The following is a 115,264-nucleotide window of genomic DNA, read 5'->3' as shown; positions in this document are numbered from 1 at the left end:
TTGGTTTTCAACCCTTGATTTGGCACATGGGTTTTTTCAAATAATCATGGCTGATGATTCTATTGGTAAAACAGCGTTCCGGGTGCCGTGGGGATTGTACGAGTTTTTGCGGATGCCACAGGGTCTTACGAACAGTCCAAGCACGTTCCAACGCGTAATGGAGTATGTACTGGGTGACTTGAATCTCTCTGAAGTTGTTTTATATCTTGATGATATTCTTATCTTTTCAGCTACGTTTGATGAACATTTGAATCGACTAGATAAGGTGTTTAGTAGGTTAGCGAGGTATGGGTTAAAGGTGAAAGGAAGAAAATGTGATTTGTTTAGGGAAGAAGTCGCTTATCTGGGTCATGTCATTTCGAGTAAAGGTGTTTCTGTTGATGTAGGTAAGACTGATAAAGTCGTTTCGTGGCCTGTTCCAAAAAATGTTACTGAGGTTAAGTCCTTCCTTGGACTTGCCTCGTATTATCGGAGGTTCGTCCCGAATTTCGCTAAGATTGCATCGCCGCTCCATAATATTACCCATATGGCAGCATCTCGGGTGGGGAATGGTCGTGCTGGAGTCGGTAAAGACAAAATAGGTACATTTCATTGGGGTTTACCACAACAAATTGCATTTGAAAGTCTTAAGAAAAGTTTAGTGACTCCACCTGTGTTAGCTTATCCTATTTTTGATAGAGAGTTCATTATTGAGGTGGATTCTAGTGGTAATGGGATAGGGGCATGTTTGTCTCAGCGGGACGATAACCAGATTCTTCATCCTATTGCGTATGCAAGTCGTGGGTTACGTGGATCAGAGAAAAGCTATGCTGGACTATCTAGTTTCAAATTGGAATTATTGGGTTTAAAATGGGCCGTTGTTGATAAATTTGGTTCTTACATTCAGAGTTCTAAAGCTATAGTTTACACGGATAACAATCCTTTAGCATATTTGCAAACTGCTAAGTTAGGAGCGACTGAGTTAAGGTGGGTTGCTCAGCTTGCAATGTTTAACATAGAAATAAAGTATAAACCGGGTTCAAACAATAAGTGTGCGGATGCTTTAAGCAGATATCCGTTCGAAGAAGAGAGTGTAAATAAAGAAGCATTGGCGGTTGTTGCTTGTTGCTTGTTGGTACATGTTCGTACTGCTATTGTTGATATCCAAAATTCAGATAATTCAGTTTCTATGGCAAAGTCCCTTCCGGAAACTAAGTCTATTCCTTCTGTTTTACCAAGTTATACATTTCAGCAACTTACAGATATGCAGCAGAAAGATGATGAGCTAGGTGAAGTTTGGAAACTATGGAAGGCTGGATGGTGTAGGGAAAAGGATGGGCGTCCAGAAGCGGAGTGTGTATCTGGTTGGTTGCGTGAGTGGTCCAATTATGTTGAATTTAATGGTGTTTTGTATCGGCAAGTAAAAGATCCTATTGTTATTTCATTCAGACAATTACTAGTTCCACGTAATTTGCGTTCAACTTTAATTGAGCTTTGTCATGATAAGTGGGCGCATCAGGGGGTTTATCGAACTTTGTCCTTGTTAAGACGGCGTTGTTATTGGCCGGGGATGAATAATGAAGTAAGACTTTACATTTCTCGCTGTGGTCGTTGTGTGCGTAGCAAATTACCCTCTCCTACTGTTAAACCACCACTTCGACACTTACTGGCTTTCCGTCCTCAGGAGATTTTGGCTTTGGATTTCTTAAAATTAGATCGGGGTAAGGGGGGTTACGAAGATGTTCTGGTTATGACCGATGTTTTTTGTAAATTTTCTTTGGCTGTTCCATGTAAAAATCAAACAGCAATCACTGTTGCTAATGTGTTAAGGGATTCGTGGTTTGTACATTATGGTGTTCCTGATCGGTTACATTCCGATCAGGGTAAATCATTTGAGAACAACGTAATTCGTGAGATATGTAAGTTATATGGTATTAGCAAATCTCGTACTACTAGTTATTACCCTTCTGGAAACGGACAATGTGAACGATTTAATAAGTCTTTATGTGGATTGTTACGATCTCTGGATCCTAAAGAACGTAGAAGATGGCCTGAGTTAATTAATCACATTGTTTATATCTATAATTCTACACCACATTGTGTTACAGGTGTCGCTCCGTATCTATTGATGTTTTGTCGAGAGCCATCTATTCCTATTGATAGTCTGATTGGAAATTTGGATAATGATTGGTCGGAGGAATATTTGCAAAAAGAAACAAAATTGATGAAAAGAGCTTATGAGATAACATTGTCCAGATTGAAGGCTGCAGCAATTCGTGAAGAAAAGAGGCATGTTGTTAAGATGCCTGTTGAGTGTCTTAAAATCGGTGATTGTGTATTGCTTAGGAGGGAATCCTTTAATTCACGTCATAAACTTGTTGATAAATTTCACGATTCTTCTTATATAATTGAGTCAATTAATTCTACAGATGATGTGTTTGGTATTCGGCCAGTAAGGGGTGGTGAACTTAAGTATGTGAATAGACGGAAACTTGTTCTAGACCCATCCAATGGAGAAGATACATTGTATCCAGTTGGTCATTCGTTAGTAGATGATTCCTTGGGCCTACCATTTCAATCCGAAGTATTAAGTGACTCTGATGATTCGGATGATTTAGAGGACATTAGATTCCATTGTGGGAATACACAAAGTGTCCGTTCTCCTCCGAGAAGGTCAACCCGTTCCACTAAGGGTATTAATAGTAATCCTCATAGACTTCCAATTTCTGTTCTAAACAAATAAATATGGCTATTGCATTTTTTTTATTGAAACTTTACTTTTGGGGGCAAAAGTACTTCCGGGCGGGGAAGATGTGATGAATTGAGTATTGAGGGCGCTGCGTAGTCATTCTGTAATTGGAATACAGGTGACACTGTGTGATAAAAGACCGTGCGTAAGCAGAGCGGGTCTTTTGTTCGTTTTGTTGGCTCTCGCTATGTTACTACAGTTTTGTTTGAGAGTTTGTTTAAGCTATTGATATGTTCTTATTTTTTTTGCTCAGTTGGAAGTATAATAATCAGGAGTTGTTATCTTGTTATCACGAGTTGATGCTGTGTCATACATACGTTGGTGTTGATAACTTGAGGGCTTGAATCTTATATCTTGAATCTCGAATTCTTGTACCTGAAATGACTTATGCCTATGTAATGATTTGATGCTGAAGTACAATATATACGAAACTAATAAAATCGCACTGAAGGAAAGAAACCAAGTGTTTTCTCCTCTTTATTTGTTCGGACCACGACAAACTTGGCGCTGCGAGCAGGGTACCAAGCATCAAGCATCAAGGTCGAAGAGGACCAGTTACCGGAATCTAGGCTCTCAAGTTATGAATGGAGATAAGAACATTGATACTTATATATGAATGTGTTGATTATAATTTAACATTTGGGAAGTTGACCATATAATTTAAATTGATAATTCTAATAATTGGTGTGACATGTGTGACATACAATACTCTTGCTTTGAATTATAATCATTGAAAAGTGTGGATCTGTTAAAATATATTGTTGATATGTTATCTGTGATCAATTGTTTATATAGTACCTTATAGTTTAGTTTATGAATGATCGTTGTTCGTATATTCTCGATTTAAACTCGTTATATCATCTGTGTATATTAATATGGCGAAAGCTGAGAAACCCGATACTGAGACCACAGGAATTAATAGTATGATTGCTGCGCTTACTGATGTGTTGAAAGGTGTGGGTGTTCAAAAAGTTCCTCCTCCTATTAAGTTGGCTAAATTTAGGGGTCGTCCAAAATCCCCTGGGGATGTCACGTTGCGGGAATGGCTCGAAGATTTTGAGACATATTGTACACATTATAATCTAGGTGGGGACGTAAAATATGATGCCCTAGTAAGTCACTTGGGGGGATCGGCTAAAGACGAAGTACATTACCAAATGTCCATATTGGGTAAAGGCAAAAATGTTAAAAAGGCCATTCAAGTGTTACAGACTACCTTTTCTCCAGATGAATCCGTATCGGCTTTAAATACTTTGTTTTATTCTCGTAATCAGTTGGATTATGAAAGTGTGGCCGAATATAGTTTAGAGTTAATGAAAATTTATTCGCGATTATTGGAAGCTTCTTTCCCCAATGAGCAGAATGCTCTCAAACATTTACAGGACTCCACACTCAAACAGAGATTGGTAGAAGGGGTACGGGATCCACTCGTTAGGCGTGAAATGCGCAGAATTGAATTGGCGTCTAGGGGTAAATCCTTTATGGAAATGAGGGAGGAAGTTCTTGAATTGTTTAAAGGCGAGACATCACGGGATTATAGACCGAAAGTTCAGGGTGTAGATTTTCCAACAAATTCTTATTCAAACCAATCTGAAAATTGTGAAATTAAAAAGGAGTTAAAGGTTCTTAAACAACAGCTAGATCAACTTCAACAGAGTTTATGTAAGTTTTCCCAAAATACTACTAATAATTCTTTTAATAGAAGTGGGCCCCGTCGTTGTTTTAATTGTGGACAATTTGGTCATAATAGAGATAATTGTGAAATGCCTCCAGGTCTCTGCTGGGAATGTAAAAAGGTCGGTCACTTTGCTGCAAAATGTCCAAGTAGAGTTAGGAAGTCAAAGCCCGAACCATCTACAGATAATCATAATCTAGGTTCTGTTCAAATCCCGGTTGTTTCTGTGGAAGATAAAATTATTCCCCCTAATGATTTACGAGAGCCCTCGGAATCCTCTTTGCTTAGCCGTTTAGTTGCCCAAAGCCCTTGTGCTGTTATAAAGTTTGGTTCAGTTGAATTGGGTTCAGTTCTTGACACAGGAGCGGAAGCATCTATCATTCCTTCTTCAATTTATCACAGAATTCTAAAATCTGAGCTGGGTGGTTTACACAGTGCAGACAAGTTATTTACCAATGTGATTGGCGTCTGTGGTGTTGAAGTTCCGATTGAGGGCTATGTTGAAGTTCCAATTGAAATATTAGGGCACAATTTGTTGGGTAGTTTTCTCATTGTTTCTGATAGTGCATGTAATAACAATGTTTCTTATCCAATTTTGACAGGATGTAATATTTTACGTTATATTCAAGATGATCCGAGAATTCTGGAAACCTTGGGTAAGGTAGTTGGTGTGAAAACAGCTTCGCCTTGTACTGGTAGGGCCGAGGTAGTCTTGAGAGTTAATGATGAGCAATCCCAAATTTTTGTTTCTTTAAAGCACTTTAATACAGCTGTTCCAGTGGCTTGTGATAAGTTACATGAAGTCAATGTGTGTTCAAGTGTATTGCCACCGGATGATGTGTGTTCCAACGGCTCTGAGCTGGTTGATGGTAATTATCCGTCTCATAAACGTAGCATTGTTGCAGAATCTGAGTTGGTCTGTCCTTCGGGTTTACTATTGAAAGGCTTACCTAGAGATAAGGAGCGCAAAGTTTTGTTGCTGTTAAATAATTACAAACATGTTTTCTCTACAGGTCCCTATGATGTTGGGAAGTGCGATGTGATACCTCACTCAATTTCATTAATTAGTAACAATGCACCTATTAGATTGCCATATCGTAGAGTCCATCCTAATAATATTAAAGAAGTTAAAGCAATGCTACAAGAAATGCTAAATCAGGGTATTATTAGGCCTTCAAAAAGTGATTACGCCAGTCCCATCGTTTTGGTTCAGAAAAAGGATAATTCTTTGCGTTTGTGCATAGATTATCGCAAATTGAATGGGCGTACTATGAAAGACTCATTTCCCTTACCTAGAATTGATGAGGTACTTGACGTTTTAACCGGTTCTCGTTGGTTTTCAACCCTTGATTTGGCACATGGGTTTTTTCAAATAATCATGGCTGATGATTCTATTGGTAAAACAGCGTTCCGGGTGCCGTGGGGATTGTACGAGTTTTTGCGGATGCCACAGGGTCTTACGAACAGTCCAAGCACGTTCCAACGCGTAATGGAGTATGTACTGGGTGACTTGAATCTCTCTGAAGTTGTTTTATATCTTGATGATATTCTTATCTTTTCAGCTACGTTTGATGAACATTTGAATCGACTAGATAAGGTGTTTAGTAGGTTAGCGAGGTATGGGTTAAAGGTGAAAGGAAGAAAATGTGATTTGTTTAGGGAAGAAGTCGCTTATCTGGGTCATGTCATTTCGAGTAAAGGTGTTTCTGTTGATGTAGGTAAGACTGATAAAGTCGTTTCGTGGCCTGTTCCAAAAAATGTTACTGAGGTTAAGTCCTTCCTTGGACTTGCCTCGTATTATCGGAGGTCCGTCCCGAATTTCGCTAAGATTGCATCGCCGCTCCATAATATTACCCATATGGCAGCATCTCGGGTGGGGAATGGTCGTGCTGGAGTCGGTAAAGACAAAATAGGTACATTTCATTGGGGTTTACCACAACAAATTGCATTTGAAAGTCTTAAGAAAAGTTTAGTGACTCCACCTGTGTTAGCTTATCCTATTTTTGATAGAGAGTTCATTATTGAGGTGGATTCTAGTGGTAATGGGATAGGGGCATGTTTGTCTCAGCGGGACGATAACCAGATTCTTCATCCTATTGCGTATGCAAGTCGTGGGTTACGTGGATCAGAGAAAAGCTATGCTGGACTATCTAGTTTCAAATTGGAATTATTGGGTTTAAAATGGGCCGTTGTTGATAAATTTGGTTCTTACATTCAGAGTTCTAAAGCTATAGTTTACACGGATAACAATCCTTTAGCATATTTGCAAACTGCTAAGTTAGGAGCGACTGAGTTAAGGTGGGTTGCTCAGCTTGCAATGTTTAACATAGAAATAAAGTATAAACCGGGTTCAAACAATAAGTGTGCGGATGCTTTAAGCAGATATCCGTTCGAAGAAGAGAGTGTAAATAAAGAAGCATTGGCGGCTGTTGCTTGTTGCTTGTTGGTACATGTTCGTACTGCTATTGTTGATATCCAAAATTCAGATAATTCAGTTTCTATGGCAAAGTCCCTTCCGGAAACTAAGTCTATTCCTTCTGTTTTACCAAGTTATACATTTCAGCAACTTACAGATATGCAGCAGAAAGATGATGAGCTAGGTGAAGTTTGGAAACTATGGAAGGCTGGATGGTGTAGGGAAAAGGATGGGCGTCCAGAAGCGGAGTGTGTATCTGGTTGGTTGCGTGAGTGGTCCAATTATGTTGAATTTAATGGTGTTTTGTATCGGCAAGTAAAAGATCCTATTGTTATTTCATTCAGACAATTACTAGTTCCACGTAATTTGCGTTCAACTTTAATTGAGCTTTGTCATGATAAGTGGGCGCATCAGGGGGTTTATCGAACTTTGTCCTTGTTAAGACGGCGTTGTTATTGGCCGGGGATGAATAATGAAGTAAGACTTTACATTTCTCGCTGTGGTCGTTGTGTGCGTAGCAAATTACCCTCTCCTACTGTTAAACCACCACTTCGACACTTACTGGCTTTCCGTCCTCAGGAGATTTTGGCTTTGGATTTCTTAAAATTAGATCGGGGTAAGGGGGGTTACGAAGATGTTCTGGTTATGACCGATGTTTTTTGTAAATTTTCTTTGGCTGTTCCATGTAAAAATCAAACAGCAATCACTGTTGCTAATGTGTTAAGGGATTCGTGGTTTGTACATTATGGTGTTCCTGATCGGTTACATTCCGATCAGGGTAAATCATTTGAGAACAACGTAATTCGTGAGATTACAATTACTCTGATGATTCGGATGATTTAGAGGACATTAGATTCCATTGTGGAAATACACAAAGTGTCCGTTCTCCTCCGCGAAGGTCAACCCGTTCCACTAAGGGTATTAATAGTAATCCTCATAGACTTCCAATTTCTGTTCTAAACAAATAAATATGGCTATTGCATTTTTTTTTATTGAAACTTTACTTTTGGGGGCAAAAGTACTTCCGGGCGGGGAAGATGTGATGAATTGAGTATTGAGGGCGCTGCGTAGTCATTCTGTAATTGGAATACAGGTGACACTGTGTGATAAAAGACCGTGCGTAAGCAGAGCGGGTCTTTTGTTCGTTTTGTTGGCTCTCGCTATGTTACTACAGTTTTGGTTGAGAGTTTGTTTAAGCTATTGATATGTTCTTATTTTGTAAGTACTAAGCTTAACTTGTATATGTATAAGCAACTGATTTACCATATGTTAACTATAATCATGCTTACAATTAATGAAACTTGCATTTACAATATTTATCTTAGTTTTGCTCAGTCGGAAGTATAATAATCAGGAGTTGTTATCTTGTTATCACGAGTTGATGCTGTGTCATACATACGTTGGTGTTGATAACTTGAGGTACTATTATATTGTGATTGTTCGTTGTTGTATTAGTGTTGTGAATTATTACATTATTACTTATTGTTATAATTGACTGTTAGATACAGTGGCAATTGTTATTTGTTATTCGTATTTTGCAGGGCTTGAATCTTATATCTTGAATCTCGAATTCTTGTACCTGAAATGACTTATGCCTATGTAATGATTTGATGCTGAAGTACAATATATACGAAACTAATAAAATCGCACTGAAGGAAAGAAACCAAGTGTTTTCTCCTCTTTATTTGTTCGGACCACGACAAACTTGGATAATTAAACCCGTCATTTCTGGAATAGATGTCCAATATAATAACAAAATAAGTAGCACTGACACATCGTGATAATACTTGAAAAGATTAATTATAATAAGGTTTTTAAGAAATAGAGTTTTTATCGATTTAATTATGTTTATATATCCGTAACAAAGATTAGAAATTGACAGAATAATAAATAGGTATAACGTGACGTCATGTTAGGATTCAATAGGTCTACTTGCACATTAAAATAACTATTTTTTAAATTAGAAATTAAAGATGATTGTCCACCTGAAAAAAATTATTTAAACAAGTCAAAAAACTGGATCGAAAAAAAAATTATTTACCTGAAAAAACTGTAATTTAACGCAAGAAATAGTAAAATTGGCTGCCAGCCAATGGGTTTTTGGTTGAATTTAACCATTTATTTTGTCATTTTATAAATGAAAACATTAATTTTTTTCAGTTTTTTTTCTAAGGAAGTGATTAACTTTATTAAAACTACAAAATGACCTATTTAAAGTCTGATTTAATTATTCTTCATTTTTCATGTTTTTGGTGGACAATACATCTTTAAGTATGTACATAAAATATTGATAACCATGTCAGTATATTCATTCCTTTTAAATTTATATAACAAATAATTATATTTATGAGATATTTGAGTTGAAACACTGTATATTTAACGAATAAAAACTATTTATTTTTTTTTATGATCCACCTACTGTAAAGTAAACTTTAATTCAATTTCGTTGCTTCCATATTTGGTAATATAATCAGAATTATTGTGTTATAAGAAACCTTTTTTTTTCGTTCGTCATACCATGGCATTAATTGATATATATTTAGTATTTTATATTAGTACCTCTGTATCTATTCAATTAAATTAAAAAAAATTTAACCCCTTGTTAAGAGGGTTAAGGAATATTAGTTGTAATTGTAAAAAAGACATACGAAAGGTGTCTTCTTGGGAAGATAAGATATTAAAATACATTTAAATTTCTTTAAAATACATCTAAAATATATTTAAAATACGCCTTTTACACAAAATACTGAACTAAAAAGGTCTCTTGAATTTCGAATTAAAAATTGCTTTTAATAAAAACAATAATTTGATATTGATAATTACGCCACAGATTTCAGAATAATTCGGAATTGATTTCAGAATCAGAAGCATGTATATCTTAGTTTCTGGATCTGCTGGTATTTCTCTGTCTGTTCTCTATACCTAGGCCTAAATAATAAATAAATAAAAAAATTAATATAGTCGATGACGTTTTTCTGTTTTTATTTGTTTAATAGGTTTATTAATTTAAAAAAAAAAATAAATATTAGATTTTAGTACCATAATTCCTTCCTGCTTTGATTGAGTGATGTTTGTTGACTGTTTCCATTTCAATGTGGCACACCGCGTCATCCACATAAAACCCATTACAGCCGTAATCTCTCAGGCAGCGTATAGCACATCTCAAATATATAGGCATTTCGAAATCTACTTTCTTATCACCAACAATGTAAAATTCCGAAGTAACTGAATTAAAAGAAAATAGATAGTATTAATTAAGTATAAAAGGCATGATTAGTAATAGACTTGCCTCAAGTCTGTAGTTATTTCGAGGATTTTCGATGTTAGTCCGAAATACAAGCTCAAGTAGTATACGTATGAAATGCCATGCCAAATTATTTTATCTTTTTACTAATATTAAGCTAGGAACCCAGACTAGATTAGTAATTATACTGATTACATTTTATATTAAGAGTAGCTACAGTACCGTAGATAACAACAAACGTCATCGTGCGGGCTCTAAAGAGAAATTGAAGAAAAACAAAATGTCTCGTATTTCTTGATTAAGGAGTGATAGCTTTACATGCTCGTCGCCGCTAAAAACGATTTCTGCGAACATTGGCCGGCTAAATATTGAATATAATTGAAAAACTATCTGCAAAAATCTGTAATATGTATAAAGGTTAATTTACACAGACCAGCGGTAGCGGTAGCGGTAAATCGGAAGCGTAGCTTGTCCCACATAAAATCTGCATCTCTAATAAATAAGGTAAAATATTATAATATATAAACAATTCAAACCGAGAACCGAAAGATTTTAAAAATTCACCCATCCCCATAATAATTAATATGCTAAACAATATAGTTCATAGAGCCAAAGCGACAGAGCGATATTGTACCTTTTAATTCGTTTTTGTTATATCCTTTTTATTGTTGTGTAAGTAAATTGTACACTATTTTTGTAAATTCAACGTTTTTAGCCATGCGGTAAGTTTTATACCGGAATAAATAAATATTTCTAGTGCGTATTTCCTCACCAAAGGCGCTGAGCGGAAGCCGCCCGTCCGTACGCTCCGCGTTTTGTGTAAATGATGGTCATAAGAAATAACATTCTATATTTTTACTGTAAACGCCCGTCTGTGTAAATTGGCCTTAAGTAGTTACAGTCGACTTAACCGAAGCTCAAGAGGTTTGGTGCCCAGAAAACGTCACGATATACTAAAATAAAATGGCTTTACCTCGTTTACAAATTAGGTATGACGACCACAGTTTATCATCGTACACGCGGTCTTTCAAGTATCCATCATCCATTCTACATCCTGCCGATTTGGTGTTATTGACGTCTGGTCGATTTTTATGCCATTTAATAACGTCTGAATCAAGATGTTCTCCCGTCTCCCATATCCAATTTGAGTCAACATCTCTGTCCAAACCTGCTTCCCTTGAAAGACCAACAACGAAGTTCATATTCGGATAGTGTGTACTCATGAAGTCGTTGACGGCTGCAGCTTCGTCCGCAGTCGTCAAACTAACCAGAAGTTCACCGTGAGATTCACAGAACTCTCTTGCATCTCTTCTTGTAGCCATATTATTCTGAAACGCGTTCACGATAGTATATCGTGAGCCGCCGTATTTAAATACAGAATCACCTTGAATTTGTAAAAAAAATATAAAATAATATTTGAACATTATACGACATTCAGTGTAAATATCATCATTTTAACCAGAGCTCAGACAGTCAATAGTAAATCTGAATTTTAATAAAAGTTTGTTGTTTTTTTTAGCTTCTCGTGTGGCAGGGCACTCAGTTCGAGTAAATTGTACCACCGTCGAAGAAAAATCCAAATTGTGCGATGAAATAGTTTCCGCCCCTGCTTACAAGTGGTAGGCCTACAAAGTCCACTGATTAGACAGGGAGAACAAACTGTTCTTGTTACTGCTATTTAGCTTGTCCACATTTCAATTTGAAACTAGGAAAAAAAACCCAGAAAATTGATGCCATTTTAGGCCTATGCTAGTATTTTACAAAGAATAAATGTTTATTGGTTTCGATTTGGAAAATAATTAAATTATGTGAAAGATAAAAAACGACCGTTATGATCGTTACAAACGAGCTTTAAAACACTATCCACATTATCGTGTACATGTCTATCAAACACCACGTGACCCACATTCGTCAAATAACAAGAATCTATTTGTGTAAATAATACCTTACCAAAGTTTCTATATATGTATACATTAAGTATACAGAAGCATAGTACTCTTGACAGCATGTTGATTCACTGGTGCTGTTGTTAATGACAACGTGGAATACGATGCGACGGTTTTATATACAGAAAATAAACCAGGGTGTGAATGTTGATCAAATGTAATTCATATGACGCGTTGTTATTGTAGAAAGACAAATTGCAGTCCTTGTTGACATATTCATTTGTGAACCAAACAAAAGTATAATTAAGCCCTTCAGACAGTTATATATATATTTTAGTATAGATTTCCTATATAATAAACCGATATAATGTATAGTAAACAAAATAATCACAAAAACATCATTAGAAAAAAATATTTAAAATAAGACTTTTTTTTTAATGAAATATGGGATTGTTATCGATTTAATTATATTATTAATATACCCGTAACAAAGAAGTACACATTGAAAACGAAAGAACACGTCTACAACAACCCACTCCATGACGTCGTTTCTAAGACATTAATTAATATTATATGTCGTTTAAAATGAGGAATCCAATACTATACTGAAACATTGTATCTATGCATAGAAATGGAAATATTGATTTAATTCAATTTAAGATTATTTTTCATGAATTTCAATGAAAAACTTCTTTGAATGAATAATAATGACAACAACTGTGGGGTCCAAGCATAAACAGAATGTCTTTGTGTGGAATATGCAAATAAGCCAGTAATATCGTAAAATGAATCAACAACGAAACTTAACCATGTACAAAATGCTATGCGCAGTATGATTGCTCTATTGACATGTATGCGTCGAGGATTAATTGACAAAGAAAATATGTTGCTGAACAACCTGTTTTTATTCCATCAAAATCGGACCACGAAATGTTAATTAATACATGAATTATTTAAATTGTTCCAGAAACTGCTAACAATAAAAGTTACGTTTAAAGACTACTAAATGCCAATGAATGTGTTGATCATGATTGTCTTTGCTGTGTGTGCGCACCACTGCAATGCAATAATTATATGTTTTTAGTCGCGCGGACGCGACTCTATAGTTCACTATGTCGGTCGGTCGGTCTGTCGGTCTGTCGGTCCGGTATCATTATGCGTTTTATCGCTTTTCTGTACCTTTTGAACTGTTTTGATGTACAGAAAAGTTTTAAAGTACATTACTTTTTTAAAGTTCATTTTTTTCTGAGAGCACGCGACTTATGGCTGTTGGCCTTGTTAATTATGCGAGTTGTGCAATACCTTTCATCCAATCATTAACTTCTTTCATTCATTCAATCAACATTTTTTTTACCTTCGCCAGAAATATAAGATAATTTTTTTTAAGAGAATTCAACATTTATTAGTTTCTATCAATGGTATAACAATACAATAAAAAAGAATGATAATTTATAATGAGAAAATACAAAAAATACCATTAATATATGTGTTTGTCTGAGATGTTGATTTGTGTGTGTGTTTGTCTGTTTGCAGGATAACAGCAACTAAAGACTAAAACTAATTTTAAACCACACATTGATATGTGACCACAGACGATACCATTAAATGTTGGAGGCAATCCGGACTATTCCGGACAACTTGTATTTTAGTAAACTAAAAGACTGATTTTTACCACATTTAAACCACAGATAGATATGTGACCACAGACGATTCCATTAAATGTTGGAGGCAATCCGGACTTTTCCGGACAACTTGTATTTTAGTCCTTAGGCCATACGTCAAAACTAAAAGACTGATTTTTGCCACATTTAAACCACAGATAGATATGTCGTCACGGACGATCCATTAAATGTTATAGGCAATCCGGACCAGGATTCCAATTCTGGACAATTTGTATTTAGTACTTAGGCCGTACGTCAAAACTAAAAGACTGATTTTTACCACATTTAAAAAACAGATAGATATGTATGTAACGGAAGACTCCATTAGATTTTGGAGGCAATCCGGGCCAGAATCCTAATTCTGGAACACTTTATTAGTTCACTAATTTTAGGTCAAAAATACAAGACGGATCTAATATGATTCTTGATCCTTTTCTATTTTACTGCTGGCGGAGGTTGCTCTTGTTTGATTATTATTTTTTCATTGTTCTGGAATATCTCTTTAAACATTACCGGTTCTACTCTAAATAAATTAATTACATAACAGACTAAACAAGTTCTTATTTTTTTAATTCTAAAGCAATGACATTTTTATTTTTTTTAAATCCAGTCTTCCTGAATGCATGAGCACTAATTTTCAAGAATGTTTACAACCCACTAATACAAATTAGGCTAATTCCAAAAAGAAGAATTAATTTATATTTAACTGTGAATCACAACATTTGTATACATCTGTTTTATTGTTTACCTTTATGACGACATTTATAATTATTAAAAAGATTCAAAGTTCAAAGTCATAATAAATTACTATAATTGTATTACACACTAAGAGGAGCCAAACAAATGGCAGCCCATAAAACTGAAAGAGAAAAGCAGAACAATTCTAGATTCTACTAATCCTTTCTGCTTTGATTGAGTGCTGTTTGTCCATTTTTCCCATCTCAATGTAGCATCCTGCATCATCTACATAAAACCCATTACAGAAATATTCTCTTCTACAACGTATAGCACATCTCAAATAAAGGGTCCTGTTCTGTACGCCTACTTTCTCATCACCAACAATGTAAAATCCCGAAATAGCTGTAATAAAAGAAAATAAACATTACATATAAAAGGCAGCACAAGCAATAAAAACTCGTTTAACCCTATAAACTATTTTATTTTATTGATAAACACGATTTCACAAGGGCAAGACAAACGACAAAAGCCACTGATGAAGGGCTAGTGTTCTAATTTTTCTAGCTGTTTTTACTTTATATATATAAAATCCAAAGGCAAATTACTGAAAAAATGACAATGTTGTGGGTATCAGTAGCTTGATCTCAATGGAGATACAAAAAAAAAGCGAAAAGCTAAATCAAAACGATAAAGTAAAACAACAAGAAAAATTAGCAGAGCTTTCGGGCAACACTAGCCCTTCATCAGTGCAAGTGAAGGAATTTGGATAACTTCATAGCATAAGAACTGGCAAGTGCTGCCTGGGTGGATAGGAATAAAAGAAATACAACAAAAGGAGAAAGGGTGGTGAATGCTGGATGGAGACTGAATAAGAGTAGAAAACAAAGAATGTAGCTTGGTAGAGATATAAACAATTTTGGAATGGAACTAAAAAAACAACTTAAATAGTGGTCATTGAAACTTAAATTTTGGTAGTCAATGGAATAATTTTACCGATCTGGGAGTATGTTCCTAATGGCAAGTCCAAAAGGTTTTGTGGTTTTAAGTAGTAATCACCAGTGGCTTTCTTTGTCTTTGAGAGTTTTGTCGCTCCATTTGACATCGTGGTCTATTGCAATAACTATGAAATGTGCAATCGAGTGACCAGCTACAGATTGATCAAGCTTTAATGTTTTGATAGCCTGATCTGTGTTGTGTCATTCTCGTACGGAGAGTGTTTTTTGTTTCCCCGACCTACTGTTTACCACAAATATTACAGTATGAGATAAATGACGTTTTTGGTTAGACAATTAATATATATATATATAAATAAATATAATTATTAGAAACTAGTTGCAATTATGAGATAATTTGGCTCAAGGTCACGAAACTAGAATTATATGAACTTTGAACTTTACCTCTTTCACACATAAAGTATGGTGAAAACAGAGCTAAATCGTACTTGCGATCCTTCATACTTCCTTTTAATCTAACTGCGGCCGAGTCGATGTTAGCAACACTAGGTTGCGATCCTCCTGAACCTCCCCATTTAACAACGTCTGTATCAAGATGTTCTCCCGTTTCCCATAGCCAATTAGAATTAACATATCTGTTCAGACCTGCTTCTCGGGATAGGCCAATGACAAATGAATCACTTGGATAGTGTGTACTCATGAAGTCGTTGACGGCTGCAGCCTCGTCCGCAGTCGTCAAACTAACCAAAAGTTCACCGTAAGATTCACAGAACTCGCTTGCATCTCTTCTTTTAATAACTACATTATTCTGAACCGTTTCCACAACAGTATATCGTGAGCCGCCGTACATAAATTCAGAAATACCTTGAATTTTGTTGAAAAAAGAAAACACAATATAATTACACTTGTTTAGTTATGTATACGTTATGCTATTATACCACTTTTAGGAAACTCTTTTTTATTAGGTGATCATTTAGAATAAAATGATCACATATTGTTATTGTACTTTCGCTCAAATTTCAATATGTGCTTGCTAATTCAATTATCTTTCTCATGCGTGTTAGCCACTTTCATTTTGATGTCATCACGCTTAAATATTTGTAATTTCACCTACATCATATATTTGAATATCTTACAGCTTTCGGAATTAAAGGTGATCTTGATGTAAATAACTTATCATGAAAGCTGCTAATATAAATTTATATACAAAATTTCCCTATCGGATGTTGTGACGGTATAATAAAGTCAGCTGAATTAAAAAAGTTATTTTTTCCTCTCTTTTATCAAAATTATACCAGGGAAGAGTTAAATTACAATTTAATTCTTCCCTGATTAGGCCTATATGAATTAAAAACAGCGAGCATCGCGCTTCTACTCCAAAATTGTCATCTTCTGTTTGATGTTGCTAACGTCATCATATAAACAAAATTAGAACATGTGGGTCCCGTAGTTTCAGTTACAGTACACTGTTATAGATATACAGTATACTGTATATATTTTATGACACAAAATAGGCTATAAGCGGCGTATGCATCAATAAATCAACATTTTGCGATCATATATTAATGTACGTGCATGTTTTTAAAAAACTAAATGTCAGTAAAATTATAAAAATGATCACATATAATTCGTCAAAGTGACGAATTAAATTCTAGTTTTATTCGTTTACGTCCATCGTTCTATCGAATGAATTATATTGGGAGTTAAAAGTAATTACAGTAAAAGTTATATAAATAAACTATTTTGGTAGATAAAAAGTCAATTTTACCTGGAATTCCATAAATTGCTGCAGCTCCTAAAAAGATAATGTAAGATGAAATATGTGTTTGTTAATAATAAAACCTTGTGCTTCAAATAAAGAAGTATGGCAAGCCTCAGCTGTCTGAAGTATTCAAAATATTATATTATTATATCATTTTTTTATTATATTATATATTGTATTGTAATGAAATATACGTTTTGCATTATATTACTTAGTTTTAGCATTATATTATATCTATTTCTAATATATTATGTGAAAAATGTAACAAATTATTGACTATTTGTATTATATTATTCGGTTTTGGCATTATATTATGAACATTTACTATTATATTATTAATAAAATACATTATATTATAATATAATTGTATTATATTAAACGCATTTACCTTACTTTATAACATACAACATTATTATATTATACGGATTCGTTAGTTATATTATTATTTTGTATGATGTTTATTATACGTCACGACTTATTTCAGTTCTTCTAACTCTTTCTCTCCCTCCCCCTGTTCACTAGCAATCAGCGGCAGAATCTGAATTGTGTGACTGTTGAAGAATAACTAATTATCTTTACTCTACGTACTAGGCCTAGGCCTACTAGGGGATCTAGCCTAGACGTAGCTAGTTAGACAAGTGACCAAGGACCACCGGACAGCTACAACTAATACTACAATACAATAATACTACTACAATAACTACTACTGCTACTACCTAGGCCTAACTAGTAGAGTACTAGCATGGAGTACTCCATGGTACTAGGTAGCTACTACTAGGCTCTAGGGCGTATGTATGATGTTAACTACTACTAGGCCTACTAGTACTAGGCTAGGCCTAGACTTAAGTTGTAGTAGGCTAGGGCCGGGCCTGCTGCCTTAGGCTAGGCTACTACTACTACTACTACTAGGCAGTCAGCCCATGATGGGTACGAGTAAGCCAAGATTTTGGATAAGTAAACCAAAATTTGGGTACGAGCGAGTTGGCATGGGTACGGGTTGACCTGTATCCTTCTAGCTAATCGTACTAGGCCTAGGTCTCAAGTAAGTCTACGCTACCCAGTCCGGCTACAATATGGTTTATTTTGTTTTATAGCTTTATTGATAGCTGGGTTCAAATCTGGGTTGGGATGGCTTTTTCTAAAACAGATTTCCTTATCATAATAAAATAATATATGAATTTATTTGTAATATTGTAATGTATACATAATATAAGTAATTGCCATTGCATTTATTATTATTAATTATATATTATACTGTTACCCCTTAATTATACTATAGTATAATTTCCTTGTTATATTTTACAATATTTTCTTCATAATTCTACAATTTTGTCTTTCACAGCACAAATTTATCATTATCATATTGAATCATCACACACCAAGTCTCATAAATCTCTACTGTATTTGTCCAAGCTACTCCAGCTACATGGTATTGCCTTGAGGCTAAACTACACACTGTATACTGGCACTACCATCATTCCTGGCTCGTCAACCTGGACAACATAAGCACAGTTTCAGTTTATTTACCATTTCAATTTCTGAACATAAGAGATGAACAACTTATATGGATGGATAACCGTAAGAGCGAAGCTCGTTTACCGGTCACCCGTTAGTGCAGTGACATTACAGACAACATAAAGACAGGACAAAGGTGCAATACATAACAAGACATGTGAACACTAGTGTTTGCAACCCCTTGGATAAAATAATGTATTTATATAAAGGAAAAAGTTAGATATTATAATATTTCTTTTCGATCATACAATGATAATTTTAAAATTACTTCCTAAGAAGTCATACTACTGATTCAAAATAGTGACTTACACCCTGTGGTCAAGGCTTTACTTTCTCTTATGCTTATTTCCTCCAACAGACAGAGTACATAGGACTTTTTTTATTCATAACTGTTGAATTGCATCCCAATACATAGTACCTATTGGTATTATATCTAAAAATACAAAGGCGGCTAACACAGATAGTTCCATATATACAGTACTCTTTTATAAATAGATGTATCTCTCCAAACTACTCCCAACTACCTAATCTAATAATAGTACTATTAGCATACTACTATACACTTTGTAGACAAGAAATAAGTTGTATACACAGTATGGTAGTACAGTCGATCGCCCTCTCACTGGCTCGGTCAACATAATCTATGCCTAGATTATTACAGTAATTAAAGTACATTATTACAGAGATTTTTTTTTTTTTTTTTTGCAGAAATCAAAGTTATGTGTATAGAAAGCAGTACTCGTATTAAAAACTAAGCATTTTGCAGGTCTTGAACGCAAACTGGCAGGATATTTTTTATTGTTGAAATGAATTGAATCCTAACTTATTTTCTACGAACTGGAGACAAAGACATATTATGACCCTTTTATTTAAATTTATTTGAATAGACCTCCATGTAAAGTCATTAAAGGCTACATGATTGTTTTATATTTTAATATGTGATAGTAGAAAATCATTGTGTATAATGAGGACTATGAATCTTATATTTACTTGCATTCTCATCTTTTTAAAATATTATTTATAATGCTGGTAATGAGTTTAAAATTTAATTATATTGACTATTTTTGATAATCATCATGTCCTTATAAATTCATTTATATTTCTTTTGTGTAATATATTTCATATATTATGTATTAAATAAATTGGTAAGGCCCTATACTGTTATTATTTAAGAAAAGTTTATATACACTATTATTTAAATGCCTACCAATATTAGTATTAATTTTTTATGTAAATATTTTGTCTAGTTGTCTTGATTTTTTGTATAGGCCAATGGCATCAATGTTTTTCTCAACGCAAATTAGCCTAATAATGCCACATTTAGACACATGATTCATTGATTTCTGATATTCTGTACTTGTGTTTGCATTACTAAAATAGTAGTTAATATATTTTATTTATAATGTATGTATAAACATATATTCATATTTTTTTAAACATTTTTAATACCTATCTACCTTTCTGATATTGTTACTATTATATAATATTTTTTGAGGCAGCAATAAAAAAAAAATTAAAACATTTAATTTGACCTATACTGTACTATGTTAGTTCAGGAGATAAAGTGTGTGTGGGCAGAAACTAGTGTGTTGGAAGTTGGTGGTGTGAGGTGTATAGTTGTCACTTTAAGACCTAAATTAGATGTTTTCTGAAGAAAAGAAGTAAGCGGATACGCTTTCAAACAACTCCAAGAAGATTCACACAAAAATAATTACTTTCCAATAAAATAGTATAACAGTGTATATTACAGTACATTGAATAAACTCGAGCGGAATAATAACGCACATAAAAAAACATTCATTTTCTTGTCGAAAAGTGCCCTCTCTAGTTTTCTATTAATTTATTAATAATTATTATTAATTAATGAGTAATATGAACATATTTTTAACATTCAATGCTGGAAGCTGGTTCTACTCCTAACAAAGTTTCATACCTCCAAATTTCATCAACGTATTCAAAGCACTTCAATATTAAATATCACATTTAACATAAAAAATCGGGTTTTGGATAGAATTTTGCTTAAAAACATATACAAAAAACATCGATAAAAAATACTTTTCGTATTCAAAAACATTTGATACTTGGTATAAATGTTCACTATATGTTGCTCTATTCACAGAAACAAAATTGCATTCATGAAAGTTTTTTGTTAGTTGTTTTTTCAAAATCGTTATTAGGTTGAAAAAAATGAGTTGGAATTGTATGATCTTTCATAAGTGTACATTTTGTAAAAACGTAAATTAAAAAAATCAGTGATATGGCTTGATAGTTATTTTTTTTTGCAATATGGATGGAGCAACCTATATTGAACATTTATACCAAGTATCAAATGTTTTTGAATACGAAAAGTATTTTTTATCGATGTTTTTTGTATATGTTTTTAAGCAAAATTCTATCAAAACCTGAATTTGTAATGTTAAATGTGATATTTATTTAAGTGCTTTGAATACGTTGATGAAATTTGGAGGTATGAAACTTTTTTAGGAGTAGATACAGCTTCCAGCCTTAAATGTAAAAAATATGTTCATATTACTCATTAATTAATAATAATTATTAATAAATTAATAGAAAACTAGAGAGGGCACTTTTCGAAAAGAAAATGAATATTTTTTTATGTGCGTTATTATTCCGCTCGAGTTTATTCAATGTACTGTAATATACACTGTTATACTATTTTATTGGAAAGTAATTATTTTTGTGTGAATCTTCTTGAAGTTGTTTGAAAGCGTATCCTTTTACTTCTTTTCTTCAGAAACATCTAATTTAGGTCTTAAAGTGACAAATATACACCTCACACCAGATTCTGCCCACACACACTTCATCTCCTGAACTAACATAGTACAGTATAAGTCAAAATAATTGTTTACAATTTTTTTTTATTGAAAACAATCTGCCTCAAAAAATATTATACAATAGTAACAATATCAGAAAGGTAGGTATTGTAATAATGTTTAAATTTAAAAATGTGAAAAAAAAACTGAATGTTTATACATACATTACAAATGAAATATATTAACTACTAGGTTATTTTAGTGATGCATACACAAGTACAGAATATCAGAAATCAATGAATCATGTTTCTAAATGTGGCATTATTAGGCTAATTTGCTTTGAGAAAAACATTGATGCCATTGGTCTATACAAAAAATCAAGGCAATTAGACAAAATATTTATATAAACAATTATACTAATATTGGTAGGCATAAAATAAGTGTATATAAACTTTTCTTAAATAATAACAGTATAGGGCCTTACCAATTTATTTAATACATAATATATGAACTATATTATTCCACAAAAGAAATATAAATGAATTTATATGGACATAATGATTATCAAAACTAGTCAATATAATTAAATTTTAAACTCATTACCACCAGCATTATAAATAAAATTTTAAAAAGATGAGAATGCAAGTAAATATCAGATTCATAGTCCTCATTATACACAATGATTTTCTACTATTAGTATCACATATTAAAATATAAAACAATCATGTAGCCTTTAATGAATTTACATGGAGGTCTATTCAAATAAATTTAAATAAAAGGGTCATAATATGTCTTCGTCTCCAGTTCGTAGAAAATGAAGTTAGGATTCCATTCATTTCAACAATAAAAAATATTCAAAATATCCTGCCAGTTTGCGTTCAAGAGTACAACCTGCTTAGTTTTTAATACGAGTACTGCTTTCTATACACATAACTTTGATTTCTGCAAAAAAAAAAAAATCTCTGTAATAATGTACTTTAATTACTGTAATAATCTAGGTATAGATTATGTTGACCGGGCCAGTGAGAGGGCGTTCGACTGTACTACCATAAGTCCTCTAAGTGTATACAACTTACTTCTTGTCTACAAAGTGTATAGTAGTATGCTAATAGTACTGTTATTAGATTAGGTAGTTGGGAGTAGTTTGGAGAGATACATCTATTTATAAGAGAGTACTGTATATGGAACTATCTGTGTTAGCCGCCTTTGTATTTTTAGATATAATACCAATAGGTACTATGTATTGGGATGCAATTCAACAGTTATGAATAAAAAAGTCCTATGTACTCTGTATGTTGGAGGAAATAAGCATAAGAGAAAATAAAGCCTTGACCACAGGGTGTAAGTCACTATTTTGAATCAGTAGTATGACTTCTTACAAAATAATTTTAAAATTATCATTGTATGATCGAAAAGAAATATTATAATATCTAACTTTCTCCTTTATATAAATATATTATTTTATCCAAGGGGTTGCAAACACAAGTGTTCACATGTCTTGTTATGTATTGCACCTTTGTCCTGTCTTTATGTTGTCTGTAATGTCACTGCACTAACGGGTGACAGGCAAACGAGCTTCGCTCTTACGGTTATCCATCCATATAAGTTGTTCATCACTTATGTTCAGAAATTGAAATGGTAAATAAACTGAAACTGAAACTGTGCTTATGTGGTCCAGGTTGACGAGCCAGGAATGATGGTAGTGCCAGTATACCGTGTAGTTTAGCCTCAAGGCAATACCATGAAGCTGGAGTAGCTTAGAGAAATACAGTAGAGATTTATGAGACTTGGTGTGTGATGATTCAGTATGATAAATTTGTGCTGTGAAAGACAAAATTGTAGAATTATGAAGAAAATATTGTAAAATATAACAAGGAATTTATACTATAGTATAATTAAGGGGTAACCGGTTAATATATAATTAATAATAAATGCAATGGCAATTACTTATATTATGTATACATTACAATATTACAAATAAATTCATATATTATTTTATTATAAGGAAATCTGTTTTAGAATGAGAAAAAGCCATCCCAACCCAGATTTGAACCCAGCTATCAATAAAGCTATAAAACAAAATAAACCATATTGTAGCCGGACTGGGTAGCGTAGACTTACTTGAGGCCTAGGGCTAGGCCTAGTACGATTAGCTAGAAGGATACAGGTCAACCCGTACCCAGGGCCATGCCAACTCGCTCGTACCCAAATTTTGGTTTACTTATCCAAAATTTTGGCTTACTCGTACCCATCATGGGCTGACTGCCTAGTAGTAGTAGTAGTAGTAGCCTAGCCTAAGGCAGCAGGCCCGGCCCTAGCCTACTACAACTTAAGTCTAGGCCTAGCCTAGTACTAGTAGTAGGCCTAGCTAGGCCTAGTAGTTAACATCATACATACGCCCTAGAGCCTAGTAGTAGCTACCTAGTACTCTACTAGCTAGGCCTAGGTAGTAGCAGTAGTAGTTATTGTAGTAGTATTATTGTATTGTAGTATTAGTTGTAGCTGTCCGGTGGTCCTTGGTCACTTGTCTAACTAGCTACGTCTAGGCTAGATCCCCTAGTAGGCCTAGGCCTAGTACGTAGTAAAGATAATTAGTTATTCTTCAACAGTCACACAATTCAGATTCTGCCGCTGATTGCTAGTGAACAGGGGGAGGGAGAGAAACAGTTAGAAGAACTGAAATAAGTCGTGACGTTTAAAAAAAATCATACAAAATAATAATATAACTAACGAATCCGTATAACATAATAATGTTGTATGTTATAAAGTAAGGTAAATGCGTTTAATATAATACAATTATATTATAATATAATGTATTTTATTAATAATATAATAGTAAATGTTCATAATATAATGCCAAAACCGAATAATATAATACAAATAGTCAATAATTTGTTACATTTTTCACATAATATATTAGAAATAGATATAATATAATGCTAAAACTAAGTAATATAATGCAAAACGTATATTTCATTACAATACAATATATAATATAATAAAACATGATATAATAATATAATATTTTGAATACTTCAGACAGCTGAGGCTTGCCATAAAGAAGGACGATCGAATGATATTTTGAACCGTACATTCTTGTACATGTTTATATACATGGCCCAATTAATTTTATATTATTTTTCTTTTTGCCTTTGCAATCATGTCGGTGTTTTTGAACGATTAAACTTATAACTTGCCTTTGTAAATATTCGAATAAACGCCCCGGAGCGTTATTGTTCAGAGTGCTTTTTAAGGATGTGGGCGGTTATTCGATGCGAGAGGCGTTTATTTTATTTTTTTGGTGTAATGGTAACATGTATAATAATCAAATAAATACCCCTTAGATATGAAACAATACAGCACGTTTAATATAATATGTTATAATATACAGTAACAATTGTATCATAATGCTTGGTAATAATTGTAGATATAGAAATGTGTTAATGCAATACCGTATTCAAGACAATAAATAAACGGCTTTTAATCGAGGGGGCGTTTATTTCAAATGATGTTCAATCAAAAGTGTAAACTCCAAAAACAATTATTATTATTTACGTATTCAAATTATTTTTTTCCGAGGAAAAGGTGGACGTCCTACAAGCCCACCACTGTGTATCGGCCCGGTCACACTGATATAAAAATAATATCTTACCTTTTCCATACAAATGAGCAAAAAGAATACAGAAGCATAGCCTTAATTGAAACATATTGATACCGGAGTTAATAATGTTCGTCGCTGCAAAGAAGCAACGCCTTGACAGGTATAAGCAGACAGTACAACTGAAATATTGCAAGCTTGTCAGCCTATCTGATGAATTTATATGACTTTAAAAAAAAATAAATTATAAACTTCAGTGTTGTTGCTATTATGTGAACCTATTATAATTACTTGCAAGTCACCTATTGTAATTTTTTTCTTTAATTTGAATGAAGAATAGATGTATTGCTGACTGTTAAATGACTAATTACAAACGTATTAATGATAATAAAAATATCAAGATATTAGAAAGAAGTTACGAGTTTTGATGATTTTTATCGATTTAATTTTATACTCGTAACAAAGTACACAAATTAAACCGAAATACTAATTATTCTTAAGCTGTATAGGCCTAGACCTACGTAATATAACAAGCAATTATAAACACGTTGTCAGCCATTGTTACTGTTTTAGATGAAATACGTTGTGCTTTCATTTATCTAATGCTCATTCTAATATAAAAGTCTTTACGATTTTCCTGGATAAATTTATATGCAAATATAAGTGAAGACTACCCCTTAGTTGGATTATTTTTGGCGATTTTACGTAACCTACAGGTCTTTAGCAAAGTTCCTTCCTTCCAAGAATACGGTACCGTTTTAAAATAGTCCTGGACAAAATCCAAGGCCCACGTAGAGTCTGTATCTATCCTGAGCGGAAACCGTCAGTCCGCTCCGCGTTATGTGTAAACGCTCATAAGGAATAAAACATAGATTCTATGTTTGTATTACGGTACCTTTACCGCTAATAAGCTTTACAGCGTGGTTCCCACTAGTGACGTAACGTAACGCAACGCAGAGACGTATTGACGCAAAGTGCTGTATTGCATAATCACAAGTGGGAATCGACAACGCATTTCTGCAAACATCGCAGGTTTGATTTCACGCATGTGGGGGAAATCTATATATAAATTTACGTAAAGGCAAAATTCGGTAAATCGCGCGTTACTTCTAGAATGTTTACTCGATGGTATATAAAGTTGGTTCGTACTTTCGATACTGATTTTAACCACCTGATGTAACCCTGTTTACTAATTAAATCGAGTTAGATTTTAGGTTCAACGATTTGCCCCAAATAGGGATGTTTTCCGATCGTGTTATTAATGGATAATGGATGTCCATTTTGAAAAATACCCGTACACAATAATACGAATAATGATGCTTCGTATTTACCTATCTCCTTCTAAGATAATTGTTTTTAATAGCTGAAACCTGTTGAAGAGCTCGAGTACAGTTGAAGACAGACCGATTTTCTTTAAAAAAAAAACTATTTTGATAGATTTAATATACATTTGTATAAACGTATTGATTTGTAATGAATAGAACATTACAATCTCCCAGTATAATTATTTGTTGAGTAGGTACATTTGTGCGCTCTTGCGGGATAAACTTAAAAACTTTAGATATAGTATTGAAATACTTTCACAATACAGTACTGTAAATACGTATTAACCATTTTTGGTCGCCATTTGAATCGCACATTTCTTATTGTGAGTGTGGGTAGATATATAAACACAAAATATACAAATAAACGTTATTACTGTGAGTGTGGGTAAGGCTCTACTGTTAGATATATAAACACATAATATACAAATAAACGTTATTACTGACAGTTGCTTCTCAATGTTTGTATTAATTAATAATTACAAACAAATATCGTAGTGGTGTATCGTTACATGTACTTTACTATTTCAATCGACTATGACAATGGCAGTTTTAAGTATTAAATCGCAAGTGTGGTACTGTAGTTAGTGGTATATTATATATAGGCCTATAAAACATGAACAAATATTTCGTTACTGAGTGGATACAGAATATATTTAAAAAAATGTTACTCTTTGTACCCATCCTCTTCCCCATCCCTCAACCCTAATGTTGCATACACAAATTGAGTTTGTTTAAATGAGTCCAAATCAAAAATTTTGACTCATTTTGTGACAAGTTTCTCTTTCGGAAGTAATTCCCAGGGTGCTAATTTTAGCTGACTACATAAATCATCGTGTCTATTTATTCGTTTCTGTAAACGACAATGTATTATATTCCTGCGGTACGTACATTTGACGTCAGTTTTTTTACGCTGAAATTACTGTGTATTTGAGAACTATCTGTGGGCACGACCTGTTAACACACTTATTGGAAGTGCATTTTCTTACGTTGCGTAGGTTGCGTTACGTTGCGCGTCGCTAGTGGAACCAAGATAAGTAAACTACGTATTTGCATCCCTGGATGTAGCATGAGCCAGTTTTCCGAGGCGTGAACATCTTCAAATAATGAAAGAGCATAAGACTACTTATGAAAGTCACCACAGAGAAGAGATTACCTGCATACTATATCATTGCAAATTCTCGAGGCTGATCGATTATTTAACATTTTAGGATTTAATAGATGAATATGCAATTAGCACTCTAAATATGTTCTATTTTGTATGACGTAATTATTTTATTATTAATTTACACTTTATACTGGTATATGACTTGGTTATGATTGGGGACTTGATACAGCTTGGTTGGGCTTGGTATTTAGGAGGTATAAGTGGCGGCTGCCATATAATTTGGTGGCGGCTGCCATCCAGATAATAACCGGCGACCGCCAAATAATTATGCGGCGGCTGTGAGATAACGGTTTCTAAAAATGTTAATTCCATAATTGGTGGCCCAAACATCGTCAGTTAGTCTTTTAACAACCTCTGAAGCAACCCTGTATTCCGTTCTTCATCAACCGACATGCTTACCATAACATCAATGCTGCATAGTGTACCGTTAACACAAGTTGGCATAAATATTTGTACAAGAATGGCATCGACAAGCAGGACATTTAAACTTGATATCAGTAAAAAGCTGAGAAAGAAGGACTTCAATGAAGCGGGTAGGGACGTTTTGTTGTTTTATACTTTGTAGGCATAATACCAAATCTGGTGTTTCTATTCCGGATCAAATAATCTAAATTAACCAGACATTAGGCGTACACTTTCCGAATGTGTATACTTTTCAGATTAATTTAAACATTTTGGGCTTGTAGTCTTTTGTTTAGTATCTAATTATGACCCATTTACTCAATGCTCCTGTTTTTGTTTGTATATTTTGTTATGTCATTAAATGTTAATGAAATTGAAATGTACCTAATATTGATATATCATTTCATATTTCAGGTTATATCCGCCAGTCAAGGTATGCACAACTTCACGAAGAAGTTGTGAAAAATTCGAACAGAGACATCTATTTATCTAGGACTAAGGAATCCTACTTTGTGCGTCATCAGCAAGGATTTGTTAACGAGAATATCACCACCGATATGATATCACAACCTATGCACGGTACGTATAGCATTATGCATGTTGGTACATCTTCCAGTGTTTTCTGTACTAGGATAAAAACAGCAAAAGTGTATTAGTACATCTATTACACAATTTGTATGCCTTAATTTTGAAAGCAGACGACCGTGCACAATACCAAAAGTATTTACAGATAGATATCCATATGCTGCGCAGGCGCAAAAGACTCATTTAAAGTCTTTATCTGAAACTCCCGGATCTTTAGATGCAATCCACAACACCAACGTAATCGTTGGCGAAGAATTATGTGGATGGAGATAAATTAACACACGAATGAATCATCATATATCAAGTTTTGTATCGACCTTGTCCAATCATATTTTATGAGCAACACTGATAAAATACTCACTTATGTTACCACCAGATATTTTTAATGGTCAGTTCCGGCCCGAGGAGTATATTGCTCAATATTTTAGCGAAACACTGAAAGGAGATGAATTATATTATACAATGTGGCAGGATCTACAACAAGATCATCTTCTTCATTTTGAGGCAAAAAACAGAAAAATGTTGTTTTTAAATGCCAACTAGATTTCAGTTCAAAACACTGTTTTAAAATCCTTTTATTCTCCCTCAAACTTTATGTGACAAAAAATGGGGTGTGCCCCTGTATGGACATGATGATGTCATATCACTACCATCCATATTTAAGCATATCACTACCATATTTGGGAACATCACTAAACTAGTTTGATACTGTAGTGTGGACAGAGCTTCTTAGAATTTTGCATGTAATTTAACCGGGTATGTTTCCGTTTTCCACTCTATTGTCGTCATGATAAGTTATTTACTCTCAACATGCTATGGATAAACACCCTCCAGGAGTGCTGCTGTATGTGCATATATAATACACATCATCATATATTTCACGTTGGCTAACTCTATGTCGAGAATAGAAAGGTAGAATTTTAACCACTTTTTGAAAAAATCCCTATACTATAGAGTAAAATAATGTCTTCTGCGCATGTCAATTATACTATAGTAACCAGTTTTATCGAAAAATAGAAAGTTCGAAAATTTCGAATCGAAAATGGCCAATTTTCAACCCTTTTATTTTTTTTTATTGTTAGTTATGCTATAGTAACCAGTTATATCGAAAAATAAAAAGGTCGAAATTTGACAATTTTTGGAAAAAATCCCTGTACAGGGAATTTTTCGAAAAATGGCAATTTCCGACCCTTTTATTTTTTAACATAACTGGTTACTATTATCATAATTTACATGCGCAGAGTCCAAAAACGTTTTCTGCGCATGTAACCAGTTATATCGACAAATATAAAGGTCGAAATTTGACCATTTTTTGAAAAAAAATCAAAATTTACATGCTCAGAGTCCAAAAACGTGTTCTGCACATGTTAATTATGCTATAGAAACCATTTATATCGAAAAATAGAAAGTTCGAAGTTTGACCATTTTTGAAAAAAAAACGTGTTCTGCGCATGTTAATTATGCTATAGTAACCAGTTATATCGAAAAAAAACAGGTCGAAATTTGACCATATTTGGAAAAAATCCCTGTACATGGAAATTTTCAAAAAATGGCCAATTTTCGACCCTTTTATTTTTTTGACATAACTGGTTACTATATCATAATTAACATTGGCAGAGTCCCAAAACGTGTTTTCTGCGCATGTTAATTATGCTATAGTGACCAGTTATATCGAACAATAGAGGTCGAAATTTAATAATTTGTTGAAAAAAAAAAAGTATTCTGCGCATGTTAATTATGCTATATTAACCAGTTATATCGAAAAATAAATAGGTCGAAATTTGACAATTAAAAAAAAAAATCCATGTACTATAATAGCACAGGGATATTTTCGAAAATGGCCAATTTTCGACCCTTTTATTTTGACATAACTGGTTACTATATCATAATTTACATGCGTCCAAATACTTCTTTTGCGCATGTTAATTATGCTATAGTAACCAGTTATATTGAAAAATATAAAGGTCGAAATTTGACCATTTTTTGAAACATTATTTACATGTGCAGAGTCTAAAATTGTCGAAAAATTGCCAATTTTCGACCCTTTTATTTTTTGACATAACTGGTTACTATATCATAATTAACATGCGCAGAGTCTAAAAATGTGTTCTGCGCATTTTAATTATGCTATTGTAACCAGTTATATTGAAAAATAAAATTTTTTTTTTTGAAAAAACCCCTGTAATATAGCACAGGGAAATTTTCAAAAATGGCCAATTTTCGACCCTTTTATTTTTCGACATAACTGGTTACTATATCATAATTTACATGCGCATAGTCTAAAAACGTATTATGCGCATGTTAATTATGCTATAGTAACCAGTTATATGGAAAAATAAAAAGGCCGAAATTTGACCATTTTTGGAAAAAATCCCCATACTATATTGCACAGGGAAATTTTCTAAAATGGCCAATTTCGACCTTTCTATTTTGACATAACTGGTTACTATATCATAATTTACATGGTTAGAGTCCAAAAACGTGTTCTGCGCATGTTAATTATGCTATAGTAATTAGTTATATCGAAAAATATAAAGGTCGAAATTTGACCTTTTTTTGAAAAAGCATTATTTACATGCGCATGTTAATTATGCTATAGTAACCAGTTATATAGAAAAATATAAAGGCCGAAATTTGACAATTTTTGGATAAAAATCCCTGTACTATAGCACATGGAAATTTTCGAAAATGGCCAATTTTCGACCCTTTTTTGGGACATAACTGGTTACCATATCATAATTTACATGCGCAGAGTCCCAAAACGTCTTCGGCGCATGTTAATTATGCTATAGTAACCAGTTATATCGAAAATAGAAAGGTCGAAATTTACCATTTTTTGAAAAAATCCCTGTACTATAGCACAGGGAAGTTTTCGAAAAAATGGCCAATTTTCGACCCTTTTATTTTTTGACATTACTGGTTACTATATCATAATTTACATGCGCGGAGTCCAAAAAACGTCTTCTGCGCATGTTAATTATGCTATAGTAACCAGTTATATCGAAAAATAAAAAGTTCGAAATTTGACCATTTTTTGAAAAAATTCCTGTACTATAGCACAGGGAAATTTTCGAAAATGGCCAATTTTCGACCCTTTTATTTTTTGACATAACTGGTTACTATATCATAATTTACATGCGCAGAGTCTAAAAATGTCTTCTGCGCATGTTAATTATGCTATAGTAACCAGTTATATGGAAAAATAAAAAGGCCGAAATTTGACCATTTTTGGAAAAAATCTCTGTACTATAGCATAGAGAAATTTTCGAAAATGGTTAATTTTCGACCCTTTTATTTTTTGACATAACTGGTTACTATTTCATAATTTACATGCGCAGAGTCTAAAAATGTCTTCTGCGCATGTTAATTATGCTATAGTAACCAGTTATATGAAAAAATAAAAAGGCCGAAATTTGACCATTTTTGGAAAAAATCCCTGTACTATAGCACATGGAAATTTTCAAAAATGGCCAATTTTCGACCCTTTTTTTTTGACATAACTGGTTACTATATCATAATTTACATGCGCAGAGTCCCAAAACGTCTTCTGCGCATGTTATTATGCTATAGTAACCAGTTATATCGAAAAATAGAAAGGTCGAAATTTGACTATTTTTTGAAAAAGCATTATTTACATACGCAGAGTCAAAAAACGTGTTCTGCGCATGTTAATTATGCTATAGTAACCAGTTATATGAAAAAATAAAAAGGCCGAAATTTGACCATTTTTGGAAAAATTCCCTGTACTATAGCACAGGGAAATTTTCGAAAACGACCATTTTTCGACCCTTTTATTTTTTTACATAACTGGTTACTATTTCATAATTTACATGCGCAGAGTCCCAAAACGTCTTCTGCGCATGTTAATTATGCTATAGTAACCAGTTATATCGAAAAATAGAAAGGTCGAAATTTGACCATTTTTGGAAAAAATCCGTGTACTATAGCACAGGGAAATTTTCGAAAATGGCCATCTTTTTACCCTTTTATTTTTTGACATAACTGGTTACTATATCATAATTTACATGCGCAGAGTCCCAAAATGTCTTCTGTGCATGTTTATTATGCTATAGTAACCAGTTATATCGAAAAATAGAAAGGTCGAAATTTACCATTTTTTGAAAAAATCCCTGTACTATAACACAGGGAAATTTTCGAAAATGGCCAATTTTCGACCCTTTTATTTTTTGACATAACTGGTTACTATATCATAATTTACATGCGCAGAGTCTAAAAATGTCTTCTGCGCATGTTAATTATGCTATAGTAACCAGTTATATGGAAAAAAAGAAAGGCCGAAGTTTGACCATTTTTTGAAAAAATCCCTGTACTATAGCACAGGTAAATTTTCGAAAATGGCCAATTTTCGACCCTTTTATTTTTTTACATAACTGCTTACTATATCATAATTTACATGCGCAGAGTCCCAAAACGTCTTCTGCGCATGTTAATTATGCTATAGTAACCAGTTATATCGAAAAATAGAAAGGTCGAAATTTGACTATTTTTTGAAAAAGCATTATTTACATGCGCAGAGTCAAAAAACGTCTTCTGCGCATGTAATTATGCTATAGTAACCAGTTATATGGAAAAATAAAAAGGCCGAAATTTGACCATTTTTGGAAAAAATCCCTGTACTATAGTAGCACATGGACATTTTCGAAATTTGCCATTTTTCGACCCTTTTCTTTTTTGACATAACTGGTTACTATTTCATAATTTACATGCGCAGAGTCTAAAGATGTCTTCTGCGAATGTTAATTATGCTATAGTAACCCGTTATATGGAAAAATAAAAATGCCGAAATTTGACCATTTTTGGAAAAAATCTGTGTACTATAGCACAGGGAAATTTTCGAAAATGGCCATTTTTTTACCCTTTTATTTTTTGACATAACTGGTTACTATATCATAATTTACATGCACAGAGTCCCAAAACGTCTTCTGTGCATGTTAATTATGCTATAGTAACCAGTTATATTGAAAAATAAAAAGGTCTAAATTTGACCATTGTTGGAAAAAATCCCTGTACTATAGCACAGGGAAATTTTCGAAAATGGCCAATTTTCTGAAAAAGTCTTTTTCGACCCTTTTATTTTTTGACATAACTGGTTACTATATCATAATTAACATGCACAGATTCAAAAAACATGTTCTGCGCATGTCAATTATGCTATGTTTTAAAAAATCCCTGTCAAATATGCTAGTATGACAAAGTCATTTAGAAAAAAAAAATCACCCAAATTACAGACTTTTAAAAATTCAATTACAGTGTTATGCCCTACTATTGATGTATCACGTTATTTAGCCTGAAATGAAATTTCGTAGAAAATAAAATTACTGCTAGGCAATATTTATTTGAATTCCTACGAATGACATACAAAATCGGTAACAATTTATCCAATACGTGCAGTGAAAAAATATAAACGACACTAAATAATTAATAATACAATAATTATGTCGATGATTAATTATATACTGAAATTATAATTGTTAAGAAACAGTAACAATGCATATAACATGTGCATACACTTATTGATATGCATAAATGGATGTTATATACAGTACATACGTCTTCTAACAAATGTATAGGCCTACAGTACTATACAAATACTCAAATGTATACAAGTACACAAATGTTTACTATATAACACACAATATGTACTATACAAATACACAAATTTATATTATATAACACCTAAATAAATTCCTGTCATTTGATTGGACGATTGTGGGTCACATAGCGTTCAATAGTATGTACTATTAAACTATTGTGTGATAGTACTTTTAAAACATTTTTTTTGTAAAAAAAAAACCAACCACATGAAATCCAATAGCACCGCCTGTTGTTTTGCGACCGGAAGCAGTAACACAAATAACGCAAAACACAAATGACAAGAATCTACTCAGATGTTATATAAAAAAATGCAAAATATAGGAATGTGTACTATACAATAGACAAATGTGTACTATACAATATGCAAATGCGTACTATAAAATATACAGATATACAATACACAAATGTGTACTATACAACAGACAAATGTGTACTATACAATAGACAAATGTGTACTATACAACAGACAAATGTGTACTATACAACACACAAATGTGTACTATACAATAGACAAATGTGTACTATACAACACACAAATGTGTACTATACAATAGACAAATGTGTACTATACAACAGACAAATGTGTACTATACAACACACAAATGTGTACTATACAATAGACAAATGTGTACTATACAATACACAAATGTGTACTATACAACAGACAAATGTGTACTATACAATAGACAAATGTGTACTATACAATAGACAAATGTGTATTATACAATAGACAAATGTGTACTATACAACACACAAATGTGTACTATACAACACACAAATGTGTACTATACAATAGACAAATGTGTACTATACAATAGACAAATGTGTACTATACAACACACAAATGTGTACTATACAACACACAAATGTGTACTATACAACACACAAATGTGTACTATACAACACACAAATGTGTACTATACAACACATAAATGTGTACTATACAACACACAAATGTGTACTATGCAACACACAAATGTGTACTATACAACACACAAATGTGTACTATACAACACACAAATGTGTACTATACAATAGACAAATGTGTACTATGCAACACACAAATGTGTACTATACAACACACAAATGTGTACTATGCAACACACAAATGTGTATTATACAATAGACTGTTGGTCTATTACCGTACACATGGTGTAGCATAAATAATATTGACACTAGTGACTTTTAAGCTTATTTTGATTGTGGCACTTCTCTATTTGAATCATCTTTTTGCCACATATCATTTTAACATTTCAGAAAATTCACAATGTTTGTGTGTGCACCTTTATCCAACAATTGTTGTTTGAGTATGTGTAAAGCAATGTCAGCCACAGTGACAATTTGTTGCAATGACTATGGTGCAGCACTTTCATGATTGAACCACATTTTTTAGCTTTCATTTACTTTCCTACATTTACTTACTGCTATAGGCATTCAGTATAATAATTGATTTAGTTAAAACTAGACTGATATAAATGAATTCTCCCCATAGTATAATGTATACAGATGAAAAATGATTCCATACAATGTACGACCTATAAAGCTTTGCTATATAATAGTGTGTACATCATTTCTATAACATCACACACTAAATATTTAAAGCCCTGTCTACACTATCAAACTAGTTTGACAAAAAAAGTATGATGTGCCCAAATATGGTAGTGATATACCCAAATATGGTAGTGATATGACATCATCATGTCCATATATGGGCACATCACATTTTTTTGTCAAATAAAGTTTGATAGTGTGGACAGAGATTTAGAGTTGGTGAGACAAATTTGATGAGGTGGAATTGAGATATACTTTGTTTCCCATAACTTTGAATTTGAAATTTTTTCGTATACTACATCTAAACAAGCACTAAATATAATATAATATGTTATATACACTACACATAATAGTCCAGGATTCATACTTATTAAACATGGAATCGCCACAACACCTGAGTGACAGACTGTGAGTGGTAATACAGATTATTCTTACTTACAAACCCTACACCCTTTACAGTAAATACTTAACCATAATTTTTTTATACAAATTCATGATTATTCAATAAAAAGAAAAATAACAATGATTTTTTTAAAAAACAAAATCTTAACTTAATTAAATATATAAAAAACGACAATAGCATTTTTTTTCCCTGTACATTTTTTTTCATCATAATTAGATGCATAGTCATATATAAACCACTGTACACGAAGTGACCATTTTAAGTTGTTTCTTAACGTAAATTAAGAAATAGAAAAAAAAATCATTAGGAAAATGCATGCATACTATTTCATCTTTCAATTCACTATAAAAACACTTTTAATAACACCAATACAATATTAGACACATTATTTAACAACCATGTATTCATGGTTGTTGGTTAAAAGGGATAGATAAAATAGCCTATGTAAATTCAAGAACGTGATTGGTCGAAATGGCATCACATGACTACAGTTTGCAGGGTGTGTAGACCTTGTCGATAAGCAATAAAATCAAAACTGTAGCATCACTTTTTTTAAAAAGATGCTTAATTCTTGATTGATGATTTGAACTAAAATAAAATAATACAATAGAAAAAACTACAGACTAAAGGGCCTTTTACACCTGCTCCAGTTCCGACGCTGCAAATAAAATTGCGCCTCAATGTTTCGTTTTCACTATGCACCACAAGACTATGTGCCCATCGAGTAAAAAGATCATTCTATACATGCCCATGTCTTACTGAGCGTGTGCATAATTATCTTTTTACTCGATTGATGCATAGTTGCTTGCGCGGCATAAATACGAAAAGTCGCCAGACAGAAATTTCAATTAGAGCCAGACCGAAGCAGGTGTAAAAAACAACAGTAATTGAAACTTTACAAAAATATGCATAATTATTAGGATAAAATAAAGTAACTTTAATACTTATATAAACGTCACACAAGATATAAATGTATCTTAAATCATTCATAAATTAGTAGTCTGTCCAGGAAGAGCACATCATGTGATCGATCATGTAGTTACTAAATATATCTTATTATTATCTGAAGTAAAGTATCAATGCTTTCTAATACAATTTCTTCTGTTCTAAAAACCTTCTCATAAACAGCTCTTCTGGACACACCACTGATTTTTTATTTACTTTAGGAAGCTTTCGATTTTGCATCGATCAACAACCTAGTAACAAGCTAGGTCAGGTCAATCGATGTGTCATAGGTCGTAGTGTGGAACTATGAAAATTGTGTCGAGGTTGAGAGCCAGGAAGCATGTCCTACTTTCTCTGCATGTGCACCAACTTAACATGACGTAGTTTGGTCATCGCTAATCGAAAGATCCCTGTTATGAAATAGTATTATAACACTTGCTTCATGATTTAGATACATTTTAAGTAGAGAAAGACCACATCAGTTCTATACCACATATATAGTAAACAACATTAAACATGGAAAAACATTCCTACAAACTTTTCACAGTTCTTTACAAAGACATCAATTTGTTAAAATGTTAAAATTATTAATACCATGGCCAACAGAGGTCACACTCCATGGTAAATAGACACCTTTTCGAAAAAACAACCAATGTTTTTAGATACATTCCATGAAATGAAAATCACACTATTCAAAATTAAGCAAAAAGCCTATTTGTAAGCGTTTAAACTAACAAATTATCATGTAAAAATGTTTGGTTAAAGATAATTAAAGTAAGTGTGACCATAACACTTTCTCACTAACACATATTCCTTTATATTTATTAACTACAAAACCGCGTTTTTATAAAATTGCAGCTTAACCAAATGGTACAAAGTAAAACTACAAGTTTGTTTGCTATTAATAATAAAGATTAAAGATTAATTTAAGATTGGTCCTATAAAGCGTTCATTATTATAATGCACATCATAAAAATATTATTGAATTTGCATAACCATGATGTTTATTCATAAAAATGTCAATAAATATTATTTTCACAGGTCAAAGTTCATTACAATTGTCCAGTTTATTTTCTACACAATATTTCGCATATTACTCTTACTTTTCATAGACTTCACAATACAAACAGCAAATTCAACACATTTGAAGCATATATACTGTCCTTCAAAACTCTAAAATAAATCCTCATCAATGAAATGCAGATATATGCAAATATAATGAATATTTGCATATTCAACAATATGCAAATTCATATGAACATTTTGATAACAGAGAATTAGATCATCATTAAAAAATTGATTGTTTTAAAAATGTACAAAGTTACAATATAGCACCTTCATAAAAAATTCCAGGTGGATATTTAAATTTTGGTGCTTTGAAAGAAATAATACAGGTGGTACATCTATTTAATAGCAAAATGTAACCCCCACAAATGATAGCTTTGCTATCGTATACAGCTACGAAGTACTGTCAGTGGTGGAGAAGTCTGTGTCCTGTATCTTCTTTACAAAAAATGCTTTTTTCCAAGTTTATCCTGAAATAATTAAACATGATGGATTAGTTATAATAAACATAGAGAAGATATTAAATGACTAGAGACTCACACAATCATAGCTCATAAAATGCTCCACCATGGAGACGAGCAATAGGCTAGGTAACATTGGCCAATCAGATACACCAGTTTGAAGCTACTCTGTCGCAGCGTATTGAGGGTATCAATGTGAGAAGGCAGTCTTATAAAATCTTTGTAAGTGAAAAGACTTTTACCAAGAAATTAATTGTATTGTATGGCTCTGCTTTAAGGAGTTGCCATCGCGTAGTATACTCTCTAGTAGTTTAATACTATCTCTATGGCTACATTAAACCTACCAAAACAGACTAGTAGTAATTGTTATCGATCTGATTTATGTGGCTCTGCTTTGAGGAGTTGCCATCATGTAGTTTAATCTCTAGTAGTTTAATATTATCTCTATGGCTACATTAAATTAAACCTACCAAAACAGACTAGTAGTCGGCTTCCTTGTAATCTGGTTCTGTTGCTACAAAGTAATCGTCCAAGTAATGATGAAGGAATTCAAATGTGGGCCTTGACTGTGGTTCCTTATTCCAACATTTCATCATTAAATCAAATAGGGAGTCTGGACAGTTTGAAGACTTTGGCATTCGGTAGCCTCTGTCTACTTGCTCCAATACTTCCATGTTCATCATTCCTAAAAGAAAATCAAATTAATATAATATTTAATTATTAAGCTCTATCTACACTATCAAACTTTATGCGACAAGAAAATGTGATGTGCCTGTATATGCATATTACTACCATATTTGGGAACATCACACTTTTTTTGTCAAACTAGTTTGATAGTGTAGACAGAGCTTTATACATGCACATCAGCATACTTTGATATGTTTAGTAAATCATGAAAGATCCACCACTCCTCTTGTATGTATGTACTTGGTGTAATTTCCAAATAGATTGATTGATTTGTTTTATTCTTTTACTGTCTAGGTTATTTCAATGAGTAAGCATAATATCAATAGCCCTCAATTGAAAGAACAAACAAATGTCAATGTGTACAGCTGCCTTTTTATATGCACTGTGAGAATTTAAGTTAAGAGGGACTTTTTTTAAATACTTGTGTTGTTTACTTTCATTGTTCAAAATCACACTGCTTTAAATAAATACATTTTCTGGAAGCCTCAGAAACTGTTTTAATGTGAACTATATTGTTATACTTTCTAAAGATCATTGTTTGTAGACATTGTATAGGATGTCACAAGCGTTTTACCAAGGTTACGGCACACATCATAAATATAAACGAAATAATGTATAAAAGGTATCATACCAGGATAGGGAATTCGTCCATGTGTAATTAACTCGGTAAGAAGAATACCAAAAGACCAGACGTCGGATTTGATGGTAAAACGACCAAACATTGCAGCCTCAGGGGCGGTCCACTTGATCGGGAACTTGGCACCTTGTCTAGCGGTATACTCATCATCTTCAATCATTCGTGCCAAACCAAAATCAGCAACTTTACACACACGATTTTCACCGACCAGAACGTTACGTGCTGCAAGATCACGGTGGACGTAGTTCCGCGTCTCTAAGTATGCCATACCATGAGCGATCTGTCAATTAAATATGTAATACTGTATTAATTTATGAAATAATAATTAAAAACTAGACATTTTTTATTATTATTATTTGTTTGTTTTATAGTAGTAATATCCCACATTTATTTACTACAGTATTTAGATTTTCATAGTTGACAATTTTTATGTATCGATATGTTTGACTGGCAGCATATCTTTTCAGATTTTTGGAGATAACAAAGTTCTTGTCTTACTATCTATGTAAAAATCAATTTAAAAACCATAGTTTACCACGAGAAAGATTTGGTGTATTTGTTAAATAATAAAATTGGTCAATGTTTGGAGACAGCACATTTTCAGTCAAAAACATATTTACTTTAAAATACATTAGACCCTCTCCTTATTTGGAACATCCCTATTGGAACATTATACATTATATTTGGCACTTTTGGCCTCCCATATGGCTCGAATGCAATAGCTATGTATTAAAGAAGCTTAATACCTAAAAGACTCACTGAGTTTGCCAGTTGGTAGGAGATCCTTATATTAAAGGGACTATTCCGTAGACACTTCTATTAAGGGGACACTTGAAGAAACATACCTGTGCAGACATATCCACAAGATCAACCAGCTTCAAGTTACGGCCTTCTCCATCTTTCAGATATTCTAGAAGACTGCCATTGGCCATTAACTCTGTCACAATGTAGATTGGTTCCTATGCAATACAAGAATAAAAAAAGGGATTTTTTAAAATATTTTCTGGATTCAGGTTACACACAGTATTACCACCATTTTTTTCCTCAAATAAACGACCCACTTTGAATATACGGCCACACCATTCACCATGATAAAATGTATTGAATAAACTTACAAAGCATTTACTGTATTTGATCACTTCTTAATATTAATTGTGTTGTACAGTAATTTTTCATATTGAGGGCATGTTTACTTTGCTATATATGTTCCCAATTTACACCCAAAAAATATAAACACCTCCCTCGAATACAACGCTTCCTAGAATAACTCCTCCCTCAAATAAACTCCTCCCTCAAATAAACTCCTCCCTCGATTAAACGCCTCCCTCGATTAAACCCCTCCCTTGAAAAAATACCCTGCTACAAATCCTTCTGAGCAATAACAGAATTTATTCAAATAAATATGGTAACTCCCGTAGTGTTTTTTTTTTATAACCAAGAATGAAAGCATGGTAAAAGGAACTGACATATGTTGTAGCGTGTATTTCATGTTTCAAATATGTGTGTAAAATGACTAGCGAAAAGAAAACATGTGACTTGTAAGTTTTGGTTGCCATATTTAAAGCTTATAACCACTTGCTGAATAAGAAACACTGTGTATAATGATCCACATCCTGCAGTGATTACCTTTACTGACATCACCCGCTACTAGAATTGTTCCGATGCTGACGCTATTTGGCAACAAACGACTTCCTGAAAATGGTTTCAAGTGCACATAAAATAAATTACCTTATCTGAGCATATAGCATATAACTGCACTAAGTTTTCGTGTTTACAATTTTTCATTATGTTTGCTTCTTCCAAAAATGCCGCAGGAGACATAGTTCCTGGTTTGAGGGTTTTGATAGCAACTGGCGTCTTTCCATTCCAACGACCTATAAAATAAAAATTGGTATAAAACATTGTAGAAAATAAGCAGCATTTCTTTCAAAAGTAGTGAGATGCAAGGGCAGACTTATGATTGGAAATGAAAACACTTCCACGATTCTGTGTATTTTCTTTATACAAGGTTATTGGATCAAATACTTTCAATTTCAAATACACAATCTCAATGTAATGTAACTAGCATAATTACAGCATCATTACGAGGTTAAGACACTTGACTATCATACAGATTCAATTCCCAGTCCACTCGGCTGTAGTGAAAAATAGTAGGAAGTATAAGGCGGCGTGGAAAGGGACTGGCCACCCTAGAAGATTATAGGGAGCTTTAGATAATTGAAATTTGAAAGCTCCATCAAGGCTTCATACAATAAGCTCCTTCAAGACTCACATTTACTGTAGCTAAAAATGTCATACTTGTTGTACTAATTAATTGTAATAATTAAAACAAATATAAATAACATACAGTTTATAAAGTGTATTGTTAAAATATGTATGTTTGGTTATGAATATTTTTCTGAAAAACCAAAGAGTACAATCATATTAATTTTTATGTGGGAATTCACTTAGATCTATTTTATATTTACTATTAAATCAATAAATGCATACTTTATAGTTTTTGTGATATCACACAAGGAAGTAATTAAAGATATTTCAACATTTTCTCATGACATCTTCTTTCCTTGTTTTAAAAAATACATCAGGAAATAAAATCCAAAAATATGTATACAAGTTTGTAGACAACAAAAACTCTCAGGACATTTTAAGAGAAGACCCAGGTTCAAAATATCTATTATTTAGTACAGTATCTATATTATAATATCTATCAATCAAAAACAATACAATTGTACAATAATTTGTGTGAGTAATAACACACATAGTACAAATACAGACCTCCCAACTTGGAAAAATGAAATATGGGGAAGCTTTATGAAAGTATAGAGGGTGCTATAATACTACATCAAACTGTAGATGGTGCTATGAAAAACCTAATGATATTGGCATGTATATAATAATACGTGTGACAAAAGGCGAAAATTGCGTTGGAAACTCACTATTTCACTTAATAACAAATGCATAAATGGATTATACACATTATACGGACTGATATTAGTATGTTTTCTCTCTAATGAATATCAAGAGTAGTAGAATGTTTTGGTCTATCCAAAACATCAGGTGAAATTGCATTTTAGTGGGAGATGGCTCAAAATTATTATTACTATACTTAATATTATCGGGATAGTTGAGAGGCCTGCAAATAGTCATTAGTATAGTCAAACCCTTTATGTCTATTCCTAATCCATGGGACAGATACTCAAGTCATTCATGCTAGAGCATTACATTACCCTGTGTTTAGGTTATATTAGAATTGCGATTTTCCATGGAACATGCGTTTTTTAGATCAATCTCTTTGAAAATGACCAAATATGCATTTTGCAATTATCTGCTATTTGCATAAAAATCACACATTCAGATCAGAGAGGTCACAGATACCTGTCCATAGAAGATTGACCGCTATATCTTACCTTTCCAGACTTCACCAAATTGTCCAGCACCAAGGACTTTTTCCAGTTGTAATGAATCTCTTGGAATTTCCCAGGCATCCTTGCTTAGGCTTACTGTTGTAGGACTTTGTTTTGGGACTGGTTTTCCTAGCCTGCAGCACAGACCATCAGCTTGCTCTAAAATAAAACATAGTATTGACTTTTTTTTAGAGATTAAGTAACTTTTAAACATACTGTTGAAGGATAATATAAATTTAATGGATTAGCTAAAAAATAAAAGGATCATATCTATACAGTGAAATTGCTATGACTTGTATAGTGCTATACGGTTGACATGGCATATGACTACATATTTGAAATTGGCTTTAGGTTGAGTAAAGGACCAAAAGTACAACCACAAAGGGTAGATACTTGCTACAACACAGAATCTTGGATATTTACTGTTTGTGTTACAATATACTCTAAAAAGAGGCATAGGCGTATGTTACTGTAATGTGTCTGTATGGGATTCTCATGAAAGATGTTGTAATCAGCCGATTCTCTGTACAGTACTATATCTATTTCCATAGAAATATTTGGTAATACAACATCACATGTGTTTCACATGTATCTAGTAGTAACCTGATACAGGCACCACATGTGATATAAATTAGATGCTGTATTACCAAATATTCCTATGATACTAAGAGAATAGATAGTAATGTGGCGATACAGCACTCGGAATCGGGTGCTCAAATGCAAATTATGTCTCTAATGGTGTAAAAACTTTAAGAGAGGTGGGAAAATTTATACCAGAAATTGTATATAGGCAGAGATTCTGGGCGACAGGACACTGAAGCGCTACTCCAATTGAATAATATACCATCATTATTGTATAATAAGTAATTTTTAATCTTTTATCAGAGAATTGTGTTTTTAATGCACAAAAAATAAAGACACTATGATACTATCCTCGCAAATGGGTCATTCTTTGTTCCATCCCGGTCTATCCCATATGTTTGTACTATAAAAGTCCAGTTGCATGGGGGTACAGTACTTACGTTGGTAGTGGGCAACCAGATCGTTGAGTGTGCTGAACTGGCTCCTAGATGCAATGAAATAACCTCCTTGGTCCATTTTTCGAATCTTGTAATGTTTGACGTGGTCCCCCTTTGTGTCGTCAAAATCCCTCGCTGACAATGAGAAGTTCCCTGGATTTGCTTCGCTGTCTCGGATAATAAATGTTCCTCGTGGTAGACCAGGTAATAATAGTCGTTTTTCTGCATCTTTTCGTCCAATTTTTCCAAAATACCAACTATAAAATAACAAAAATATAATAAATTGCCGTAAACTCAACTAAAAAAACATTGGTTGTAATACTTGACTTGATATTATTCTAATTGAATAAATATCATTTTATAATTGAATTGAATTGAAAATAAAATGTACGAGTACATATTTTAAAAGTTGGATAAAAAAAAACCTTCGTTATTCATGGCTAGAGTGGCAGCTAATTTCTAAAAAAAATTTGATTTAATATAAAATGTCTAAATATATATACATGGTGATGCCATATTACTACCATATTTGGGCATATTACTACCATTTTTGGACACATCACACTTTTTTGTCAAACTAGTTCGATGGTGTAGACAGAGCTTTAAATTAACCAAAATAATCAATCAATACTTTCATTTTCAAGAAATAAAAGGGCCATGATTGAATAGTGAATAATATAATATTTGTCCCGATATAGTTTAGTATATTTGATATTTTCTGAATTACGTGCCTGTGAATCCAATTTTTAAAATATTGTTATAATTTTCAAGGAAAATAAAAGACCATTCACATAAAAAGTGTGCGTTCAACTGTAGAATATAACTTGTTTAGATTCAACTTCCTCAAAACGGTCATTCACCCCAAGTTTGCACTGTTCACATAATGTACACCCATACAATTGGAGACATCTCTTAAAAGTCTATTTAATATTCTGTTGTGGTAGTATTTGTTGACTACCGATTGCAAAGGCTTTAGCAAACATCAAGATAATTTCCAAAACTAATTTTACAACATTACACAGTTGAAAGAGGAAGTTCTGTTTATAGAAAATAATAAATAGAACAATTAATCTATCAGAAATTACTGTACACTCAGATGAGCTGCCACGATGTGCATTTTTTGGGGTGGTTGTGGCGCAATGGTTAGAGCATTGGACTTGCAATCCAGATGTTCTGGGTTCGAGTTGAGTCCTCGAGTAAGATTCTTTATTCACTATATAATTTAGAACTACTGTAGGCAAGCACTGTAACTGTAGGCCTAAAATATGCTTAAACTATATTAGAACAAAATCAAAGAATAAAGAACTGTATTGTACAACATAATTTTTTGGATAAGATCAAACTGTTTCCGTACACTAGTATTACTCTGCTAAAATCCAAATGCATCAGAGGTATTTATTTAGCATTTTGAAAAACACTTCCTGGTTGCAAAATTTCCAGATCTAAATTGGCAAGAAAATCCACCTCAATTGATAAACTGCTATTTTTATAATTTCTTCGAAAAGACTACAGTATACTGTACCTAGTATTTTGAGTAGTAAAAAATTAATAAAAAAGAAATCAATAGATTTTTCAACTTGTAGTATAAACTTACTGACGTTCCTCTCATTATTTGGAGTAATTTAGTTATGTTGATGGTTTTTCCAATACAAAATACTGTATAAGGTATTTATATTTGTCCTCAAGCTTAACTGGAAACTGATGAAATTTGGATTAGGCCCTCCACTGACCCACAGCAGACAGCAGTGCAGCGCCCATCGATCACCGAGAGACAATCCCCTACTGTACTTTATTGCGAATAGTATACCAAGTTCTTTAACATTCACATCTTTACAACCCATCCGAAGGATGGGGCAATGAGAGTAAAGCATCTTGAATAAGGATACAGGCTCGAACTCATGTCTATCAAATACTTCTGTATACTTCAGTTTGACCGATAGACCATGCTCCATGGATAGACCAAGGGGAAAACATTTAGATTCTAAATCACTTTATCATGATTGTCTGTAATAATTACTCTGTAAAGACTATTTAATATACTTCTGAATATATTCCAGTATATATTACTGTATTTTGCGTTTAAAAAAAATAATATGTTGATTGATTATATTGTTTTACAATACAAAATATGAAATAGTGATATGACCAACATATTTGGTCACAGGCTGTAATCATTTAAAAAATTACTAGTGTACTAAACGTTTTATTTATTTCAAAGCTTACACAGTATCATAAATTCAAATTGAGTTGGATCCATGGGTACATATATATATTTGAACATACTGTATACAGGACCCTTCCAAACCCTCTGCATCCCTAAACGTTTTTTGTACACAACACAGTACTGTATACATTGTTTATTGTCACTCAATGCCTAAATATGCAAATGGGGTTTCCCCTAAAAATCTTTTATACATTTTATTTATACACCATTGTTAGGAGTGCTACATGAATTCACTCACTAAATGTTTATCAGATGAAAGTCTATAGAAAACATGACTTGAATTTATGTTTTTACTCAACTTCAGATTTTTATTTTTTTAATTAATTTATTTATTTTTTATACTGGGTTGCCTCTTCAGTCTAAGACTGTTCTCCCAGAGGGCCCAGTGTATATATACAGTATATGAGTTTGTGACAGAGGCTGCTGTGATGTACAGTACTAGTACACCGGGGTAACCCCCTACTCATCCCGAAAGATGTACTACGTTCTTTAAAGTGCACATGAGCCAGATACACTGGACCTACGTTTGTAGTCCTTATCCAAGAAGACTTGTTCTACCACTAGGCCACTCACTCTTTCATTCACATTCACTAGACATTCAAAATTATCCACTGTATATCCATCAACTTTTTTGTCTTTAATTTTCAAGTCACCAAATATGGTATTGCTTGAACCTAGCTACTGGAAAATGTCTAGATTTACAGCAGAATTTTGCATTTTTTTCATTGTGATTCTTGTACAGTATTACCAAAAACATGATCATAATTAAAATTCCATAATTTCATCATTTCTATAAAAAATAAAATCTTTTTAATCAAATATGTTATGAAATGTATGTGAACTTCAACATTTTTGTTGGTAATGAGGTGTTCCACCAATAAATAGAATTCCTTATTGGTTTCCAGGTACTGTAGAAAATGAGGAAGTTTTTTTTTGTTGTTTTTGAATGATAACGATCTGTTCAAATGTTGAACTCAGCAGACTAAGTATTAAAGAGACCCAATTGGTAATCGCTAAACAGATTTCTCCTTAAAGTTAGTTGCATAAATGACATTCAATTACTTTGTAATTGTACAATGTTCCATAGTGTACATGAAATATAAATGGTTTTTAAAACCCCTATGCAATATATTTAGTTAAAACGTTATCAATTTTAGTCTAATATGACGCAATCAATGAGAATTAAGGATTAAAGGTAATTAAAGGTGAACTTTACAATGGCTACTTCAGGTAAAAATGGCAATAACCTTCAGTAGCTTTTGTTACTTTTTTCTTCCTCTCTTGACTTGTTTTTGAAATTATAACCTCCATGACTTGATCGACTCTAGTGTTAATTGTTAATATTATTATGATACAGTAAATTCTTTAAACCGGAAAATTCTCCCTAACTTTACTTTTCTTGATGTCCAAATAGACCCAAATTTTTTTTTACCATTAAAAACATTCAAAATGCCAGCATTTCGGGAAAATCAGACATTGTATTCTTGATGGAGCGTGACATTCGGTTTGGGCTCACACCTATTCTTCTGATAATCTATGTATGTACTTGTTTTAAATTGATGAATAAATAACATTACTGTCTGTATGACATAAGATCAGTATGAGCTTCCATTTTAAAAGCAATTGCTAACTAAGAATGAAATATGCTACTTGTTTTTGTAAAGTGAAGATGATCTTACGAAAAAGAACAGTAATGAAACCGAAACAAATGCTTTCAAGTGTTGTCTTCTAAGGCTTGGTTCCCACTAGCGATGCAACGTAACGCAATCTACGGAACGTAACGCAATCTACGCAACGTAACGCAATCTACGCAACGTAAGCAAATTATGCTCTTCTAATAATTGTGTTTGCCCGCGCCTGCGTGAAATCAAACCTGCAATGTTTGCAGCACTATTGCGCCGTCGTTTCCCACTTGTGATTACGCAATACAACACTTTGCGTCGATACGTCGCTGCGTTGCTTTCTAGTGGGAACCACACTTAAAGTACACTTTGAAAATATGTTGTTATTTTTATCTTTCACCAAATGAAATTATTTGTACCTGCATTTCACTCAAGATAAATAGTGTATATTCCATAGTTCAATTATCAAACACAAAACAAAACTTTATTTACATCAAAATGCTTTCACAATCCAATAAATAATTTCTTTTGTTTTAAACCGATACTTAAATGATCATTTTGACAAGGTCAGTTGAAAAACAAGCTTTCACTTCTTTTAACCAAAAAAGAAAACAAATTGCCTAGACAGAGGACAGGAATTACTTAATAATTGTTTATTAATTAAAACTAATAATTAATAATCATTTATGTTGATAATTAATAATACTAAAAGTGAAGTCCTTTTGCAAAAAGTTTGGTTTAGGTTAGTTTAATAGTTCATATCTTTTTAAAGATTTGTTATGCAGGAAAGGCATTTTTCAATTTGATTTTCAAAATTTCTAGAAATTCTAGCCAAACCAAGTGGTCACATTGTTTCATATTTGCAGTGTGCACCCTTTTGTTGTATTTCATGTTTTTTTCCATATGCTCCTCATGAGACAAGGCACTTTAAAAAGTTAATTTATGTTTTTGATTCATTAATTTTCAAAATGTTAAAAACTATTGATAAATAAATGAAAGAATAAAGATTGTAAAGATTCTATAATCTACAGTCCTTTTCTAAAAAACTAATTCAAACAATTTGTCTCTCTTTTATGGGACATTAAACTACCATACTTCCAGAAACAAATTGCTTTTAAATAACATTAAGAATACTTCCTGAACTTGTGAACAATGGTCATTCATTAATATTATAAACATGGTTGAAATGGTTAGTTCCTTTACCGGTATTTCATCACAAGACATTCTTGCGGGCACACCATACATTTTAAATCGTACAGTGATGGTACAATAAGAACTATTATAACACCTAAATAAATTTCTGTCATTCGCTTGGACGAATGTGGGTCACATGGCGTGCAATAGTACGCACTATTTTAACAATCGTTTAATAGTACTTTTTTTCGTGTATGAAAAAAAAAAATCTTTTTGCTTTTTGTGGAAAATATTTTGTTTTATACTATTGCTTTTAAAATACAACTGCGCCACCTGTTTTGTACTTTCGCGGCGATTTGAATGTTATGATGACTGGTTTTTACATTTCTGGCGAGTTATATCATTATGTACTAATTTAGATCAAAAAGGCATATAAATTAGCTTTAGGTCGTGTGTAGGATTTTGATTAATTAATGGGAACATCTCTACAAGACGTGGAATCGTTGGAAAAACCAATGCAAGTATCTATAGCATATTGTAATTTACGCATTGGGTAAAAACATGCATTGTTACGCTAGATCACATGATCTGCCTGGTCAAGCTATGCGTGTGTCAATCAACAAATGTGCAGCCAATGTGCAAAATATTACTATTTGTGAACTCTGTGCACAAAAAAACATGCACATTCACAGGTTGTTTATAATTTGTACAGTTTCTACTGTTATCATGTATATCAACTTTCCGTAAATTTTCACACATGGCCTTCGCATTGCATGTGGAGCAATGTGAATGTAAACAGGACGTTAGAAAAACAAGGCCATATACATGGCTGGCCCAGTCGCGTGTTTGAGTTAGTGTTTACCGACCGACCAACCGACCGACATAGTGAGCTATAGTCACGTTTGCATGCAGCTAAAAATAACAATACAGTCTGTGGTAAACAGTAGTGTAGACCATTGAGGTTAAAATTGCTTGCGTCAAAAAAACAATTTTTTTTTATATTTATTTTTTTTAAAACATGATAAGCTGAATTCAATGATTTTCATTTTTAGTATAGAATTTAGTCACTTTGTCATTTCCTTATACAACTATAGACATGTTAAATTGCACAACAAACAATGTAGTAAAACGAAAAGCTACAATTGTCTGAGAATGTTTACAAACGAAAACGTTTATAAAAGGATTTCTGAAAAAATAGAAAGAAACAAATTATAATTAAGTATCAGTAGATCAATATACAGTACTGTTAAAGACATAGTGCAATCAAAAAGTTTAAATTACAAACCATTTAATTTAGTTTTAGAAAGGACAATCAAAAGGTAGGTTGAATACAATTATGTAAATTCATTAATATTTCTGTCACAAATGAAACAAAAACAAAAGAGAAGTTTGTTTTTCCACAGCAATAAAATAAATTACACAAACATCCTTGTACAGGTACTGTAGTTTAAAAACAATAGTGATTTTAGCCACATATTGTCTGACTGTCAATAATTTAATTCCTGATTGTTCTGTAGTTGAGAACAATGTTTCTATTGTTTGTAGAAAGATCTCAAATTTGTTTTGAATTTAATATCATAAATGTTACAGTTACTCAGCATGTAAACAATATCATATTATACTGGTATGCATACTGTAAAAACAAAAAAAAAATCTAACAAGAAATACAATAGTGATTTTAGCCAATATACTGTCAATTATGTAACTCCTGATTGTTCTATACTTTTGAACAATGTTTCTATTATCCAGTTAAACTAGGAATGACATAGACTTTCTATATCTTTTCTGATACTGTATGTCCATATTTGTAAACTCGAAATCAAAACGCTGGCATTATTTATTACATGAGCTTATTCCGAGTCCCAATAATATGAATAAATTACACAATCTTATAAATACGCAGGACGATATATCTATCTTGAAAACACATCATACGTCGTAACACTTCCATGTTACGAAAGAAAATGATGACAGTGATGCATTGGACCGTTCCCACGTGGTTGCATTATGGTACAAGTGTGTTCTAGAAACTGTTTACTTTTTAGTATCTAAGTCCTCCCTCTGGAGAGCATGAGCTATAGTCGGTTTATCCAGGTAAGCTAGGTACGAAAAAGACTACAAAATCGATTTGGAGCTGCCAACGAATCTGTTAATAACACTATGAATTTAAAAGATACGCTACTTACTCTTCAGCATCTATGCTCTTTACTGGTGCAATATAGTTGCTAGGGATGTATCCTTCCCTGTTTGTTACTGTCGATCTTGCTAGCCACCAGTCGCCATCACTAAAGAAAGTAAAATTAAATGAATTATGATGGAAAAATGCTTTGTTGTTTTAAATTTATTATTAATATTTTGAAGATGCTGTTTTATACTGTACCTTGTACTTTATGTGAAAAGTTTGGATTTAAGTCTAAAGACACTATCAAACAAGTTTGACCAAAAAAAAGTGTGATGTGCCTAAATATAATAGTGATATGCCCAAATATGGTAGTGATATGACATCATCATGTCCATACATGGGCACATCACATTTTTTTGTCTCATAAAGTTTGATAGTGAGTTTACTGTAGTTATCTCATGGATGTTGAGAAGTACTATTAATTCGTACTTTATAATTATGGGACTATGCTATGCGGAACATTGGAACTATGAAACTGTGTTATATGGTCTCCCAGTCTAGCGGTATTCTAGTCACACATGGTGTTTCACAAAAAGTGTTTCACAGTAATAAAAGAATTAGAATTCCTTTAAGCATATACTGTACGTGTATTTAAGCAATACAGTAATAAAGTACCAAACAATTTTCCAATTTTAATAAATAAAAAACTGTATGTACCTATTATTTAATATTTCCATCAACTCGCCTTTCCTAAAGGAAAGGTCATCTTCTGTCCTGGCATCATAGTCATACAGTGCTTTATATGATAAAACTGTCAAAAAAAGGGAGATAATAAAAATATGTTAATGAATATATGTATGTGAATATGTTAATAAATTCAAATACTCATTAAACAGGTGGTTGTTTAAAACAGTTTATAGTTCATTCTCAAATATCAGAGTTTTTGCCAACTGATTTTTGGGGAAATTCAGGCATTTTTAAGAATAGGAAAAGATTTTAGGCAGGCCTAAACGTTGATCTGTTAATTGGAAGTCGGACTGTGGTTTCCTGGTAATTCAGTTTTGAATCGCAATTTTTAATGATTAGTAATAATGTTTCTAGTTCCTTTACAAAAAAAGAAGGTATTAAAATCGCCTAAAAGTATTACCAAACAAATATGATGATAACAGTACAATCAGTACTGTACTGTATATCCTTGCATCAAGAACTCCTATCTCATCAGTATTATAGCATATTATCTTTATTTGTCCATTCAAAAGTTAACAAGAATTTGTTTTGAAAACTGGCATATCGTTATAAATAAAAGAATAACAATTTCACAGAAAAATTGTACTCGCACAGATGAGCACTACAACAACAACTGAAACTAGAATTTAATTCGTCACTTTGACGAATTATAGGTGATCATTTTTATCATTTTACCGAAATAATTTTTTGCACGTACGTTAACATACGATCAGAAAATGTTGATGTATGCCATCCTATTATACGCTTTAGTGCTGAGTTGTGCCTATTATATGCCATATACAATATGTACAGTATATAATGTATCTATATACAGTGTAGCATAGGTGAAATTACGGGACACACATCATGTTCTAATTTTTTGGTATGATGGAATTATCAAAATAAACTCGAAGATGACAATTTCGAAAGATAATGAATTGAGCAAATAAATATAAGAATTGGAAGAGAATTTGGCACGTAGAAGCGCTGTGCGCGCTCTTTGAAATTTGTATAACTTTGACGAAAAAGATGAAAAAACTACTTTTTAACTTCAACTGGCCATATGTTAACGTCAAAACATCCGATATGCTTAATTTTTATATGAATTCATATCTACATTTCATCAGCTTTTATAATAAATTATAATTATCAAGGTAACCTTTAATTCTGAAGAGCTGTAAGATATTCAAATTTACGGTGAAGGTGAAATTACACGACCTACGTTATTCAAGTTTTTACGCGTGATGACGTCATCAAAATAAAAATAGTGGCAGGTCATGAGAAAGTCAATTAATTGAGCAATCACATACTAAAATTTGAGCAAAAATCAGGCACAAATTATTAGAGATGCGTTCTATTGAATGTGATAAAATATGACAAAAGAGAAAAAAAACTTAATTTTAAATTGAAGTGGCCATTTGATGACGTCACAACATTTTGTACGTCAAATATGTACATGAATTCATATCTACAACTCAATGGCTTCCCGAATAAGTTAAAAAAAATGGGGGTCATCTTGCATTCTGAAGAGTTATTTTCATTTTAAAAATGCCTTATTTTTCACCATTTTCAGCACTTTGATGCAATTAATTTGCGCATTTTGTCATTTTTAACGTGCTCGTATAGCGTTATCTTAAGTCGGAATGGACTCAAAATCGGTGAATGTACTAAGAATTGTGAGTAGATTGTGATTTTTACATCAAATTTTATTTGTTACGCTTTTTAAGAATCGCGTGCGCAAAAACGTGTTTTTGCGCAGTAATTTTTTGAAACGCGCAAATGGCCTAATTCATGCTCTAAATTGATAAAAACTTAATTTTGAGCGTTCTAAATTTTTAACGCGCGATTTCACGTGCATGACCTTGAAACGCGCAACTTTTTATTTGCTAATATTTTTACCCTTGACCTGAAGTTTACGTGTAGTGAATTTCATTAATATGTGATAATAAATTATGGAGATATGATTGATAATGTGATTTCACAAAATGGCGTATAAATGACGTCACGGATGAGTGATCACGCTGGAAAGCTTATTAGGATTAAGTTATATTATTTGAAAGATATTCTGAAATTTTGGTAATCATTGACATTAAACTTTTTGAGATAATTGTTACACAAAATAGTGTACAGAAACAATAAAAAGAAAAACTAGAATTTAATTCGTCACTTTGACGAATTATAGGTGATCATTTTTATCATTTTAATGAAATTAACACTTTTTAAACATGCATGTACGTTAACATACGATCGTAAAAAGTTGATGTACGCCATCCTATGACATGATGCATACGCTTATAGTGCTGAGTTGTGCCTATTATATGCCATATACAATATGTACAGTATATACTGTATATCTATATAAGTGTGTAGCATAGGTGAAATTACGGGACACACATCATGTTCTAATTTTTGGTATGATGGAATTATCAAAATAAACTCAAAGATGACAATTTCGAAAGATAATGAATTGAGCAAATAAATATAAGAATTGGAAGAGAATCTGGCATGTAGAAGCGCTGTGCGCGCTCTTTGAAATTTGTATAACTTTGACGAAAAAGATGAAAAAACTACTTTTTAACTTCATCTGGCCATATGTTAACGTCACAACATCCGATAGGCTTGGTTTTTATATGAATTCATATCTACATTTCATCAGCTTTCATAATAAATTATAATCATCAAGGTAACCTTCAATTCTGAAGAGCTGTAAGATATTCAAATTTACGGCAAAGGTGAAATTACACGACCTACGTTATTCAAGTTTTTACGTGTGATGACGTCATCAAAATGAAAACACTGACAACTTATGAGAAAGATACATAATTAAGCAAGCACACAATGAAATTTGTGAGAAAATCGAGCTCAAATAGCGGAGATGCGCTCTATTGAATGTGATAACCTACACAAAACGGAAAAAAATCCTAATTTTTAAATTCAAGTGGCCATTTGATGACGTAATACCATTTTGTACGTCTAATGTGTATATACATTTATATCTACAACTCAATGGCTTCCCGAATAAGTTAAAAAACTTAGGGGTCATCGTGCATTCTGAAGAATTATTTTCATTTTAAAAATGCCTTATTTATCATCATTTTCAGCACTTTTATGCAATTAATGTGCGCATTTTGTCATTTTTAACATGCTCGTATAGCGTTATTTTAAGTCGGAACGGACTCAAATTTGGTGAATGTACTAAGGATGGTGAGTAGAATGCGATTTCTACAAAAAATTCGTATTTTTACGCTTTTTAAGAATTGCGCGCGCAAAAACGCATTTTTGCGCAGTAATTTTTTGAAACACGCAAATAGCCTAATTCATGCTCTAAATTGATCAAAACTTAATTTTGAGCTTTTTAAATTTTTAACGCGCGATTTCACGCGTATGACCCTACGTGCGCGTGCCTTTTATTGGTTAATATATTTACCTTTTACCTGAAGTTGACGTATTGTGAATTTTATTGATATGTGATAAAGAGTTATGGCGATATGATTGATAATATGATTTAACAAAATGGCGTATAAATAACGTCACGGTTGAGTGATCACGCTGAAAAGCTTATTAGGATTAAGTTACAGTAATTGAAAGATATTGTGAAAATTTTGTCATCTTCAACATTCAACTTTTTGAGATAATTGTTACACAAAATCTGTACAGAGAGAAATAAAGAATAAAGATTTCATACAATAATAATAGGTGATCATTTTATTCTAAATGATCACCTAAAAATAAAGATTTCATACAATAACAATAGGTGATCATTTAGAATTCTAAATGATCACCTAAAAATAAAGATTTCATACAATAACAATAGGTGATCATTTAGAATTCTAAATGATCACCTAAAAAGGGGGCTAAAACTTACTTGGCGGCCTTGGAAATGGATTGGCCGGGCTTGGTACAAAACCTTCAACCACAGAACTTTGAAAGGCTGGGAAGGTGTTCACAATATCAGCATTGCCTGTATTATTAGATGAATGCCCATGGGTGGGCTCACTTGGTTTTTCTTTTGTTCTACAGTTCCCCATAATGGTAGTCTGTGAGCCTACAAGAGAAAAAAAACATCAATTAATAGGATTTAGGGGGGGGGGGGGAGGAAGATCCAGGATTTTAAAAAAAGGGGGGGGGGGGAGGGAGGAAGGTTGGAAATGGTATTCTTGCACATAAACATTCATGATAAATGGCACCTCCCACTAGTCAGTTGGCCAGAAATGACACTCCAACCAGTATACTGTATAGCGCAGCAATCAGCAAAACAATCATACAGGTAGTTCTGGTAATGATGTGCAAAAAAAAAGGGGTTAAAAAGACATGACTGTTTTAATTAAATCCACACACGGTGATCTTACGTTTTTATATAGTAAAATTAAAAACACATTGAAAAATTAAGGTATATCATGACATGGGTATTTATTTGTCATTCTTTTCAATTATAGTTCATATACTACTATTCTACACTGTAACAAAAAAAAGCCTAGGGTACTATAGCATCTAAAATAAATTAACATTTTCTTTTTAAAGAAATGATCAGTAAAAACCCACAAACAAACAAACAAATCCTGTACACCATTGTCTGTAAAATTCCCTTTTTCATAATACATTGTATAATTAGTTTATTCTTCCTTGTTTGTTAACTGTAAAGTAGTCACTATTACAGGAGTTTATGTCCTGAATATCCTCACACAAGAAGATTCAAGTTCCAAATAATTTCCTGTGGACACAGCAGAATCAAGGCTATTGGATACAAAGTATAAACAGCATCTAAATACCACTGTAAAATTGTCTGTATTTTCTGCTTATTATAATTGCAAGTTTACTATTGAGCATAGAAATATTATATTATTATAGTTCTAGTTATATTAAGAAAGGATACATTTTCATGCCAGCAGAAATTGGTCGACACAATGTCCCAACGGCACAAACATTTTTCAGTAATTCTCTAGCCACAGTTCGTTGAAAAAAACCATAACGGTAGTTGACGGAAACAGTAATGTAATGTAATTTTTTTATAACAATCTGATATTTTTTATTTTTTTTTGTGTTTTCTACTATTTTCACTTTCTTATTTTAAGTGTTTTGTATTTGTTGTCTTGCTTTGCCCTGCATATGCTTGGTCCTCCAAGCTGTGACCTGGGATGTTTTTTTATTTGAAATAAAGGATGATTTTACAAAATCAAGGTGCAAGCTGACTGACATACAGTATCATAATGCATGGTTCTCAAAATCATAGTGCTCCAAAGGTCTCTAAACATAGGATTATTTTTGGTATAACCATGGACCTAAAAATTGATAGGTCCATGTGGTATAGTATAATCTGAGAATATTGATTACTGTATGCATTATTGCATAAATTAATTTCCTAATTTTCTTTCCTACTATCAGACTCATCTATGGGATAGATTGCTACATCCGCAACTCCTTTCTCCTTCTCGTTACCCACTTTTGTGTGAAACTGGGCCCGGCATCAAAATAGTGCATAATTTGTTTTTTAATTTTAGGAATAGATTGATAGTAAAAAATACAAATATCTCAATATTTTTGTCATTATCTTTTGTTGTTACCACAAAACATGACTTTTACGTATAGCAAGGTAACTGTATTTTTTTCTTTTTGTTTTATGGGTCTTGCATGACAAGAAATCTCTTCTTGCAAGATCCTCTATTAGTATTAATGGTAATTTTTTTTGTATTGTCTCATTATAAATTACCACTCAACTCAATTCACATCTATTTACTCATCGTTTATAAATATAATTTCATAGCATAAATGACGGCAAGGATCCTGCATAGAGAAGTTTACACTTCTGTTTTTGCAGGACCCTTTTACATAAAAAACATAAACACAACATAATAGATATAAAAAAAAAAACATTTCATATATACATTACTCTTTTTATGGTATTAAATGTAAATGTTGAACTGTATAGTACAGTACTGTACTTTCGCACTGAACTTCGCTGAAATCGTTGTGTATTCAGTAGGTCACTATATCAGCGCCGTGCAACGGGTTAATGTTTTTAAATTGGTTTATCCTGAGAGATTGATTGAGGTGCGAAAGTACAATAATTATGGATTTATTTTATTTAGCTTATATACATGTTTTCCTCCATGGCTTATAGACTTAAACAAAAAACGAATCAGTCTATATGCATGGGATGGGTATGGTCTACCTACAGTACAGGTACACCAAACAAAATGAGTAGAATTAGCCTACTACTGCTACTACCCTAGTGTACAGTCTAGTCTAGCCTAGATAGATAGAGAGGCTATCCATCTTTTTTTTCATTTTTTGTTTAAGTTTTATTCATTATAAATCATGTCAGGCATTAAATTTAAAAAGGATATTATTAATTATCGGTTTGAGATCAAGTGGTATTTTATAGAGGAAAATTACAAATGAAACGATGTGACGACTGATGCATAAAACATTCCCTTCATCACCAGGAAGTACAGTAGCGCAAAAACATGAAGTAAAACTACATGGCAGGTTTACGTTGCTACCGAGACTGTTCAGCGTTCACTGATTTGATCGTGGGCCTAGCTTTAGCCTAGGATTTTAATAAGAGCGAGCACTAAATAACAATTTCAACACAAACCTTAATTTACATTGGATATCCAAGATACACCAGCTGCAGGACTAATGTCAGTGAGTGGAAAACCAGTAAATTTGCGACTAAATTCCCTCTAAACTCTGTTCGTTAGTTCCGCCAAGCCCAACCAGGAAGTTACCTACAAAATTCCGACGAACAACCTTTGATCCCACATGGATTATTCCATTAATAGAGGAGGGACGTTATGCATAAAGTTTATAAAAACTGAACGATCCCCGAACAATGTTTTACCCCTTACTTAATGTTTAAAGATCCAAACTTATTTACGTTGATTAGTTATTAATTAATTGATTAAATAATTAAATCAAGTTAATAGAGTATGACTACATTATTCGATTCATTTTCTAAACATGCATGCTCTAAGCATGCAAAATCATTTTCAAGTTAATTCTAGCTAGGTTCAAAACCTCTAAAAGCATACGAAATTTTAATCAACCAAATATATGCCAATGTTTTACATTTTTTAGTTTAAAAGCATTTCATTTTTTTTAAAAGTCATCATTAGACCTAGTAGAGGAGAAAGACAAGCATCTTAATAATTGTGATTTAATCTGTTTTAACTTTCTTTTTTAAAATGAGGCCGCTATAGGGCATACTACTCAACATACTTTGGGGATCATAATTAACTTGTCATAATGTACGGGTGATTTGAATGCCGCTGCTATATTTAGCAGCAGCATTCAATAAACATATAGTTTATATTAATATTAAATTTATATAGTTTTAATGTTTTTATGTATTTTATTCATAGCCCTATTTTACCGTTGCATCAATCTAGTTACTCAAATGATTACAGTATTCCTTCTCGTCCCTCACTGATTTGTTTACGAGACTCGGTTCTAAACCAGACAACCGAAAATAAATTTGACAAGGTGGTACATCGTTGGGAATTAATTACAATTAATATCTGACTGAAACTTTAGGCCTACCACCACGAACATCGACGTAACCGTTACGCCACAAAGTACGTATATGATTGAACAGCTATTTACAAGATTCAAGACATTTTATTGGTACGTCCACTTATGGAAATGCTATAGGCCAATTTATTAATAAATGTATGTAATACATCGTTACGTCATAAATATTAACCGACAAATAAACAAGATGATCATTTTTTATTATAGATACTGATGCTTCATATCTCAATTAATTATCTCAATTGTACTTTTTTTGTAATTATGTCACTGAGGCATGTTTACTCCTAGAGGTGGTTGGCATGTATTATTTTGTATGGCATTTATTAAAATAAAATTATGTTTGTTGAATTGAATTAGCTCAGACGACTGAGCATCGGGCATGTTGATAACACAGTAGAGACAAATCTACCTAAAACGTTTACGTCGCATCTGGTGGATGGTTGAAATGTCGACATTAAGCTCTGTCTACACTATCAAACTTTATGTGAAAAAAAGTGATGTTCCCATATATGGACATGATGATGTCATATCACTAGGCCTACCATATTTGAGCCCATCACTTTTTTTCACATAAAGTTTGAAAGTGGAGACATGACTTTACTGTCGTGAATCGGTTTGAGAATCTATTTGATTATAGGTAGGTTAGCTTTAGATTTGTCTGTGTGAGGCCCGCATCGATAGATAATATGGATGCAGAAATGATAGAATACACCGAGTTGGTTGCCAGACATAATTTTACAGTATTATCTCCGTCAATTACCATATTTATATGTATATGATGTGAGGGCATGTCGCGCAGTGTGTTGGACGTTGGATTACTGATCGTGAGATCGTGTTTCGAATCCAACTCTCGTCGCATTGCTTGTATCCTTAAGACAATTTTTACATTTTCCTCTCTCCACCCAGGTGTATAAAATGGGTACCCGTTGTATAGATGCATTTTCAAGTAATGTCTACGAAGTATTATGGAAGTATGTTTCCATACGTGTTTGATCCGAAACGTGACCGGGAGCTAAGAATGAACTATTATTATGTATAAACGATCATAAAGAGAAAAAAACCTCTGCTGAAAGTACAAAACAGAAGTTACAGGAGTGTCGGTATATAAATGCAGCAACATCAATGTATAGCATCTACTTACACATAACAAAGCGTTACACATTTCTTTTGTGAAAATGTCTTCTGATAGTACATTGCACACTGATTCTTCGATAAATAAAAAGCGCGAAGCAGACAAAACTTTCGACCCGCCGCGACCCTTTTTTGTACAAATATTAAATTCGTAGGCTTTTGTGTGTGGCTCGCGCTGTATTTTATAATTTTGTTCTGTTAAATTTCCGTCATGTGTCGCATGAATTGCATGCCTCGCTGGCTCGCACTATATTTTCGCACTCTCCCAGACAGCAACTCTGATTTCTATCATCAATAATATAAATTGCTTGATATAAAAAATATTCTACTATCTCTTGAACTGCCTGTAGTTGGTAAAAACTAATTGTAAAAATGTTGACAAAAAAAACAAACCACATTTTCTTTTTTTTTCATACTAAAGTTTGTCTTTATTTTACTAATTTGAAGAATTAAATTATAGCATTATTTATTATTATGTATAGCTTTTTACTTTTATACCTTCTGCAGTTATTAATTAGTTATTTATAGCATACAAAGAAGTACAAAACATGTATATAAAAAAGAATAGAACAACGCAACAGCCGTCCTGATAACTGTTCCCTCAACTAGATCTAGAAACAAAATAATAAATCTATTAATAGCATAATATTAGTCATTTTATAGTTTCATCCATGATTAGGTACCTCAGACGAGTTGACCAATCACAATCGACAGTTCAGATGATCCATCGAGTAGTGATTGGTCAAATCAATTGTGATGCAGTTATGTCCTTGCATGGGATCCAAACTTTACAAGTTTAACAATAAATTAATGTACTACATATTAATAAACGGTGTGGTAAACAATGTCAAGTTTTCATTCCAGGACGGTAGACGAAAGAGTCAATGTTATATTTATCTGCATATTACAGTACATTCATTATTATTACGGTATTATGATCATAATTATTTGGTCTATTCATTTTTCTTCTCCTATCGTCCTGAAATCCTGTTCTTTATCCCAGTTACAGTATCATTAAAATATTAAGCTCTGTCTACAAAAGTGTGATGTGCCCAAATATGGTAGTGAAATGCCCAAATAGGGTAGTGATATGACATCATCATATCCATATTTGAGCACATCACATTTTTTTTGTCACATAAAGTTTAATAGTGTAGACATAGCTTTAGAGACAGACTATCTTCTGACTACATGGTTTTAACATGTACAATCCATTTTTTGGCCACTCTCACACTGGCCTGTACCTGTGTACAATAAGATTAAAGCAATATCAAATGAAATTTACTGGTAATTGAATACTAGGGCAGATCCATGCCTGGTGGAGAGGTAACTAATACCTATTTCACATTGCCTACACACTGGGGCATCAACATCAGCATTTTGTATGGTGTGAGCCACAGTATCTCTTCATAGTTTTACTGGGTGATGTGAAAGAGGTATATGTGTCAACACTGTCACAATTTATAAACATATGTCATTACCCTGTTCCAACAATGGAATCTGTCCCTTTAAAAAATACATTCACATGTAAATAATCATATGTGCGATTTATATTGAATTACGATTTTCTAGTTGAAATGAATCATGATTGAATAAAGTTCATTTGAATACTACTGTTTTTTAAGATAACAATGCATCTTTGAATGTTGAATTATTGATTATTTGATTAATTATATTTATTTTTAATGTTAAAGATATATTGTCCACCTAAACAAATATTTTTGTTAAATATGCCATCTTCATTTCACATAATAGTTATTCACTTTGACCAAAACTGGATCAAAAAAAATGTAACTTAAAGCAAAATATACTTAAATTGTCTGTCAGACAATGGTTTTGGTTAAAATTAACCGTTTCTTTTGTTTTTTTATAAGTGAAATATTTTTTTTTTGGTTTTATTAAAACTGCAAAATGGCCTATTTTTTGGGGGGACAATACATCTTTAATAAAAAATAAGACTGCTAGCTAAATATAATAACGTTGTTAGTTATTTTAAAAATAAAACTGTCTATTTGGTAGGCATATCACTGAATGTTTACTTATGATTATCAATGTATTATTACTTTAGAAATAATAGCATAGAGATTTCAATGACTGGAACATGAAGACATTTTGTTTTTGTCCCATGATTATAGTTTCTAAAGTTCTCAAAACTGAAAGAAGTTGTTCTTAACTAGAGTGTCCATACATCCGAAAGAATATTCTAAAATTATGCTACAACACATGATTTTCATGCAGACCTACTGTATCTTTTACGTCCAACGAAATTGGCCGTCGAGTTTTCCCGACTGAGCCACGGAATTGATTAGTTATCTAGGAGTTAAAATAATTATTTAGGGCTAGGTATATATATATATTTTCATTAGGCGAATACAGTATAATCAATGAATTACAGTGATTTCAATATTTCACATTGAATTCCATTTTACATTAAAAAAAGAGATGATAATTAATAAGTAATTTGGTCATTTTACATCTGTAGTCGTCTTATTTTCTTACTTTATATACATACAGTAGTTCTATTAATTTTTTGTCCTAATTAATTCAAACAAAATTGATAATTATTTTACATGAAGTATGAATTAAATACACTGAATAGAAAATGTCTACAGTCCTTATAAATCATTTACATTCTCATGAATATTCATTATTTAAATTGTTGTCTTATGAATATGCAATCACTGTATAGTTTCTCAATCATACTCTCATGGATATTCCATCAATGTTAAATCGTAAATCGTAAATATTCAAATACAACCACATTTATGTTTCATAATTTCAATTATAGCCTCATGAATATTTATTCACTATTGTTAAAATACATTAATTTATCGATTTTAATTTTACATCCTCATGAATATTCATTATTTAAACTATAGATAGACTCATGAATATTCATTCACTATTGTTACATACATTGATCTATTTAATTTACATTCTCATGAATATTTAAATACTATGCTTATTTTGTTAATTTGTACAATTACAAGGTAATACACTATTCAATACTTTAGCAAGGTAATCAAAATTAGCAACAGAAGAAAAAATGAAATTAAGCATGATCTAGATTTTGGAGTGTTAATTGCAGATAATTAAAATAGAGCAAAACTTAAAACAAATAACTTTATCAATTCTTTATAGTTTCAGTTCTTTATATACAGTAGTTATAGAAAAATCCTAAATTTAGATAATATTGTTATTATAATTATAATAATAATTATAACAAATAAAATTAAAGTCGGTTTTAATCAATGAGTTTTACAGATGATATGAAGTAAAGAAAAATAATTTATTTCGAAAGATATATAGTGGAAAAAAAAAATGGAAAGACAATAGTAAGTACAAATAATGCTTTGTGACAAAGCTAATAGGACAGTACACCACATACATTATATTAATGCAAACTCTAGTGTTTACATTTTCTATTTATATAAGTTGTCATTAAAAAAATTGTAAACATACAATTAGAACACAGATATTTTTTTTTGTCATTTACATAATTTATGCAGATATATACAGTTAAATCTTCTTGACGTCAACATCTTGTTTTTTCAGTGCTAAAAGAAATTTAAACATCCACCATTTGTTGGAGTTCTGATAATCTAGGCTGACATGGAGCTAAAGCGTGTTGGGGTAACTGTCATCTTGTGGATAAAATGATACTTAATTGATTAGCGTTTATGTATTCCTCAATAACTTTCTCGGTATTTTCATGGTAACCAATCCACCGTTTCCATTCCTCCGTGCAGTTCCTTCGCTTGTTACGTCATGCAGGCAGATTTAAACAGATATTTTCATTCCGATTCCTAGGGTTTGTACATGTACAACAGTTGTGTTTTGTACTTCATGTATTCTCCTTAATAAACTGGGTTAACTAATAGTGTATACAAATAACACATGGTCACGTTTGCATGTGATAGCAGAATACACTACAGGTAATGAATATCGGATTATCTCTGTTTATCATCGCTCAGTCAAAGGTCAACAGAGGTCAAAATCCAAACGAACTATAGAACAGACCATGACTAGTATATTATATATTTTCATACAACTTTACTCGCACATCCTTGCGCAAGTTTTTAAACCGTTATACAGTAAACATCGTCCGGATAATTACAGTAACACGATCAATAATGGCACCCAATGATTTCCACAGTATTTGAAACATATGACAATATGTATTCCAGTGTCTTGTCTCTAATTATCAGCACTCATCTGCCTCGCGGTACTCTGGTTCTGTTGAAACAAAGTAGTCATCCAAAAAGTGGTAGAGGAATTCAAATGTTGGTCTTTCCCGAGGGTCTTCAAGCCAACACTGTGTCATGATTCTGTAGAGAGAATCTGGGCAATGGACCGGTTTGGGCATTCGGTACCCACGCTGAAGTTGGTCCAATACTTCTGAATTTGAAAGACCTGCAATTGAAGGCAAACAAACATAAACATCAAATACATGTAAACTTACTAAAATTTGGGAGAAAAAAGTCTTTTTTTTTATTATTACAAAACAATATTCAAAACAGTGTTAAACTAGTAAAAAATTGGAAGTTAAAAAAACTTTTTTTTTCTTACACAAGTATTCTGATTATATTATTCTATTTAAAGCGAAAATTTAGAAATGCATGTTTAATGATGATTTTAATTATGATGGCTTTGTTTATTACATGTATTTTTTTTATTTTATCTTAGTAATGTTGCAATCACATTTATATTATTGCATATGTACAGTATGTTATTTAAAATTAAGGAGGACCCCTTAATATAAGTTGTTTTGTAATGAATACAAAAACGGATTAATAAAAATCATTACTAGATTTGGTACTGTACATTGAATAGACATAACACTTCCCAGGAAAGGTCAAACGATATTGAATGACTTCAAATTAAGTATGAATAATTTGAAGTTTGACCTTTGTAGGAAAGGTTGTTTATTCAACTATAAAGATATTACATCTTTAAAACAGAGTAGTTTAAAACATACAAGCTAATGATTGTCCTGTTTGAGGTTTTATAAACTTTTTACCTGGATATGGCATTTGACCTTTAGTTACAAGTTCAGCTAACAGTATGCCAAAAGACCAAATGTCAGATTTTATTGAAAAAGTTCCATAGAGGGCAGCCTCCAATGCAGTCCATTTCACAGGAAACTTGGATCCTATAAAAAAACAAAACATCAGAAATAATTCAATAACAGAAATATTAATGAGATTTACGCATCACATGCCATTCAAAATTAGTTGTAAGTGGCCGAGCGGTTGAGACAGTGTAACTGTAATCCATAGCCGTAACATCGGCAAGGGTTCGAGGCTCACTCGCTCAATGGTTCTGGTGGTAGAACTTCTCAAATAAGGACTATAAACCGTAGGTCCAGTGTACACATCTAGCTCATGTGCACTTGAAAGAACATAGTACATCTTTCGAGACGAGAGGGGGTTACTCCGGTGTACTATAGTTCACACACTGAGCCACTGTCCAGACGTAATGGCGCTGTAGTTGGTGACACGATGTGACTCTTATGGGAGAAGAATGTTGTTGAAAAGGTTTAATATCTAAGTCCACATCGCTTTTATCTTCATGAAACAGCTCTATATAAATGTCGCATTACATTACAAGTAATATTTTATGGTGATAATGGTATAAATGCATTGTTCTATTCATTGTCAAAGCCAGCTTCCCGGTCTAGTCTTTGACAATGAATTGAATAACAGTTTACTTTAGGACAATAGGTGTTAAGACGATTTACTATTTTCGATTAGTGTACATGTGCAATGCATCTCCATTGCTTGACGTCCCATTTCTCACCTAAATTATCTGCCTAAAGATACAAACAATATGGCAGACAGGTCTTGTATTCATTACCCAATACATCTCTCACTTTCCAGGGGTTATTGTTTCCTAAAACTACCTTACCTTTCCTAGCTACATATTCATCTTCTTTTATAATCTTCGCCAGACCAAAGTCCGCAATCTTGACCAAGTTATTCTCTTCTACTAACACGTTCCTTGCTGCTAAATCTCGATGGATAAAGTTCTTCTGCTCTAAAAAGTACATTCCTGATGAAATCTGCAGAACGAAACAAATAAAAGGGTAACTCCAAATAAAAAGAGAGAACAAATATTGACTTACAATCTATTTGATCACTTTTAAAGAATTTCATCTATTTCCATAAATTATTTACGACTTATTTACAAAATTGTCACCAAAAGCATGAAAAACATTCTGATTGATCAATGGGTGACTGAAATCATTTGGACGTAAATAAAGTAAAATGATAATTCAAATATTAAACAGTTAGAAAAATAAACTAAACAATGAATGAACAATGACATCATCACATTTTTTTTGTCACATCAAGTTTGATAATGTAGACAGAGCTTTAATGCTTGCCTTCTCACATTACACATAGCACCATCTTGTCCTTTAATTTTATTGAAAAGTATATACCTGTGACCCCATGTCAACTAGATGTCGAAGCTTAAGGTGCACAGAGCTGTCAGCTCGTAGGTAGTCCAGTAAACTGCCATTAGTCATCAACTCTGTTACAATGTATATAGGTTCCTAAAATTAGACAAGGTTAAAATAATATTAGTACAGATGAAGATAGAAAAAGTAAAAAAAAAATTCTATAAAAAACATGATAATAAAAAAGGATGATGATACTTTAGTAGCACTGATTGCAATGAAAGCAACAATGTTTAACAAATTAAAATTACGAGGATAAAGATAATTAGGATGACAATGATAAAGATAATTGAAGATGATGATGATGATGATAATTGTGATAGATAATGAAGGACCGATTAAGTGGTGGGAGCAACAATGGGAATAACAATACAACATAAGAAGGTTTTAATAACGATGATGATGATAATTGATAACGATGATGATGATAATTGATAACGATGATAATGATTGATGATAATTTATAACAATGATGATGATAATTTATAACAATGATGATGATAATTGATAACGATGAAGATAATTGATAACGTTGATAATTGATACCGATGATGATGATAATTGATAACAATGATGACGATTGTTATGATATTAATGTGCACAGATCAATAATAGTGATAATAATTACAATGTTTCGACCATAACAATAATTGATGAGGAATGGCAATGAAGAAAATTAATTATGATGATTATTGCTGATGTTGATGATGTTGATGTTGATGATGTTGTTGAGAATGTTGATGATGATGTTGATGATGTTGTTGAGAATGATGATGAGGATGATGTTGATGATGTCAATGATGTGGTGATGTTGATGATGATGTGATGAGGATGATGATGATGAGGATGATGATGATGTGATGATGATGAGGAGGATGCTGATGATGATGATGAGGATGCTGATGATGATGTGATAAGGATGATGATGATGAGGATGATGATGATGTGATGAGGATGATGATGCTGATGAGGATGATGATGAGGATGATGATGAGGATGATGATGTGATGCTGATGATGATGATGAGGATGATGATGATGACGATGCTGATGCTGATGTGATGAGGATGATGATGATGATGATGTTGATGATGGGATGATGAGGACGAGGATGATGATATTAATGATGATGATGATGATGATATTGATGATGGGATGAGGATGATGTTATGATGATGAGGATGATGATGATATGATGATGATGATATTGATGATATGATGAGGATGATGATAGTGATGATGTGATGATGATGATAATGATGAGGATGATATTGATGATGTGATGAGGATGATGATGATGCTGAAAGAGAGTGATAAACTTACCGTATCTGAGCATACAGCATATAATCGCACCAATTTCTCATGTCTCATCTCCTTCATAATGTTGGCCTCTGCAAGGAATGCTTCTGGTGACATGGTTCCTGCTCTTAAAGTCTTGATAGCGCATGGAGTTGTACCTTTCCAGTATCCTATTAAAACGCAATCAAAATTTGAATAAATAACTTTTACATTTACTTTTTAAGTAAAATTTAACGACAAAAAAGATTGACGTTTCGGAACCATCATGGAACCATTCTCAAGAACAAATGAGTAAAATTAACAACTAAAAAAAATACAAAGCACCAAAGGATGACAGGAACTATAAACAATTCGTAACAAAGACTGAAAAACCTAAAAAGATAGGCTCCTCCTCTCGTTAATTATTAAAACAATTTTGCTTTGATTGAGTCTAACTCTTAACTCTTGAATTAACATTAATTAAGCAATCAAATTTGGATCTGCCCTTAGACAATACTCAATCTTAATTAATAAAATGCTTTGGATAATCTATTTGCCATCGCTATTGTCTTCGACAAGCATAACATTACGTTGATATACATATATCTTTCCACCTTGAAAGTGCGTCCAACACAATCTTCACTTACCTTTCCATACTTCTCCGAATTGACCGGCACCGAGTTTCTGTTCGAAGGACAGCTCGTGCCGCGAAATTTCCCAAGCGTCTCTGAATGATGGGATAATTAACGTTTCACGTGTGCACGGTGATGTCAGCTTACAACAAAGACCCTCTGCTTGGCCTAAAGAAAAAAACCTCTATATTTATTCATTCAGGCTCTGATTATGTGATGAAAACGGAACAATTTATGTTTAAAAAATGCACATGCTCGCCATCATGCAACAGGCAACATGTCACCATGGCAAGAAGCCGCCATGGAAAGTATGCAGCCATGAAGCAGAAGGCGGAGCCTGTGCATCTCATTGCCATGGCGACGGCAAGCTTGAATGACATCGAACATAGGCAAAAGAAATTTATACAGTAAAACTAAAATAATTATAATTGTGGCTTTTTTTTCATTCTTATAATTTTTGTTACATTTAATTTCAGAAATATCAATCACAATACAATTTATTTATAGTTTAGTAAACATTTTCAGGACTATGCAATATTAAGCCATGCAAATCATTTGCATAAATTTGAATATTTGATATCACCTGGGAAATACTTTTGTGAGTTGTATTTGTTTAGTTTCTTTGGCATAGTTTCACAACGATAAATATAATATTTATTATTAACACGATAAACACTTCTGGTACCCGCATGAGGTATTAATCCTGAATACAAATAATAAATAAGATGAAGAATAAAAGCAATCATCAACGATAATGTAAACAACAGATACCTTGAAGATGTGGAAATTTCATTTCTATAGCTCTGTCTACACTATCAAACTTTATGTGACAAACAAATGTGATGGGCCCATACTGTACAGTATGAACATGGTGACGTTATATCATATTTATTATCATCATATTCATCATCATATTTATAGGAGAACATGGGAAGGAACATCCAGAGGGGCATATAAGCACTTGCTTTAAGCCCAACAACAAAGTAAACAAATCATATTCATAAACATATTTGGGCATATCACCACCATATTTGGGCACATCACACTTGTTTTGTCAAACTAGACAGAGCTTAAGATAACACCACTTAACACGGAGAAACTATTCTATTCATCTGAAATAGGGCATTAATTGTCTAGTTACAACTCGGTAAAGCTAAAATATTTAGGCATAGTGGGGCATACCGACGGCCAACTTTTTAAAAGCCTGTTTATACTGCGGCTGATGACAACGACAATAAATAAATAGAGAATTAGTATTCATCATTACATAATAAATGACATTTCCATCCAATGATCATGATGGTTTATCTGTGTTTATTTGTTGTCTTGTCACTAGAGTAACACAAATACATTTTTTCTTTATACAGCAAACAAAAGAAATCTATAGGGTAATCATTTATGCTGTCTTTGATGAAAATTTTACAGTCAGCCACCACTGTCTACCAGTAAATATGGTTGTCAACAAAATGTGGAGCATTTATTTTTTCTGAAGCTCTTCCTACACTATCAAACTAGTTTGACAAAAAAAGTATGATGTGCTATGGTATGGTACAGGGGTTGCGGACACAAATGTGTTATGGCGCTCTGTTGCTGTCGCAACCCCTGGACCGCTTGTTGTCGAATAAAGAAATGAAATGAAATGACATCATCATGTCCATATATGGGCACATCACATGTTGTTGTCACATAAACTTTGATAATGTAGAGAGAGCTTAAGCTAGCCACATGCATGGAAAATGATAAAAGTAATTTAATTATACAAACCTCGATAGTGCAGTATAAGCTCTTGTATTGTACGGAATTCCTTAGTTCTTGCAATGTAAAATAGAGAGGTATGCTTCTGTTGTTTAATCTTGTAATGTCTAACATTAGGCCCCGAGCTGGTAAAATCTCTAATAGACAGGGCATGGTTACCTGAAATTAGTGTCATTTGGAATTAGCCCTATCTCATGGAAAAGTGATATCTCATGGTGAAAATGAACGGCCCTAATGTACAGTACGTTCAGCTTTCTTTAAATAGAATTTTTGCCAAGCAACTTGTTGTGCGCGCCATCTATAACTGTTATACTCCGTGTCCAAAGTTGGAGCACTTTTTAATGGCCCATCTTCCCGGCCTAGCATTCGTCAATGATTTACGGTGGACAAAAATTTTAATACAAGTTTAGGGTGTTATAAAACAAATAATTAATGTTTTGTATTCGATGAATGGAGAGAATATTTCATTCGTCATTTATTTGGATGATTGTGGATCACATGGTGTGCAATAGTACGCACTATTGAATGGTCATTCAATAGCACCTAATAAATTTGGTGAATGATGATTCACCATCATTATTTGTACCATTACACTCATAAACATTCATTATTTGTATACTAATTGCCATCTAATTGCCATTATATATATTGGGCATTAAGATGACCTGAAATATTTAAATACCTGGACTTGTTTCACTTTCTCGCACCAAGAATGAACCTTTAGGAAGACTTGCCTTCATCAGCCTATTAGCAGCATCTCCACGGCTGATGCGCCCAAAAAACCACCTGTAAAAAAATAGGTAAAAGTTTTTTATTAATAAGTACCATTTAAAATAGGAGAATGAAAAGAATTATACAAAAAAGCTTTCAAAACAATAGGTTTAAAGTTTCTCAGAAAAAAAGTAAACTTTTCACCAGTGGTGGTTCACCCTCTTGTATACAGACTAACCATTGTGAATACACAAATTAGTTCGGTTTGGTGGCTTACATTACAATGATGACTAGTTTACAAAAAAAGTGTTATGTGCCCAAATATGGTAGTAATATGCTTAAATATGGTAGTGATATGACATCATCATGTCACATACAGTTTAATAGTGTAGACAGAGCTTAAACTGTATTTGTGTAGTTCACTGACACTTTCAGACTGTTCTCAATATTATAGAAAGTGCACTATAATGCAAAAAGCATATCTACCAAAATAGTAATTGAAATCAATCATATTGATATTATAAAATATGATATACTAAGATACTATAACAATCACAATTTCTTGTTCTTGTAGAAGAAAAGAAGAAGAAAATAGCCCAAAATTAATTTTTTTACCGAAAACTAAAATTGGTTAAAACCATTTCTTAACTGTCTACATGCTTTATGTGACAACAAAATATGGGCATGATGATGTCATATCACTACCATATTTGGGCATATCATTACCATATTTGGACATATCATTACCATATTTGGGCATATCATTACCATATTTGTGTTCATCACACTACTTTGATAGTGTACAGTAGACTCTGAGCTTTACTTAAAAATTGTAGTTAATAATGAGGATCATTGGATAAGGAAATAAAACCAATCAGTATTTAAACAGGAAGTTGAACAAATTATTTACAGAATGTATCCGGGTTAACATTGTAATAAACAGGTACTTCTGAATTGTATAATTAACTATCAAAAAATACCAAGTTCATATACAAAGAGGTATAGCATAATAACAGGTACTGTACCTATTGTCTGATAATAAGCATAGTAACAAAGTACATAGGAAAAAAGATTAGATCGTCTAAACCATAGTGTTTGAATAGCAGTACACTACTATGAACAGGTTACGAACTTGTATTATAAAAAATACTCTAAGCTCAGGCTTTCGGTTTATTAACAAGTTCACAAATATCAGGACGAAAATGAAATTTTTTTTAAATTCATAACAACTGATAAAGCCCTTTCAGATGGTTCTCGAATACAGTAATTTAGGAGTAAAGAACTGGAAATGTTCAAATTTTATGCAAGGCTATCTGTACTGCAAGACTATGCAGGACTATACCTGGCATCCAATGTTCAGACCAGTGGGGTAACGCAGGCCTAGGCCCCTGGTTTACTGTAGGAACCCTATAGTGGCCCTCCAAATAGGCATCAGGCACTTTTAGCCTTTTTCGACATATTTTAATGCCTGTTTTTCCTCTGGGTACTGCTCATGGGCCGCCCATAAGCTCTGGGGCACCTGGGTTTAGTCAGTGAGCGCCCATGGTTCAGACCTTGTTTGCAGGTCTGAACCTACATCGTTTATTAACTTAAATCAAAACACTCGCTGGTGGATCTCGTAAAAACTAATGGATGAATGGTTAAAATAGAATACATGGTTAAAGTTAGTAATCAAATTAATCTAGCGTTGTATTTCTGTAGTCCTTGGAAATAGAAAACATTCTGTGAGTCATCACTATGCCCTTCTCACTCATCAAGAGTGGAATTATTTAAATTGAGAAATGAATACATCCTGAAACAGGTATGACTACTGTATGACAGGTATCAACATGGTATGCTACTGTACAGTACATAGGACAGTGTAACAATAGGTATACCTTGATTATTATAGTATCTGATGTTTTTTGGAATATTATATAATATATACTGTAAGTGGAGAGAAATTAATTCATTGTCATGTTATGTTACATTTAAAGTTTTAGTATTTTTTTTCTAATTTGTAAATTAAGATGTATTATTAATTTGGTTAAAATTTATTTAGAGAAGGTGACCCTTTTAGTTGAACTTGCAGGCCAGCTGATATTAAATATATACGGTAATATTATAAATATAACAAATAATTTAGAGTACAGCATAATTATTAATAATGTGTGAAAATTTAATTTCCTAGATTTCAACGTTTTAATAACTGTAATATTTAAAACTAATTGTTAATATACTGTAACTATTTATTGATGCTACTATATGTATAACATAATATCATATAATAAAATCAAGGCCAGTACAGATGGTTTAAACAGTAATAATAATTGTATGATAATTTGATAAACCAACCATAACAATATCTCAGACAACAAAAGTTTTTGTTTGAAAATTGTATATATCGTGTCCTATCATGGTTGACAATATACTACAAATACAATAACGTCAGAAAATTCAATGACGTAAACACATTTATACAGTTTAAAAAGAAAACATTATTGGCTAATTGATTTTAGGTTTGTGTTGCTGTTTGATATGAATACACACACATATAGTGAAAACAACCTTTAAATACTAGTCTGTAGAGAATCGTGTGGGCCCTAAAGTTTCATATCAGCGACATAATCTACAAGAGCATGACGTAATAAGCAAAAGGCCATTAGATATTACACAAAAGCAGGATGTAATACCCTGAAAACTTTTTAAAGATAATAATGCAGACATTTTCTCACTTAAGCTTTGTCTACATTATCAAACCAAATATGATAGTGATATGCTCAAATATGGTAGTGATATCCCCAAATATGGTAGTGATATCCCCAAATATGGTAGTGATATGACATCATCATGTCCATAGAGTATATGGGCACATCACATTTTTTTTTCACATCAAATTTGATAGTGTAGACAGAGCTTTACATTGATGGGTCGCTTTAGGAAGCAGAATGACCCACTTGCATAACTTAACCTTATAGAGTTGGGTCATATTTTTATGGCTAGATCTAAATGTATTGTTCATAATGTTTGCTTGCTATACATATTTAAAACTTTTTAGCACTGCTAGTGCTATTATAGTTGTTAATGCTTGGTATAATACTTACTCTTCTGACTCTAGACTTTTTAACGCTGCTATATAGTTGTTTGGAACATATCCTTCTTGCTGTGTCTTGATTGACTTGGCTAACCACCAGTCCCCTTTGCTGAAAGAAACAAATACAAAGTATGCTTAAATTGATGACATCTGATTGGTAAAGTTCTAGACACTATCAAACTTTATGTGAGAAAAAAATGTGATGTGCCCATACATGTCATATTACTACTATATTTGGGCATATCACTTACATATTTGGCATATCACACTTTTTTTGTCAAACTAGTTTGATAGTGTAGACAGAGCTTAATAGAGGGTTTCCAATACCCAACTGAAATAATTATAAGAAATAGACAAATTTACAACTTAAAAAAATATGAAATGATTATTGACAAAGGAATCATCAGATCATAATATTGACACATGCCTTCCCAAATATTTATTTAAATTTTTTAGAGCATAAAGCTCTGTCCACACTATCAAATTAAAGTGTGATGTTCCCAAATATGGTACAGTAGTAGTAATTACTAATATGATGTCATTGTGTTCATATGGGCACATCACATTTTTGATAATGTAGACAGAGGTTTAGAAATTTACAAAAACAATTTGAAGCCTATTATTGCGTGTACAGTGAAATTGGTACCTATGTTATGGTAGGTATGAATTATCATATTCAATATCAGCAGTCATTCAATTATTATTTATTTATCACATGAGTCTCTACAAACATATTCTGTATTGATTTTATTACAAGGTCAAGGGTTTAAAAGCAGGTTATGTTGCAGTAGTTTGGAAATACCAAGTTATTTCCTCATCATCAAAGATTGAGACTCGAAAGAGATATCTATTGTAAAAATAAAGTTACAACAGTAGTCTACTATTGACAAATAATTATAGTACCTATAAAATAAGTTTAATTCAATGGTCTATTAATGGCAGAACAACCATCCCCACCCCTCTCAGTCATGGTTGATTTACAGTAGTTTTATTCAAAATGATGTTCTATTGGGGGAGGGGGGTTTTTATTCGAGAGAGGCGTTTATTCAAAATGGGGCGTTTATTCAAAATGGGGCATTTATTCAAAATGGGGCGTTTATTCAAAATGGGGCGTTTATTCAAAATGGGGCGTTTATTCAAAATGGGGCGTTTATTCAAAATGGGGCGTTTATTCAAAATGGGGCGTTTATTCAAAATGGGGCGTTTATTCAAAATGGGGCGTTTATTCAAAATGGGGCGTTTATTCGAATAAACGGTATACACTTACAGTAGGTGTAGTATTTTTATTCTGCTTGAATAACCACATATATTCCATTTATACATTTTATTACACTATTTATTGAATCAATGAAATTGAACGAATATTAATACAATGGGAAAGGTTGTGTTCTTTTGAATACACAAAGAAAACAAAACTTCTGAATATTTTACTTTAAAACTATGTACAGTATATTGGCAAAGGTTGCAGACTATAAATAGCGAATAATAAATGTCTTTATCCATTTATGAGGAACTAAAAGGTAACTAAACTTTATGCCAAACAGGGTAGGTCAAAATTGGTGGAAATGCTGATTTACTATTTATTAATCGCGCCACTCCTTTAGGCAGTTATATTCAAGAGAACAGTAGCTTTAGGAAACAGTTACCATGCGGTAGCTTATAGTTTACTACGACTGAAAAAATGGAAACTTGGACTGGTCACCCTAAAGCATGTCTGAGAAAAGAAAGTCTATGAAAACATTTGCTGATGAATATTGAGATGCATGTAGCAGGTAGATATGGTGAGATGAGTGGCGTTTTTTGTAAGAAATATTTCTTGTTTTAGGGGCATTCCACAGTATTTGGTCCGTGGGTTTAAAAATTTCATTTACTGATTTTGATGTAACTCTTGGCCATTTCTTAAAGTAGACATGTTGAAGTTTATTAAATAACATTTTTTTTATTTTTCTGATATTGATTTTTTAAGTTATTGAATATTAAATATGAAAAAGTCATATTTGGCGTTACGGACGGGACATTTTTAATCCTATTTATTTCATAAACTATGCATCTTATTACTGTTTTTTCAACAGATATAGTTACTTTATGTCTCAATAATACATAATCAAGTATTTAATTAAAATTTTGTTGTTTATTAATTTCATACATCCATTTCAAATTCATAAATTCGTCCGCGACGTTTTAGGCGGTTTTTTTACATTTATTTTAAAAGTAATGATGCAAAAATCTTGATATTTCATTTTCTCCTCCTGAGAACTATATCTCATTATATTATGAACAAATTTTTTGAAAATTTTAGATTTTGATGAAAATATCATATTTCAAAAATATATTGTTACGGACGGGACATTTTTGTTACGGACGGGACGTATCATTTAAATCCTAATTATTTCACAAACCATGCATCTTTTAAACATTTTTTTGCCAGATATAGTTACTCTATGTCCCTATTGTACATATTCAAGCATTTTATAACATATTTTGTTTATTAAATTTCATATATACATTTCAAAATTCATAATTGTCCCATCCGCGACATTTTAATAGTAGTTTTATGGCGTTTTTTACATTTCAGTTAAAAGTATTGATACCACAATTTAATATTTTGTTTTCTCCTTTTAAAACTATATGCAATACATTATAAACAAATATTTTGAAACTTTTGGTGAAAATATCATATTCAAAAATATATTGATGACATTTTTCGTAGGCACGGGACAGACATTTTTGTTAAGGACGGGACATATCATTTAAATCCTTTTTATTTCATAATAAAACCATGCATCTTGTTAACATTTTTGCCCATAAATATACTGCAGTTACTTTTTTTTCAAAGTAAGCTCCAATTATTCATAATATTAAAATTGTTTATTAATTTCATACTTGCATTTCAAAATTCATAATTGTTACTTCTGAGACATTTCGACTGGGGGTTTTTCCTCACTTGTGAAGTAATGGCTTTAAAATTGTTATTTAATTCCTAATTTTAAATCTTAATTTTCAACTCCTAAGGATATTAAATTGCAATAGATTTAAACAAGTTTTTTAAAACTTGTATTTTTTTATTAAAAAAACATTACTATCAAAATTTATTGAATGTTACGGATGGGACATTTTTTTTATGGATGTGATGACAATATTGTAAGAATTAAAAAGTGTTTTTGTACTGTAGGCTGAGAAGTACTGTACAAAGGTGTTAACTGTTGTTTATTAATCACAAAACATTGTGGTCTGTATTTAAAACAACAACCCACAAAAGAACAATACCTAATCCAAAACAACATGACCAGTATGAATGGGAGTATTGGGTGCGGTCATCGCTTTGTAGATTTGATTCTTTGGTGAATTTGCAACCAAAAACCTTTTATAAATCAGATACTAAATAATTAAGATTGAATTTTAATAGAAGTAGGCCTACTGTTATTAAATCCAAGAAAGGATAGAAGGAAATTTCAGATGCAACTTGGATCCACTATTCACTAAAACAAATTCAGACGTCAAACGCCAACGCCAATTTTTAAAGATTCGCCTTATTAAATGTGTTAATATCTTGAAGTCTTGTTTAATATGCCAAGCATAACTTTTATATTAGTGTAAATAAATATTTTGATAACATTTTACAATATTGCTTCTCGTTATAACTCTTCGAATAATTAATTTTATAAATAATATTTCATATTTATGAATTTTAATATTTTCACTTGACATTAAAACTTTTAAACAGTGTTTCAAAGGTTGAATTATATTTTGACTTGTAAATAAAAGATTACATTGATGTAAAAAACTTATTTTTAAATTTTTTTAATAGCAAAATTATACAATTTTTTAACGTGGACAAAATTGTCCTGTCCGCGACGTTAGAAATGTCCCGTCCGTAACGACATATAAATCATATTTATTAATAAATTTTCAGTTCAATTTTTATAATTAACATTCAGTTATCTAAAACAACTATCTGGCAACATAATAATACAAAACAAATTTTAAAATCTCTTTTAAATGAGGAGAAATATTACAATACGTAAACCTTCTCAAAAGTCATGTCCATTTGCCGTCCCATCCGCGACGCATACAATTTTCATAATAATAATAGTCTTTTTTCTTTTTTTGACTTTCATAATAAACATTGGCCATATATGTATACATTTATTCTACTTTGAATCTTGTATTCTTTTTTATTTCTAAGATATGTCTAGTTATATTCTCAAAAATGTCCCGTCCGTAACAAAAAAATACTGTGGAATGCCCCTTTAATGGTCTATCAAAGTTTGAAAGAATGTGTACAGTTATTTATTATTGACTAGTTATTATTTTAATATGAACTTAATTTTTAATGTGAACTTAATTTTTAATGTTTCCATACCGGCCTTCAGTAAACTAGAGTATAGACAGGCAATTCAACTCTCTCCAAACAATTGGCAAACATGAGTTTTGAGCTTTTTAGGTACTGTATCATTCAAGCATGATTCTTTTGATGTTAATTTAAAGCTCTGTCTACACTATCAAACTAGTTTGACAAAAGAGTGATGTGCCCAAATATGGAAGAGTTGGTATGTCCAAATATGGTAGTGATATGACATCATCATGTCCATATATGGGCACATCACATTTTTTCATCACATAAAGTTTGATAGTGTAGACAGAGCTTAAGAAGTGGAAATTAAATATGACATTTGTTAATTTCTCTTAAACCATGATACCAAATTGTTTTGACTTTGGAATAAACCTGCCCACACATACAGTAGCAGTTGGTGATCAAAAATAATAAGGATAAAAATAAAATAACATGTGGGTGTATACACAATACAATATTTGTGTTATGCAATGTTTTTATTTACACAATGTTTGCATCTAATCTAGATTTATTTACTATAATTCTTCCGAGCATTTAAATTTGAATTTTTTTTTTTCACCAGGGAACATCTTGGGCAAGTTAAATTTTATTCTTTGAAGCAATTGCCTAAATTGATGAAAGACAAACAAACAATATTTTAATAATTAATAAAAAATAACACCCCAAATATTTATGGATTTGTCAAATCAGAACCATGATTTCTTCCAATCCAGTACATATGCACTTATAGACATTCAAATTGGACTAAATAATAATCAATAATACTGTAGATTGGAAACTTAGGAAGGTTATAATAGTTGATTATTCCATTGTACACTCACTGCATTAGTCTTCACTCAAGTACAATAATGCTTAGTAGGAAATGTGTGTAGGAGTATTGTGTAAGTTCTCGTGTTTCTTTCCCAGAAATATACATTGTGGCCATGCTTGCCAATCACACAGTGAGATATTTTCCTTTTAAAATAAATATTTCAGTTTAAAAATAATAAATATTTAAGGATTTCCCATAGAGTATTAGTGGCAGAAAGGAAGACTTTTGTAATCTTTTAAGGTTTAATTGTTTCCCTTATGACAGTACCTTGCGAATGGTGAAATACGAATAAATTTCTATTTAGAAAAGCATCTCTACTGGCTACTACAGTACTGTAATAAAATTCCAATTGCATTCTGGGAAATGTTTTAAGAATGTTGTTGTGGTTAAATGTGGCACATATTTTGTCAAGTACACAACATCAGAAAGGATTTGTTCTGGTGAATACACATTTCATCTCCGAATCCCACGAATTATGTTAAATATATAATACAGTACAAATCAGTTTTAAAAGTTTTGACTGACTAGAGTATGCCAATGATACCAACCATGGCATCCGTCAAAAAGAAATCAGCCGCACAGTTTTTGCTGAGTTACAGTAGTATTGGGTTAGATTTATTACTAAGGTGTTAGGTTGATATATTTGGCTTTTATAGTTGTACAAAAGATATCGATGTAATCCCCAAACATGACCATGGTTTGTTGAGTTGTGTGTCAGCAGTTTGGAATTTATTTTAAAAGGGTACTGTACACAATTCATCCAAAGGTAATAATACATACAGTAACTACTACAAAGAGAGCCTAATATAAACTAGACATGAAACTCGTCACTTTGACGAGTTAGTTATCCGCACCACGACAAACGCCACGTGCACGTCATACGTTGGAATATTGCACACAGATAAAGATTATGGCATTATGACAAGAACTGAAGAATATGACATGCTGTTAGTGCTGAATTTTGTGTCATATAGTATATACATGCAAACAGTATAAGCTGTATACATATTACATACAGTGTAGAATAGGTGAAATTACGGGACCCGCCATTTATTCCAATTTTTAACATGGCGACGGTATCAAAATGAAACACTTAGATAGCAATTTCAGAAGGAAATTATCTCAGGAACAACATATTAACGTGTAGAAGAAATTTGAATACGTAAAATATAGATGCGCACCCTTTTAAATGTGATGAACTATTACGCAAAATATGAAAATACAACTTTTTTTATTCAACTGGCCATATGATGACGTCACAACATCCGATTGGCAAAATGTTTACATGAATTCGTATCTACAATCCAATAGCTTCCAGAAAACGTTTTAATCGTGATTATCACATTTTATTCTTACGAGCTATTACAGATTAAAATTTACTGTAAAGATGAAATTAATGACCCACGTAATTAAAATTTTTAGGCATGATGACGTCATAAAAATTAAAATATTTTTATCTCATGCTAAAGAAAGTTGATTGACCTACACAATATATAAATGTAGGAGAAAAAGGAATACAGATAAGCGCGATGCGCTCCATTGAATGTGATGAGCAATAACAAAAGAGACAAAAATCCTATATTTTACATTCGTGTGGCCATACGATGACGTCACAATGTTTTTTTAGCCTATATTGATGCATGATCCGATATCTACAACTCATCAACTTCTAGATTTTGTAATAAAAATAAACGGTTAACGGTTTACTTTAGAAACTATGACTGTTTAAAAAAAGACATAATTTTGACGATTTTTTAAGCTTTTTCATAAAAAACGCGCACGAATTGTCTAATTCAACGTGTTCGTATGGCGTTATTTAAACTGGAAAAGGTCTAAATTGTTTTCAAAATCACTGGGGGAAAGGCTTGAAAAATATAATTCAAGAGAAAAAAATATGTTTTTAACGCTATGTGCGCACCGCGCGCATAAAAAATTGCGCGCCCGTGGGAATTTTTGACATGCTCAAAATGACAAGAAACGCGTAAAAAGTTGATTAGAAATTAATTTTGCGCATTTTGAAATTTTAAATGTGCGTGCGCGCGTAACTTCTTGTCAAACATGCCATTTTTAATCCGTAGAAAGTTTGCCCCTGATATGACTTAAATTTTGTCAAAGTGTCAATACTAAATGACTTTTGGTTTTTAATCTATGATCAATCATTGAAATTCATAAAATTGCGCATAAGTCACGTTGCGCAACTATGACGTCATTCAAAAATAGGAGGTGCACAACTTCACGTAAATGCCCATATGTTGTCAAAGTTATGAAATGTTATGTTTACACATTTTAGAGGAACACGACTCACAAAAAGGAAGGAAGGAAAGAAGAATAATACAGAAAAAAAATATTGATCTCATACAATTACAAGGAGTTATCCGCTTGGTATACCAAGCGGATAACTAATAATGAGTGTTTTTCATGAGGTGAAAATAGAACATTGGAGAAGAGGGAGGTCTAAAGCTGTGTCTATACTATCAAAATTTATTTGACAACAAAATGTGATGTGCCAATATATGGACAGGATGATGTCATATCACTACCATATTTGGGCATATCACTACCATATTTGAGCATGTCACACTTTTTTTTTGTCAAACTAGTTTGATAGTGTAGACAGAGTTTTATGTGTCATCTGCTTTATAAAAAGAATGTGGTTGTAACAAAAATAAACATGCATACTGTAAACAAAATTGCACTTTACACATAACGAAAATGCACTTTTGAGGATGTATGGATTCAATGGAGCATTTATTTAATATTGCGGGACCCATAAATCATCCAATCAAATGACAATAATCCAATTTATGTCCAAATATGGGTTTATAATTATAGACCTCAAATAATATAGAAAACCAAATATGAGATTGTAACTATTACTATTAAGGGGGGGGGGGGAGGGGCTAAAGCTTTGTCTACACTATCCAATTGTATGCGACAAAAAAATGTGATGTGCCCATATATGGACATGATGATGTCATATCACTACCATATTTAAGCACACTGCCATAATTGGGCACATCAAACTTTTTTTTTGTCAAACTAGTTTGATAGTGTGGACAGAGCTTAATACTTGAGAATGGGCATAATATACTGTACCTGTCGTCCAAGATCTGAAGAGTATCTCCTTTCTGGAAACTTAAATCTCCATCAGTTCTTGCGTCATACTTATATAAAGCAATGTAAAGATTCTGCTGCTCCACTAGAAGAAAAAAATAACATTTAATTATTAAACCAAATCAAATTTATTTGTTAAAAATTTTCCTCTCAGCAAAATAGGTCAATTACAATGTTCTGAGTTAAATATAGGTTAGAAACTTTTAATTTAAGCAGTCGACTTTGAACATGCCATTTTTCATGAGGTGAAAATACAACATCTGTCACCAAATGAAATTACACAAACCAAAAGTGGAGAATGGCTATTGTTGGTTTATCCAGGTAAGCTCTAGGCACGAAATAGACTTTTTTCATTGATTGAATAAAAAACATTCATTAATTGCTTCTGTATGACACACCTATAGTACTTTTAATGAGAGGAGGCTATGCCTACTGTAAATTTAAAAACACAGCGCTATTTATCATTATCCAATCAAAGTATTTTTTAATGAATATAAATAAAAGCTATTGACATACAACAAGACATTTTCATATGAAAAAAGTTCAACCATTAAATGTCAAATTGAAAAAAAATCAAATCTTTAAAATGTCATATTTTCTTGAAAATGTTTCATATCACTTTTTTTATCAGCTTTATGGTATTAACTGTTTAAGAACTTTCTAATATTATATTATGATATGGATAGAATCTATTCTGTAAAGCAGGGCAAGTCCTAATTTCCTGTAGTTACTACTGTAGTATTTAGTAGGGCATGATGTATGGCATGGCAAAAGTGAAAATAAAATAATGCTACAGGTATTAAATAAACTGTGTAAAGTGTAAAAATTACAATAAAGTTAAATGTGAGATACAAAGGATATACAAAATTATTGTACTGTAGAAAAAAGTGTTCTCCTGTTCAAAGTTGAATTTGTCAGTAAGAATTACTACAATAAATCTGCTTTCAAACTAGTATTAAAAATGGTATGAGAAAATAAACACTTTTTAGTTGTAGTCTAGGCCACCCTAGACATTTTACTTTCCATTCAATTGAATTGATAAAAAGTAAAGTGAATTATTCCTTTCTTTCTGTAAATTTACTCCACTACATTTTATAAACAAACTACAGTGTTTCGTCCCTTTGCAAAATTGTCATGAATCCATAATTCGGTTGAGGTTTAGTCTTTTTTTTTCCAGTTTGTATGTACAGCACTTAGAGGTTTCACAACATTACTGTAGGCACTTTATAAATCCAAGATATTATGTAATATTATTATTTTCAAAATAGATAAATGTTTTTTTAATTTCTGACATGCTGATGATAGAAATGTCTATTTCAATTGTTGGTCAAGTATTCTAATAGCAGTATGAGTTGAATAAGGTGAATATTTTTCATGTGTAGCATTTGAATGGGACAGTCAGACTTTAAACAAATACAAAACATAAATCATTATTTAAATTAAATGTACTGTGTAACTATTTTAGAGCAAACTCATTATTCCATAGCATACATTTTGAATCAAAATACACTACTGTAGGTTAATATTAAAAAAGGCGGCACTAGAAGTTTTGCGTCGGATCAGTTAATACAATATACTCTGTAGGTGAGTGTTCAAATGTGCAATATTCATACAGTCAATATACAGTAGTCTACAGTATAGCCTCACTCACAAAAAAATCTCAAAATTTGTGCAACAATATCCTTAATATTCATATGAAATCAACCAATCAAATGTTAAGACTACGCTTTTAATAGGTATGTTATAATAGTGTAATACCTGTATATTAGGCTATGTGATCAATGCACAACATACATGGTAATGCATGTCATCATTGTAACACCTATTGTACAATATGCTACGGCAGAAATCTAGTAGTACATGTGGAAACATTCATTTCTTAATTTAATGTAGGTGTTAAAAGGTACTTAACCATTCTGAAAGAAGAGTATAAGCAAGGACTCAGATAAATTGGATTGTGCTGCATTATGCAGTCAAATACAAGCTTGGTGGTCTAGTGGTATGAATACCAGACTAGTGATCTGAAGGTCTTGGGTACAAGTCACAGCCAAGAATCATGTAAAGTACTCTCAAAGACTTTGCAGTACAATTACGTCAGAGTAGGACAAACATCTGACCAAGTATTCAAATTGCTTACTAGTTAGTCTAAAGCTCTGTCTACACTATCAAACTAGTTTGACAAAAAAATTGTGATGTGTCCAAATATGGTAGTTCTATGCTTAAAAAAAGGTAGTGATATAACATCACCATGTCCATATATGGGCACATCACATTTTTTTGTCACATAAAGTTTGATAGTGTAGACAAAGCTTTAAGCTCTGTCTACACTATCAAACTTTATGTGACAAAAAAATGATGATGTATATCAGTACCATATTTGGGCATATCACACTTTTTTTGTCAAACTAGTTTGATAGTGTAGACAGAGCTTTACAGTAAGATAAATACAGCATGAACATGTTTGTATGTTAGTCTTTACTGATGAAAATAGTTATCTCATGCAAGAAAGGAAATAAGATAAGGTACAAAAAGTCAACAAAAATGTCAAGTAGCACAAGCACTGTGATGTGCTGTAGTGTAGAGGTACAGTATCATAAGATCTAGCCTCATTATCTCAAGATCAATCAATGGGTTTTTGTGATCTTAAAAATACCAGTGAACAAGTAAAAAATATCATTGACCATGCATTCTACAGTATTCCTGATGTCTCCGTTATTAGTGTAATGCCTAAAAAAGAGAAAGAAATTGAATATGCGGGAGAAAGAAAGGAAAATGCACCACGATGCTGGATTGGGATCATGCGAAATGTAACTTACGTTCTTTCATTTTGCATTTATTTTCGTGTTGCATAGAAGCTAAGGTGAGACGGTCTAAGCCACTGCCTAAGGTATTAGCTCTCTCACAATTAGCTACACGGGCTGGCAGCGGCAATAGTGGAAAATTTAGAAAGAAAAAAGTATCATCATATGCTGTATTTTGAAGTCAGTAGAGTAGTTAAAAAAACCAGTTAGAAAGGTATAATAAATAGTGTACATCTACTATAATTGTCACATAAAAGAACATGCTTTGATAAATAATTGTAAAGTGTGTTGACATGTTCAGTATGTCAATTTGAATATTCTTGATAGCGGGAATGCAGAGAAAAAGAAAAAAAAATCAAAAGTACAGTCAGAGTAAAGTAAGGTCTTCCATGAAACAAACGTTTCGGTGTTTTCAGGGTGGCCTAGCAAAGTGATCAAACACAGGCAGCAATGGTATAAAAATATTGGACATGGTATACCAAACATTTGCAACATGAAATGTGCAATAACATGAACATTAAATAATTAATTTATAGGAAAGAATAAAAGAATAACTAATGTAGACATTTACAGTTACTAAATAGTACTCATTGAGGTCCTAAATGTTTTGTCCCATACAGTATTGTTGATCACTGTTGTGTTATTTAATATTTTAAAATCATTTGGTCATCATTTTCGATTGGTTGTGTGGTCAAAATGTTTGTGTCATTCAGTGACCTTCTGAAATAAGGTCAACTTGAGACTGTGATTCCGCTGTACAGTAGCTATAAATTGCTCCGGAAACCGTTTTTTAAAAAACTGTATCGTTTGTTTTGCGTTGTTACTACTGTAAAAGTGTTCCCAAGAAAATACTTTTAAAATACGATTTTAAAACCATATGTTTCTCATGCTCAATAGAAACAGGACTCTAGACTTTAACCATCATCAGCTAAACAACATTATTGTACACAAAACCGTATGTTTCTCATGCTCAATAGAAACAGGACTCTCTAGACTCTAACCATCATCAGCTAAACAACATTTTTGTACATAGAGAATGAAGTCAGGCTATCAAGTTCAAAATCATGTTCAAGTGTCGCTGTTTTCTTTGGACTTTGGAGCCCCTCAGTCTCACCAGGATGTTAAAATAATTTTAGGTTTTTTCAAACTTTAACTTCCTTATTCTTCTACCTTACAGTATGTGTAATGTATGGTACAGTAGCTGAGAACTAAAGTTTACACAACATCAAACCGGATGATACAAAATTATCATGCACCATTGTGTTTAAATTACAAACTAGTGAGTGGTATTGACATTTCTATGTGTGATCTTTATGTAAATATTTACTTGTCTTTTGTAAGATTGGAAATAGCTGCTGAAAAAACCCCTTAGTTATTAGCTATCTGGTTATCATTTTAGTTTAAATTTGACCCTACATTTGACAGACCCTACATTTGACAGACCCTACCTGAATAGAGTAGAAAACTAGGGGAAGAATCAGTTCTTACGCACGACTTAGAATAGCATACTGTAGACCCAACAAATATAAAAAAACCAACGTATTAGAGCTATGGTCTAACTTACAAAAAAAGGCATGTGGGTGCTTTGATTTTTTTGTTGTTAACACTTTGACTGCCAGAGGTTTTTCCAGTTAGAAACTGCCACCGCCAGCGTTTTTAGCCCAATTCGATGTTTTTATTAAAGCTGATTTATATGTAATTTAGACTAAAATAATCATAAAGATTTTAGCTTTACAATGGTACCAAGAACGATTTTTAAATCGCAATATGTAAATCGTAATAGTAAAATGAAAGTAACCCACTTTTTGAGTTTTTCGTAGTTTCGCGCAAGAAAATCGAGATATTCGCGATTTTGTGCAAGACATCACAATATGAAACAAAAAAGTTACTTACACGGCACCGATAGGCCTATAAAAACAAGTTATCACTATCAAAAAATGTATTACACTTACAGTACATTTTATAAATCATAAATCTTACATCAATGTTTCGCCAAAATCCACATAGTAAAGACACCAGGCCTAGTTAACCAGGCCTAAAGTTGGTCCGGAACCGTTTTACGACTAGGCCTAGGCTAGCCTAGTACTACTAGCCTAGATAGTAAACTGATGATAATATCCATACCATTTCAAAACAAGTTTGTTGCGTGAAACTCGGTCACTTTCAGTAAAACACCAAAACAATTAGGGTGTACATACAATAATAAAATTAAAGACTTCATATTGAAAATGACTCCATTAATTATTTTTTATTCAGATAACAAACAAACAAACATGTCAATCCACAAAAACCTTTGTAATGCTTCAGCGGCATAGCTAGCGCGCGACCGATACACAATGCGCCAAGCCATTGCTCTATGCGCTACTGTGATGCGCGGTGTTTGTTATTTCGACAGGTACCATTTTGACAGTCGTTCGTAACCAGATTAGTTACTTTCAAATTGTAAAATATTGACGGTCCAGACCGAATATAGTGTTCATATTTATAGTTTATACCAATAATTAACCTATCTACTGGATTTCGTAAAAAACACGAAAAACGAAGGTCTTCGTGTTTGGCAGTCAAGCGTTGTGTTTCCAAAAACGAAGATCTTCGTCTTTGGCAGTCAAACTGTAGGTAATTGTATACAAAGAATACAGTACATTTGACTAACATTTGTGTACATAGGAATAGAGAAATTTAATATTTATTTTTACTGTATACTATAGACTTGACTCATACATCTTTGTACTAGGAACTATGGGTCAACGACCTCTACCTAGTAAATCAGCCATGTCTATTGAACAAAACTAGTTTACATTCGATTTTTCAGGTTGTGCACAGAGTGTGAATGTCAGATGACAAGCAAGTTTTTGACAAAGGGTTTAAAAGAGAGTTTGTTCAAGGACGCGGCAGCACCCTTTGTTTGTACTTTACGCTGATAAGACATTGTTGTAGGCAGATGGACAGTTAATCTACAGTCATTTGAATATGAAAATAATAAAAATTAGAAAAAAAGAACTTGGAGATAATTGTAAAAATGTAATAACAATTTATGAAAATTGGAAATGTTTACAAAATTACAATTTTTAAGCTCTGTCCACAAACTAGTTTGACAAAAAAAGTGTGATGTGCCCAAATATGGTGGTAGTGATATGCTTAAATATGGTAGCGATATGCCATCATCATGTCCATATATGGTGGGCACATTACATTTTGCTGTCACATAAAGTTTGATAGTGTAGACAGAGCTTAAGTTATTGCTACCATATATGACATCACATTTTTTTGTCACATAAAGTTTGATAGTGTAAACAGAGCTTTAGACATGATGTTTTATTTGTTTTGTTGTTTAAGGAAGGAGAAGCAGCACAGATTAATGTGTGCTATATTTAAATATTAATGTTTAAAACTAAACAATAACATACCTGGTTGTTGGGTATAGCCATTTCCTCCTCCATGCGGTTCTTTGACTCTGTATTTATGACTTATGTTCTCATGAACTGGAGTAACTGGCTCAGATTTTCTTGGGTTGTTCTGTATCGTTGGATCTTCTTCCTTACTACAAATACAACCCATATTTATTTGGCACCATTCAACAGTCAAGCTGTGACAAATCACTGGACATTAGAAACTGACCCAAACTAATTGAATCTTACAACCTAAAAAAGGGAGAGAACAAAAATACTGACAAGTTTGTAATATATTGTTAACTGTTTTTAATCATTAGTGAACAAATAGGACACACCAAGCTTTGTAAAACATCATACTGAATTGATATTTTTAATGTTATCTATTGGCAAAAGAGGAGATACATTTTACTCAGTGGCTATGAGCGCTCACTGAATAAACCCAGGGGTTCCAGAGCTCAAGGAGCCTCAGAGCATGAGCAGTCCAGTGCAACTATAGCACCCAGTGTTGATGGGCTCCTTTAGGAGAGCTAAGCCTTTGCCCTGTGTGTCTTTATTTAAATACAGAGTATACTTAACATACTGATAGTTTTACAGTACATATCTCTCTCTCTCGTCAGAAAATCAACGGAGTGTCTGAAACTACTGTACCTTATTTATTCATTTACAGTAATTTCAATTTTTGGCCCAATTTGAAATGGTGGAGATATGTACAAAACTTCATTGTTTTTAATAAATTTAGGGGGAAAACCAAGACTTTATTTTGTATCTTATTTGTTTTTATATCACTTCCTATCATCAGTATGAAAATGAATATTGTTTTCCTGTTATATTTTTTTAATGGATTTTCCAGAATATTGTGGGCAATTCAAGGAAACTAATAGGATTGATGTAATAAAGCTCTGTCTACACTATCAAACTTTATGTTCGACAAAAAAATGTCCATATACTGTATGGACATGATGATGTCCTACTGTATCTATCACTACCCTATTTGGGCATATCACTACCATATTTGACATCACACTTTTTTGTCAAACTAGTTTGATAGTGTAAACAGAGATTTAGATTTACATTAGCATTTAAAAACAAAAGAAACCAAACACATTAAAAAGCTGCTAGCCAAACCCAAGGAATATTGTTAGTGATAAATTGGTTAAAAGCAATATCTGTGTGCTAGTTAATTTTTGTCCATTGTAATGTAAGGTTTTAAAGGGTGTATCAGTAAAAACACGATCCTATTTGGTTGGGTACTGAAGGAGTCCTTCGGTTCAAGTATAAACACTGCATTGTAATTCATTAACATTCATAAAACCAGTCGGTTTATAAGTAATTCATTCATGTTACTGACAATTATCATAAATTGAATAGAGTGAAAGAAATTAAATGGCCACAATTGAAGTTAAAGCAACAAATAATCAATATTGTAATATTATATTAAAATCATAATATCTTGACACTGACAGTGATATCTACAGTAGTGGAAACTGTAATACAGTACAGTAGGGTGTACAATACAATATGTAGATAATCCGTATGTTCAGTAATAATAGTCTGCACTACAGTATACATTTTAATGCTGATTATTAAGAAATACCATTGATATAAAAATAGCTCAATGATGTAATGGCTTTTTTGTCTAAATGAAATATGATTATTCAAATAATGTGCATTAGAGATATCAAGGTTAAATACAGTAAATTAATCTAGGTGGAATGGAAGAATAATACTGGGTGGATGACCCTGCTTACTTACTGTACAGTACTATGTCTCTTTAATATTACATTGACAATGTTTTACTCCTCGCCGTTTTAATTTAATACATTCTTTTGTAATCAAATCAGAACATAGGAATTTAGCAAAATGAAGCTAGCCTATTTTTAATAGAAAATGAGGCAATATAATACTGTACAGTTGTTTTAGCCATAATATCAATCTGTATGGATACTGTACAGGGAAGCTACTTAACTTTGGGGTTTGGCCAGGTGGAGTGCTAACGGTTTTAATATCAGAATATCTCTGTAACTGTTTTACACTTCCTCTATCTCATTCTGAAATAATTTATTCTACATGAAATAAATTTTTTATTCCAGCAGATTTCCGACTTTTTAGGAATGTGGTGAGAACATTTATGAATATTTTAACAAAAACCTAGGCTAAAAATATATTTAAGACATTTATTAGTTTAAATCAATACAAGGTCAAAGGTTAACAATACAACATAGTGTTAATGATTTCAAGAATAAAATACAAATATTAAATATTAAGACAAATTTGACAATCAATCATTTAATGTAAAAGTATGATGATGTTGGGGGAGGAGGGATGCTCTCTCGCTTCAGTGGCATTTACAATAGTCTTTACGAATGGGCCAAAATAAACCCCAAGGAATTATACACTGTAGGTGGTATCTACTGTACTGTAAGTGTAAGTCATCTCAGTCATGGCCTAAAGCTAGGCCTAGTAGTCTACTCTAGTACGTAGTAACCGACCATTTCGGTCGCGATTCAAATCGGTCGTGTTTCAGTCAAATTGGCTGCCAGCCAATGGATTTTTGGTTGAATTTAACCATTTATTTTGTCATGTGAAAACCTTATTTTTTTTCGTTTTTTTTTCTACAGAATTGATTAACTTTATATTAAAACTACAAAATAACATATTCAAAGTTTAATTTAATTTAAATCTTAATTTTTCATGTTTTTGGGGGAACGATACATCTTTAATGAACTTTTTCTCATTACAGAAATAAGAAATATGAAATACAGCAACATTTTTTAGAAAGAAGAATAATAATTAGTTAAATCTAAATCTAATAGAACACAGTCTATAGTATTTGTCGTTGAGAGAATAATGCATCTGAGAGAATAAATATTGAGAACAAATGAAAAAAGCCTAAATGTGTTTTTATTTATCTTGTATATATAATTTCCATCAGAAATTTTTACTATAAATTCAATCAAATCCACGTCTGATCATTACAATGATATTGTCATGTTGGTTTTTACGAGCTTCTCTTTCGTACGTTTTACTGATCAAATCCAGGGGATTCCCCTTTTAAATCTATGCATGTCATATAGAACGTCAATAAACAAACACCTGCTTTTCACTTTATATTCGATATTTTATTTTATGAATAAAATATGTATATATATATATATATATATACACGCCAAAAATGGGAATCGGTGAATTTATATATTTTGGAATTAAATATATATTTATTATTATAAGCTAATTTTTCCAGAATGGTATTATTAATAATAATATATATTGGGTAAATAACCTATATATTGCATTTTTCGTCTCTTTGTTGCACCAATGGAAGCCTATGGTTTGCATAAAAAAATTGTTTTTGTACCTACCCTTTTTCCCTTAAATCATGTCGCGAATAAGGTACGACCCTGGATGAATAAGCAAAGAAAAAGATACATAAGGCACATTTGGCATGCCATATTATCATATACGACCGATTCGAAACGCGACTGATTTCAAACGCGACCGAAATGATCTGTAACCCTCTAGTAGTAGTAGGCCTACCCTAACCAGGGAGTTAATAACAACTCCCTGCCCTAACTAGCCTAGGCCTAGAGTAGCAGTAGGCCTACTACTACTCTAGGCCTAGGGCCTAGACTTTTTTTCTTACCTCTGCTCTCTGGTTTTTATATTATTTTTTTAGCAAACAAAAATGTACACTTTTCACGAACTCCTCCACATCAACCGTCATTGCATTGGTGCATCTATTAACAAATTAAAACAAGTAACAAATAATGAAACAAAAGAAAACACAATAACTCAGTCGATAGCAACACACGGTGGTACAAACCGGTACGAGAAGGCTAATTCTTCGTGTAAATAATCACTGACCAACCAACCAGCCTGGGTAAAACAATGCACGGAACATCTCAACTTGATTATAAAAACATATCTATTACAATTTACCTGCTTAACTGTATAGCAATACTATGCTGCGTTAATAATTGTTAATAGATAATTGTTATAAAACTTACATTCGCCATTTATTATATTATCGCAAACACGGAAGAAAATACAACAGTTTGTTGGAAAATAATGCAAATTTCTTTTGTGATCTTCGCCTTTTTGTAAATATCACCGCTTCATTACTCCAATACAATGGCAATTGGTCCACATAGAGGGCGGTAATCTAGTTATATTGAATATCATTATTAATCGGTAATACGAAATAGCAGTAACCCGTGCTCCGCTACTTTTTGGAAACAAGAAGTAGTAAGAAAATCATCTTTGCTTGATTACTCTTTGATAAAAGAGTCACCTGGCCTAGAACCTTACCTATTGAATAAAACAGATTTTTATGGCTCAAGTTTAAAATTTAAACTTCGTTCAAACACTTTACCACTTGGAAAAATTACAAATAAGTGGAACATTGAATATCTAAATGATAAGTGTAAGGTGTGTGGGTCAGGTGAAGAAGATGTTAAACATTTCCTTTTTATTTGTAGTAAGTTGCATTGTATCAGAATTGAAGAATTGCAAACACTTCAACGTAATCTTATTGCAATGAATTGTGTAGATACTTGGGTTAATTTTATTCTGGTGACCTATCTATTAAGATTCAATATGTCCTGGAAGCACGTTATTTCATAAAAATAACTCTCACGACATATTTATGCTGTGTTTGACAGTTATTGTAAAATGTACACAAGCCGTGCTTGGAAACTAAGAAATGCAATTGTATTACAACTTTGAATTGTTTTATTTTTAAAAATGTGATTTTTTTTCCATTGCTGTTGCAAAATTAGTAGTTGTATTAGTGTAGTTTTAGTTTAAAAATAAGTTTTGTAATATAGCGTCGAGTCAAATCTTATGTCGTTATTTCAAATATGAAAAATGTTTTAGTTTCAGTATTTATTTTCCATTGTTTTTGTATTAAATTTTGTAATTGGTATGGACGCACCATCTACGCATGTGTGCCACTGTTAAAAAAGTGTTGTTCCAAATAAATATTATTAAATATTATTATTATAAACTAATTCGCATGGGATGAGTAAGTATATGATAAAACTTATAAAAGTACTTTGACAAATTATTTATTTTTAAAAAACAAACAAATTGTATGAAGAATATTAATATTCGGAACTATTTACGGCCATGATTTGTTATACACATACACGACGTAGGCTATTCCTTCACTTTGAAATATCTGTAAGCTTAAAAATGAAAGCAATACTGGACATGGAACTTTATTGTGTTAAGACTTTACGAAAATAAAAGACGCTAAAGAAAAATTGTGCTGTGTGAATATTAATCTAGGGTGCTCATCAGAAAGTGACAACTGGGGCAAGAAGTAGATGAGAGGGAATTGTATGTTGAACTCTGTCAATCAGTCGGCAGTTTAAAATATTTCAATGATAAAATATGAATTGGTAATTTATAGAAATAAGATGTGAAGTATTGGACTAATGAAACTACAGCTTGCTTACGTGGACACCAACGAAAGTATAAAATACCAAACTATATTTTGTGTGTATTTTTCGTTGTGTATTATTTGATATTTTGTTTGTCAGAATTATATTAGTGACCACATAGATCAAAGGGGACATAAATCGAATGACGTCATATTGCTCACACATGTTCCGTAATGTTTGTGTTTATTTTTATTCATTTACATTTACATTTTTTTTTTATTTCAATGGTTTTTGATATTTTGCAATTTGTTTGCTTTTTTTTTGCTACTTTTATAATTAAACTGTGTCATGTTTTTTTTTTTGCTTTAAGCGGTGATTATTATTTACACATTTCGCGGATTAGAACTCGAATGTAGGCCTACTAAGCATTGATATATATATATATATATATATCAATGGCCACGGCGTTTTACCAAATGGTATTTGTAGATCTGGCCAAACAGAGGTTTGACACGTAGTTGACACGTGACGTAACAACTCGCGAAACATGTCAAGTTACTTTTTTGGATTTTTTAGTGTTTATCTTTAAAATTCAGAAAAGAGATATAGCCTACGTGTGTGGCCCCTCAGTGTGCCAAATGTGAGCACGTACCCTTCAGCGGTTTCGGAGAAGATACGTAAACATTACACGACAAATTTTGGGCCGCTAAACATTTTTGAAGGGCCTCGGGGTGGCTTAATCGGAAAATGTGTAAAAAACGATAATTTAGCGTCATAAGCGCCTTTATTCAATGTGCGTTTTGTTACCCTCCAAAAAATACAAAACAATTAATATCAAGTGATAAAATACAGTAAACATACTTTTGTATCAAAATGTTTGGGAATATTTCAAAGAATGTTACTACAAATAGAATTTGATTTCGCCATGCAAACCTTATAATATAAATAGAAAATTGTGTTATAACAAACAATGCTGTGTGTGTAAATTATATATGTAGCGGGGCGTAGAGTGGGGGTATTATTCCAAATTATGTTTATGGGGGAAGGGGAGTTTATTCAATTCGCGACACAGTGGGCCGTTTCAGCCTTACAAATCTGCTCAGCCACTAACACAACAACTCGGCCCCCATTCGGGGTTCCACCTGATTTCAAACAAATATGGATCATCAGTTCTTCCGATGTAGGCCTTATTTAATTTTTACCCGATTTCTGACATTAATTTTATATATAATTGTTTTTCCTTCCGATGATTTATGAATATATTTGATTTCATCGTTAATTATTTTTAACTTCGAGCGTGGCCTATGAAAAAAGCAAAATATGAATATCGCCGCCAACGGCAAACGTTGGGGCAACAAAACCACGGAAGTCACAAAGTGATTACGCGTAATTCTTTTTTCTAGGACGAACGTGGGCAGAAATCATGAATAATTCATGAATAATTATGACATAATAGGGAACATTATAGAGGGCGCTATATAAGCAAGCAGAAAGATTAAATAATTACGGTACATCTTCCGCGGACGGTTGAAAATCTACCCGATGAAATCAGCAATTTTGTTTTATAACCATTATAACATCTTTCTAAGAGAGAAATATGGAACAATATCATATTGGTGGACACTATAATGTTACTCAATCTACGTTTCGCGGAAAATGTGAGACCAAGGAGGAGATCCGTACAAAAATGCAGTGTATTTTTGTATTATTTCCGAATTAAGCATAATTTATATATAGATACAGTACTGTATGAAATGTTCTTTTCTTTTAATGTATAGGCCTATGTTGTAATTTCACCATAATGCTATGTGACAAATCATATATTTCATGTATACCTTTATCTTAAGCTCTGTCTAATCCATATTTGGGCACATCACATTTCTTTTTTCAAACTAGTTTGATAGACAGAGCTTTATTTGTATATCTTTGATGACATTGTTTCATTTTTTGTTTCTTCCTAAGGGAGGTGAATACATTTGACTTTAAATTAAATAACTAATTTCAGCTTGTTCATACTTATAATAAATCCAGACAAATATTGTTTTGAACCAATAAATATTGGTGGGTGTATTTGAAATATAAATTCAAGGTTCAGAATAAATAGTACAAAATTCAGATTGAAATCAAATAATATTACTTTATTCATCTTTTTACCATATTTTCTCTGATAGTAATCAAAATATAGGCGTACATACTGTAAAAGGCTCTGGCCTCCCTAACTTGTGTGTGGGATTGCGGTTGACACGTGCAACAATAATAGCAATACCAGGTAACTCGTCTGAACAAACATTTATTGGCATAAAACCAGGCAAGCAAAACAGCCTCTGTAATACAGATATCAAAGATAAATAGTTCAATGCAATATTTTCATAAATTAGGCTAGTCATTACTGTAGGCCTCCTAGGATATAATGTAGGCCTAGCCTAGGCTAGTTAACTTGTACAGTAGTTTTAGCAATGTTCAACCTCACAAAATATTAATCCTATCAAGCCTATAATGTAAACCAACTATAAGAAACAAAAATAAAATATAAGTCATAACAAACTCTCACTAACCAGTTTATGGCAGTTTAATTAATTAATTACAAATTCTAGCATTTATTGTATTTGCTTTAGCCAGGAGAACACTACTCTCCCTGCCAGTCACCCAGGCCAAAGAGAGAGATGTCTCCTTGGATACAGCTCTCTAGGCTTGGGTGTCCAGCAGGGTTCCCATCCCCCATGGACTATTCCATTATCACAAAATCAAACAAAATCACTGAACCATAACATGTTCCCCGTGATGACTATACTTGGCCCCCAAGTATTGTAATCTGACACACTGTCGCAAGATAAAGTATACTAATTATTAGATACCCGATTGTTGGTTGAAATAGCATTGGGATGCCACCCCCCGTTAAGACATTCTGCAATGGACTCCTAACCATCATGTCATGCCAACTGTTAAAGTGAAGATACTAAATACGGAGCCAGTACGGTCCCTCCCAATAGCAGAAGTATGAGGAATTTCCAATGCGAGTCCACCCATCATGGCCCTTGTTACCATGACACTCACCCGATCAGTAAAGTTCTGATCGCACCTCATGACCACTGCTAAAGGTTCACCCATAAGACTGCTTTCCAACGCAACTAACAGCTCAAGGAGCATGACCAATCCAATAGGTGCCACCATACGGCTTCATACCCCAAAAACTATAACTACAACAACTCATAGGTTACCCTATAACCATTACTCTGTGACAGATCGATTCATTATATAATACAAGCTTCAGAGATTGTGGTACTTTAAACCATTATTATCAGCTTTTCAATCATCTATAAATACATCTCATGTTACATGATACAAGAACCTGTGTGTACCTAATTATTTTCAAAATACCATATTATGACACCATAACATGCTGTACTCTTAAACTTAATACCTATTAACAATTAGGTAAACAATAGTAACATAATTATAACAATAACTCCTATGCGGTAATATTGATGAACACCAAACACTTTATCATCATAGATTATTTAGCTTAAAATGGTTTAACAATTACAGAAAAGTAGCACAAACCAATAGAAGGTGTGCATACATAAAATTCAAGTTCATAAAATAATTAAGTCAACACTTAATGGCGAGAAACTGTAGACTTTGGCCATTTCTCAGGGTTACTATGAAAACCTCTAGTTGATCTTGATGATCGTCTGAGTTGAGGTTCTACTGGTTGGTGTCTTGCATCCTGCTGTGGTAAGTCATGATGTGTAAATACCCAGGTTGGCATATCATCTTCTTCATCTGAGTCACTTCCTACAATGTCTTCAGTTGTTGCTTCCCTTGGATCAACAATTAAGAGTTTTCTATTTACAGTACGTGTCGGGCCACCCAGAAGAGGCCGAATCTTGTAAACGTCTCCAGCGTCGTTAACCCAAACTATGATGTAGGCATCATGATGAAACTTGTCTTCTAACTTGTGTCTGCCTTCAAAAGCACACCTTTTCAACAGTACACGATCTCCAACGCTCAGTTGTGGACTCATCTTATGTATATTCTGCTTCAGTGTAGAGTTTTCTAGTTTCCGTTCAATGCTATCTTTTGCCACTTGATGGGCTTGTTGTATAGCATCAGCTTGTTGTTCGATAAAGTCATCTTCCCAGTTTTCCCGTGAATTGTTGAGAAGTTGGTCTAATGGCGTAAACGGTTCACGTCCATATAGTAGGCGAAATGGTGAAACACCAGTAACACTGTGGGGTGTTGAATTATACAAGAACACTAAATGTCCAAGCAGCTCTGGCCATTTTCGTCGTTGTTTATGATCAATAGATCTTATCATTCCACAAAGGGTACGGTTAAATCTCTCTGTTTGGCCATTGCCCTGCGGGTGGTATGGCGTGGTCCTGGATTTGTGAATGTTGTAGAGTTTGCAAAGTTCCTTAATGACTAGGCCTTCGAAGTTTCTCCCCTGGTCGGAGTGAAGCCGCTGTGGTGCACCATAATAATTGAACCACTTCTCTTGAAGGACTTTCGCTACTACTATGGCTGACTGATTTCGGCAGGGTATAGCTTGTGCAACCTTAGTAAACGCATCTGTTAGAACCAAGACATCCTCGTAACCACCTTTGCCCTTATCAAGTTTGAGAAAATCAATAGCTAACAACTCAAATGGACGGAATGCGATTAGATGGCGTCTAGGCATGCGAATCATGGGACAAATTGTCTTGGATGTTGTGCAAGTGAAACATTTCTTAATATGTTGTCGGACATCATCTTGAAGTCCAGGCCAGAAACATCTTGTCTTTAAAATGCCAATAGTCCTATTAGCACCTTGATGACCCCATCCATCGTGTGCCATCTCTAGCATTTTGTTGCGAAGACTATGTGGAATGAGTAGTTGTCGACAGTCACCTGTGTTACATTTAACTTCTCGGTATAGTACTCCTTTCCACTCCTTTAAATGTGTTATCTGTTTTAACCATCCTCTTAGTCCAACAGAGTTATCAGTAATTGGTTGCCCAGGTTTCCAGTTGATTTGCCAATACTCCCAAACCTTTGCCAATATTGCATCGCTTCTCTGGAGGTTAGCTAATTGTTGGTGAGTGTAGGACGGAAACAAACTATGTGTTTCATCTTGAGGGTGAATTTCTTTAGTAGTTTGATTTGCATTTCGGATGTTGATGGGTACTAAACTACAGGCTGTCACTTCTTTTACCATTACTGTAACATCACATACTTCAGCATCTGGACATCTGCTTAGTGCGTCTGCACACTGATTGCTCTTCCCGGGTTTGTACTTAATGTCGATATTGAAAGGTGCGAGCTGAGCCACCCAACGATGTTCCGTTGCTCCTAACTTGGCTGTCCTTAAATGAACTAATGGGTTATGATCTGTAAAGACAGTGCATTTTGATCCTCTAATGTATGATCCAAACTTTTCTGTTACAGCCCATTTCAGAGCGAGAAGTTCTACTTTGAAGCTTGAGAGATCTGCATAATTCTTTTCAGCTCCACGAAGGCTGCGGCTGGCATATGATATGGGGTGAAGTTTTCCATCTTCGTCTGCTTGCATTAAGCATGCTCCTAGACCATTGAAAGAAGCGTCCACTTCTATAACAAACTCCTTACCGAATATGGGGTAGGCCAAGACAGGTGCTGTTGATAGTGCTTTCTTCAGTGTCTGGAATGCTGTTTCGGCTTGTCCACTCCATTCAAACGATAGCTTCTTCCCCGCATTTCTGGTTTTCTTTCCGGTCAATCCATGTAATGGAGCAGCAACTTTCGAGAAGCCAGATATGAATCGTCTATAGTAAGATGCAAGTCCCAAGAATGAACTCACTTGCGATGAATCTTTGGGAGTAGGCCACCGCATAACTTTCTCTACCTTACTTGGGTCTACCGATATTCCATTTTTGTTGACGATATGACCTAGATGAGTTACTTCAGTCTGGAACAACTTGCATTTTCCACCTTTTAACTTCAAACCACACTTCTGTAGTCTCCTGAATACTTCAGCTAACCGGTCCAAATGTTCTTCAAAAGTGTTTGAAAATACAAGGATGTCATCCAAATACAATATCAATTTTTCGAGGTTTAGATCACCAAATATATTTTCCATAATTCGCTGGAATGTTCCTGGACTATTACACAATCCTTGAGGCATGCGATTGAATTCGAATAACCCCCAAGGAACTCGAATAGCTGTTAATGGGACGGAGTCTGGGTGCATCGAAACTTGAAAATATCCATGAGAGAGATCCATAGGTGAGAAATATTTGGCTCCACCTAAAGCTTCAAGAGTCTCGTCAATCCGAGGTAACGGGAACGAATCCTTGATTGTGATTGCATTGAGTTGTCGATAATCCACACACAGTCGCAGTGCTCCTGAGCTTTTCCGTACAAGTACTACTGGGCTAGCATACGGACTAGAGGACTTCTGTATAATTCCTTTATCGAGCATGCCTTGTAGCAGCTGTTTGACTTCGGCCATTTGTGATGGTGGTATTCTACGATAGGGCATACGGATTTGCTTGTCAGTGGAGACTTTGATTTCATGAGGAATTAAATCACAATATCCAAGGTCGAACTCGCCAGTTGAGAAAACCTCTTTATGATCTACAAGCAATCTTGCAACTTGGTCAATTTCATCAGGATCGATGTTATTGAGACTTACTCCAAATGGTAGTTCCAAGATTGTGCCATCTCTACACACATGTCTCTCACAGGTATTTATTTGCGTTAGTGGAATGGGTGAGCTGTTAATTACTTGACTCTCATCAGTATAAACTTCTCTAACATCTACTTGTAGAACATCATCTGTCTGGAATGTAACTACATGAGCTTGTTGAACTAGCTCTACTGCTGCTGCTACCATGGTTTTGGGTTTTAAGATTAGTTCTTCGTCAGTCGAATTCGAAACAAGCAGACTCACTTGTGAAACTCCGGATACACAACCTTCAATTACCTCCAGACCTTCTCTATCACTGGATGATTTAATTAACCATAGACTCTTAACATCATTATCAAGCCTACATGTGGCATCAAAACAGCATTCTAGTCTTTTTACTGATCGTGGGGGAACGACTTCTAACAAATCTTTGGTTAGTACACCACGTTTCCCACATGTTACTTTGGACTCTGCTGTTTCATTAGACATCTTCAGGCTATTAATCACCATGCTTAGGTTTTCATCTGGTGTATCAATGAATAATCGTAGGGCATTACATCCTAGTATCAAAGGAAAATCTTGCTTACGTCCACATTTAGGTGAATTGCTTTCTACCACCAGAAACCCAACGATGACCGTCTTATTTCCTATGGTAACAGGTATCTGTACATAACCTTCAACTGCTATTTTGGTTCCTGTAACCCCAACAATCTTAATAGCGGAATCTAGGTTTTCCATTGGACCAATACGAGGCTTCAGTATTGAATTGTATACATCAGTTGGGATTATTGAGGCTTCGGCTCCTGTATCAAGAATGCAGCCGATCCGTGCACCAGCAATATCCAACATCATTTTCGGGCTCGGCGCCAGTAGTCCCAACCTAGTCGATTCAGTTTGATCCTCACTTTTCACCCTACTCTCATGTGCAACAATAGGCAGTTTATCACTCCCTCCTACCACCTTGCCTCTGATGGCGGAGGGCAGAAGTTTTCCGGGTGCTGTACTCCTGCCGACTGCTGCATAGCTGGTTGTGTGGTTCGCTGTTGCTGCATGGTTTTCTGAGATGAATAGTTCATCTGCGGCTGGTAAGTTGCCTGTGGCTGACCAGTTAGTGGTGGTTGGTATGTTGGTCTAGGTTGATTGACTACCTGTGGTTGGTAAGTTGTCTGTGGATGACTAGTTATTGGTGGTTGGTAATTTGGTCCGGGTTGATTGACTGCCTGTGGCTGGTGCATCTGTTGAGGTGTAGGTCGAATTTGGTAGGCTCCTTGAAGTTGGGGAACTGGTGCTTGGCGGTAAGCTGGTTGAGATTTGAAGCTTGGCTGTGGTTGGTAGGATCTTTGTGAATAGGTGTCCTGTGACCGATTTGTGTTATGGCACTGGCGTTTATAATGACCTTTCTGCCCACACTCGTAGCACTTAGCATCTTTAATTGACCTGCTTTTAGTACTTGTACTCCATGGCCTATCCATTTTCTCGATCACCAACCTTAATTTGGCCATTTCATCTTTCAGGGTGTTGACCTCTTTGGATAACTCATGACTCCCGGTTGATTGGTTGTTTTGGTCACAATGAAAAGTATTCGCCACTTGGTCAGCATGCACCTCGTATACACCATGGGACCTTCTAGAGATTGGTTCCTGATCTTGGAAAAAATCAAGTGCACTTCTACGCATTTCCATAAACGTCCTGCCCCTGCAATCAATTTCTATTCGCCGCAACTCCCGCTGCACCCATTTTTCGCGGACACCTCTAACCAGTCTTTCTTTCAGAGTATTATCTTTTAGTCTTGCCATTGCAGTTCTTTCACCAGCATCTGTCGTTGCTGTTTCCATTTTTCCATACAGTCTCATTAGTGCTAAACTAAACTCTGCCAGGCTTTCTCCATCTTGTTGTACACGATTATGTAGAGTCTCACTCAACGAAGCATTTGTCTCAAGTGGACCAAAACGTTCTTTCAACACATTGATTATTCGCTCATGGTTGCTTCGCACATCAACCCCATAACACATCAGTTCTTCTTTAGCACTTCCACCTAAATGGTCCAACAAGGCTTGGGCTTTCTTGGCATCTGCCAGTCCATACTGATTTGCGTAGGCTGAGAAATCTTCCAGCCACTCAGTCAACGAAGGTTCGTTGGTTGCCTTGGAACCTCTAAACTTGGTCAACTTGATTCCAGGATGAACATGATGGACGTTGATGCCTTGAAGTGCAGTTGCTATTGTTTGTAAAATCTCCTGTGTAGAAGGACCTTCTCCGTTTTCCATAGCCATCGTAAATAGTATATAATATGATTATGTATTAAAAAAGTATAGGTCTTCCATAAACTGAGGCTGCTTCCTTGAATAACGTACTTTTTACCTTTATCTTGTCTTGTGTTCAATCCCACTTCTGACACCACTGTAAAAGGCTCTGGCCTCCCTAACTTGTGTGTGGGATTGCGGTTGACACGTGCAACAATAATAGTAATACCAGGTAACTCGTCTGAACAAACATTTATTGGCATAAAACCAGGCAAGCAAAACAGCCTCTGTAATACAGATATCAAAGATAAATAGTTCAATGCAATATTTTCATAAATTAGGCTAGTCATTACTGTAGGCCTCCTAGGATATAATGTAGGCCTAGCCTAGGCTAGTTAACTTGTACAGTAGTTTTAGCAATGTTCAACCTCACAAAATATTAATCCTATCAAGCCTATAATGTAAACCAACTATAAGAAACAAAAATAAAATATAAGTCATAACAAACTCTCACTAACCAGTTTATGGCAGTTTAATTAATTAATTACAAATTCTAGCATTTATTGTATTTGCTTTAGCCAGGAGAACACTACTCTCCCTGCCAGTCACCCAGGCCAAAGAGAGAGATGTCTCCTTGGATACAGCTCTCTAGGCTTGGGTGTCCAGCAGGGTTCCCATCCCCCATGGACTATTCCATTATCACAAAATCAAACAAAATCACTGAACCATAACAATACATTAAAGATGAAAATGGGCCACATAAACCAGCAAGGGCTTATAAAGATGTGGAAACCATAATAGTTAGGCCTAAATGAATGAGTAATTATACAGTAAGCAAAATTGAAACGATAAGATTAGAGGTAATAGGGCCTACATAATAATATATAATAATACATGTTTAGTAAATGATAATAACTAAAAGTTAATACATATTTCAATAAAAAAAAAAGATGTTAACATCATTATGATTAATAGATCAAATTAATACTACATATTATTTCTACTATTCTACTATTTTTCTTGAGCCCAAAGGTACCAGCAGGCCTACTCATAATATATTTATTACATTTTCATTATCCGTGTTCTTTGCTCAGAAGAAATGTCTCCTTTTTTAGTAGCCTAAACCAAATATAAACAGGTTAAAACCAAATATAAACAGGTTAAAACCAAATATAAACAGGTTAAAACCAAATATAAACAGGTTAAAACCAAATATAAACAGGTTAAAATCAAATATAAACAGGTTAAAACCAAATATAAACAGGTTAAAACCAAATATAAACAGGTTCCGAATTATGACATTAGGTTACGTATCATAATCTGCAACCATGACTAATACAATTAATAAAAACCAATTACGAAAGGATATGTAAACACTTTCTCAGTCGGTCAACCATGGGGTTTTATTTTAAATGATGAACGAGTTATGGCGAACACGCACAGTATACATCAACTGAAAGAAAAAATAATGTTTTAGGAACTGCATCTTGGAGTAGTGGCTTGGTGGTTATAATGCTTTGCTACCAATCCAAGGGTACTGGGTTCCTGTCGTATGTCAGTAGTTTTTCTAATTTCTAATGATCAAGTACAACTCCACTCCAAGACTTGTAATAAGACTTTGTTTATGTAGAGCATCTTATGTATGTTTGTCTTGTTGTGAACGGGATTGCCAACTTTAAGAAGGATAGTGAATGAATTCGCTTTTGGTTATCCTTGGCAATTTGCCTAAATATATAAAAACCAAACAAAACAAACAAAAGCAAAAAACTGTTTTTAATTTTATATTTTACCGTTTAATATAAATGTAGACATGATACAAAACCTTGTATATCATGTTTTAATGTAAAATATTAAAAAATAAAAATTCAAATTAATTTTACACTTGTTTGTGGTTTGTCAATACATTTTGCAAGCAAAAAATGCAAAATACATGCATGAAGTGATTTTAATTTGTGTTCTTTGAAATTATGTTCTGTCGTGATTCGGCGTTTTAAAAGAATGGGGACGAATGAAACAGAATTTAGGCACACTGAATAGATTGATAATTGTTTAAGTATACTTTTTTTATGGCTACATGTTGTGCCCATGTACCCATTGGCGCATTTGCAAACGCTTGTATTATCTGTAGTAACACAAGTACCACCATTCAAGCATCCACCGCAATCATCTTGAATATCATCTGTAAAAAAGAAATTATAGTAATGGTATATTTAGTAAAAATAAGATGTTAGACTTGTGTCTAAAATGAATAATGGGAACTTTGTGTTTACGACCTACCACCGACTAACCTAGGTCAGGTCAATCAATGTGTCGTCTTCGTCGGTCGTCGTCTGGACTGGACCTAAAAACTATTAAAACAAACGTGTTTTGAGGTGACCAGACGTAGTTCAGTCGTCACAAATCAAAAGCTACGATATTATATACTTACGTCCATGATTATACTCTAAATTGTTCGACCACGAAAAAAATAGTCTTAGTTCATAGTTAAACCTACCTGTGAATGGACCTATATATAAGCCTGAATTTGGATACCTAAATTCAGTAATTCTGCTCTCCAATGATTGAATTCCAGTTCTTGTATCAACTTGATATATGCCACCAGTATCTGTCCAGTAGATATAGGGGCCATATATTTCAATACTATAGCAGGAATGTCCGGCAATACCAGCAATTGTTGTTCTGTTAGTTCCATCAAGGTTTGCTTGTTCAATGACATCAGTTCCTCCATCACACCAATACATCTTTCCATCTTGAAGATAGCAACAAATATATATTAAAAAAAATAATGTACAATGGGATGTAGTTTAATCCAATAATTCAGTATATTATAATAATTTATCAAACTTCGTAAAATACATAATCGGTTGACACTTTTACTCTTTTTTTTTATTCCTAAACAGATAATGCTTTCATTGTATTGTAAAGACCAACACAGTCGAGTTTGTTTAGGCTCAGGTGGAAATGTCCAGGCATTTGCGATATAAACAAATTTTGTCGAGATATGTTTTTTATAATAGTTATAGTGTATTTGTTCTTTATCACTGATTTGTATTATTTAAAAAATAGAAATAAACTTCCACACATCCTACAAAAGCCGGGACTTGTATAAAGGCCGTTGCATAGAAAGAATGTTATCTACAATCTCCGCCTGTCCGTAAATAGGCCAGGGGAAACAGAGAAAAAAATTGAAGATAAAGAAATATTACAAAATGGTATTAAAACACTGAATGAAAAGTTAATTAATTCGAGTATTGTTCATGTGCTGATGCCGTGGTATTCCACAAACAGTGGTACTGGGGGTAAATTTGTCATCAATGGACACATCACGCCATTTGTAACTTTCCATCCCCCAGTCTGTGGGTTGAAGAGTATTTTCTATCCACTGCTATACCATGATAATAGACACGCAGGGAATGACATTTTGCAGCATTTGTTGTTAGGGGAATAGATTTTATTTTAATTGCTGTTTTGCTTTTTGCTACTTTCTCCTAGAACGTATTCCTCCATACAGTATATAGCTACCAATGCCAATTCCCCTGATGCGATGATTTCTTTTTTTGGAGACGTTGTACAGAGTTTCTAAGCATACTACTGCAGGTGTGATGACTTTTTAAGACTAACACCTTTTCCTATACCAAATAGATGGCATGTAGTATCACATCCCTGGATTCCATGTATAAAAAGCAAATTAATTTTTACAGAGCACAGTGCTCCCCCATCGAGAACATACGGTATCAAATCAATAAATGAAGCAACCGTGACAGAATGTTAATTTAAGAGGAAAGAACATATTATACACTATGGGTCAAAATCAGCCATATTCATCAATAGAGAAGCAGTGCACATTCCCTCACATATACTATTTCATCATTGATGATGGCTATGAGAGACAGTCATCATGCATCATTTGTTGAAAAAGAACCTTGTACTTTTCCTGCAGCCCTCTTTTACTCCATTGACTCCATAAACACTGCTAGACTACTCAGAAACCTTCATCCCACTGCCCACTGTATGTTATCAATGGAGAAGCACTGCTACACCAAACCTCTTGGCCCGAAACAGCAACATTTCAAGACATTTATTATGTACCATGTATGTTTGTTACGTTATGTGAAGGCAAAGTAAACTCTTGTATCTAATGGATAGTTATGGGCCGTAAGTAAATTTGGTCTTAAAAATCATCACATCACAGTTGGAGTAGAATGTCAAATTCTGTAAACCAAACAGTTTCCACAAAAAAAAAGAAGAGAACATTGCATCAGAGGAATTTGGCATTGATAGCTATATATGGAGGGAAGTCAATGGAGACTTTAGACAGCCTACTTTAAAAAAATCTATTCCCTCAAAATGCTGCAAAATTTCATTTCGAGTCTTTATTACCAGGTATAGCAGTGGATAGGAAATACTCTTCAACCCACAGACTGGGGCTGGAAAGTTACAGATGGCATGTGTCTATTGATGACAAATTTACTACCAGCACCAGAAAAACTATTACAGTTGATTAATTATCGTAGATTAGAGTATAGTAGTAGTAGTATAGTAGTATTAAAGTAGATTATTGTAAATAAGGTTGTAGTAAAATGAAGAAAATATGGGTTGAACTTCTGCTCCACTATTTTTGAAGAATGCCACGGCATTAGCACATGCTCAAATTCCCCACCAATAGATGGAGGATGAAATACTGACAAGATGAAAATGAAATTACCGTATTTATTTGAATAAATGCCCTTGGTGGTTGATTGTTAAGGAGGGTAGTGGGGGCGTGTAATCGTCGTGAGGAGTATATTCGGAGAGGCGTTTATTTTTTGGGTGTAATGTGGTAACATGTATAATCAAATAAATACACCCTTTAGATATGAACAAATACAACACAATTTGATAAATTGTAGATCATGTCATTCAGTGAATTCTCTTACAAATAGAGATGTGTTATATAATACAATATTGTGTATAATATGCATGTGACGGGGCGTATATTCAAGGAAATAAATTCAAAGTGATGTCCGATGGGAGGTGGGGGTGTGGTGGATGTAGGTTATTCAAAATGATGTCCTATGGAGGGGGGGGGGGGGTATTCGATTTTTCAAAACGTAGCGTTTATCCGAATAAATACGGTAATAGATTGTAGTCCAGTGATGACGCAAGGATGTTTCCCGATGGAGGGGGGTGGGGGTGCGCGCGCTGCTAGCATCAATTGGCTGAGCCATCAATGGGAGAGCACCCGGAAGTTCCAACAATATTATACTAGTAAAGGGTAGTTTTAGTCACTTTTAAAATGGAAATCCTTGAAACAGCACTCAATATTGTTTAATATTAGGAAATATCATAATTGTCCACATATACTCCCGAACATGGCCAATCCTCCCCGTTGGAGAGAGGAGGTGGGGGACAGGACAGACTCCCTTCACCCTTCCCATATGATCTCCCATCCCTATGCCCCTCCCCGCTGGCACCACCAATGTTGTAATATATTGTTATAACAGTAAAAATGTAATTGAACTGATTTATTAGACACCATAGTCCTATGCATTAAGCATAGGACTGCGCTGTATATATTATAACAATAGGGATATTTCTAGATACTTAAACATTTGTTTTGCGGCCATTTTCTAATTAACAGCACTTAAAATAATGTGTATATTGTAGTTCAGATCTTCGAAACTATAAATAAATATATAAAGCATTGTAAAAACTGTTATAAAGTGGTAATTAGATCTATCATTTATGTTTTTTTGTCCCTTTTTAGGCATTTTCGCCATTGGCGGCCATTTTGTTTAAAAACCCCTATTTCCCCTATCTGGATTTTTCTAGACTTTTAATATGTTCATATAGGGATCTTATAGAAATGCATTGTGGTGAAATAAATTCTGTTGCAATTTTTTCAACCATATATCATAGTTTTCCTGTATTACAACAAATATAAGTTACTACCTAGATCATTCAAATGTAAATAGTTTAACAAAATGAAGAAAAAACAAGTTGTGAAGGCTTAATCACAGTACAAGAAGAAGCAGTGAAGCATTAAAGCATATGTAATTGAATAAAGCCCCAGGGTATGACGGTTAACTGTTGTGTTTTACAAATATAACATTTTTGGGAAGAGCTCAAATATTTAATATGTGATGTATTTTAATGAATGCTATTTAAATAGCAAAATGAGCAATACGCAAAGACGTTGTGTTATTAATCTGTTATACAAGAAAGTGGATAAAAATCTACTAGAAAAACCACAGATTATTATACAGATATTGCCTGTTTAGAGGTTAAATATAAGATTTGATATCCCCGAGGGAATGATATTTTGTTCGATGGAATATATTTCCCGAAGCGCGCATTCTCAAGGGGTTGTAAAATCTTTTTACCGATATAAAAGGCGATATCTGTTATATTATATAGCCAACAACAAGTAGAATATCTGCTGGGTTGGGTAGCTAGGCTAGGCCTCCTTTTTGTATTGTTGTATGTATTCAAGCTGCCCAGACACCTTACCTTGCGAAGAATAATATACAGATAATTACTAATTAATGATTCTTAGGCAATAAAATATTCACTAGCCTAGGTCGTTTCAATAATAACAGAAGAATTTCCATCAATAAGCCTAGATTAATAATAATAATAATATTATTATCAGGTAGGCCGAATAAATAATAATTCGTCTTCTTCGAGCCGAATCACCGGATGTTCCGTGCGTCGCGCGCGTACCGGTTACTACTGTGTGTGTATTATCACATCTAGGGAGGACTAATAACAAATGAGGGCGCTATGTATGCATAGTTTAAATAGTTTCGTTGATTAATTTCTTCAAGCAAGTTCCGTGGCGCAGCGCATGAAGCGTTGTCTTGTGATGGAGTGACAATTCATCGCGAGTTCAAGACCCAGTAGATGACTTTTGTTTATTTATCGCCAAACGCGAGTGTTGCCACACAGTCAATATCATCGTACTCGAGAATTTGCTGGATTTTATATGTTTAATGACAGGGACACGATAATTACTTAGTCAATATCATCGTACTCGAGGATATATACGATTTACGATCCTCGCAGCGGTAGTCATGTGATGCAGTTTCAACCAATCACGTTCACGTATTTACATAGGCTGTGTAATATAAAATAGTAACACACATCCTTATTACTAAGTAATAGATTACATAAGGTAATTAAATAGTGACCAAAAATGCTATATCAAACATCGTTTTGCTGGAGAAAACAGCAGGCTCATTGATGATCTCCTATACTATACTGTTGAAGAAGATGTTGAAGGTGCTTTTTGTCACCTGATTTTAGAAAAGCACTTGACTCTGTAAGTAGAGAGTTCATGTTTAATGTGTTGAAAAAATTTAATTTTGGACAGTTCTTTTGTAAATGGGTAAAAAACAATGTAGGCCTATAGCAGACATATATAACAGAATGTGTCATTGTTAACAATGGATGGGTATCTGATAATTTTGAAATGAAATGTGGTATACGACAGGGATGTCCCTTGTCAGCATTACCGGTACTATTTCTATTGGTTGTAGAAACAATGGCAAGTAACCTAAGAAATGATCAACATTATAAAGGAATGTTGCTAAAAAAGAGGAAGTGCGTATAGCACAACTTGCAGATGATAGAGTATTGTTTGCAGGAAACGAAAAAAGTATAAAAACAGGTCTATTTATTGTTAATAATTTCTGTGAAGTATCTGGTTTAAGCTTAAATAAGAACAAAACTAGTGCCATGTGGATTTTATAGAAGGTATGTTTGTTGCTCTTATTACCATTCCCAAATGGAAAAAAGAAATTGGTATTGAAACTACAAACTGGTTTGATATTTGGTTAAGAAAAGTAAAAAATGAGAAAAATAAAAACTATGCACAACTTAATTACAAATTGCTTCTCAGAATTTGACCAACACATTTACAATTATATAAATGGAATATTAAAAACACAAAAAAATGTGAGTTATTTGATGTAACTGAGGATGAAAAACACATGTTTTTCAAATGTAAAAGCAATGTCTATTTATGGAAAAAAACTATGAAATATATAAAAAGTTAAATAGTGGTAACGGTTCTTTTAAAGAACTTGTTTTTGGGTGAGAATGCAACATAAAGAATAAGTTATACTCAATTGCTCTATATTCTATATACAAAGTAAAAATATTGTCAGAATCAAATAGGTCAATCTGTAAAAACTCATGGATCACGGTTTAAAAATATACTTAAACAAGAGCATTCCGTGAATGTATTTTTAATTTTTTGTTTACGGTTACTGTAAATAAACTAATTTGTACAAAAAATTTAAATAGTGCAAATAAAACAGAAAAGAAAAAAAGGGGAAAAACACTAAAAAGAAGAGTAAGCAGAAGGCACTGAAAATGCTATACTCTAGTACTCAACTCAGGGGCGGATTTAGGGGGCCGGGCCGGCCCCGGCCCCCCTTTTTGTAATATATATATATATATAGTATGCACCCATTAACATACGATTTTATCAACGATTTTACAGGAAAAGGGGGTACAAATCAAATTAAAAATCGTTAAAATCTTAAATTTTTTTTTAAAAAGTTGAACCGAACCGAACTTCAACGTTACGATCGGTAAAACTGACTGACCAATCAAATAGTTCATAAATTACGTCATCATAGTTTGTGAAAAAATACGTACGCGCTGACAATTCTTGATTTTTTTACAACGCGACGCGTACGATGTTTTTTGTACTCTTTAAGTCTGATATTTCAAAATAACAAGTGTAAGTAACTAAAACTAAATTTTAATATAAAAACAATTTAATTTAATGTTTGTCTTTAGTGTAAAGCCTAGATTAAGATATCAGCGAAAACATGTCCTAGGCCGGCTGAGTTGAAGCATGAAAACCAGTAACTTTTTCAATTTTCAACTAGCCCGGCTGCGCGTGACCGGCCTTGGCTTTGCAAAACTTCACGTTCATGTGTCCCAGCAACGTCGAAAGAACCAAGAAACCATTAACGATCGCGTCAAAAATGTGTAAAAATTCGCGACGGGAAAACAGGCTTTAGGCTACTGGCCAAAAAAAAACAATTCCGTATATTAAATATGGTCTATAAAACCCACTATATTCAGGTAATTATATGACAAGAATCGACTGGCCAAAACGCCTCAGCTCTGGGCGTCTAGAAAAAAACTTTTCCGGGGGAGCATGCCCTCGGACCCCCCTAGACGATTATTTTCTCATATTGGCCCCATCTTTATCAAAATCCTAGATCCGCCCCTGCAACTAGTTATTGAGTTGATTTTGATTCTCTATATTTATTGTAAATGTAAATGTATCAATAAGGGGAAACTTAATATTTATAAATGAAAATATTTATATATTTAAAAAAGATAATACATAAACATAATAAAATTGTTTATTTATCAAAATGATTATGTTTTGAAATGAAATAAAGGTGAGTGAACCTCACAAAAGAGAAAAAAAGAGGCCAGGGGTTCTCAACAGGCGGCTCGCGGACCAAATGCGGCTCGTGGGTGCATTTCATATGGCATGCATGTTCGACCAACAATCCAACATGTTAATAGATCATCTTAATTTAAGGTCATCCACGCTTGATAATTGCAAATATCATGATATTAATATATTTAATAATTTTACTGGCAAATTACCAGATAGTAATCACCTATCTCTATTACATCTTAACATCAGAAGTGTATCTAATAAATTTGATAAACTTAACGAACTCGTACATTCTATTAACTTAAAATTCAGCATAATTGGCCTTTCTGAAACCTGGTTGAATGAAAGCAAAATGCATCCATTTCTTCATAATTATACTTTTTTATCTAGTGATCGCATTGGCAATAAAACAGGAGGTGGTGTTGGCTTGTTTGTTAAAAACTGTATAAATTATAATATCAGAAATGATTTAATTTTGCCAAAAGAAATATGTGACTCACTATTTATAGAAATCATTCATAAAAATAAGAAAAATTCTATTATTGGCGTTATCTATAGACCACCGGATTCCAATATTGATACCTTCTCTACAATAATAAATGACCTACTAACTAAAATAAATTCTGAAAATAAATATTGTAATATAATGGGAGATTTTAATATTGACCTTATTAAATTTCATAACCATAATCATATAAATAATTATCTAAATGTTATTTTATCAAATTCTTTTTTTCCTACTATTTCGAAACCAACCAGAATTACAACAAATAGTGCGACTCTTATTGATCATTTTTATACAAATCACATAAATCTTGAAATAACATCCGGAATAATAATATCAGATATCTCTGACCATCTACCTATATTCCAAATAATTGACTATGATTTATGTTTTAAAAACACCTCAATTGATTACTCACATTATGTTGCTGACATAAATTCACTAAATTTTGATCTATCACAGGCTGATTGGTCAAGTGTTTATAATGCTGATTATAAATCTGCTATTGATACATTTAATGATATATTTTTTAGTATTTATCAACGACACTTGGTCACTAAAGAAATTAAAATAAATAAATATAAAAAATGCAAACAGCCTTGGATGACCCCTACTCTTCTAAAAAGCAGTCAACGAAAACACTACCTTTATAAAAAATATATTAAATCTCAGAGCCCAAATGATAAAACAACATACACAAGTTATAATAATTTATTTATTGCTCTTTGTCGTACTGCTAAAAAACAATATTATGAAAGAAAATTCAGTCAAGTCAAAACAAATATTAAGAAAGTTTGGGGTGTGATAAATTCTGTATTAAATCCAGCTAGAAAAATTAATAAAAATCCCTCAGTCTTGAAAATTGGGGATGAATTTATTTATGATACTAACTCTATATGTGATCACTTTAATAAATATTTTTCAGAAATCGGTTTAAAAACGCTCAACTCCATTCCAGATAATAATATCTAAAAAGTTTACTCCTTAAGGTTACATCCAGGGACCAAAATGCGTTTATTTTTCAGGTGAAAAATTCATTTCGTGACTCTTAGAAATTTAGACAGCTACGGCAATGGTGACCTCTAATAAAAAGTAAATTAGCATAGCGCTGAAGCAATGTGTTTTAATCAAAAGTGAAAGTACTTTACTCTTACGCTTTTTTCCCTAAATTGTTTTTCCTTATGGTAGGATAATTTTTTTTCTTCAGATTTATAGGGGGAGAGGGGCGTGCGGACGGATCCGCCACTGTATATCTGGTCCGCGGCGACATTTGTAAATTGCAATATGGTCCACGGTAGAAACTGTTGAGAACCCCTGACATAGGCTAATAACTAAAAAATAAAATATAAGTTGTATCTAAACCGTTAACTGATAACACAAGTCCGTTTGGTAGTAAAAGTGCCGTTGTCACAAGTTCTTCTCTGGTACTCAAGTCATTCAGATTCGCGCGCTCTATCTTTCCCAACGTCCCATCAGTCCAGTACAGGTATCTATAAAATAAAGCATAATGATTTCTCGTATTTATAACGTCCGTGTGTACAAATATATAGGCTAATACAACAACAAACGGAACAGATGAAAATATTCAATTTCATTATTAATAAGAACACCAATGGAAATTAATAAAATTAAACAAATCAATGTTGAATTTTGATCTACGTCATTTAAAAAAATTTATTTTGTTAAAAAGGTACCGTGAAAAAGCCCTGCATAGAGCAAGGATAGATTGACTTGCATAAGTAAACCGCTCAGTAGGTGATTCATTTGTACACGATTATATTGAGAACACACCAAAGCAAGATTTGAACCCGGATTATTCTGATTAGATAAGCTACATACCCATTAACAGTATCTATCGCAATCGCATCTGGGTCTTGTAATGATGTATCAAAAAGAACTGTTCTGCCTGTTCCATCCAGATTTATTACTTCGATTCGATCTTTAAAGTCATTCGTCCAATAAAGTTTATTTTCAATTACATCAACGGCAATACTATTAACACCTTAAGTAATGAGAAATATCATCTTTATAATATTGTTGTTATACCTTGAAACATTAC

The 115,264-nt window shown here is 33.0% G+C and overlaps 4 protein-coding genes across 6 annotated transcripts; all 4 read right to left on the bottom strand.

Annotated features, from left to right (window-relative positions):
• Nucleotides 1-9,433: 9,433 nt before the first annotated feature.
• LOC144853477 (uncharacterized) lies at nt 9,434-11,385 on the bottom strand. The gene is made up of 3 exons (XM_078711173.1): nt 11,037-11,385; nt 9,859-10,044; nt 9,434-9,747 (listed from the first exon to the last, which is right to left on the bottom strand). Exons 1-3 carry the CDS (start codon nt 11,383-11,385, stop codon nt 9,698-9,700), a joined length of 585 nt encoding a protein of 194 aa, XP_078567299.1. The 3' UTR covers nt 9,434-9,697.
• A 2,803-nt stretch (nt 11,386-14,188) lies between these two features.
• Nucleotides 14,189-25,051, bottom strand: LOC144853679 (uncharacterized). 2 transcript variants are annotated; one of them, XM_078711447.1, is made up of 4 exons: nt 24,942-25,051; nt 17,010-17,036; nt 15,686-16,105; nt 14,189-14,690 (listed from the first exon to the last, which is right to left on the bottom strand). In XM_078711447.1, exons 1-4 carry the CDS (start codon nt 24,994-24,996, stop codon nt 14,494-14,496), a joined length of 699 nt encoding a protein of 232 aa, XP_078567573.1. In that variant the 5' UTR covers nt 24,997-25,051; the 3' UTR covers nt 14,189-14,493. The 2 variants fall into 2 exon arrangements, with proteins under 2 accessions (XP_078567573.1, XP_078567574.1); XM_078711448.1 differs by lacking the exon at nt 24,942-25,051 and adding an exon at nt 18,061-18,102.
• A 10,314-nt stretch (nt 25,052-35,365) lies between these two features.
• On the bottom strand, nt 35,366-58,709 carry LOC144854652 (tyrosine-protein kinase Fyn-like). The gene is made up of 11 exons (XM_078712588.1): nt 58,576-58,709; nt 55,846-56,025; nt 51,972-52,065; nt 51,319-51,417; nt 44,156-44,409; nt 43,137-43,292; nt 41,458-41,603; nt 40,575-40,688; nt 39,724-40,009; nt 38,876-39,090; nt 35,366-38,414 (listed from the first exon to the last, which is right to left on the bottom strand). Exons 2-10 carry the CDS (start codon nt 56,006-56,008, stop codon nt 38,885-38,887), a joined length of 1,518 nt encoding a protein of 505 aa, XP_078568714.1. The 5' UTR covers nt 56,009-56,025; nt 58,576-58,709; the 3' UTR covers nt 35,366-38,414; nt 38,876-38,884.
• A 2,340-nt stretch (nt 58,710-61,049) lies between these two features.
• On the bottom strand, nt 61,050-93,143 carry LOC144853668 (proto-oncogene tyrosine-protein kinase Src-like). Of its 2 annotated transcripts, none has more exons than XM_078711430.1 (13): nt 93,026-93,143; nt 92,662-92,755; nt 89,037-89,270; nt 82,811-82,913; nt 74,560-74,658; nt 71,448-71,551; nt 70,775-70,924; nt 69,026-69,178; nt 68,424-68,569; nt 67,084-67,197; nt 66,549-66,702; nt 65,662-65,793; nt 61,050-65,054 (listed from the first exon to the last, which is right to left on the bottom strand). In XM_078711430.1, the coding sequence occupies exons 3-13, from the start codon at nt 89,185-89,187 to the stop codon at nt 64,846-64,848; spliced, it is 1,515 nt and encodes a 504-aa protein (XP_078567556.1). In that variant the 5' UTR covers nt 89,188-89,270; nt 92,662-92,755; nt 93,026-93,143; the 3' UTR covers nt 61,050-64,845. The 2 variants fall into 2 exon arrangements, with proteins under 2 accessions (XP_078567556.1, XP_078567557.1); XM_078711431.1 differs by having other exon boundaries at nt 92,958-93,030.
• Nucleotides 93,144-115,264: the final 22,121 nt, after the last annotated feature.

The sequence above is a fragment of the Antedon bifida genome, chromosome 10, assembly GCF_963402885.1.
Source record: "Antedon bifida chromosome 10, ecAntBifi1.1, whole genome shotgun sequence".
Classification (NCBI taxonomy): domain Eukaryota; kingdom Metazoa; phylum Echinodermata; class Crinoidea; order Comatulida; family Antedonidae; genus Antedon; species Antedon bifida.
This window is presented reverse-complemented; position numbering and strand designations above follow the sequence as displayed.

Coding starts and splice junctions, on each gene's coding strand:
- LOC144853477 (XM_078711173.1), bottom strand. CDS start 11,385: ATGGCTACAAGAAGAGATGCAAGAGAGTTCTGTGAATCTCACGGTGAA. Junction 10,045..11,036: donor ATACCTAATTTGTAAACGAG/GTAAAGCCATTT, acceptor CTTTTAATTCAG/TTACTTCGGAATTTTACATT. Junction 9,748..9,858: donor CAAAGCAGGAAGGAATTATG/GTACTAAAATCT, acceptor TTTATTATTTAG/GCCTAGGTATAGAGAACAGA.
- LOC144853679 (XM_078711447.1), bottom strand. CDS start 24,996: ATGTTTCAATTAAGGCTATGCTTCTGTATTCTTTTTGCTCATTTGTAT. Junction 17,037..24,941: donor TGCTCATTTGTATGGAAAAG/GTAAGATATTAT, acceptor TTATCTTTTTAG/GAGCTGCAGCAATTTATGGA. Junction 14,691..15,685: donor ATACTTTATGTGTGAAAGAG/GTAAAGTTCAAA, acceptor CTTTTATTACAG/CTATTTCGGGATTTTACATT.
- LOC144854652 (XM_078712588.1), bottom strand. CDS start 56,008: ATGGGGAACTGTAGAACAAAAGAAAAACCAAGTGAGCCCACCCATGGG. Junction 52,066..55,845: donor TCCATTTCCAAGGCCGCCAA/GTAAGTTTTAGC, acceptor TTTTTTTGACAG/TTTTATCATATAAAGCACTG. Junction 41,604..43,136: donor ATTTGGTGAAGTCTGGAAAG/GTAAGATATAGC, acceptor TTTATTTTATAG/GTCGTTGGAATGGAAAGACG.
- LOC144853668 (XM_078711430.1), bottom strand. CDS start 89,187: ATGGGTTGTATTTGTAGTAAGGAAGAAGATCCAACGATACAGAACAAC. Junction 70,925..71,447: donor AGAAAGTGAAACAAGTCCAG/GTATTTAAATAT, acceptor CACTAATTTCAG/GTAACCATGCCCTGTCTATT. Junction 69,179..70,774: donor GCTTATACTGCACTATCGAG/GTTTGTATAATT, acceptor TTTTTTCTTTAG/GCCAAGCAGAGGGTCTTTGT.